At 42.6% G+C, this 144,179-nt stretch overlaps 3 protein-coding genes and 2 long non-coding RNA genes across 9 annotated transcripts; 1 reads left to right on the top strand and 4 right to left on the bottom strand.

Annotated features, from left to right (window-relative positions):
- Positions 1-4,009: 4,009 nt before the first annotated feature.
- On the bottom strand, positions 4,010-5,424 carry LOC100348193 (olfactory receptor 7E178-like). Its single transcript, XM_070059217.1, has one exon. It carries the CDS (start codon positions 5,316-5,318, stop codon positions 4,293-4,295), a length of 1,026 nt encoding a protein of 341 aa, XP_069915318.1. The 5' UTR covers positions 5,319-5,424; the 3' UTR covers positions 4,010-4,292.
- Positions 5,425-23,313: 17,889 nt separating this feature from the next.
- On the bottom strand, positions 23,314-77,062 carry LOC127488535 (uncharacterized). Of its 4 annotated transcripts, none has more exons than XR_011382910.1 (4): positions 36,109-36,363; positions 34,523-34,860; positions 27,325-27,400; positions 23,314-24,833 (listed from the first exon to the last, which is right to left on the bottom strand). It is a non-coding gene; the product is annotated as an uncharacterized lncRNA (long non-coding RNA). The 4 variants fall into 4 exon arrangements; XR_011382911.1 differs by having other exon boundaries at positions 23,314-24,830; positions 36,109-36,362; XR_011382912.1 differs by lacking the exons at positions 23,314-24,833; positions 36,109-36,363 and adding an exon at positions 75,913-77,062 and having other exon boundaries at positions 26,047-27,400.
- LOC100348951 (olfactory receptor 7E178-like) lies at positions 45,767-71,288 on the bottom strand. The gene is given in 4 exon segments (XM_070059768.1): positions 45,767-47,622; positions 47,625-47,767; positions 70,338-70,399; positions 70,530-71,288. Coding segments are annotated over 4 exon segments (1,764 nt in total). The 3' UTR covers positions 45,767-46,822.
- LOC138845732 (uncharacterized) lies at positions 76,128-106,944 on the top strand. 2 transcript variants are annotated; one of them, XR_011382914.1, is made up of 3 exons: positions 76,128-76,624; positions 91,753-91,833; positions 106,736-106,944. It is a non-coding gene; the product is annotated as an uncharacterized lncRNA (long non-coding RNA). The 2 variants fall into 2 exon arrangements; XR_011382913.1 differs by lacking the exon at positions 76,128-76,624 and adding an exon at positions 87,783-88,114.
- Positions 106,945-108,358: 1,414 nt separating this feature from the next.
- Positions 108,359-116,538, bottom strand: LOC127488539 (olfactory receptor 7C2-like). Its single transcript, XM_070059229.1, has one exon. It carries the CDS (start codon positions 115,875-115,877, stop codon positions 115,218-115,220), a length of 660 nt encoding a protein of 219 aa, XP_069915330.1. The 5' UTR covers positions 115,878-116,538; the 3' UTR covers positions 108,359-115,217.
- Between the last annotated feature and the right edge of the window lie 27,641 nt (positions 116,539-144,179).

Here is a 144,179-nt window from a genome sequence, read left to right on the forward strand (position 1 = left end):
AACTGGCATCTAGGTGCAGCCAGTCTTGCTTTCCCAACCATCTGATGTGAACTGATGCTGAGGAAATATGCTCCCGATAATCCTGCCACACCCAGCGTCTCCCACAGCACCCTTCAGGCTGTGCTGCCTCGCTCTGGGGCACAGCCAAGGAGCACAGGTCTGTTCCTCCTGTGTGCAGGGACTGATGAGGGCTGAGGCTCTGTCCTGAGGACTGACAAGAAGACATGCATGGGCAAGGGCCAGCTAACAACCGTGGCAGCTCTGGTGATGGGCCAGCTAACACCCATGCCAGCTCTGGTGATGGGCCAGCTAACACTTGTGGAAGCTCTGGCAATGGGAGGCACAGGCACAATTCCCACTGAATGGGACTAGAAACCTGAAGGGTGGAAGGCACACGCTATTGCCTCGTTCAACATTTGGGCAGGGATGGCCTTGTGGTGCATCAGGTTAAGCTGCTGCCTGCAACATGGTATCTCATCTCAGCACCAGTAGAGTCCAGGCTGGTCTGCTTCTGATCCAGCTCCTTGCCAGTGCACCTGGGAAAGCAGTGGAAGATGGCCTGAATGCCTGGGCCTGTGCCACTGACATGAGAGACCAGGATGGACTTCCAGGTTCGTTCTCTCCTTCCCTTCCTCATTCCCTCCCTCTAACTCCTCCTTTCAAATAAACAAACCTTCTTAAAAAAATATCTAAGGTCCTCACCTGCCAGACATACTGCATGAAACCCCAGAGAGTTATGTTTGCACAATAACATAAGACATTTGCTTTGTTTTTCCCTCACATGAAGAATGTTCCTCTTTTTTTTTTTTGGTTCAGAAAATTTATTTTATTTGAAAGGAAGAGACAGAGATTAAGAAAGAGCAGTGTTGTCCATCCACTGGTTCACTCCCTAAATGCCCACAGCGGCCAAGGCTGGGCCAGGCCAAAACCAGGAGCTAGGAACTCAATCCAGGTCTCCCACATGTGTGGCAGGGACCCAAATACTTGAGCCATCACCTGCTGCCTCCCAGGATGCACATTAGTAGGAAACCAGAATCATAGTAGAGCTGGGATTCAAAACCAGGCCCTACAGTATAGGATACAGGCATCCTGTATGGCACTAACACCCACCCCAAATGATGAGTGTCCTTAGCAGAAATGGGAACACCCTAAATTCTGCCTTTTTTGTGAAGACCGATATTGAAAGCTGGCTTGATTTCTTTTTTTTTTTTAAAGATTTATTTATTTTGGATGAAAAAGTTATGCAGAATGGAGAAGCAGAGAGAGAGAGAGAGAGAGAGAGAGAGTCTTCCATCCAATGGTTCACTCCCAAAATGGCTGCAACGGCCTGAGCTGCGCCTATCTGAGCCAGGAGACAGGAGCTTCTTCCGGGTCTCTAATGTGGGTGCAGGGGCCCAAGGACTTGGGCCATCTTCCACTGCTTTCCCAGGCCACAGCAGAGAGCTGGATTGGAAGTGGAGCAGCCGGGTCTTTGGGATGCCAGCAGCTCAGGCCAAGGCATTAACCCACTGTGCCACAGCACTGGCTCCTGGCTTGATTTCTTGAGCACATTAAAAAAATGTTTTAAGATTTATTTTATTCTACAGGCAGAGTTACAAGAGAGAAGGACTGACAGAGATCTTCCATCCACTGATTCACTTTCCAAATGGTTTCAACAGCTGGAGCTGGAGTAATCCAAAGCCAGGGCCAGGTGCTTCTTCTAGGTCTACCACATGGGTGCAGGGACCCAAGCATTTAGGCCATCCCCCACTGCTTTCACAGCCCATAGTAGGGAGCTGTATCAGAAGTGGAGCAGCCAAGACTTGAACCAGCACCCATATGGGATGCCAGTAATGCTGGCACAGGCTTAACCTACTGCACTACTGCACTGCCCCCTTGTGTACATTTTTAAATACTCCCATCACAGCTCATCATCATGTCATGATGTATTCATCAGTCAAGAAACAGAAATAAATCTAGTTATCTTTTTTTTTTCAACTTTTATTTAATGAATATAAATTTCCAAAGTACAATTTATGCATTACAATGGCTTCCCCCACATACCGTCCCTCCCACCCACAACCCTCCCCTTTCCCACTCCCTCTCCCCTTCCATTCACATCAAGATTCATTTTCAATTATCTTAATATACAGAAGATCAGCTTAGTATACATTAAGTAAGGATTTCAACTGTTTGCTCCCACACAGAAACATAAAGTGAAAAATAATAGATGATTTTTTTAAATGATGATGAAATCAGATCAGACCTATTGTCATGTTTAATCCCAGTGAGAGTCAAGTTGGGAATTGATAGTTTCTTTTCTTTTTTTTTTTTTTTAACAGAAGATCAGTTTAGTATACATTAAGTAAAGATTTCAACAGTTTGCACCCCCATAGAAACACAAAGTGAAATATATTGTTTGAGTACTCGTTATAGCATTAAGCCTCAATGTACAGCACATTAAGGACAGAGATCCTACATGAGGAGTAAGTGCACAGTGACTCCTGTTGTTGACTTTACAAATTGACACTCCTGTCTATGGCATCAGTAGTCTCCCTATGCTCCAGTCATGAGTTTCCAAGGCTATGGAAGCCCCTTGAGTTCTCCAACTCTTATCTTGTTTAGACAAGGTCATAGTCAAAGTGGAGGTTCTCTCCTCCCTTCAGAGAAAGGTATCTCCTTCTTTGAAGACCTGTTCTTTCCACTGGGATCTCACTCGCAGAGATCTTTTGCCAGAGTGTCTTGGCTTTCCATGCCTGAAATACTCTCATGGGCTTTTCAGCCAGATCCAAATGCCTTTAGGGCTGATTCTGAGGCCAGAGTGCTATTTAGGACATCTGCCATTCTATGAGTCTGCTGAGTATCTCACTTCCCATGTAGGATCGCTCTCCCCTTTATTTATTCTATCGGTTCGTATTAGGAGGTACTAGACTTGTTTATGTGCTCCCTTTGACTCTTAGTCCTTTCATTATGATCAATTGTGAACTGAAATTGATCACTTGGACTAGTGAGATGGCATTGGTACATGCCACCTTGATGGGATTGAATTGGAATCCCCTGGTATGTTTTTAACTCTACCATTTGGGGCAAGTCAGCTTGAGCATGTCCCAAATTATACATCTCTTCCCTCTCTTATTCCCACTCTTATGTTTAACAGGGATCACATTTCAGTTAATTTTTAACACTTAAGAATAACTGTGTATTAATTACAGAATTAAACCGGTCATATTAAGTAGAACAGACAAAAAAACTACTAAGAGGGATAATGTATTAAGTTGTTCATTAACAGTCAGGGCTATGCTGATCAAGTCACCGTTTCTCATAGTGTCCATTTCACTTCAGGAGGATTCCTTTTTGGTGTTCAGTCAGTTGACACCGATCAGGGAGAACATATGGTATTTGTCCCTTTGGGACTGGCTTATTTCACTCAGCATGATGTGAGAGAACGGAATATGGACAATGGGTCCAATAGTTACTGCAGGACAAAGGCAAAGAGGGAAAAACGAGTGAACAGTAACTGAAGGGGGTCTCTCAAACATTGAGGCCTTAGTGGGGAGAGAAGGAATTAGTGAAATACACCGCACTTCCAGTGTAGTTAAGGTTACTGACCATGAGTGATGTTTTATTAAAGAAAGGTGGAAAATAGAGTAGTGATTTTAAGATCTCCAACCTGGGGCCTGTGCAGTGACACAGCAGGTTAATGACCCAGCCTACAGTGCTCTCATCCCATACGGGCACCAGTTCAAGTCCTAACTGCTCTAGTTCCAACCTAGCTCCATGCTAATGGCCTGGGAAAGCAGCAGAGTATGGCAAGTGCTTGGGCCCCTGCACCCATGTGAGAGACCCAGAAGAAGCTCTTGGCTTCAGACTGACTCAGCTCTTGCCATTGTGGTCATTTAGGGAGTGAACCAGTGGATAGAAGATTCTCTCTCTCTGTCTCTACCTCTCTCTCGTTCAAATAATTAAAATAAACCTTTTTTTTTAAAAAAAAAAAAAGCCCCAAGCAAGCTGGAAAACATCACTACACATGACTCTGCTAGTCCCCTGTTTAGCTCTCTTCCTGTGACAGTCCCCATCCTCAGAATTCACACAGACATAGGATCCTGGAATAACTGTCGCCAAAGTGGTTGGCCAAAAGGGTCTCCTGACTCCATTAAAGTGATATTGAGAGGAACGGTCATGTAAAGAGAAGCCCGAAAGACATGGAGATGATGATAGATGCCTTCACATGCTGTGATCTGAGGACTGATTCAGGACTTCTTGGAGCGGCCCATTTCAGTTCTAGGAGCACAAGGATGGCAAGGGCAGTGAGATTAGCTTATTCTGTTGACAGTTCTCTGCAGAGCTCTCTTGATGTCCCTGTTCCTCAGGCTGTAGATGAAGGGGTTCAACATAGGGGTGACCAGGGTGTACATCAGTGAGGCCACAGCACTCTTCCTGGAAGAGGTGGAGAAGGATGCACTGAGATACACTCCAAAACCTGATCCGTAAAATAAGCAAACAACCAAGAGGTGCGAGCCACAGGTGGAGAAGGCTTTGCACTTCCCATCTGGGGATGGGATTTTCAGAATGGAGGACATGATTTTATAGTAAGAGAAGAGGATCCCTGAGATAGGGAAAAACCCAAATACAATACCAATAAGATATATGACTGTGTCATGGTTGAAGGTGTCATCACATGTAAGATTGAGTAGCTGAGAAGGGTCACAAAAGAAATTAGAAATTTCAACTGCCTTGAAGCAGGTAACTGGTAATAATATCAAGTTGTGCAGCAGGGATTCCAAAAGGCTGGCCACAAAAGACACTGAAACCAAGAAGGCACAGCGGTGGGGGTTCATGATGACTTGGTAATGCAGTGGATGACAGATGGCGACAAACCGGTCATAGGCCATTACAGTCAGAATCAAATCATCCATGCATCCACAGATGAGAAAGAGAGACATCTGTGTCAGGCAGCCCATATAGGAGATGACTGTACTGTGAATGTGGATGTCCACAATCATCTTGGGAACCATGGTGGAGGTGAAACCCACGTCAGCCAAGGACAGGTTACAGAGGAAGAAGTACATGGGGGTGTGCAGGTGGGTGTTAGAGATGATGAGCAGGATGATGAGCAGGTTCCCGAGCACCGTGACCAGGTACATGGACAGGAACAGCCCAAACAGGAGGGACTGCAGGGTTGGATCCTCTGAGAAGCCCACGAGATGGAAGTCTAGGACACACGTCAGATTTTGTGTTTCAACACAGCCTGTACTCCTTCTGGAAAAGAAGATAGGGATGGAAAAAGGAAACAAGGGCACACAGTGCTTGCATATAGTTTTTCTGTATATAGTTTTCATTCAGCTAGTTATGGGTATAATATAAGGGTAAGTCTAAAGTCCATAGAATAAATAAAATTAAAAGAATGGCTTTTGGAGCAATTGAAAAGTGTTAGGAAACCCAGAACGTTTGACCTACCTAGTCCATGAACACAGTCAAATGCAACCTAGACTTTTCTTTTATTTGACAGATGGAGTTAGACAGAGAGAAACAACCTAGACTTTTTTTTTGACAGAGTGGACAGTGAGAGAGAGAGAGACAGAGAGAAAGCTCTTCCTTTGCCATTGGTTCACCCTCCAATGACCGCTGCGGCCAGCACGCTGCAGCTGGCGCACCACACTGATCCAATGGCAGGAGCCAGGTAATTATCCTGGTCTCCCATGGGGTGCAGGGCCCAAGTACTTGGGCCATCCTCCACTGCACTCCCTGACCACAGCAGAGAGCTGGCCTGGAAGAGGGGCAACCAGGACAGAATCCGGCACCCCGACCAGGACTAGAACCCGGTTGCTGGCGCCACAAGGTGGAGGATTAGCCTAGTGAGCCATGGCACTGGCACAACCTAGACTTTTAATAAAAAAGATTACAAAATGCCCTTTTGCCTTCAAAGATAATATTCTAAATAAGGGTAATTAAGAAGCAGTTAAATATACCTTATTTTAACAATGGTACAAATTCCATTGACTTACGTGCACTCTAAATGCCAGGACTGTGTTATGTCAACACTAACTTAATATTGATCGTTCATGATAGGAAAATACTGTTGTGTGTTAGTTATCTTTCAGAGGTTTCATGATTCTCAGGTTTTCTGGTTTCCCTTCTAAATTGCCTTTTTGTTTCATAGGGAGACTCACAGACAGACAGGGAAGGAGGGAAGAAGGGAGGAAGGGAGAGAAAGAAAGCAAGAGCACCTACCCATTGATTCACTCCCAAATGCCTACAGTGTCATTGGATGCACTACTGCAGAAGCTGGGAGCTGGAACTTGATTCAGGTCTCCTACATGGGTTACAGTCACTCAAGTACTTGAGTCATCACCACTTCCTCCCACAGTCTGGGAGGAAGCCGAGTAATGAACAATAGCCAGGAATCAAACTCAAACACTCCTAAGTAGGAGAGGGGTATCTTAACCATGCTGTGTGCCCAATCCAGTCTGTCTTCTGTGTGATCCATAACTTCTCTCCTGGTCATTGGTAGGGGTCAAATTTTGATAAATGTGGTAATTAAGTGCACATAATCATAGAAAGGCAATGACTGCAAATGTAACTTTAGTGTTTTCTGCACCTGTCAGTGATCAGAAGTAAGGATTTTTTTAAAAGAAATGTCTGAATTTTTGAAATCTTAAACAGGTAGTTTTTGTATTTGCCTCATGATCTCAGTAAATTATCTTGTTTGACAGGTGTATCATATTTAAATATTCTTAAAATTTTTTCATAGCGACGTGGTAATGATGCTTTACAGTTTTATGATCATAAACCCTCTTATTTGCAGTTGAAGTGTTTGGTATCAGGGAGGGCCCAAAGTCAACTTTGAGTCCCATTCTTCCTATGCATAAAGAAAATATTGTAGTATTAACCTTTCCTTATTCATGGGTTGTAATTCTCTACCTTTATCTGCCCTAAGACAACTGTGGTTCATTATTTTAGCAGAAGAGGCTATGAATGAACTGAGAAAAGATAGAAAACAGAATTCCAGAAAATAATGCAAGCATACTTTTCAGATTCTTCATCCGTGAAATGGATGTTTGCCCTATGAGACTGTTGCAAGGAAAATTTTTTAATTCTTTTTATCTTTCTTTATTCATTTTTTATCTTATTTGAAACAGATGAATAGCAAAATTTTATGCATGTGTAGTTTTGTCCAGCATCTGTTTGGTATTCTAATAAAAGCAATCAAATATATCTTTGATATACCAACTATATATACTAACTATATAATTGATATACCATCTATCTATATATAACTATATATTTGATGTACCATCAAATGTTAATCTGTGTAATCTCTAGTACTAATCATTTCCTAATAACAAGAAATTTCATGTTGTGTGGGAATGTTATTCTACTTAGCATAATATTCTGCTTGCTGTATGGAGGGAGTAAGGAAATCACCATCATTCACCTATAATACATGCCAACACCTGTGTAAATCTCTCCACCTCCCTGTGATTGTATTGTCCACTGGACATAGGAAGAGTAACTCGCATATCTGACAGGGTATCATCTAGGAGAATGAGAGCTTAAAAATGTGGTCATCATGATTTTTCAAAATACAGCCTCTGTAATTGCAGAAATAGCAAGTTTGTTGATAAATGATGCTGGTGGCTGAAAGGACATCCAGCTCTAGAACGTGCCTCAGCTCAGGCACAGGATTGCCTGCCCCCTTCTCTCTGTACATTTACGCTAGATGTGAAACACATGTCTGCCTTGATTTTTGAACTCAAAGATTTTGCTGTAGGTTCCATTGAGTGCCATTGCAGGAGCCATGTGTCCTCATGGAGGTGCAAACACATGCTATTCAATGGTCTCTAGTTCTGTGGGACTTTCTGAAAGGGATGAAGGCTCTGACAAGAAAGCACCAAGAGTGTTAAAGCCACACTGATGACGGCCAGTTATTGCGAGCCATGGAAGGGTCTACTGACCGTGTAACAGAGATCTTCATGCTGATGCTTCCACTCTGCTAAGCAAGCTAATGGGTCTGAGGAATCAGAAATGAAAGGGATTGCATCATTCTAAAAAATACACATTCATGGCCATATTTAAGCTTCAAAGACTTTTTGGACATATAGAAATGTGAGTTTATTTTACAAAAATAAAGCTGTGTAAAAAATTATAATGTATGGAAAATAATATATTATGAAAAAAATCTATGTGTGGATTTCAAAAGCAGTAATTCATACTTTTTATTCCATTTTTCCATGAACATTCTGAAGTCCTCTCATTGGAGGATAAGAGCTTTGTGAGCTCTGTGGATGAGGTCCCAACTCAAATGACAATGCTAACTCTCAGAGATGCCAACAACTTGGAGTGGAGCAGATAGGATTCAACACTACATTATCAGATCTGAAATCTGATGTATTCAACTTCTTCATTATCTCTTCCTGATCAGAAAGACTTAAGCAGAGATCCAGTGGTCTAAACTACAGGAAACTCCAAGGGCTGTTAGTATTCTCTTTCCAGTTTCTGCAGTCAGAAATGGAAACCAACAACCCATTTTTAAGTCTCTGATTAAGAATACAGGAGTGATTACAAGAGGAGTGAGGAAGCTGGCAGGAGAGAAACCCAGGTGTGGGGTCAGGAGAGCCATTTCCTCTGAGTTATCCTGGGTCTGCACTTCCTGGGATCTTAGCCTTTGAGCTCAGCCACACTTCACCCGTGACTGCCCACAAGCGACAGAGAAGCCCATGGAAAGAGCACAGTGGACAGTGAAACTTCTGCTGGGGTCACCAGAGGGGTAGAGTGGCCATGTGCCCTGTGTCTGATTCAGGTGTGGTTTCAGGGGCCGGTGCTGTGGTGTATTGACTAAAGCTACAGCCTGCAGCCCTGGCATCCCATATGGGCAACAGTTCAAGTCCTGGCTGCTTCACTTCCAATCCATTTCCCTGCTAACACACCTGGGAAAGCAACATAAGATGATCCAAGTCCTTGGGCTCCTGTACCCACAAGGGAAACCCGGATGGAGTTCCTGGCTTCAGCCTGGCACAGCTCCAGCTGTTGTGGCCATCTCAGGAGTGAAGCAATGGATGGAAGACCTTTCTCTCTATCTCTCTCTGGCTCTCCAATCTCTGTAACTCTTTCAAATTAAATAAGCCTTTTTTTAAGCTGTGGCTTCAATTCTGTACCCTACAATCAGATACAAATCACAAAAAAAGTGCTGAGCTCCTCTATGGAACAAAACATGGGAGATTGTGCAGATGCAGTGAAACAGCCTGCTTGCAAGAGTTCAGAGCCTGGCACTTAGGAAGCCCTCAGTAATCGCCCACAATGTTATACTCTCTGGCATCCTCATTATCGCCCTTATGGTCATGTTTCTGTGTGTTCAGGGGACAGTTTAGAGATGCATTTGCTGCTGTCATGAAGAGGATTCCAAAGGAGTAAGACTTAATACAGGAGGAAAGCCAAACTCTGAATGAGATAACTGGGACTCCTATGAGAATCAAGAGCATAGACTTCACAGTCCTCTGGCCTGAAGCTTTGCTTATTGGTTCCACCCCACAAGTCTACCCCAACTCTCACTTTTCTTCTGAGGAGGAGAAAACAATGTTCCTAAGAGTCCAACCTCCTTCCCTGCTATCCCTCAGCACTTACTGGGCTGCGCTGAGTCTCATCTGAAGCATGACCAAGGGTGATGGCTCCGCTGCTCCTCTTCTGCCTGGAGTGCAATGGAGGGAGCCTTGGGCTGTGCACTCAGGACTGGAGACAGACTCAGGCAGGGGCCTCCTGGTGCAGATGCTCACAATGGGAGTGCAGCCACTATATTTCCATCAGGAAGGCCAAGGTGTGATTGTGCTGGCTCATTGTTAGGACCTTGGGTGCTCAGTGCACAGAGCTCCCAATTAGCCAGCCAGTCCATGTTACCCTAGTCCCTAAGGACTTGTTGATATTCATGGAAGAGGAATGGGAGAAAATAAGTATGCCTGAAACCTGTCCACAAGGAAGGTCACCTGTGCCCTTTGGTGCTGACATCCAAGTTGCAAAATCTTTACCTAAAACTCAGACTTTTGTTTTTAATTTCACAGCTGAGTATGTGATTTTTTTATGTCTGCCAATCCATTTTATTCATGATGAAACCTAAGGAGAATTGTATGTTGTATACCAATAATTAGATACTCTTTTCACTTTCTCGGTTAGCATTAGTCTCTATTTTTTTTTAACTTTTATTTAGTAGATACGAATTTTTAAAGTACAGTTTATGGATTACAATGGCTTCCCCCCATAACTTCCCTCCCTCCTGCAACCCTCCCATTTCCCACTCCCTCTCCCATTCCATTCAAATTAAGATTCATTTTTGATTATCTTTATATACAGAAGATCAATTTAGTATATATTAAGATTTCATCAGTTTGCCCCCACACAGAACACAAAGTGCCAAATACTGTTTGAGCACTAGTCATGTCAGTAATTCACATTGAACTACACATTAATGACAGAGATCATACATGGGAAGTAAGTGTACAGTGACTCCTGTTGTTGACACTCTTGTTTAAGGCGTCAGCAATCTCCCCAGGCTCTAATCATGAGCTGCCAAGGCCATGGGATCCCCCTGAGCTCACTGACTTTGATCTTATTTCGACAAGGCCATAGTCAAAGTGGAAGTTCTCTCCTCCCTTCAGAGAATGGTACCTCCTTCTTTGATGGCCCTTTCTTTCCACTAGGATCTCACTCGCAGCAATCTATCATTTAGGTTTTGTGTGGGATGTTTTGTTTTGTTTTGTTTTGTTTGTTTTGTTTTGTTTTCTTGCCAGAGTTTCTTAGCTTTCCATGCCTGAAATACTCTCATGGGCTCTTCGGCCAGATCCGAATGCCTTAAGGGCCGATTTCACGGCCAGAGTGCTGTTTGGGACAGCTACCATTCTTGAGTCTGCTGTGTATCCCACTTCCCATGTTGGATTGTTCTCTTCCTTTTTTATTCTATCCGTTAGTATTAGCAGACACTAGTCTAGTTTATGTGATCCCTTTGACTCTTAGACCAATCATTATGGTCTATTGTGACCTGAAATTGATCACTTGGACTAGTGAGGTGGCATTGGTACATGCAGCCTGGATTGGATTGTATTGGAATCCCCTGGGACATTTCTAACTCTACCACTTGGGGCAAGTCAGCTTGAGCATGTCATAAATGGTATATCCCCTCCCTCTCTTATTCCCACTCTTATATTTAACAGAGATCACTTTTCAGTTAAAATTTAAACATCTAAGAATAATTGTGTTTAATCACAGAGTTCAACCAATGGTATTAAGTAGAACAAACAAAATACTAAAAGGGATATAGTATTAAATTGTACATCAACAGTGATGATAAGGGCTGATCAAGTCATTGTTTCTCATACTGTCCATTTCACTTCATCAGGTTTCCTTTTTGAAAGTTAGTTATCACCAATCAGGGAGAACATATTATATTTGTCCTTTTGGAACTGGCTTATTTCACTCAGCATGATGTTTTTCAGGTTCCTCCATTTTGTTGCAAATGACAGGACTTCATTCTTTTTTTTTTACTGCTGTATAGTATTCTATAGAGTACATGTCCCATAATTTCTTTATCCAGTCTACTGTTGATGGGCATTTAGGTTAATTCCAGGTTTTAGCTATTGTGAATTGAGCTGCAATAAATATTAAGATGCACACAGCTTTTGTGTTTTCCAATTTAATTTCCTTTGGGTAAATTCCAAGGAGTGGGATGGCTGGGTTGAATGGTAGGGTTATATTCAGGTTTCTGAGGACACTCCAAACTGTCTTCCATAGTGGCTTTACCAGTTTGCATTCCCACCAACAGTGGGTTAGTGTCCCTTTTTCCCCACATCCTCTCCAGCATCTGTTGTTGGTAGATTTCTGTATGTGAGCCATTCTAACTGGGGTGAGGTGAAACCTCATTGTGGTTTTGATTTGCATCTGCCTGATTGCTAGTGATCCTGAACATTTTTTCATGTGCCTGTTGTCCATTTGGATTTCCTCTTTTGAAAAATGTCTATTGAGGTCCTTGGCCCATCTCTTAAGTGGGTTGTTTGTTTTGATGTTGTGGAGTTTCTTGATCTCTTTGTAGATTCTGGTTATTAATCCTTTATCTCTTGCATAGTTTGCAAATATTTTTCCCATTCTGTCAGTTGCCTCTTCTCTTTCCTGACTGTTTCTTTTGCAGTACAGAAACTTCCTCAATTTGATACAATCCCAAATGTTAATTTTGGCTTTGACTGCCTGTGCTTCCGGGTCTTTTATAAGAAGTGTGCCTGTGCCCATATCTTGCAGGGTTTCTCCAATGTTCTCTAATAATTTGATGGTGCCGGGTCATACAGTTAGGTCTTTAATCCATGTTGAGTGGATTTTTTTTTTATCTTTTATTTAATGAATATAAATTTCCAAAGTACGTCTCATGGGTTACAATGGCTTTCCCCCCCATACCGTCCCTCCCACCCACCACCCTCCCCTTTCCCACTCCCTCTCCCCTTCCATTCACATCAAGATTCATTTTCGATTATCTTAGTATACAGAAGATCAGCTTAGTATACCTTAAGTAAGGATTTCAACAGTTTGTTCCCACACAGAAACATAAAGTGAAAAATAATAGATGATTTTTTTTTAAATGATGATGAAATCAGATCAGACCTATTGTCATGTTTAATCCCAGTGAGAGTCAAGTTGGGAATTGATAGTTTCTTTTCTTTTTTTTTTTTTTTAACAGAAGATCAGTTTAGTGTACATTAAGTAAAGATTTCAACAGTTTGCACCCCCATAGAAACACAAAGTGAAATATACTGTTTGAGTACTCGTTATAGCATTAAGCCTCAGTGTACAGCACATTAAGGACAGAGATCCTACATGAGGAGTAAGTGCACAGTGACTCCTGTCGTTGACTTTACCAATTGACACTCCTGTTTATGGCATCAGTAATCTCCCTATGCACCAGTCATGAGTTTCCAAGGCTATGGAAGCCCCTTGAGTTCTCCGACTCTTATCTTGTTTAGACAAGCTCATAGTCAAAGTGGAGATTCTCTCCTCCCTTCAGAGAAAGGCACCTCCCTCTTTGAAGACCTGTTCTTTCCACTGGGATCTCACTCACAGAGATCTTTTTGCCAGAGTGTCTTGGCTTTCCATGCCTGAAATACTCTCATGGGCTTTTCAGCCAGATCCGAGTGCCTTTAGGGCTGATTCTGAGGCCAGAGTGCTATTTAGGACATCTGCCATTCTATGAGTCTGCTGAGTATCTCACTTCCCATGTTGGATCACTCTCCCCTTTATTTATTCTATCGGTTAGTGTTAGCAGATACTAGACTTGTTTATGTGCTCCCTTTGACTCTTAGTCCTTTCATTATGATCAATTGTGAACTGAAATTGATTACTTGGAATAGTGAGATGGCATTGGCACATGCCACCTTGATGGGATTGAATTGGAATCCCCTAGTATGTTTCCAACTCTACCAATTGGGGCAAGTCAGCCCGAGCATGCCCCAAATTATACATCTCTTCCCTCTCTTATTCCCACTTTTATGTTTAACAGGGATCACATTTCAGTTAATTTTCAACACTTAAGAATAACTGTGTGATAATTACAGAATTAAACCAGTCATATTAAGTAGAACAGACAAAAAAAAATACTATGAGGGATAATGTATTAAGTTGTCCATTAGCAGTCAGGGCTATGCTGATCAAGTCACCATTTCTCATAGTGTCCATTTCACTTCAGGAGGTTTCCTTTTTGGTGTTCAGTCAGTTGTCACCGATCAGGGAGAACATATGGTATTTGTCCCTTTGGGACTGGCTTACTTCACTCAGCATGATGTGTTCCAGATTCCTCCATTTTGTTGCAAATGACTGGATTTCGTTGTTTCTTACTGCGGTATAGTATTCTAAAGAATACATATCCCATAATTTCTTTATCCAGTCTACCATTGATGGGCATTTAGGTTGGTTCCAGGTCTTGGCTATTGTGAATTGTGCTGCAATAAACATTAGGGTGCAGACCGCTTTTTTCTTTATCAATTTAAACTCCTTTGGGTAAATTCCCAGGAGTGGGATGGCTGGGTCGAACGGTAGGGTTATATTCAGGTTTCTGAGGAATCTCCAGACTGACTTCCAGAGTGGCTTAACCAGTTTGCATTCCCACCAACAGTGGGTTAGTGTCCCTTTTTCCCCACATCCTCGCCAGCATCTGTTGTTGGTAGATTTCTGTATGTGGGCCATTCTAACCGGGGTGAGGTGAAACCTCATTGTGGTTTTGATTTGCATTTCCCTGATTGCTAGTGACCTTGAACATTTTTTCATGTGCCTGTTGGCCATTTGGATTTCCTCTTTTGAAAAATGTCTATTGAAGTCCTTGGCCCATCTCTTAAGTGGGTTGTTGGTTTTGTTTTTGTGGAGTTTCTTGATCTCTTTGTAGATTCTGGTTATTAACCCTTTATCTGTTGCATAGTTTGCAAATATTTTTTCCCATTCTCTCGGTTTTCTCTTCACTCTCCTGACTGTTTCTTTTGCAGTAAAGAAACTTCTCAATTTGATGCAATCCCAATAGTTGATTTTGGCTTTGACTGTCTGTGCCTCCCGGGTCTTTTCCAGAAATTCTTTGCCTGTGCCAATATCTTGAAGGGTTTCTCCAATGTTCTCTAATAACTTAATGGTGTCAGGACGTAGATTTAGGTCTTTAATCCACGTTGAGTGGATTTTTGTGTAAGGTGTAAGGTAGGGGTCTTGCTTCATGCTTCTGCACATGGAAATCCAGTTTTCCCAGCACCATTTATTGAATAGACTGTCCTTGCTCCAGGAATTAGTTTTAGATCCTTGATCAAATATAAGTTGGCTGTAGATGTTTGGGTTGATTTCTGGTGTTTCAATTCTGTTCCATTGGTCTATCCATCTGTTTCTGTACCAGTGCCATACTGTTTTGATTACAACTGCCCTGTAGTATGTCCTGAAGTCTGGTATTGTGATGCCTCCGGCTTTGTTTTTGTTGTACAAGATTGCTTTAGCTATTCGAGGTCTCTTGTGCCTCCATATGAATTTCAGCATCATTTTTTCTAGATCTGCGAAGAATGTCTTTGGTATCTTGATTGGGATTGCATTGAATCTATAAATTGCTTTTGGGAGAATGGACATTTTGATGATGTTGATTCTTCCAATCCATGAGCATGGAAGATTTTTCCATTTTTTGGTATCCTCTTCTATTTCTTTCTTTAAGGTTTTGTAATTTTCATCGTAGAGATCTTTAACGTCCTTGGTTAAGTTTATTCCAAGGTATTTGATTGTTTTTGTAGCTATTGTGAATGGGATTGATCTTAGCAGTTCTTTCTCAGTCATGGCATTACTTGTGTATACAAAGGCTGTTGATTTTTGTGCATTGATTTTATATCCTGCCACTTTGCCAAACTCCTCTATGAGTTCCAATAGTCTCTTAGTAGAGTTCTTTGGATCCTCTAAGTACAGAATCATATCGTCTGCAAAGAGGGATAGTTTGACTTCTTCCTTCTTGATTTGTATTCCTTTGATTTCTTTTTCTTGTCTGATGGCTCTGGCTAAAACTTCCAGAACTATGTTAAATAGCAGTGGTGAGAGTGGGCATCCCTGCCTGGTGCCAGATTTCAGTGGAAATGCTTCCAACTTTTCCCCATTCAATAGGATGCTGGCTGTGGGTTTTTTATAAATTGCTTTGATTATATTGAGGAATGTTCCTTCTATACCCAATTTGCTTAGAGTTTTCATCATGAAAGGGTGTTGAATTTTATCAAATGCTTTCTCTGCATCAATTGAGATAATCATATGGTTTTTCTTCTGCAGTCTGTTAATGTGGTGAATCACATTGATTGATTTGCGAATGTTGAACCATCCCTGCATACCAGGGATGAATCCCACTTGGTCTGGGTGGATGATTTTCCTGATGTGTTGTTGTATTCTGTTGGCCAGAATTTTATTGAGGATTTTTGCATCTATGTTCATCAGGGATATTGGTCTGTAATTTTCTTTCAGTGCTGCATCTTTCTCTGGCTTAGGGATTAAGGTGATGCTGGCTTCATAGAAAGAATTTGGGAGGATTCCCTCTTCTTCGATTGTTCTGAATAGTTTGAGAAGAAATGGGATTAGTTCTTCTTTAAATGTCTGGTAGAATTCAGCAGTGAATCCATCTGGTCCTGGGCTTTTCTTTGTTGGGAGGGCCTTTATTACTGTTTCAATCTGACTCAGTTATGGGTCTATTTAGGTTTTCGATGTCTTCATGGTTCAATTTTGGTAGATTGCATGTGTCCAGGAATCTATCCATTTCTGATAGGTTTTCCTGTTTGCTGGCATACAAGTCCTTGTAGTAATTTCTGATGATTCTTTTTATTTCTGTGGTGTCTGTTGTTACGTTTCCTTTTTCATCTCTGATTTTATTGATTTGGGTCTTTTCTCTTCTTTTTTTAGTTAGTTGGGCCAATGGGGTGTCAATTTTGTTTATTTTTTCAAAAAACCAGCTTCTCGCTTGGCTGATTTTTTGTAATGTTTTTTTGGATTCAATCCTGTTAATTTCTTCTCTGGTTTTAATTATTTCTCTTCTCCTACTAGATTTGGGTTTGGTTTGCTGCAGTTTTTCTAGGTCCTTGAGGTGCGCTGAAAGCTCATTTATTTGGTACCTTTCCAATTTCTTGATATAGGCACCTATTGCTATAAATTTGCCTCTCAATACTGCTTTTGCTGTATCCCATAAGTTTTGATATGTTGTGTTGTTGTCTTCATTTACTTCCAGAAAGTTTTTGATTTCTCTTTTTATTTCTTGAATGACCCAGTGTTCATTCAGGAGCATGTTGTTCAGTCTCCATGTGTTTGCATACTTTCTGGGGTTTCCTGAGTTGCTAATTTCCAGCTTCATCCCGCTGTGGTCTGAGAAGCTGCATGGTATGATTCTAATTCTTTTAAATTTGCTGAGATTTGCTTTATGTCCTAGTATGTGATCAATCCTAGAGAAGGTTCCATGCGCTGCTGAGAAGAATGTGAAGTCTGTAGATGTAGGGTTGAAAGTTCTGTAGATATCTGTTAGATCCATTTGGGCAATAGTGTCAATTAAATCTGCTGTTTCCTTGTTGATCTTCTGTCCGGATGATCTGTCTATTTCTGAGAGTGGAGTATTGAAGTCCCCCAGTACTATTGTATTAGAATCTAAATCTCCCTTTAAGTCCCTTAACATATCTTTTAAATAGACCGGTGCCCTGTAATTAGGTGCATATACATTAATAATAGTTACATCTTCCTGTTGAATTGAACCCTTAATCATTATATAGTGTCCCTCTTTGTCTCTCTTAACAGTTTTTGTATTAAAGTTTATTTTGTCTGATATTAATATGGCTACACCTGCTTTTTTTTGGTTTCTGTTGGCATGGAATATCTTTTTCCAACCTTTCACTTTCAGTCTGCATGCCTCTTTGTTAGAGAGATGTGTTTCTTGTAGGCAACAAATAGTTGGGTTGTGTTCTGTGAGCCAGTCAGCTAAACGGTGTCTTTTAACTGAAGAATTCAGACCATTAATGTTCAATGTGACAATTGATACGTAGTGACTTTGCCCTGCCATTTTCCCGGAAATATTTTCTAGTATATGCTTTGAGCTTCCCATGCTCTTTTACTGGTAGGTGTTCTTCCTTTCCCTTCTTTCATATTGATGGCCGTGTTTCTGTGTTTCTGAGTGTAGCACATCTTTAAGTATCTTTTGCAGGGCCGGACGAGTGGCCACAAAGTCTTTCAATTTCTGTTTGCTATGAAAGGTCTTTATTTCACCTTCATTCACAAATGAGAGCTTGGCAGGATATAATATTCTGGGCTGGCAATTTTTCTCTCTTAGCACCTGTGCTATGTCTCGCCATTCCCTCCTAGCTTGTAGGGTTTCTGATGAGAAGTCAGCTGTGAGTCTGATTGGAGATCCTCTGAGAGTAATCTGACGTTTCTCTCTTGCACATTTTAGGATCTTTTCTTTATGTTTCACTGTGGTAAGTTTAATTACCACGTGTCGTGGTGAGGATCTCTTTTGGTCATGTTTATTGGGGGTTCTATGAGCTTCCTGTACTAGGATATCTCTGTCCTTCTCCAAACCTGGAAAGTTCTCTGCTAGTATCTCACTAAAAAGGCCTTCCAATCCTTTCTCTCTCTCCATGCCTTCAGGAACTCCTAGAACTCGAATGTTGGTTTTTTTAATAGTATCCTGTAGATTCCCAACAATATTTTTCAGGTTTCTAATTTCCTCTTCTTTTCTTTGGTTTGACTGTATGTTTTCCTGTGCTCTATCTTCTAAGTCCGATATTCTCTCTTCTGCTTCACCCATTCTGTTTTTAAGGCTTTCTAATGTGTTTGTCATTTGATCTATTGAGCTCTTCATTTCATTTTGATTTCTCTTGACTATTACACTTTCCTGTTCTACTAGTTTCTGAGTTTCATTTTGACTCTTCCTTAAAATTTCATTTTCACGAGAAAGATTTTCAATCTTGTCCATTAAGGATTTCTGTAGTTCAAGGATTTGCTTTTGAAAACTTCTAAATGTTCTTATCATAAATTTTTTGAAATCCGTATCTTGCATTTCTTCTATCTCATCATCTTCATACTCTTGGCTTGGGGTGTTTTGCTTATTTGGAGGCATCATAGTGTCATCGTTGATCTTGCTCCCTCTATTTCTGTGTTTGTTACTCGGCATAGTTAATTCTTCTTGCGTCACTGTGCGCTTTTTTTTTTCTTTTTTTTTTTTTTTATACTGTGTCCGTGTTAAGTGGACTGCCTGCTGTTGGAGGAGCCTTGGAGGCTTGAGATGGGTGGGGCCTGAGAGCTCTGCCTGGTTCTTCCAGGTTAAGGGTGTGCAAAGGTGACACCCTCAGGTTATGCGTGGTAAATCTCTCTCTTTTTATTTATTTATTTATTTTATTTATTCAGGGGGTAAGTAACACTGCAGGGCAGGGCTGTGCAGAATTGATGGTATTTAGCTTCCAGTCTTTGGCTCCTCTGGACTCCCACTGGGTTGCCTAGGCTACTGAATTGTAGTGACTCAGTTCCTTAACTCTCCCCCACTGATATGTAAATCCAAAGAGGAGGCCTGCTCTTTGTCTCTTGGGAATTCTTCAAGTCTTGCAGGCTTGTAACCTTTGCAAGGTTAGGGGGAAGAGAAACCCCGAAGCTTTTTTTTTTCCTTCTTTCCGGTAGTGAGTTTGCTGCACTTTCCGGCCCCCCTCTAGATTCTGACCCCCGTTTCCCCACCAATGTCTCGGGTTATTGAGCTCACCTCCCCTTCCAGCGCCGATGTGTGGACTCGGAGCCCTGAGCGTCTCAAGTCTCCCCGCTGTTTTCTGTGTGGCGTGCACTCTCCTTGGAGCACTGTCGCGCAGACCCTGGGGCTTCTGCGGCTGGGTCCCGCGACTTTGCTTCCATGCGGTGGGCGACCTTGTTCTCCCAGTAGGTCGTCCGATTCACGCCTGTTCCATTCAGAAGGGTTTCCCCTGCAATTTTTGTTTGGTTCTATTTTCTGCGGCTACCATAACTCCCCTTTTATTAAACTAAATTTTCCCGGACTATCGGTGCGCGCCCTCACTATTCCGCCATCTTGGCTCCCGAGTGGATTTTTGTGTAAGGTGAAAGGTAGGGGTCTTGCTTCATGCTTCTGCACATGGAAATCCAGTTTTCCCAGCACCATTTATTGAATAGACTGTCCTTACTCCAGGGATTGGTTTTGGATCCTTGATCAAATATAAATTGGCTGTAGATGTTTGGATTGATTTCTGGTGTTTCAATTCTGTTCCATTGGTCTATCCATCTGTTTCTGTACCAGTGCCATACTGTTTTGATAACAACTGCCCTGTAGTATGTCCTGAAATCCGGTATTGTGATGCCTCTGGCTTTGTTTTTGTTGTACAAGATTGCTTTAGCTTTTCAAGGTCTCCTGTGCCTCCCTATGAATTTCAGCATCATTTTTCTAGATCTAAGAATGTCTTTGGTATCTTGATTGGCATCACATTGAATCTGTAAATTGCTTTTGGGAGAATGGACATTTTGATGGTATTGATTCTTCCAATTCATGAGCATGGAAGATTATTATATTTTTTGGTTATCCTCTTCTATTTCTTTCTTTAAGGTTTTGTAATTCTCATCGTAGAGATGTTTAACATCCCTGGTTAAGTTTATTCCAAGTTATTGGATGGTTTTTGTGGCTATTGTGAATGGGATTGATCTTAGAAGTTATTTCTCAGCTGTGGCATTGCCTGTGTATACAAAGGCTCTTGATTTTTGTGCATTGATTTTATATCCTGCTACTTTCCCAAACTCTTCAATGAGTTCCAATAGTGTCTTAGTAGAGTTCTTTGGGTCCCCTAAGTAAAGAATCATATCATCTGCAAGAGGGATAGTTTGAGTTCTTCCTTCCCAATTTGTATCCCTTTAATTTCTTTTTCTTGAATAATGGCTCTGGCTAAAACTTCCAGAACTATGTTGAATAGCAGTGGTAGAGTGGGCATCCCTGTCTGGTACCAGATCTCAGTGGAAATGCTTCCAACTTTTCCCCATTCAATAGGATGCTGGCCGTGGGTTTTTCATAAATTGCTTTGATTGTATTGAGGAATGTTCCTTCTATACCCAATTTGCTTAGGGTTTTCATCATGAAAGGGTGTTGTATTTTATCAAATGCTTTCTCTGCATCTATTGAGAAAATCATATGGTTTTTCTTCTGCAGTCTGTTAATGTGGTGAATCACATTGATTGATTTGCGAACATTGAACCATCCCTGCATACCAGGGATAAATCCCACTTGGTCTGGGTGGATGATCTTTCTGATGTGTTGTTGCATTCTATTAGCCAGAATTTTATTGAGGATTTTTGCGTCTATGTTCATCAGAGATATTGGTCTGTGATTTTCTTTCAATGCTGCATCTTTTTCCAGCTTAGGGATTAAGGTGATGCTGGCTTCATAGAAAGAATTTGGGAGGACTCCCTCTTTTTTGATTGTTCTGAATAGTTTGAGAAGAATTGGAGTTAGTTCTTTTTTAAATGTCTGGTAGAATTCAGCAGTGAATCCATCTGGTCCTGGGCTTTTCTTTGTTGGGAGGGCCTTTATTACTGATTCAATCTGACTCAGTTATGGGTCTGTTTAGGTTTTCTACGTCTTCCTGGTTCAGTTTTGGTAGATTGCATGTGTCCAGGAATCTATCCATTTCTGATAGATTTCCCTGTTTGCTGGCATACAAGTCCTCGTAGTAATTTCTGATGATTCTTTTTATTTCTGTAGTGTCTGTTGTTACATTTCCTTTTTCATCTCTGATTTTATTGATTTGGGTCTTTTCTTTTTTTAGTTAGTTGTGCCAAAGAGGTGTCAATTTTATTTATTTATTTTTTAAAAAAGCTCCTCGTTTGGCTGATTTTTTGTGATTTTTTTTTGGATTCAATCCTATTGATATCTTCTCTGATTTCAGTTATTTCTCTTCTTCTACTAGATTTGGGTCTGGTTTGCTGCAGATTTTCTAGATCCTTGAGATGCAGTGAAAGCTCATCTATTTGGTGCACATCCAATTTCTTGATGTAGGCACCTATTGATATAAATTTTCCTCTTAACACTGCTTTTGCTGTATCCCATAAGTTTTGATAAGATGTGCTGTTGTCCTCATTTACTTCCAGAAAGTTTTTTATTTCTTCTATGACCCATTGTTCATTCAGGAGCATGTTGTAAAATCTCCATTTGTTTGCATATGCTCTAGGGATTCCTGAGTTGCTAATTTCCAGCCTCATTCCACTATGGTCTGAGAACCCGAATGTTGGGTTTTTTAATAGTATCCTCTAGATTCCCCACAATATTTTTTAGATTTCTAATTTCCTCTTCTTTTCTTTGGTTTGACTGTTTACTTTCCTGTTTTCTGTCTTCTAAGTCCAATATTCTCTCTTCTGTCTCACTGACTCTGTTTCTAAGACTCTCTAATGTGTTTGTCATTTGATCTATTGATCTATCTGATGATTTGATCTATTATGTTTGTTCAGTACTCTGGCCTCAGAATTAGCCCTTAAGTCATTCAGAACCACCTGAAAAGCCCATGAGAGAATTTCAGGCATGGAATGCCAAGACACTCTGGCAAAAAAATGACCTAAATGAAAGATCTCTGTGAGTGAGATCCCGGTGGAAAGAACAGGTAATCAAAGGAGATACCTTTCTCTGAAAGGAGGAGAGAACTTCCACTTTGACTGTGACCTTGTCTAAATATTATCAGAGTTGGCGAACTCAGAAGGCCTCCATAGCCTTGGCAACGCATGACAAGAGCCTAGGGTGATTACTGATGCCATAAACAAGAGGGTCAATTTGTTAAGTCAACAACAGGAGTCACTGTGCACCTACTCCTCATGTAGGATCTCTGTCCTTAATGTGCTGTACATTGTGATTTAATGCTATAACTAGTACGCAAACAGTATTTTACACTTTGTGTTTCTGTGTGAGTGCAAACTGTTGAAATATTTACTTAATATATGCTAAATTGATCTTCTGTATATAAAAAGAATTGAAAATGAATCTTCATGTGAATGGAGTAGGAGAGGGAGTGGTAGAGGGAGTGGGAGAGGGGAGGGTTGAAGGTGGGAGGGAAGTTATGGGGGGCAAAAAGCCATTGTAATCCATAAGCTATATTTTGGAAAATTATATTCATTAAATAAAATTTGAAAAAAAAAAAAAAACATTTGTTGCATTTTCCGACTACAGAGCTCCCTGTCCCAGAAACAGCATGGCAGAATGAGAAGAATCCCAACTCCTGGGAGGGAGTTCCAATCTCTCATGGAAGGGAAAGAGAAGGTGAGCATTCATCCAAAGTTCTGTCTTCTCAGGGCTTCCTGAGGAACTGGTTCATACCTTGCCTGCCTTGGAGCTCGCATGGTAATGATATTAAATAGTACTAACTGCCCTCAGAGGTAGTGTAGTACCACAAACAGACACTAGGGGGAGGTTGAGGTGATGAGCTCTGGAGAACAAAGGCTAACCCCTTTAATTGCACAAATCACACACAGAAGCCCAGGAAAATTTGGGTGTGACCCGCAGTGTCTAGACAGTCTGCTGTGAAAGTCTTTCCCTGTAGGAAGCCCATCCGTAAGGACTGGGAGATGCTTTTTCCCCCAATGCTCAAATATCCATGGAGAGAACGAGAATGCATGGAAACAGGGAAATCTCACCTAATCAAATTAACAAACTGCATCTCCAGAGATAAAGTACTACATCTTCCTAAAAGAATGAAGATATTTGATCATCCCACAGCAAACTCACAATAACCACTTAAAGATTATCAGTATGCTAACAGATAACACAGATGAAACATAGAAACAAAGCAATCAGGAAAATGATGAACTAGCAAAATGGTAATAAAAATACAGAGACATAAACTCTAAAAGAAAAAATGAGCAGAAATATAGAAGATGAAGAATACAATAACTTTATTGGGATATTCAGTGGAGTGTTCAGCAGCAGAGTATCAAGAAGAATCAGTGGCTTTTTTAACTTTTCAAATAAGTTTTAATGAGAGTTGTATATTTTTAACATTTTATTTCAGAATAGGCTTAAATTTATACAACATAGATTGTGAGGTAGTCATACGAAGAATTCCCCTACACGCCTCACCTCATCATTTCCTGTATTAATAGTTCATTAATGTCTTAGTCACCATAATAGATCCACACACACAGCTTCTCTTAGTTTTTCTCCAAAAGCCTTTTATCACTTCATTCCTCCAAGCCTCTGGTTATGTATGAAAAATGTATAAAAAATCTATAATATGCCTCATTAAAAGGACCAAAAGAAACAATAACCAGACACAAAATCTGGAGAACACCAGCCTCACACATCATGTACGGAGAAAAGTGAGATTTGTAGGTCAAGAGCTTCATTTTGCTGCAGTTCCCACCAAGAGTCCAGACGCATGGTGTAGGGACTGAGATGAGCCTGTTTTCCTGAGGAGCCTCCACATGGCCCTCTTGATGTCCCTGTTCCTCAGGCTGTAGATAAAGGGGTTGAGCATGGGAGTGACCAGAGTGTACACCACTGAGGCCAAGGCACCCTTTCCAGGAGAAACCGAGAAAGCTGAGCTGAAATACACCCCAATGGCTGTTCCATAAAATAAGCAAATGACTGACAGGTGAGAGCCACAGGTGGAGAAGGCTCTGTACCTCCCACCTGGTGATGGGACTCTCAGAATGGAAGAAATGATTTTATAGTAATAGAAGAGGATCCCTGAGGTAGGGAAAAACAACCATATATGATAGCAGCAAGATACCTGACTATATCATTGGTGAAGGATTCAGAGCAGGCAAGACTGAGAAGTTAAGAAGGGTCACAGAAGAAATTAGAAATTTCAACATCCTTGAAGCAGGTAACTTTTAATACCATCATATTATTCAACAGAGAATCCAAAAGGCTGGCCACAAAGGACACCAAAACTAAGAAGCTACAGCGGCCAAGATTCATGATGGCCTGGTAATGCAGTGGGTGACAGATGGTGACAAACCAGTCATAAGCCATCACGGTCAGAAGCAAATCATCCATGCATGCAAAAATGAGAGAGACAACTATGTCAAGCAGCCCACATAGGAGATGACTGTGCTGTGAGTGTGGACGTCCACGATATCTTGGGAACCGTGGTGGAGATGAAACCCACAACAGCCAAGGACAAGTTGACGAGGAAGAAGTACATGGGGGTGTGGAGGTGGGAGTCTGAGCGGATGGCCAGGATGAGGAGCAGGTTCCCGAGCACCGTGACCAGGTACATGGACAGGAACAGCCCAAAGAGGAAGGGCTGCAGTTCTAGATCTTCTGAGAAGCCCATGAGATGGAATTCTGTGACACGTGTGATATTAGTGTTTCAATATATCCTGGAATCCTACTGGAAAAGAAAACAGTGTTGGTAAAAGGAAGCACACAAGCAGGCAATCAGCACATTTTATTATTTTTAGTTCAACCAGTTATGTGTATAGCATATGGGTAACTCTAAGGTTCTTAGAATAATTGAATTAAAGGGACAAATTGTGGTGAAATACAATTTTTTAAAGATTTATTTGTTTATTTGAAAGAAAAAGTTATAGAGAGGCAGAGACAGAGAGAAAAAAGAGAGGTCTTCCATCCACCAGTTCCTCCCCAGATGGCTACCACAGCCAGAGCTGCGCCAATCCAAAGCCAGGAGCCTGGAGCTTTTTCCGGGTCTCCCATGCAAATGCAGGATCCCAAGAACTTGGACCATCTTCTACTGCTTTACCAGGCCATAGCAGAGAGCAGGATCAGAAGTGGAATAGCCGGAACTCGAACCGGCACCCATATTGGATGGCAACACTGCAGGCAGTGGCTTTTACCCAGTACACTGCAGTGCCAGCCCCCATAATAATTTCTTTACAGTGATGAACTCAGTCTTCTTACAGCTTTTTCATGATTTGTTTTTTAAATTTTTATTTGAAAGTCAGAGATTGTGAGCCAAGGGAGGCTCTACTCAATATGAAACAGAGATTTTTTTATGCCTCCTCTGTGCCAAGGAAATAATAGGGTCTGAAGAACCCAAAAAAGTGGGGAGGGGATGTCATTATTCCAAAAATACACTGTTTATATGTTTACGAGGGTATATTTGTACTGTAAAAGGTTTTGTAGGAATGGAATTAACACTATCAATTAATTTTAATAGAATTGAACTTTGGGGTATAAAAGTCTTGTCATAATATGGGGAAATGTATATTATGAAAAACTTGTCATGATTTATTTTAGGCATGGAAAGCCAAGACACTCTGGAAAAAAAAAAAAAGAAGACCTAAATGAAAGATCTCTGTGAGTGAGATCCCAGTGCAAAGAACGGGGCCATCAAAGAAGAAGGTACCTTTCTCTGAAGGGAGGAACTTCCACTTTGACTATGACCCTGTCATAATAAGATTGAATCGGTGAACTCCAAAGGCTTCCATAACCTTGGCAACTCATGACTGATGAAATCTTTACTTAATATATACTGAATCGATCTTCTGTATATAAAGATAATTGAAAATGAATCTTGATGTGAATGGAATGGGAGAGGGAGCGGGAGATGGGAGGGGTGCGAGTGGGATGGAAATTATGGGGGGGAAGCCATTGTAATCCATAAACTGTACTTTGGAAAATTATATTTACTAAATAAAAAATTAAAAATAAAAAAATTGGGGACAAAATAAATTCAAATTTTTCATTCCATTTTTTCCATGAATGTTTTAAAGTTCTAGTACAAGGATAGGAGTAACAAGTCCTGGTACAGAAGTAGGAATGCACAGGGTCAAGCAGCTTATATTTTAGTGAGTGAATTGAAGATCAACCTTAAAATGGTAATAACAATATTCAAAATTTCTTTTGTCCACTTTTGATTCATCTATTGCATATACATCACATAAGAAGCTTCTATAAATCCATTCATTACTTAATGAGGTTTCAACTCAGATGAAAATGCCCATGTCAAAGATACTGGAAACATCCTCTATGCATAGGAATAATCAGCGATTGGACAGGTTTCAAAACTGCATGCTCTCTGGAACTGATGCATCTCCATTATCTCCCAACCATCAGAATGTATTAAGCAGAGTTCCCTAAGTTACAACACTAGGTGCCTTTGAAGTTGGTTGTCAATCTTTTCACAAATTCTGCATGGGAAATGGGACCTAACCCCTCATCTTAATGTCTCATATTGATATTAAGTAGCAAGAATAACGAGAACTGGAGGAAGCTGAAAGCTGAAGTGAACTCTCAAGAGAAAGATCTTCCCTGAGTTACCCTGTGCCTATTCATCTGTGATCTTTGCCTTTGAACTCAGCACCCTTCCCTGGCTGCTGCCCACCATGGTCTACAAAGAAACCCCAAAGGAAGAGCACAGCAAACAGGAGGTCTCTTCCTGGAAGGACAGAAAAGGGAAATGCCTGCTTGGGTCATCACAGGGGAATACCATCCATGTTCATTGTGTCTGAAATCAGACCACCTGATTCAGAATTGCCTACTGCTGCTTCGACCTGACAACCTGATGTGAATTCCATGAGAGTGCCTAGCCCCCTCTCCTCCTGTATAAAATAAAAATATGGGCTATGTGATGAAATGAAATGAGCTACTAAGGATGTAGAGTTCAGATAGTGGCACAAAGGCCTGTGATGTTTTGGTTACTGATATCCTCATCCTGAAACTCATGTTCACGTTGGAGTGTTCAGGGATAGCTTGTACAGACTTGTTTAAACCATCATGAAGGAGATGCCAGAGGGAAGAACAATCAGCATGAGAGGAAATAATTCATCCAACAGTCCCTCTTGTATCCACTGTATCCCACAGAACCCGCTGGGCTGAACTTCCTTGCTGTAGGGAATTACAGGAGAGTGAGCGTCCATTACCCTTTGATGCGTAGTGAGCAGTAAGAGTGGAGGTTGTCTTCGACAACCGGTCATAGGGTTCCCCATCTCGATGACTCTAGAGGAGGAGGAGACACAGGGACAATTTACTGTACTAGTGCCAGCATGGTATTTTTTATATTTTTTTCATTTATTTTTTATTGAATGGCAGAAACATACAAAGACAGAGAAACAGACAGATAGGACATCATTGATTCACTCCTCATATGCCCACAGAGCAAATGCTGCATCAGGATGAAGTCAGGAGCTGGAATTCAACCAGGATCTCCCTTGTAGGTGGTAGGGACCAAATTACTGAGCCATCATCTGCCATCTCTCAGGGTGCACATTAACACGACTCAAATCCAGGCACTCAATTATGGAGCACATGCATCCCCAGTGACATCTTTACTGCTGTGCAGAATGTCTGTCCCCGGAACCAGCATCTGAAAGTCTGAAGGCATGGGCTGATATTTCTTGTTTGTTGGGCACTTCAGGCATAAACAGTACTATTGATGTTGGTCTGTAAGCAGCACAAGAATATATCCCTCCTCTTCCCAGAATATTATAAAACCATCACACTGTCCACCAAATTTCCCACTCAGACAACTGTCAGATGTGCAGATCCATCTCTGTATTGTGTGTATATTTAGATTCCACCATAGTGCTCCATGATATATCCATGGTCATGTAGTCCAAAGAGTGACTCATTGCCTTTCTACCAGCAGAATCTCTCCAATGATTCACTATCAGCTGCAGCCATTCTGTGTAGAAGCTCAACAAATGTTGCCAGTGGCTTCGGTTTTGCTCATCATTTCACTCCTGACTGTATTTTCATTTGATGTCTAGTGAGTGTTATCAGCTCAGTAAGTCTTTAATGAAAATATACTTCAGGCCATAGTGATATCTGTAAGGAGGGTGGAAGAAGAAGACCCAGATCTTCATTTCCCTCACAAACCCATGCCTTCACAACATCTATGGACCAAATTGCCTTTCTGAGCACTCCACAAACCAATTAAGAGATTGCACCTCCCCAAGGAGCACAAAGCCAAGGAGAGCTGCATCAACGGATAAGAGCATGTGTTGCATTTACCTACCATGGCCCTCCATACCAGGAACCACGGGGCAGAAGAAGAATTACTTCCCAAGTCCCTGGTTTTCTCTTTGAGATAAGGAGAAGGTGCCATGGTCATCTGCAGTTCTGTCTTCTCAGGAGCTTCCTGAGGAGCTGGTTCATGGCTCTCCGGACTTAAGAAGCTAAAGTGATGGCAAAGCAATGTCATATCAGGGGCCCCTAAGAACAGTGGCAGTACATCTTGTTACAGAAACTGCAGGACCACAGAAGATCACCAAGGGGAGCAAGAGAGGATGAGTCCTTGAGAACAAAGTCAAACTCCTCCATCTACAAAATCACACACACACAAGCCCAGAGAAGATGCTCCCCAGAAAACCTTAGGCTGTCCACCACAATCTCTAGCCAGTGTATTGGTGAATGTCTTTCCCTGTATGACATCAATCCATAAAGACTGGGAGAAGCCTTTTTTTTTCAATATTCAAATCTCAACAGAGAACATAGGGAATGCATAGAAACAAAGAAATATGGCCCATTCAAAGGAAGAAATTAAATGCCCATAAAAAACTACTCACTCTGCCTTAAAGAAATGGAGATATTGATGGTCTGATGACAAATTTGTGTATCTTAAAGATGGTCAGTAAGCTAAAAGAGGACACAGATAGATGACTGAAAGGATTCAGGAAAGCAACACATGAGCAGAATGTGAATAACAATAAAGAGATATAAAAAGCAAACAGAGGGGCTGGCATTGTGGCATAACAAGTTAAGCCGCCACCTGCAACACTGGAATCCATATAGGGGCCAGTTCAAGTCCTGGATACACCATTCCCCATTCAGCTCCCTGCTAATGTGCCTGGGAAAGCAACAGAAGGTGGCCCTAGTAGTTGGGTTCCTGCCACCTACATGGGACACCTGGATGAGGATCCTAGCTCTTGGCTTAGGCCTGATCCAACACTGGCCATTGTGGCCATTTGGGGAATGAACCAGCAGATGGAAGATGTCTCTCTCTCTCACTCTCACTCTCACTCTCCTTCTCCTTCTCCTTCTCCTTCTCTCTCTATCTCGCTCTTGCTCTCCTATCTCTGTAATTCTGCCTTTCAAATAAATAAATCTTTTTTTTTAAAGCAAATGGAGAATTAGTGATAAATAACATGGTAGGTATGTGGAGTGTTCAGTGTAATGCTCAGTAACACTCTGTGAGAGAGGAAACATCAGTCAGCATAAGGACTGAGCCCCTGGAATTACAAAATCAAAGGAACCAAAGGGAACGAATGAAGAGAATTAGCCCAACAGGGACTCATAGGAGACTGTCAGCAGAGCAATATATTCATAATGCAAGTTCCACAATAAAAAGAAAAGGAAATAAGCATCCAGTACCCAGCCCTGTGTCTATATTTTGGATTAGAGCAATTTACAAGTAAGGTTTCTATTTTTGAGATCCATACATTTCAGCAATATTTCTCAGTGGCAACAAACCCAACCTTCTTAGCATTGTTTCATCATTCATTTTCTTTCCTGTATATGGTTAACTTTAGAGACACTCAGCTAAAGAGTGTTAGAAGAACAGGAATATGTGTGATAAGTTCATGATTGCAGTAAAATGTTTAAGACAAAATATAAACAGTGTCACTCCACCTTTCATCCTAATCAGAGGAAAATAACATTCAGCCCTGTTTTATTCAAATACTATGCAAAAAATTCCCAAATATAACATATTGATCATTTCTATTGATTGCTGGGGATGCATTATCTGGACTTTATAAAATTCAGGGGCCAGTGCTGTGGCATAGCGGGTAAAGCCAACGCCTGCAGTGCCGGCATCCATATGGGCGCTGGTTCGAGTCCTCACTGCTCCACTCCTAATACAGCTCTCTGCTGTGTCTTTGGAAATAGTTGAAGATGGCCCAGGTCCTTTGGCCCCTGCACCCCCATGTGGGAGACATTGGAAGAATCTCCTGCCTCCTTGCTGCAGACAGATCAGTGCAGTTCCAGCCATTGCAGCCATCTGTGGGAGTTAACCTGCAGATGGAAGACCTAACTCTCTCTCTCTCTCTCTCTCTCTCTCTGCTTCTGCCTCTCTATAATTCTACTTTCCAAATAAATAAATCTTTAAAAATATATTAAATGCAATGTTCATAATGAGAAAGTTTTTTTATGCTCCATTCATCTTCATAAATTTTCACCTTTTTTCTGATTTTGTGCCTTTATGAAACTAGATGCATACTCAAAAACGTGGGCTACATTTTAAAATTCTTTTCCAATGTTGATGCTAACCATGGCCTGGTGTACGTTAAATTTTAATAAGTATACTTGGACCAAATACACAAAATCATACATTATCACTGATCCCATAGATGGCATTAGTGCATGGTGCTATCTGAATCATTAAAGAATAACTAGCATTTAGGAGGTATATTCTATTTTTCATTTTTCTGAAAAAATTTATTTTATTTATTTGAAAGGCAGAGTTACAGAGAGGCAGAGACGCAGACAGGGATCATCCATCCTCTGGTTCACTTCCTGAGAGGCCACAACTGCTAGAGCTGGGCGAGGTCAAAGCCAGGATCCTGGAATTCCATCCAGGTCTCTACACTGATGGCAGGAGCCCAAGCACTTGGGTCATCACCCACTGCCTTCTCAGGTACATTAGCACAGAGCTGGACCAGAAGTGGGCAGCAAGGACAGGAACCTGCAGTCACATGAGATGCTAGCATTGAGGTGGTGATTTAACCTGCTGTGCTACAATACTGGCCCCAGCATCATTGTGTTGAATGACGTTTGTGGAATCTAGACAGAAAACTTGGGAACTGAATCTGGGTCCAGAGGAGGACTCCAAAGTGACTGGGAGGCCCTCAGAGCCATCACTGGCTTGGCCAAGGCTAAGAGCTCCAAGCTTATAACCTGGTGACCTTCAGAGATGCCTAATCAAGAAGAAGAGAGAAATCTCTGGCTATAACCAGAGTTCTCCATTGCTGCCTGGAGGCACTGTGGAAATTCCCCTTCATTGAGGCCAGAATCTGTAACCCTGAAGTTTCTTAATTCTCAGGAAGGTCCTTCAGAAACCTATGCATTTACTCCTTAGCCTTAAGCTCTCCTGTGGCCAGATCTCCCTAGGGTCTCTATCCTAAAGCTGATGAGAATTTCTTGTTGAATAAACAGAACCATGAGGTGTCATCTAAATGGAATATGTCATCTTATGAGCCTATGCTCATGGGTATATTGGAAGGTGAGAAAGTGGAGGGAGGGGAAGTGGGTCATGGGAAGACTTCAAAGGTCTTTTATTATGTTCATTTTAATTTTAAATAATTTTAACAGATTCAATATGATTTGTGGATGTAAGACTAAGAATATAATGAAATTCCCCTCCTCCCTTCCTCCCTTTCTCCCTCCTTCCTATCGTCCTTCCTTTTACCTTTCTTTTTTTTTAGTTTTTGAGATGACATATTTTAAATTTACATTACAGTACACTGGCTTACTACTTCACTGAATATGAAGCTTAAGTAAAAAGCAAAAGAATCTAGCTTTGTAGGAATATAGATAATAGCTTTAAATAACAATTGCATAGAAAAATGACCATTTCACCCATATTCGGGGATTCTTGTCATTTAGTCACTCATAATTTGTTTCAGTAAAATAGAACCAATGACAGTAACACCTAAATATTTCCTATGTGGTTATAAGATAATTAAGTCATTTAGACTTTAAGCCATTTCCTCCCAACAGTTTATGTACATGAATAAGTTTATGCATGTTGCAATGCAAATAATCATACAATACATTTTGTATACTATAATAGTTATCACAGATCATATGTTTTGGTCTTGTGGGGACAGGCTTATTTCACTAAGTATGATGATTTCCAGTTGCGTCCATTTTGTTGTGAAAGACAGAATTTCATCCTTTTTACAGCCGAGTGATATCTGGCAGTGTATACAACATCCACATTAGTAGGGAGCTGGATCAGTGTCAGGATTCAAACCTGAACCCACGTGGGATGCCAGCACCACAGGCAACAGCTTTACTCACTACACCACTGCACCAGCCCCAAGTATAATGTTTAATTCATATAGACAACACGCTCACATAAGGTAGCTAGGTTTCCATTGCCTTATGCTTTCTTTGTATTTGGAACCTATAAGCTCCTGTGTTCTACTCCTTCATAAAATACTGTTGTGAATGATAGTCACCCCGTTGTAATGTAGAGCACTAGAATTTCTTACTTCTGTCTCACTATTTTTGGTACCCAGTATCCAATTGCCCAAATTTTTTTACTGCTGTATCCCAGGTACCTAGAAGATCTTCAGTTTCCCTGATGACTCAATGCTGTATGTTCTCAGTCTCTCTGTGTGGGTTTTGAACTCCTGTAGGATTGGGATTCAGAGTAAACCTTGCTATAGATTTGAAAGGTGGATTTGCAAAATTCAACTTCAGTGCTTTGCATTTACCTTGCATGCTGCTGACCACCAGGTGGCCTGGCACTAGAGCTGCCACCCTGGGAGCTGCTACTGCCACCCCTGGGGCTCAGAGCCGCCATTGTTGGAAGTGTGGAGCCGAGCAGCACCACAGCGGCTGCAATGCAGCAAGCTCGGCCTCTCATTTGTAGATAGTTCTAATAACAACGATATTCCATTCCTCCATCCATCCCTCCCTCACCATCCCATACTTCTTTCTCCCTTTCTTTTAATTAGTTTTTGAGATAACATCTTTTAAATTTACAGTAAAAAGGCTTAATACTTCATCAAAAAAGAAGTTTAACAAGTACAAAGCAAAAAGATCCTAGTTTAGTGGGAATATAGATAATGACTATAAATAAACATTAAACAGAAAAATGAACATTTCACCCATATATGTTATATATGTTAATCACAAATAAAAAATGTTTTATTTCTTGAACTTTTGGTAGCACTTTTCTGTGGTTGTGTGTGTGTGTGTGTGTGTACACAGATATATAACAAAATGCAGCATTTTAACCATTTTCAAAAATGTTTCTTGGGAGCTGGTGCTGTGGTGCAGTGGGTTAAAGCCCTGGCCTGAAGCCTCGGCATCCCATATGGGTGCCAGTTCTAGTCCTGGCTGCTCCTCTTGCAATCCAGCTCTCTGCTATGGCCTGGGAAAGCAGTGGAAGATGTCAAAGGTCTTTGAGCCCCTGCACCCATGTGGGAGACCTGGAGGAAGCTCTCGGCTCTTGACTTCAAATCAGTTCAGCTCCGGCTGCTGTGGCCATCTTGGGAGTGAACCAGCAGATAGTGGACCTCTCTCTCTGTCTCTTCCTCATTCTAACTCAGTCTTTCAAATAAACATAATGAATCTTTTTTAAAAAAAAAGTTCTTTGAGTTATTTTGATCTACTTGAATGGCAGTATGACAAAGAGAAATCTTCTATCCACTGATTGACTCCCCAAAATGCCTGCAACAGCCAGAGCTGGTCCAGACTGAACCCAGGAGCCCAGAATTCCATCCTGGTCTCCTGTGTGTATGGAAAGGGCCAAAGCACGTGGACGATCATCTGCTGCTTCCCAGGTTGTATTAGCAGGGAGCTGGATGAGAAATGGAATAGCAGGGACTTGAATAGGCACTCCACAATGCAGGCACCCAAGAAAGCGCTGAACGTTTTGCCACAATGCCAGCCCTATTGTAACCATTTCTTAGTGTATAGTTCAGTGGCACTAGACACATTCCAATGTTGTACACTGTTGTTGTGGATTCATTCTGAGAGGAGAAGCACAGTGGGGGCAAGAGGCGTGGAGTCACAACACAGACCCCAGGAGTCAGGTGAAAGTGGGCTAAAGGTGAGCAGCTTGCAGATTCATTGATTTCAGTTGGTGCAGCAACTTCTATAGCCAAGGCAGCCAATCCGGTCAAGGGGAGGTTTATGCCCTACCAATCACTGCCTGTTGCCAGGCATGCTCATTTACTAGTTGGGTTCTGAAGCCATTCCTGAGTAACTGACGCTCACTTGCCAGTGGCCATCTTGGCACAGCCTTCTCATTCCACCACATTCCCCCCTTTTCATTTATTTTTGAACAACGGGAAGCATGATCCTTGGCCATACCATTATTGACCCTGTTTCCATGTGGTCTCCTCATGTGGCTGTGCCTGTCTTAGGTTGTACCCCAGGGGATCTTACCTGTTGTTGACTAACCAGCCCTCAAATTGGAAGACCACAGGAGTGCTTGCTCAAATAGGGGTAGGAATGAGGAACAATGGTAATCAGAAATGACATGACTGCATGCAGGCTGCGGGCTTTTCTAGTGGCTGACCGGAGCTAAGTGGAGTATAAAGCAGTAGCAGATTTGGCTGTGGGCAGTTCCTCAGGGCAGGATGATAGGGCAGCAACTTGACAATCAGTAGCAGGTGCGTCTGCTAACAAGGTGGACTCTCAGTCTTGTTCAGCTGGTTCTGGTTGGCTGTCAGTTGCAGACTTGATGTTTCTGGCTGGTAGCCAAATGGGCTGTCCCACATTCTCTGGAAAGACACAAGCATATCCTCAGCCCTTGGTTAGCAGAAGCCTTTTTATGGGCATTGGAACACAGGACCTTAATTGTGAATCCACTCTGACATTAATGGCAAGCATGTGGGTGGGATGGGGTCTAGTGGCTGCCCTGAGAGCCTGGGGTGCCCAGGGAATGCCACAAACATGGGGATCCTGACTGGTTGCAGATGGGATGACATCACATGGCTTAGCACTTCGAGGTTGTCTAAGGTCATCCCATTGTGGCTAGGCATTGCAACATTGTCTGCTGTCATGTCATTTTCACTGTCAGAGCTCTCTCTCCCTAAGTCATCAACTGTTGCCTGTGAGGCAGCAGCCTGGAATGGCAGGCTCTTATCACTCATGTATTCATTATGCTTGGTAATCTGTATGGGTTTCTGAGAGGGGGTTACCTTTCCCATGTTTGAGCACTTAAGAGTGGTGCACCATGCCAACTCTAGCCAAAGGAAAGACATGCACAGTACTGCTGCCATAATAAAACAAGTTCCTAGCACCTCAGTGGCTGATGGCATTATGCAGGGGGTTCCCTACATTAGATAGACAGTGGTGTATCAGATCACAAGTATGTCCAGTGCTTAGTGGGGGGGACTTCCTTGATTCATTTGGTCAAGGCCATATGCCCACACAGTGTCTCTGGAGCATCACCTCTCTCGAGTGAGGGAAGATGACTTGGTTCCAAATTCTGGGATGATCAGTCCCTTATGTGAATTCACTGGGTGAACCAAAAGTAAAATAAGGAACTGAGGGGCCGGTGCCATAACTCACTTTGTTAATCCTCCGCCTGCAGCGCCAGCATCCCATATGGGACTGGTTCTAGTCCTGGTTGCTCCTGTTCCAGTCCAGCTCTCTGCTGTGGCCATGGAAGGTAGTGGAGGATGGCCCAGTGCTTGGCCCCCACACCCACATGTGAGACTAGGAGGAAATACCTGGCTCCTGGCTTTGGATTGGTGCAGCACGCTGACTGTAGCAGCCATTTGGGGAGTAAACCAGCAGAAGAAAGACCTTTCTCTCTCTCTCTCTCTCTCTCTCTCTCTCTCTCTCTCTCTCTCTCTCTCTAACTCTGCCTATCAAAAAAAGGGAGGACCTGAGAAGTGGTGTTACACTTCTGGGTGCTGTGTACCTAACCTAGGGTCACTTTGAGGACAAGGACAAGGAAAGGGGCGTAGGAGGGGGTTCACCCTCACAGAACTGAACAGCACACAAAACACCGAGGGGCCTACTTGCTGAAATCAAGGGGGGACCTCGCCAAGTCCGACACACTCTCTCAGTCATGTTGGGTGCCAGATGTAGCTGTGGATCCGTTCTGAGAGGAGTAGCATGGTGGGCACAAGAGGCATGGAGTCATCACACAGACCCTGGGAGTCAGGTAAAAGCAAGCCAGAGGTAAGCAGCTCACAGACTCGTTTATTTCAGTTGGTACAGCAGCTTACATAGCTGAGGCAGCCAATCCGGTCAAGGGGCAGTTTATGCCCTAACAATTCACAGCCTGTTGCCAGGCAACCTCCATTGCCAGGTGCTTTCTGAAGCCATTCCTGTGTAACTGATCCTTGCTTGCCAGTGGCCATCTTGGCATGGCCTTCTCATTCCACCACAGTACACTGTCCTCTATCCAGTTCTTTTAGGTTTTCATCATCCCAAGCAGAAATCTGTACACCTTACAAAAAACAACTGCCGATTCTCTAACTCCAGCCCCAGGGCAGCCTCTGTTCTACAGTAGTGTCTGTGAAGTCTCTATCTGGGTTCCTCACTGAAGCAGAATCAGAAAATGTCTGACATTTTGTGTCTGGTTTATTTTAGTTCCATAATGTTTTCAAGGTTCAACTATAGTACTTTATGTATCAAAATGCCACTCTTTCTAAATTTTTTGTTTCATTATGATAAAACTCACATCAAATCTCTCAAGTTAGTAATTTTTCAAGCTTTACTGAGGTATAATTAACAAATAAAAATCATAGATTTTGATGTTGTAATATACCTATAAGTTGTGAAATTATTACTACAGTCAAGTGGACACCTCACATGAATACCATTTTTGTGTGTGTGGTGAGAACACGGAAGATCTGCTCACTGGCACAGAGGTTAAAACACCAGTCGGGACATCCACAACCCATATCAGAGTGACTAGGTTTGAGTTCTAACCCTGCTTCTTTTTTTTATTTGACAGGTGGAGTTATAGAGAGTGAGAGACAGAGAGAAAGGTCTTCCTCCCATTGGTTCACTCCCCTAATGGCCACTATGGCCAGCACCATGCCAATCTGAAGCCAGGAGTTGGGTGCTTCCTCCTGGTTTCCCATGTGGATGCAGGGACCCAAGCAATCGTGCCATCCTCCTCTGCCCTCCTGGGACACAGCAGAGAGCTGCATTAGAAGAGGGGCAACCAGGACTAGTACCCGGCACCCAAACTAGGACTAGAACCTGCGGTGCTGGCACCGCAGGCAGAGGATTAGCCAAGTGAACCACGGCGCCAGCCATCCAACCCTGCTTCTAATTCCAGATTCCTGCTAATGTATACCCTGAGAGGCAGCCAGGCAGCTGGTGATGACTCAATTACTTGGGTCCCTGCTAGATTAAATTCCAGGTTCATGGCTTCAGCCTGACTCAGCTTTGGCTGTTGTAGGTATCTGGGGAGGCAATCAATGTCAGTCTTCATCTGTCTGTCTCCCTGCCTTTCAGAATAAATAAATACTTTAAAAAATCTACTCAGTAAATTGTAAGTATACAATAAATAGTTATAAGTTTACTATTGAGTCTACTTACATTGTTGCATAACCATCACCAATGTCTATCTACAAAACATCTTTCATCTTCCCAAACTGAAGCTCTGTACCCACCAAACACTAACTCCCAGTTCTTCCACCTCCCCTGCCAACCTCTGTCACCCACCATTCTACTTTCTCTATGAATTTCACTACTGTAAGTTCCAGATACAAATGCAATCATGCAGTATTTGTTCTTTGGGGATTGACCTGTTTCATTTAGTACAATGTATATTCATGGTTCATTCACACTGTAGCTGTGTGTGAAATTCCATCCTTTTCCAGGCTGTATAATATTCCATTGTAGGTGTAGGCTGTATTGTTTCATATGCCCAAGGATGCTGTATTGCTCCACTTTCAGCCGTTGTGGATAATGCTCCTATGAACAAGAGTGCACAAGTGTTTCTTCCAGTCCCTACTTTATACTACTCCAATTTTTTTTTTTTGCCTTAGCACTTTCTACACTTGAAATGCTACTGGGTCACCTTTTGTGAGCAACCATCAATAGATATTTATATTCCAGATAGAACTGGAACCATCAATAGATATTTACTGTGAATACCTAAGATTTAAGGAAGAAGAGATTGAAAATGAAATAAACAGGACCAGGGTGGGAATTTAGCCTAGTTTGCGATGAGAGTTCAGAAGCCGGCTTCCCACAGCAGAGTACCTGCGTCCAGCACTAGACTCTGGCTCCTGACTCCAGAGTCCTGCAAATGCAGACCCTGTGGGGTAGCAGTGATGGCTCAATTGATCAGGTTCCTGCCATCACATGGGAGACCTGGATTGAGTTCCTGGCTGCTGGCTCCTCCTCCAGCTGGGCTGGTGCAGCCATCGGGAGAGTAACAGAGTTGATGGCAACTTTCTCTCTCTCTCTCATTCTTACATGAACAATAATTTAAATTTTAAAAAAGGAAGATCTCCCTAACCCAATTAGACATTTATAAGTACTCTATTTTTTCTCCTCAAATACCACAAGGAAGCAGCTCAACTAATAAGTAAATTTTCAGTAACTGGTACTCTCAAGGGATGAATCTAGAACTCCTGAGGTTGTTTTAGTTCATCACTGAGGAAAAGAAAAAGATAACAAGGACAGAGAGAAAAAGGTGTTTCTCCTTATACATCTGTTTCCCACATGTCCTAGAGCTAAAAGGGAAAATCATCTAAAATTTGCTTTATATAAGCTTCATAGAAACTCTTAAAATTTTATTTTAATTAGCAATTTTATTTATATGTTTGTGGGAAAGAGTGCAATGTTTCAATGCATATATACATGGTGGAATAATTAAATGGGGCTAATGAATGTACCCATCAGCTTATTTCTTTGTGGTGTTTTAACCAGGCAGAAAATCCATGGGTTCTTGTCAGCTGCTTTTGCCAATGGAACATACCTGCAATGGTTTGCTCTCGGAGTAGAAAAGATTATACTTAAATCTGCACAATTAATCCAGCACCGCGGCTCACTAGGCTAATCTTCCACCTGCGGCGCCGGCACCCATGTTCTAGTCCCAGTTGGGGCGCGGATTCTGACCCGGTTGCTCCTCTTCCAGTCCAGCTCTCTGCTGTGGCTCAGGAGTGTAGTGGAGGATGGCCCAAATGCTTGGACCCTGTACCCGCATGGGAAACCAGGAGGAAGCACCTGGCTCCTCACTTTGGATCAGCACAGCATGCCGGCCACAGCACACCAGCTGTAGTGACCACTTGGGGGTGAACCAATGGAAAAAGGAAGACCTTTCTCTCTGTCTCTCTCTCACTGTCCACTCTGCCTGTCAAATAAACAAATAAATAAATAAATCTGCACAATTCAGGCGCAAGGCCGATAACTAAATACTAGGCTCCCAGAGGAGCTGGAAGTTACAGGTCCTGGGGCTTACTTCTAAGGAAGTTATACATATTCATTAAGTTTAGGGAAGTTCCAGGCAGAGTTATGCATTTCAGAAAGGAGTAGGCACACATGCCTGCTAAGGTGTCATGTGTGTTGCATTATTTCATGTTCATCTGGTGTTGAAGATTTAACATAATGAGAGGGGTTAGCTGCATATCAGGAAGATGATGGTGAGGCACTAAGCCCGGCTTCAGCACAGGTGCCACAAACCGGCCACAGCTGAATCAGACTTGCATGCTTCTCCTGCATGAAATGTGTTAACCACTGAGTTTGGCTGCATCCAATCAATGGCCTCCCCTTGGTCCTTCCCACCCCTTTATTTGCAAGAACACCTGGTTATTCTCAGCAAGCATTTAGCCAATGCGAGGCTACTTGTTTTGCTTCTGTGGGGCAAAGAGGTGTGTTGAGCTCTCCTGCAGCTTATAATGCAAGGAATCAAAAGGGGGGAAGGGCGTCACTGTCATCTGCCTACTTCCTGCTTCACTGGGGCCATGAGCCCTAAAGGGCTTCAATCAGGACACAAACCAACTTTAAGAACTAGGGAGCAGGTTCCCATGGAGGCGAAAAGTCTTGCAGTAGGAGGTCCAGCTCATGCTTTCTTGGCTACAAATGAAAATGGTTGCAAAACGAAGAAGATGGAGACCAAATAAGCAGAGAACAGGAAAGCAGATGGGTAAGTCAGCCAAACCCAGGAGAAGCAGGAGAACTCCATCCACCAGTCGCATGAGGTTTCAGCAGTCCTTACTGCCGCTTGTTGGCTGTCCAGTTGGTCGACTTCATGGCTGGACATGTTTACCCAAACTCAGCAGGGCTGTTGGGTCACACAGACTCCCCTTGTTTCTGCCAGGAGAAAGCTCTAAGGTGATCTTAACTTGCGGGATGGCTGCAGATAATGCTGGCCAGTGGTCGCCCTCAAGGAGGCCAAACCTCGGGATGATGTGGTTGTCATGTTTTACTGAATTCCGTAGCTTTTTAAGGTTTGATTCAAGTATGCTTCCAGCTGACTGGTAAAAATATCCACAACCTTTACAAAGTACTTAAGTCCTCTGGGCTGTCAACATCACAGTCAAATCAGTTTGCTGACCCCCAGGTAGTCGTCCCCAGAACTGTGAGCCTGAGACTTGGGGCACTCTTGTTACTTTGTGTTTTGGGCTTTAAAAAAAAGATTTATTTGAAAGGCAGAGTGACAGACGGAAGGGGAGAAAGAGAGAGGTTTACTATCCACTGGTTCACTCCCCAAGTGCCCACAACAGCTGGTGCTGGGCCAGACTGGAACTGCCTCCAGATCTCCACGTGGGTGCAGGAACCCAAAAGTTGAGCCATCATCCATTGTTTCCCAGGTGCATTATCAGGCAGCTGGATTAGAAGCAGAGCAGCCAGAACGCAAACTGGAACTCAGATATGGAATGATGGCATTGCTGGCAATAGCTTAACCCTCTACACAACAATGCCAGCCCCACTCCCATCTCTGGGGTGGTTGTGGGTGTTTGCACACAACATACACTTTTGGGTGATTCCTTGTTTCCAGTCAGATTGTTTGAGAGTCATTGAAATACAACTCCTTTCCATAATGAGTATGGTCACATGTAGCCTCAGCAATTTGAAAGGCACAATTGTCAGGTATAGAAAACATGTTTGTCAGGATTATAATACCAACCTTTTCTACACTGATGGAAGCCCATATAATTCTCTTCAGTGAGTCTCTGAATTAGTATCAGTAGGGACAATTGTTAGACAAGCTAAAAATTGGAATAAGTGCCATCTACAGGTAGGAGATTTATATAGGAAAACATTGGCTGCTTCATCTGCTGGGTGATTAGTGCCCCTGACAACACATAACTGCTGCTTCAGTGAGCCCTTTACTATCACCAGTAACTTCAGTATTAGAGTCCCCACGTGTTGTTTCTTTATTGTCTGCCATTAGAAGTCCCACTTGCCTTCCAAATAGCTCCTTAAGCATGTGGAACCAGAAAGGCACACCTGGAATTGGGCTAAATGTGTACGTTTCTCCCTGAAGGCCAGTCCAAGGGCACAATCTCTATTCATACTCTATGCCCATTCCGTAACTGGATTTTTTGTTTTCTAATTAGTTTTTCTGGGTTCCTTATATATTCTGGATAGTAATCCTTTGTAAGAAGAATAGCTTAAATATGTTCTCACATTATGTTGGTTGTTTCTTCATTTTGCGGATTGCTTCCTTGACTGTGCAGAAGTTTCTTTGATACAATCCAATATGTTTTTGCTTTTCTTTTGTGCTTTTGGGATCTTATTCAAAAAAAAGCATTGCCTGTGGTGTTGTATTGAAGTGTTTCCCTTTTCCTTCTAGCAGCTTGATAGTTTTGGGTCTTACATTTAGATCTTTGATCCATTTTGAGTAGATTTTTGTATAGGAGGAAGGGAACATCTTAGTTCAATTAACTGCATATGGATATACAGTCTTCCCTTGCCAGTAACTGAAGAGACTGTCCATGCTCCAATGTGTGTTTTCAGCAACTTTGTCAAAGTTGACTACAGATTCATGGATTCACTTTTTTGATCTCCATTCAGTCCCTTTGTTCTACATGACTGTTTTAATGCAAGTTCCATGCTGTTTTAGTTGAAATAGCTCTGTAGAATGTCTTGAAATCTAGTATTCTGATGCCTCCCTCTTTGTTGTTGTTGTTCAAGATTAAATTTTATAAATTTTTTATAGTTCCATGAAAAATGTAGTTAGTATTTTCATGGAGACTGCATTTAATCTGGAAATCTCTTCAGGCAGTATGGACATTTTAATTATATCTTGCAAATCTTTTTGTTTTCTTTACCTCTTTCAGTAGTGTTATGTAATTTTGATGGTAGAGATCTTTCACACCCATGGTTAAATGGATTGCAAGGCATTACAATTTTTTGTAATTACTTCTTTCTGGTGCAGTCCATTATTGGTGTGTAGAAATGCTACTGAGTTTTGCACACTGAATTTGTACCGTGCAACTATACTGAACTTGTTTTTCAGTTCTAGTAGTCTCCTGATGAATGTATTCAGCTTTATTTCCATACAAACTCATGTCATCTACAAACAGGGGCAATTTGATTTCTTCCTTTCCTATTTGTCTGCCTTTTATTTCTTTCCCTGGCCTAGGTGCTTTGGCTAAAACTTCCAATGCTATACTGAATAAGAGCAGTGAAGGTTGACAGCCTTTTCTGGCTCCAGATCTTAGAGGACATGGTTTCAGCTTTGCTCCTTCCAGTATCATGTTGGCTATGGGTTTGTCCCATCTGGCTTTTACTGTGTTGAGGTGTATTCCTTCTATACTTAATTTATTTAAGATTTTCAGTCATGAGTGGATGCTGAATAGTGCCAAATGCTCTCTGCATCTACTGAGGTGATCATATGAATTTTGCCATTTTTTCTGTTGATGTGATATATTAGTTATTGACTTGCAAGGCTGAATATATCTGAATCCCTGATAGAACTCAGACTTCATCATACTAAAGGACTTTCATTGGTGTGTGTATTGAATGCCAATTGCTAGTATACAGCTGAGAATTTTTGCATCTGTGTTCATCAGGGATATTGACCTAGAGTTTTTTTCTGTTGTGTCCTTAACTGGTTTGGAAATCAAGGTAATGCTAGCCTCATAGAATGCATTTGGAAGGGTTCCCTTCCTTTCGATTACTTGGGAGTACTTTGAGATTAATTGGTGTTAGTTCTTCCTTAAGAGTTTGCTAGAATTCAGCAGTGAAGCCATCTGGTCCTGGGCTTTTCTTTGTCCAGAGACTTCTTGTTACACTTCCATCTCACTACTTTTTATTGATCCATTCAGGTTTTCTTTGTTGTTCAATCCTGGTCAGTTACAGGTGTAGAAATTTGTCCTCCTCTTCAAAGTTTGTCAATTTGTTGGTGTGTAGTCATTCTTAATAGTCTGTAATGGCTCTTTATACTTCTGTGGTGTCATCTGTAATGTCTCCTTTTCCATCTCTGCTTTTATTTAAGTCTGCTTTCTGGTTTTACTCTAGCTAAAGATGTATGTTTTACCTTTTCAAAAAACCAAATTTTTTACTTCATTAATCTTTTCTATTTTAGTTTCCTATTTTATTTATTTCTGCTCTGATGTTTCTTTCTTTCCTCCTAACTTTGGGCTTGGTCGTATCTTGCTTTTCAAGGTCCTTAAGATGTAGTTAGGTTGTAGTATTTGTGTGTGTGTGTGTGTGTGTGTGTGTGTAGGTGCTTACTGTTATAAACTTTTCATTAGGATTGCTAGAATTGCTTCCGCTATGTCAGAAGTTTCGAGTTGTTGTGTTTCTATTTTCATAAGTTTCAAGGAATTTTTAAATTTTCCTTATTTTTCAAGGATCCGTTTTTTCATTCAGAAGCAAGTTGTTCCATTTCCATGTATTTGGATAATTTCTAGAGTTGTTTTCTCTTTGGCTGATCATTTCTAATTTTACTCCATTGTGGTCAGAGAGGATAATGTGATAGGATTTTGATTTTTTAAATTTGCTAGGATTTGTTTTGTGGCCTAATCAGTGGTCTACCCTAAAGACTATTCTATGTGCTGGTGGAAAGAGGGTGTATCCTGCTGCAGTTGGATGTAATGTTCTATTTTTGTAAGACTCATTTGGTCTATAGTATAGTTTAATTCTGATGCTTTTTTTCCAGTGATCTGTACGCTGACAAAAGTGGGGTGTTGAAGTCCCCTCAAAGCCAGGGCAGGCTCAGAAGGATCCACAGTAGGGCTGGGCAGGAGTATGGGATGAACATGCATGACTCTGCACACCCACCAAAGCCAGAGCTTGCACTGCCCTGGTGGGGTCAAAGTTGAGGAAGTAGGGGAGATGGTCCTGTATCCGCAGAGGTGATAACTCCTTCTTATGGTTTTGGGAATAGGACCCACTTTGCTGTGCAGAACCACCTGACCAGTGTAGTGCAAGACACCGCTTAGGCTAAAATGTTGGTCGCTGTTGCTGCTGGGTCTAGCTAGGTTTATGAGGCTGTGGTCCTCTTGCCTGAACAGTGGAGTGACTGTGGATCCCCAGGGATGAGGATATACAGGGGTTTCTATCTCCTACAGCAGTACAGATTCCAACTGTGGCTCCTTTCTCAGGATGGTGTCATGGAGCAGGCATTTGGTACCAGTTGGATTCTCAAATTCCCAGCAAGACTGAAAAGCATAAACATTACAGACCTCTGAGCTGAAAGCTGGCATGTCGGGGCAGCTAGTCTTGCTTTCCCACCCATCTGATGTGAACTGATGCTGGGGAAATATGTTCCTGACAATCCTCCACACCCAGCATCTCCCAAAGCACCCTGCAGGCCGTGCTGCCTTGCTCAGGGGCACGGCCAAGGAGCACAAATCTGTTCTCCCTCCTGTGTGCAGGGACCCATGGGGGCTGAGGCTCTGTCCTGAGGACTGGCAAGAAGACAGGCACGGGAATGGGCCAGCTAACACCTGTGGTGGCTCCGGTGATTGGCCGGCTAACACTCATGGCACCTCCGGTGATGGAAAGCACAGGAACCATTCCCGCTGGATGGACTGGAAACCTGAAGAGTGGGAGGCACACGCTATTGCCTCGTTCAGTGTTTGGGCAGGGACGGCATTGTGGTGCAGCAGGTTAAACTGCTGCCTGCCACCTGGTATCTCATCTCAGCACCAATCAAGTCCAGGCTGCTCCACTTCTGATCCAGCTCCTTGCCCGTGCACCTGGGAAAGCAGTGGAAGATGGTCTGAATGCCTGGGCCTGTGACACTCACATGGGAGACCAGGATGGACTTCCAGGCTACTGGCTCTGGACTGACATAGCCCAGCCATTGCAGCCTTTTGGGCAGTGAACCAACAGACAAGATCTCTCTCTCTCACTCTTTCTCTCACTCTCTCTCACTCTCTCTCTCTCTTTATCTCTCTCTTTCTCTCTCTCTCTCTTCCTTTCAAATAAGCAAACCTTCTTTAAAAAAAATAAGGTTCTCACCTGCCAGACATACTATGTCTGGAGAGTTATGTTTGCACAATACAATAGGACATTTGCTGTTTTTCCCTCACATGAAGAATGTTCCTTTTTTTTAGTTGAAAGGAAAAGACTGAGAGATTGAGAGAGCAATGTTGTCCATCCACTGGTTCACTCCCTAAATGCCCACAGCAGCCAAGGCTGGGCCAGGCCAAAGCCAGAAGCTAAGAACTCGGGTCCCTGCCACACACGTGGGAGATGTGGACTAACTGCTTGAGCCATCACCTGCTGCCTCCAAGGATGCACATTAGTAGGAATTCAGAATCAGAGTGGAGCTAGGATTCAAAACCAGGCCCTGCAGTACAGGCATCCCAAATGGCACTAACACCCACCTCAAAAGATGAGTGTCATCAACAGAAATGAGAAGACCCTAAATTCTGCCTCTTTTGTGTTTATGAGAAGACTGATATTGAAAACTGGCTTGATTTCTTGAACACATGAAAAAATTATTTTATTCAAAAGGCAGAGTTACAGAAAGAGAAGGAGTGACACATCTTCCATCCACTGATTCACTCCCCAAATGGCTGCAACAGCTGAAGATGGGCTAATCCAAAGCCAGGAGCTAAGCACTTCTTCTGGGTCTCCAACATGGGTGCATGGGCCCGAGCATTTAGGCCATCCACCGCTGATTTCCCAGGCCATTAGCAGGAAGCTGCATCAGAAGTGGAGCAGCCAGGACTTGAACCAGCACCCTATATGATGCCAGTACTGCTAGCAGAGGCTTAACCTAACATGCAACAGTGCCGCCCCCTTGTGCACATTTTTAAATACTCCCATCACAGCTCATCTTCTACCTTTTGCCCCATGTCATGATGTATTCATCAGTCAAGAAACAGAAACAAGTACAGTTATCATAATGGAGAGAATAGAATATGGGCAATGGGTCCAAAAGCTACTGCAGGACAGAGGTAAAGAGGGAAAAACATGTGAACAGAAATGGTAACTAAAGGGACTCTCTCAAACTCTGAGGCCTGAGTGGGGAGAGAAGAGATGAGTGAAATGCACCACACTTCATATGTAGTTAAGGTTAGTGACCATGAGTGACCTTTTATTAAAGAAAGGTGGAAAGTAGAGTAGTGCTTTTTTTAAGAGCTCCAACCTGGGGCCTGCACAGTGACACAGCAAGTTAAAGCCCCAGCCTACAGCGTTAGCTTCCCATATGTTGACAGGAACGGTTGTGGAAAGAGAAGCCCAAAAGACATGGAGATGATGATAGATGCCTTCACATGCTGTGACCTGATGACTGATTCTAGACATCTTGAAGCTGCCCATTTCAGTTCTAGGAGCACAAGGATAGCAAGGGCAGTGAGATTAGCTTATTCTGTTGAGAGTTCTCTGCAGAGCTCTCTTGATGTCCCTGTTCCTCAGGCTGTAGATGAAGGGGTTCAACATAGGGGTGACCAGGGTGTACATCAGTGAGGCCACAGCACTCTCTCTGGAATAGGTGGAGAAGAATGCACTGAGATACATGCCTAAACTTGATCCGTAAAATAAGCAAACGACCAACATGTGCGAGCCACAGGTGGAGAAGGCTTTGTACTTCCCATCTGGGGATGGGACTCTCAGAATGGAGGACACGATTTTATAGTAAGAGAAGAGGACCCCTGAGATAGGGAAAAACCCAAATACGATACCAATAAGATACATGACTATGTCACGGTTGAAGGTGTCATCACATGTAAGATTGAGAAGCTGAGAAGGGTCACAAAAGAAATTAGAAATTTCAACTGCCTTGAAGCAGGTAACTGGTAATAATATCAAGTTGTGCAGCAGAGAATCAAAAAGGCTGGCCACAAAAGACACTGAAACCAAGAAGGCACAGCGGCGGGGGTTCATGATGACCTGGTAATGCAGTGGATGACAGATGCCGACAAACCGGTCATAGGCCATTACAGTCAGAATCAAATCATCCATGCATCCACAGATGAGAAAGAGAGACATCTGTGTCAGGCAGCCCACATAGGAGATGACTGTGATGTGAGTGTGGATGTCCACAATCAGCTTGGGAACCGTGGTGGAGGTGAAACCCACGTCAGCCAAGGACAGGTTGCAGAGGAAGAAGTACATGGGGGTGTGCAGGTGGGTGTCAGAGATGATGAGCAGGATGATGACAGGTTCCCAAGCACCGTGACCAGGTACATGGACAGGAACAGCCCAAACAGGAGGGACTGCAGGGCTGGATCCTCTGAGAAGCCCACGAGATGGAATTCTAGGACACACGTCAGATTTTGTGTTGCAACAGAGCCTGCGCTCCTTCTGGAAAGAGATAGGTGTGGGGAGCAAACCGGACTAGACTGAGTTACTGGAATTAAGACTTATTCTATGCATCTGCTCTCCCACAATATGGCGCTGGGAGAGAAGTAAACAGCTTCCGCACAGCTGCCTCCAGTTCAACCAATAAACTGTAGGACTTGCTCCTGATTGGAGAGCAGCGTACTCGGTGTGTGGGCAGCCGAGTTGGGATTGGCGGAGGAGGACTATAAAGGAGGAGAGAGACGGCATGCACCAGGAACATCTATGGGGAACATCTAAGGGGAACATCTGTGCAGCCCCCAAGAAAGCCGGCCGGTGGTGTGCCGCTCCCCTGTGGAAGTGGGGAATGTGGCCAGGGGGAACTGCCCTTCCACGGAGGTGGAAGGGATAGTAGCCAACCCGGGAAGAACCAGCAGCAAACCCGGGGAGGGCCGAGCAGACGAAAGAACAGCGCAGGGTCTTGTGTCGTTCCCCCACGAAGACAGGGAGCGACATAATGGTGCCGTGACTCGGATAGGAAACCTAGCTCGGATAGGAAACCTAGCTCGGATAGAAAACCTAGCTCGGATAGGAAACCTAGGACGGATATGAAACTTAGGAGGGAAGAAACGGGAAGAACTGGGAAAATACCGAAGAGAGAGACTAGCAAACAGCCTAGGGAAAAGCCGGACGAAAAGGGTGCCGGAAGAAGCTATTGAAAGCCTAGGCATAGACTCAGATACGGACTACGGGGGGAAGCTGGGAGAAATCTCTAAGGGCGAAAGCGAAAGTGAAAGCTAGAACAAACAGACTCGGACACGGACTGTGGGGAGAGGCCAGGAGAAATGAGGGAGGAATATCGTTGGAGGAAAGTTTGGGGAAACATACCGGGTAGAGAAAAGTGTTAGGGAAATTGAAGCCGCGGGGGGCAGGCCGAGGCGGATACGAAAGCCACTTTGGGATTCTCAAGTTAGCCCGGGAATAGGGGGCGAAAAGTTGAAACCAGAAGCTGAAACGTAAGCCAGGTTGGGATCCGTCTGATTAGCCTGGGGAGCAAAGGACGGGAAGCCAAACCGTGGGGCGGAGACGTAAGCTGGGTTGAATTCGCCAGGCTAGCCCGGGGAACTTAGATTGAATGCCAGTGGCGGACACGTAAGCTACGCTGTGTTACTCGCGGAAGCCGCCGCGTGCAGAGAGAGCACGGGGCGTGAATAGATAGGGAACGGGGCTGGCGCAAGGCCGTGGTGCAGACGCGAAGGGCGTGGAGACCGCGGAGCGCGTGAAGCCAAGCCGCGCAAAGCCGGGAAGCTGCGCAGATGAAAGAGGCGCGGGCTGAAGCGGCTCAGCCGGGAAGCCGCCGAGAAGTAGCCTCGGGGCGGGCAGCGGGAAGCTGCAGGGATAAGAGAAACAGAAGTTTAGAAGTAAAGTGAGAGAAATAGGAATGCTGGAAGATAGAAGTAAAATGGGAGAAATAGGAATGCCCTGAGATAGAGAAATAGAGAAATAGAAAGGCCTCCCCTCAACATGGCAATGAGAAAGCTTGGATTCGGTCTGCCTGATTAAGTGAGGCGATGAGCACGATGAGCACCTGCGGCGGCTAGCAGCTTATGCGCCGCAGGTCACCGAAGACAGGCACGAATTAACATCAGTAAGGCCTCCCCACAAAAAGGCAATGAGAAGGCTTGGATTCGGTTTGCCTGATAGAGCTTGTAAGCCCCTGCAGGCAGAGCAGAGCATGCGCTGCAGGGCACCGAACACAGGCACGTATCAGCGCCTAAAAACCTCCTCACAACATGGCGAAGAGAGGACCCGAATTCGGTTTGCCTGATTGATAGGACTTGTAAAAACCTGTGGCAACTCTAGCAAGTAGAGCAGAGTGTGTGCCACGGGACACCGAAGACAGGCGCGTATCAACGCCAAAAAATAAAAAGAAAGGGGGATCTGTGGGGAGCAAACCGGACTAGACTGAGTTACTGGAATTAAGACTTATTCTATGCATCTGCTCTCCCACAATATGGCGCTGGGAGAGAAGTAAACAGCTTCCGCACAGCTGCCTCCAGTTCAACCAATAAACTGTAGGACTTGCTCCTGATTGGAGAGCAGCGTACTCGGCGTGTGGGCAGCCGAGTTGGGATTGGCGGAGGAGGACTATAAAGGAGGAGAGAGACGGCATGCACCAGGAACATCTATGGGGAACATCTAAGGGGAACATCTGTGCAGCCCCCAAGAAAGCCGGCCGGCGGTGTGCCGCTCCCCTGCGGAAGTGGGGAATGTGGCCAGGGGGAACTGCCCTTCCACGGAGGTGGAAGGGATAGTAGCCAACCCGGGAAGAACCAGCAGCAAACCCGGGGAGGGCCGAGCAGACGAAAGAACAGCGCAGGGTCTTGTGTTGTTCCCCCACGAAGACGGGGAGCGACAATAGGGATGGAAAAAGGAGACATGGGTGCACAGTGCTTGCTTATAGTTTTTTGGTCTATAGTTTTAATTCAGCTAGTCATGGGTATAACATAAGGGCAGCTCTAAGGTCCATAAAATAAATAAAATTAAAATAACTGTTGTTGGAGCAACTGAAAAATGTTAGGAAACCCAGAACGCTAGACCTACCAAGCCCATGAACACAGTCAAATGCAACCTAGACATGTAATAAAAAATAATAAATGCCCTTTTTCCTTCAAAGGTAATACTCTAAATAAGGGTAATTAAGAAGCAGTTAAATATACCTTATTTTAGCAATGGTACAAATTCCATTGACTTAAGTGTGCTCTAAATGCTAGGACTGTATTATATCAACGCTAACTTAATGTTGATTGTTCATGATAGGAAAATACTGTTGTGTCTTAATTATCACTCAATGGTTTCATCATTCTCAGGTTTTCTAATTTTCCCTTCTGTATCTCCTTTTTGTTTAATAGGAAGACACACAGACAGGGAGGGAGGGAGGGAAGGTGGAAGAGAGAGAGAGAGAGAGATAGCATTGATTCACTCCCAAATGCCTACAGTGTCTTGGATGGACTACTGCAGAAGCTGGGAGTTGGAATTTTTTTAACTTTTATTTAATAATTATAAATTTCCAAAGCACAGATTTTGGAATACAGTGGCTTCCCCCCCATAACTTCCCTCCCACTCGAAACCCTAGGAGTTGGAACTTGATCTAGGTCTCTTACATCGGTAGCAGTCATCCAAGTACTTGAGTCATCACCACTGCCTCCCACAGTCTGGGAGGAAGTTGAGTAATCAATAACAGCCTGAAATCAAATTCAGACACTCCTAAGTAGGAGGGGGGATCTTAACCATGTTGTGTGCCCATTATTGTGTGTCTGTCTGCTGTGTGATCCATAACTTCTATCCTGGTCATTGGTGGGGGTCAGATTTCGATAAATGTGGTTTAATTAAGTGCACATAATCATACAAAAGCAATGACCACAAATGTAACTTTAGTGTTTGCTTCACCTGTCAGGGATCAGAAATAAAAATTTTTAAAAGAAATGTCTGAATTTTCAAAAGCTTAAACAGGTAATTTTTGTATTTGCCTCAAGATCTCAGTAAATTATCTTGTGTTTGAGAGGTGTATCTTATTTTAATATCTCCAAAATTTTCCTTTTTTCATAGCAATCTGGTAATGCTGCTTTACAGTTTTTATGATCATAAACCCTCTTATTTGCAGTTGAAGTGTTTGGTATCAGGGAGCGCACAAAGTCAACTTTGAGTTCCAATCTTCCTATGCCTAAGGAAAATATTGTAGTATTAACCTTTCCTTATTCATGGGTTGTAATTCTCTACCTTTATCTGCCCTAAGACAACTGTAGTTCATTATTTTAGCAGGAGAGGCTGTGATTGACCTGAGAAAAAATGCCAGAAATTAATTCCAGAAAAAATTCAAGAAAAATGCAAAAATGCAAAAAAAAAAAAATCCAGAAAATAATGCAAGCATACTTTTGCAGATTCCTCATCCATGAAATGGATGTTTGCCCAGTAAGACTGTTGCAAGGAAATTTTCTTAATTCTCTTTATCTTTCTTTATTCATTTTTTTCATATTTGAAACAGAGGTATCTTCCAACTACTGGTTCACTCCTCAAATGCCCACAAGAGCTCAGGCTGAGGCTGGAGCCCAGAATTCCATCCAGATCTCCTATGTGATGTCAGAAACCTGAGTAACTGGGCCATCATCTGAGTCTGTCATGCATATTAGTGGAAAGCTTGGTCAGAAGCAGAGCAACTGGGACTCGAACCAGGTACTCCTCTATGGAATGCAAATTTCCCAAGCCGAGGCTCAATCAACTGCACCACAATGCATGCTCCTTCATGTGAGCATTAGTTTGTGCATCTCCAAGTAGATTTCTTTAAAACTCACCTGAAAACTACGTGAAGGCATCTAGTATACACACCTACTGCCCCTGACACATGCTAGGGTTCACTAAAGTTGGGTTTTCAGCCCCTCTGGGATGTACATTCACTTCAAACATTTCATCTGCTTCACATCTTTACCTGGGAGGGGGGACATCATCTAATTTTTACATGCATTGTTATGACAAGCTTTTGAAATCTTTGTCCCTCTCTTCATATCACACAAGTCAGGATTTCTGGTTGAATAGCAGAATTTGATGCACATGTAGTTTTGTCCAACACCTGTATGCTATCCCAATAAAAACAATCAAATATATATTTGATATACCAAATATATACTAACTATATATTTGATATACCATCTATATATCAACTATATATTTGATGTATCATCTCTGGGTAATATCTAGTAGTAATCCTTTCCTAATAACAAGAAATTTCAAGCTGTGTGGGAATATTATTTCTACTTGATGTAATATTATTTCTGCTTGCCGTATGGAGGGAGTAAGGAAATCGGCATCATTCACCTACAATACATGCCAACATGTGTGTAAATCTCTCTACCTCCCCATGATGATATTGTCCACTGGACATAGGAAGAATAACACCCATATCTGTGACAGGGTATCATCTAGGGGAATGAGATCTTCAGCATGTGGTCATCGTGATTTTTCAAAATATAGACTCTGTAATTCAATAAATAGCAAAATGTTGATAAATGATGCTGGCAAAGGGTACTCTAGAATGTGCCTCAGCTCGGGCACAAGGATTGCCTGACCCCTTCTCTCTCTGCATTTGTGCTAGATGTGAAACACAGCTCTTCCTTGATTTTTGAATACTCAGAAACAAAGATTTTGCTGTAGATTCCATTAAGTGTCATTACAGGATTTATGTGTCCTTCACAGAGATGCAAACATGTGCTATTCCATGGTCTCTAGTTCTGTGGGACTTTCCTGAAAGGGGTCTTCAAGAAAGCACCAGTGTGTTAAACCCACACTGCTGACAGCCAGTTATTGTGAGCCATGGAAGGGTCTACTGAACGTGTAACAGAGATCTTCATTGCTGATGCCTCCACTCTGCTAAGCCAGGCACAGGGTCAGGGAAATCAGAAATGAAAGGGAGTGCATCATTCTTCTTAAAAATACATGTTCACGGCCATATTGAAGCTTTGAAGTCTTTTTAGACAAAAAAGTGTATATTTTACAAAAAAAGCATCTGTAAAAAATTATAATGTATGGAAAATAATGTATTATGAAAAAAATCTATGTGTGGATTTCAAAAGCAGTAATTCATACTTTTCATTCCATTTTTTCTATGAACATTCTGAAGTCCTCTCATTGGAGGACAAGAGCTTTGTCAGCTCTCTGGATGAGGTGCAAACTCAAATGACAATGCTGACTCTCAGAGATGCCAACAACTTTCCGTGGAGCAGATAGGATTCAACACTACATTGTCAGCATCTGAAACTGATGTATTCAACTTCCTCATTATGTCTCCCTGCTCAGAAAGAATTAAGCATAACTCCAGTGTTCTAAACTACAGGAAACTCTGAGGACTGTTGGTAATCTTTTTCCAGTTCTGCAGTCAGAAATGGAAACCAACACCCCATTTTTATGTCTCTCATTGAGAAGACAAGAGTGATTACAAGAGTGGTGAGGAAGTTGGCAGAAGAGAAATCCAGGGGTGGGGTCAGGAGAGCCATCTCCTCTGAGTTATTGTGGGCCTGGGCTCCTGTGGTCTTAGCCTTTGAGCTCAGCCACACTTCACCCATGACTTCCCACAATCGACAGAGAAGGCTATGGAAAGAGCACAGTGGACAGAAAGTGAAACTGCTGCTGGGGTCACCAGAGGGGTAGAGTGGCCATGTGCCCTGTGTCTGATTCAGGTGTGGTTTCAGGGGCCGGTGCTGTGGTGTATTGACTAAAGCTACAGCCTGCAGCCCTGGCATCCCATATGGGCAACAGTTCAAGTTCTGGCTACTTTACTTCCAATCCATTGCCATGGTAATGCACCTGGGAAAGCAACATAAGATGATCCAAGTCTTTGGGCCCTTGCACCCACAAGGGAAACCTGGATGGAGTTCCTGGCTTCAGCCTGGCACAGCCTCAACTGTTATGGCCATCTCAGGAGTGAACCAGTGGATGGAATAACTTTCTCACTCTCTGCCTCTCCCTCTCTGTAACTTTAAAATAAAATAATTCTTTTTTTTTAAATATGAGGCCTCACATTCAGATTCGGCTGAAAAGCCCATGAGAGTATTTCAGGCATAGAAAGCCAAGACACTCTGGCAAAAAAAGGACCTAAATGAAAGAGCTCTGTGAGTGAGATCCCAGTGGAAAGAACAGGTCTTCAAAGAAGGAGGTACCTTTCTCTGAAAGGAGGAGAAAACTTCCACTTTGACTATGACGTTGTAACCTGGCTCCTGCCATCAGATCAGCGTGGTGCACCGGCCGCAGCGCACCAGCCATGGCGGCTATTGGAGGGTGAACCAATGGCACAGGAAGACCTTTCTCTCTGTCTCTCTCTCTCTCACTGTCCACTCTGCCTGTGGAAAAAAAAAAGAGTCGGAGAACTCAAAGGCTTCCATAGCCTTGGAAACTCATGACTAGAGCGTAGGGAGATTACTGATACCATAAACAGGAGTGTCAATTTGTAAAGTCAACAATAGGAGTCACTGTGCACTTACTCCTCATGTAGGATCTCTGTCCTTAATTGAGGTTTAATGCTATAACGAGTACTCAAACAGTATTTTTCACTTTGTGTTTCTATGTGGGCACAAACTGTTGAAATCTTTACTTAATGTATACTAAACTGATCTTCTGTATATATAGAAAATTGAAAATGAATCGTGATATGAATGGAAGGGGAGAGAGAGTGGGAAAGGGGAGGGTTGCGGGTGGGAGGGATGTCATCGGAGGGGGGGGGAAGGCAATGTAATCCATAAGCTGTATTTTGGAAATCTATATTCATTAAATAAAAGTTAAAAAAAAAAGATGTGGCCTCAATTCATTGTACCTGATAGCCAGATAAAAGTCCCAAAAATTGCCGAGCTCCACCATGCAACAAAACTTGGGAGATTGTGCAGATGTAATGAAACAGCCTGCTTGCAACAGAGTTCATAGCCTGGCACTTAGGGAGCCCTCAGTAATCGCCCACAATGTTATACTCTCTGGCATCCTCATCATCACTTTTATGGTCATGTTTCTGTGTGTTCAGGAGACAGTTTAGAGATGCATTTGCTGCTGTCATGAAGAGGATTCCAAAGGAGTAAGACTTAATACAGGAGGAAAGCCAAACTCTGAATGAGATATCTGGGACTCCTATGAGAATCAAGACCATAGACTTCACATCCTCTGGCCTGAAGCTTTGCTTATTGGTTCCCTCCCTCAAGTCTACCCCAACTCTCACTTTTATTCTGATGAGGAGAAAACAATGTTCCTAAGAGTCCAACCTCCTTCACTGCTATCCCTCAGCACTTACTGGGCTGCGCTGAGTCTCATCTGAAGCATGACCAAGGGTGATGGCTCCGCTGCTCCTCACCTGCCTGGAGTGCAATGGAGGGAAGCCTCAGGCTCTGCACTCAGGACTGGAGACAGACTTAGACTGGAGGCTCCTGGTGCAGATGCTCACAATGGGAGTGCAGCCACTATCTTTCCACCAGGAAGGCCAAGGTATGAATGTGCCAGCTCATTCTTAGGACCTTGGGTGCACAATGCACAGAGCTCCCAATTAGCCAGCCAGTCCATGTTACCCTAGTGTCGCTCCCCCTCTTCGTGGAGGAATGACACAGGACCCTGCGCTGTTCTTTTGTCTGCTCGGCCCTCCCCGGGTTTGCTGCTGGTTCTTCCCGGGTTGGCTACCGACCCTTCCACCTCTGTGGAAGGGCAGTTCCCCCTGCCACATTCCCCACTTCCGCGGGGGAGCGGCACACCGCCGGCCGGCTCTCTCGGGGGCTGCACAGGTGTTCCCTCAGATGTTCCCCTTAGATGTTCCTGGTGCATGTTGTCTCTCTCCTCCTTTATAGTCCTCTTCCACCAATCCCAACTCAGCTGCCCACATGCCGAGTATGCTGCTCTCCTCCAATCAGGAGCAGGATCAGCTCCTGGAGGTCATCACTCAAGTTGGCAAGAGGCAGCTGCGTAGAAGCTGTTTTCTCCTCTCCCAGCGCCATATTGTGGGAGAGCAGATGCATAGAATAAGTCTTAATTCCAGTAACAGTCTAGTCCGAGTTGCTCCCAGTTGCTCCCCACAGATCCCCCTTTCTTTTTATTTTTTGGCGTTGATACGCTCCTGTCTTCGGTGCCCCGCAGCACACACTCTGCTCTGCTTGGAGTTGCCCACAGGTGCTCACAAGCCCTATCAAACAGGCAAACCGAATCCAAGCCCTCTCATTGTCGTCTTGTGGGGAGACTTATTGGTGTTGGTTTGTGCCTATCTTCGGTGACCTGCAGCTCATACTCTGGTCGAGCTGCCTGCTGGTGCTTATCGCCTAATCAGGCAGACCGAATCCAAGCCTTCTCATTGCGGTATTGTGGGGAGACTTATTGATGTTAATTCATGCCTGTCTTCTGTGACCTGCGGCGCATAAGCTGCTAGCCGCCCGCAGGTGCTCACCACCTCCCTAATCAGGCAGACCGAATCCACCAATCCCAACTCAGCTGCCCACATGCCGAGTATGCTGCTCTCCTCCAATCAGGAGCAGGATCAGCTCCTGGAGGTCATCACTCAAGTTGGCAAGAGGCAGCTGCGTAGAAGCTGTTTTCTCCTCTCCCAGCGCCATATTGTGGGAGAGCAGATGCATAGAATAAGTCTTAATTCCAGTAACAGTCTAGTCTGAGTTGCTCCCAGTTGCTCCCCACAGATCCCCCTTTCTTTTTATTTTTTGGCGTTGATACGCTCCTGTCTTCGGTGCCCCGCGGCACACACTCTGCTCTGCTTGGAGTTGCCCACAGGTGCTCACAAGCCCTATCAAACAGGCAAACCGAATCCAAGCCCTCTCATTGTCGTCTTGTGGGGAGACTTATTGGTGTTGGTTCGTGCCTATCTTCGGTGACCTGCAGCTCATACTCTGGTCGAGCTGCCTGCTGGTGCTTATCGCCTAATCAGGCAGACCGAATCCAAGCCTTCTCATTGCGGTATTGTGGGGAGACATTGATGTTAATTCATGCCTGTCTTCTGTGACCTGTGGCGCATAAGCTGCTAGCCGCCCGCAGGTGCTCACCACCTCCCTAATCAGGCAGACCGAATCCAAGCTCTCTCATTGCCATGTTGAGGGGAGGCCTTATTTTTCTCTATTTCTCTATCTCCAGGCATTCCTATCTCTCCCATTTTACTTCTATTTGCCAGCATTCCTATTTCTGTCATTTTACTTCTAAACTTCTGTTTCTCTTATCCCTGCGGCTTCCCGGCGCCCACCCCGAGGCTGCTTCTCGGCGGCTTCCCGGCTCTGAGCTGCTTCAGCCTGTGCTTTTCATCTGCGCGGCTTTGTGCGCTCTCTGTGGTCTCCACGCCCTTCGCGTCCACACCACGGCCTCGCGCTAGCCCTGCATTCTATTAGCGCCCCGTGTGCTCTCCCCGTTCGTGCCCCGCGTGCTCTCTCTGCGCGCGGCAGCTTCTGCGAATCACACAGCGTAGCTTACGTCTCCGCCACTGGTATTCAGTCTAAGTTCCCCAGGCTAACCTGGTGAAATCAACCTAGCTCACGTCTGCGCCTTTCGGTCTGGCTTCCTGTCCTTTGCTCCCCAGGCTAATCTGACAGATTCCAACCTGGCCCACATTTCCGCCTCTGGTTTAACTTTTCGCCTTTTGCTCCCCGGGCTGACTTGAAGAATCCCAAGATAGCTTACATTTCCGCCTCGGCCTGCCCCCGCAGCTTCAATTTCCCTAACATTTTTCTCTACCCGGTTTGTTTCCCTAAGTTTTCTTCCAACAATATTCCTCCCTCATTTCTTCTGGCTTCTCCCCACAGTCCGTATCCAAGTCTGTTTGTTCTAGCTTTCACTTTCGCTTTCGACCTTAGGGATTTCTCCCAGCTTCCCCCCATAGTCCATATCCGAGTCTATGCCTAGGCTTTCAATAGCTTCTTCCGGCACCTTTTCTGTCCGGCTTTCCCCTAGGCTCTTTGCTAATCTCTCTCTCCGGTATTTTCCCACTTCTTCCCATTTCTTCCCTCCTAGGTTTCCTATCCGAGTCACGGCACCATTATGTCGCTCCCCCTCTTCGTGGAGGAACAACACTAAGCCCTGCCTAGGCTTCATATCCGAGTCACGGCACCATTATGTTGCTCCCCCTCTTCATGGAGGAACGACACTAAGCCCTGCCTAGGCTTCATATCCGAGTCATGGCACCATTATGTCGCTCCCCCTCTTCGTGGAGGAATGACACAGGACCCTGTGCTGTTCTTTTGTCTGCTCGGCCCTCCCCAGGTTTGCTGCTGGTTCTTCCCGGGTTGGCTACCGACCCTTCCACCTCCGTGGAAGGGCGGTTCCCCCTGCCACATTCCCCACTTCCGCGGGGGAGCGGCACACCGCCGGCCGGCTCTCTCGGGGGCTGCACAGGTGTTCCCTCAGATGTTCCCCTTAGATGTTCCTGGTGCATGTTGTCTCTCTCCTCCTTTATAGTCCTCTTCCACCAATCCCAACTCAGCTGCCCACATGCCGAGTATGCTGCTCTCCTCCAATCAGGAGCAGGATCAGCTCCTGGAGGTCATCACTCAAGTTGGCAAGAGGCAGCTGCGTAGAAGCTGTTTTCTCCTCTCCCAGCGCCATATTGTGGGAGAGCAGATGCATAGAATAAGTCTTAATTCCAGTAACAGTCTAGTCTGAGTTGCTCCCAGTTGCTCCCCACACCCTAGTCCCTAAGGACTTGCTGATATTCATGGAAGAGGAATAGGAGAAAATAAGTATGCCTGGAACCTGTCCACAAGGAAGGTCACCTGTGCCCTTTGGTGCTGACATCCAAGTTGCAAAATCTTTACATAAAACTCAGACTTCTGTTTTTAATTCCACAGCTGAGTATGTGATTTTTTTATGTCTGCCAATCCATTTTATTCATCATGAAACCTCAGGAGAATTGTATGTTGTATACCAATAATCAGATACTCTTTTCACTTTCTTAGTTAGCATTAGTCTCTAAATAGAACTTCCTATTTCATTTCCTAAGCCTTTGCTTGGGTTTGTATTCTATGTCTTGGGAACTCACATGTTTTTTACTAATTTGAATGAGTCTTCATCTCCAGGTTGAGATTCTTACTGAATTATACTCATAGATTACAAAACTATTGATAGTTACATATTTCTTTGTCCTTATACTTCAATACTTCAGAAGCAGTAGGTGAAAAAGCATACTTTAAAAAAATTGCAGAAAAAACAAATTAACTGATAAGTTGATAATTGTGGGGACCCATGAGCTAGCCATGGGCCCACATGCTAAGGCTTAGCTTATTGATCATTGGCATTAGTTACTGCTGTATGGATGTTTATGGTTTCTGTTGAGCTGTGATATCAGGACCGTTTCATAACCCCAGGCTAGAGTCAAAACAACTATGGCCTTGGGGCTTCCCATACCTCTTTTCCCACTGACCAAGGCTGAGAAAACACCAGGTGGAAGCTTGTTGTTAACACCCGAGTCGCCTGCTACATGACCAGGAGCTTGATTGGATGAAGGCACGTGATCACCTTTATGGTTGGACAAGGAGCGCATGGACTGTGCGTGATCAGGCACCCGATTGGAGCGCCACTGCATGGACTGTTGCATGGACTAAGCTTGCTTACATGCTTCATCAATGTTATACTATATAAGTTGTTTGTGATATGGTACAGGAGCTTCCCCTTTCTTTCGGAGCTCCCCTTGCTCAAGGGTTTCTCTTTCTATCCTGTTTTAATAAAAGTCTACTGAAGACTGATCAGCTGGGAGAAGTGTCGTTCCTTTGCGGGCAAGAGAGTGACAATAATATGTATTTTCATGAACTTATGAAAGATCCTACATATGTACAAAAGCATCTCTAGTTTGTGTATTGTCATATAGTAGATAGTCATAGTGTGAAGGCAAAGCAGATTTCTGACTTAGATTTCTCAAATTTCCCCCCATGAAACAAGACTATAAACTTCAGGTAGACACTTTTCATTTTGGGGCTGGTCAGTCTAGTTATTCCAACCATCCTACTGGTCTGGTATAGGAGGAAAAAATGCTTCCAACAGTGCCTCATGGGTCATCTGTATCCCATAGTACACACTGGGCTGAGCTCTCTTGCTGTGGGACATGACTGGGGAGTGAGGTCCCATTGCCCCATAATTCCCAGTAAGCAATAAGAGCTGAGGCTCTCTCCTTCAGACTATTAGGCAGACAGACAGCCCTGGGACTACTAATGTGGATGACTCTGGGAGTAATTGACACAAGCACAATATTTACTGCATTAGTATCAGGAGATTTTAAAAATTATCACTTTTATATAAATGTAGAGGGACAAAGGCAGACAAAGAGTTCTTCTATTCACCAGGTCACTCCCCAAAAACCCATAGAACTTGGCCAGGCAAAAGCCAGGAGCTAAGAACTCAACCCGAGTCTCCCACACAGGAGGCAGGAATGCAATTGCTTGGGCCAAGATCTGCTGCCTCTCTATGAGCACTTTAATGGGAAGATGGAACTGATGGAGGAACCAAGAGTCAAACTCAGGTTCTTCATTATGGGATGTGGGCATTCCAAGGGGAATCCCAACCACTCTGCCAAATGCCTGCCTTTGGGACCAGCATTCTGTGAGGCTGAAGACACAGGCTGATCTGTCCTCCTGTGTGGTCTTGAGCACTCTGAGATGTATAGTGCTTTTGGTGGTGGTCTATGAGCACCACAGACTATGACTAATCTCCCTCTCCACCATATCAGACAACCTAGCAAACCATCATGCTCTCAGCCAAATTGTCCTGCAGGAGAGCATTCAGAAAGGCAGGTTTTGTCTGCCTCGTGTATTTATTTCTATTCCACCATACTTCATGGTGGATCCATAGTCATCTAGTCCAAAGAAGTGACCCGGCTTTCTCCTCTTCCAGCAGAATCTCTCCAGTGCCATCACAGCCAGGGGCAGCCATTCTGGGTCCAAATGCACCAGATGTTCCCAGTGGCTTCTGATTTTTGCTTATCACTTAAGTGCTCATCTCACTCGCAATTGTATTTAGATTTTTGCAAAATTTTATTTAAGCTCTTCAACTTTCATATATTTGCTATGTACAGATTCAAAAACATAGTGATACTTCCCACCCTAGCTTCCTTCCTGCCCACACTCCCACCCTTTTTCTCTTCCCTCTCCTATTCCCATTCTTACTTTTTATGAAGATCTATTTTCAGTTAACAGTATACTCATAAGATTCACTCTATACTCTGTAAAGAGTCCAACAAATAGTCTAAGAAAAAAAAAACCACTGTTAATCAACAGTTGAGACAAGGGCTGCTCAAAATCACTGCCTCTCAAAGTGTCAGTTCCACACCTATAGATTACCTTTTAGGGGATCTCTTAGTTAACATAGATCAGATAGAACGTGGTATTTGTCTTTTTGGGACACCCTCATTTCACTAAGTATAATGGTTTCTAGTTCTATCTGTTTTGTTGTAAATAACAGGATTTTGGTATTTTTTATCCACTGTTATATTTCAATAATTTCCTTATAGTCTTGTGATGATGGACAACTGGGTTGATTCCATCTCTTAGCTGTTGTGAATTGAGCTGCAATGAACATGAGGGTACAGATAATTCTTTCATATGCTGATTTCTTTTGGTTTGTTTAAATTCCCAAGAGTGGAATGGCTAGATCATACGGTAGGTCTATATTCAGATTTCTGAGGTATCTTTATACTGTTTTCCACAGTGGCTATACCAGTATATATTTCCACCAACAGTAGACAAGGATGCCTTTTGTCCACATCCTCAGCAGCATTTGTTTTTTGTTGATTTCTGTATGAAAGCTATTCTAACTGGGGTGAGATGGAACCTCATTGTGGTTTTTATTTGCATTTCCCTGATGGCTAGTGATCCTGAGCATTTTTTCAAGTGTCTGTTGGCCATTTGAATTTCCTCTTTAAAAAATTCCAGTCTATGGCCCAGTGCTGTGGCACAGTAGGTTAACTCTCTGCTTGCAGCGCCAGCATCCCAAATGGGTTCTGGTTATAGTCTCAGCTGCTCCTCTTCCAATCAAGTGCTCTGCTGTGGCCCAGGAAAGCAGTAGAAGATGGCCCAAGTCCTTGGGCCCCTGCACCCACATGGGAGACCTGGAAGAAGCTCCTGGCTCTGGCTTTGGATTGGTACAGCTCTGGCCATTGTGGCCATTTGGCGAGTGAACCAAAGGATGGAAGACCTTTCTCTGTGTCTCTCCCTCTCACTGTCCGTAACTCTACCTGTCAAATAAATAAATAAATCTTGAAAAAAAAAAAGAAAAATGCCAGTCTAAGTCCTCTGTCCATTTCTTAGCTGGATTGTTTATTATGTTGTTATTAGGTTTCTTGAGTTCTTTAAAATTCTGGATATTAATCTTTTATCTGTTGCATAGTTTGCAAAGAATGTCTCCCATTCTGTCAGTTGCCCCTTCATGTCACTGAGTGTTTCTTTTGCAGGGGAGAATTAGTCTATTTTTGCTGTGATTCCCTGTGCTTCTTGTGTCTTTTCCAAGAAGTCTTTGCCTATGCCAATGTCACGCAGAGTTTCCCCAGTGATCTCTAGTAATTTGATGGTATCAGGTCATAGATTTAGGTGTTTGATCTATTTTGAGTGGATTTTTGTGTAAGTGTCTAGTTTTTGTGTAAGGGCTCTAGTTTCATAATTCTGCATGTGAAAACCCAATTTCCCCAGGACCATTGTTCAAGAGACTGTCCTTGCTCCAGCGATTTTTTTAGTTCCTTCATCAAAGATGTTGGTTGTAGATGCATGGATGATGTCTTGACTTTCTATTCTGTTCCATTGGTATACACATCTATTTTTTTCCAGTTCCAGGTAGTTTTGATAATAACTTCCCTCTGGCATGTCTTGAAATCTAGCATTGTGATGCTTTAGCTATTCAGGGTATCTTTTGTTTCAAATATGAATGTTAGCATCATTTTTTCTAGTTCTGAAAAGAATGTCCTTGGTATTTTGATTGGTATTGCATTGAATCTGTAAATTGCTTTTGGTAGTATGGACATTTTGATGATATTGATTCTTCCAATCCATAAAAATGGAGGTTTTCCCATTTTTTTATCTCCTCTTTCATTTCCTTCCTGAAGGTTTTATAATTTCTATCATAAAAGTCTTTGACCTCCTTGTTTAAATTTATTCCAAGGGATTTAACTTTTCTCCTATCTATTGTAAATGGAATGATCTTAGAAGTTCTGTCTCAGCCATGACATTGTCTTCATATAGAAAGGCTATTCATTTTTGTGTGTTAATTTAGTATCCTGCCACTTTACAAACTCTTTTATGAGTTCCAATAGTCTCTTAGTGAGTCTTTGGTACCCCTGTTTATAGAATCATGTCATCTGCATGTAGGGATAGTTTGACTTCCTCCTTCCCAATTGGCATCCCTGTGATTTCTTTGTCTTGGCTAATGGCTCTGGTTGAAACTTTATTGAATAGCAGTGGTGAGAATGGGCATCCTTATCTGTTTCCAGATCTTAGTTGGAATGCTTCCAACTTTTCCCCATCCAATAAGATGCTGGCTGCGGATTTGTCATATATTGCCTCGATTCTGTTCAGGAGTGCATACATATAATTTGCTTAAGGTTTCCATCATGAAACGGTGTTGTATTTTATCAAATGCTATCTGTGCATCTATTGAGATCACCGTATGCCCTTTGTTTTTCAGGTTGTTAATGTGATATATATCACACTTATTCATTTGTGAATATTGAACCACTCCTGCATACCAGGAATAAATCCCAATTGATCTGGGTGAATGATCTTTCTGATCATTGTGTGTTAATTACAGAGTTCAATCAATGGTACTAGAACAAAAAAATACTAAAATGGATAAAGTATTACATTGTACATCAACCGTCAGGACAAGAGCTGATCAAGTCACTGTTTCTCATAGTGTCCATTTCATTTCAACAAGTTTCCCCTTTGGTGCTCAGTTAGTTGTCCCCAATCAGGAAGAACATATGATATTTGTCCCTTTGGGACTGGCTTAATTCACTCAGCATGATGTTTTCCAAATTCCTCCATCTTGTTGCAAATGACCAGGTTTCATTGTTTTTGACTGCTGTATAGTATTCTATAGAGTACATGTCCTATAATTTCTTTATCCAGTCTACTGTTGATGGGCATTTGGGTTGGTTCCAGGTCTTAGCTATTGTGAATTGAGCTGCAATAAACATTAAGGTGCAGACAGCTTGTTTGTTTGCCAATTTAAATTCCTTTGGGTAAATTCCAAGGAGTGGGATGGCTGGGTCAAACGGTAGGGTTATATTCAGGTTTCTGAGGAATCTCCAGACTGACTTCCATAGTGGCTTGACCAGTTTGCATTCCCACCAACAGTGGGTTAGTGTCCCTTTTTCCCCACATCCTCTCCAGCATCTATTGTTGGTAGATTTCTTAATGTGAGCCATTCTAACTGGGGTGAGGTGGAACCTCATTGTGGTTTTGATTTGCATTTCCCTGATTGCTAGTGATCTTGAACATTTTTGCATGTGCCTGTTGTCCATTTGGATTTCCTCTTTTGAAAAATGTCTATTGAGGTCCTTGGCCCATCTCTTAAGTGGGTTGTTTGTTTTGTTGTTCTGGAGTTTCTTGATCTCTTTGTAGATTCTGGTTATCAACCCTTTATCTTTTGCATAGTTTGCAAATATTTTTTCCCATTCTGTCAGTTGCCTCTTCATTCTCCTGACTGTTTCTTTTGCAGTACAGAAACTTCTCAATTTGATGCAATCCCAATAGTTAATTTTGGTTTTGACTGCCTCAGCCCCCTGGGTCTTTTCTAGGAAGTCTTTGTCGGTACCTATATCTTGCAGGGTTTTTACAATGCTCTCTAATAATTTGTTGCTGTCAGGTCGAGGCTTGAAACCCTGTGGGGAAAAGTTTACCAGGCTAACTAGAAGAGAGAGGAAAAAAAAATGACCGATACGGGCACGAGTTTCTCTCTCTCTGCTCACCTCTTAAAAGGCGAGCAAGACAAAGAGCAGGCACCATTTTGGACTTACACCATTAGCAGGGCAACCTCAAGTCTGCACCAGCCCTCAGCCTAGCAGAAAAACCTGACTCGGGGTGGGGGGTGTGTGTGTGTGAAATAACAGATTAGGACCTAGTGAATGTGTGGTGCTAATGAACTGAGACTGAAAGAATAGATGGTGGGGGAGAGAACTCACAGAATTCATGTCAGTACTCTCCAGAGACACTACAATTCAGTAACCTTGGCAACCCAGTGGGAGACTGCAGGAGAATTTGAGCCCACACTGAGGGCAGAACAGATTCCCTGTGTGCTCCTTGGGAAAGAGCTTCTGATCTCTGGCACTTGTGGGTATATCATTCACCTGCTAAGTACCTTCAATTCCGTTCAGCTGTGCAGAATTACGTCCCTTTTGAATCAAAAAAAGAAAGAAAAAAGAAAGAAAGAAAGAAAGAAACAAAGAAAGAAAAGAGAGAGAGAGAGAGAGATTTCCCACGCCTAATCTGGGAGTGTCACCTTTGGCAAACCCTTAACCCTGAGGAACGAAACAGAGCTCTCAGGCCACACCCATCTCAAGCATCTAAGGCTCCATCAAAAGCAGACACTCCACTTAATACAGTCATAGTATAACAAGAAAAAACACCGTGGCGATGGAAGAAGAATCCAAAGATATCTCCACAATGCCAAGCAACAAATGCAAAAACCAAGGAAACAAGAACAAGGAAGACATTATGACACACGCAAATGAACAAGACACCCCAAACCAAGATTATGAAGATGATGAGATGGAAGAAATGCAAGATACGGATTACAAAAAATTTATGATAAGAACAATCAGAAGTTTTCAAAAACAAATGCTTGAAGTATGGAATTCCGTACTGGACAGGATAGAAAATCTCCTTCGAGAAAATGAAAACTTAATGATGAATCAAAATGAAACACAGAAACTAGTAGAACAGGAAAGTGTGATAGTGAAGAGAAATCAAAATGAAATGAAGAACTCAATAGATCAAATGAAAAACACATTAGAGAGTCTTAAAAACAGAGTCAGTGAAACAGAAGAGAGAATATCAGACTTAGAAGACAGAGCACAGCAATGTATACAGTCAAACCAAAGAAAAGAAGAGGAAATTAGAAATCTAAAAAATATGGTTGAGAATCTACAGGACACTATTAAAAAACCCAATATTTGAGTTCTAGGAGTTCCTGAAGGCATGGAGAGAGAAAAAGGATTAGAAGGCCTTTCTAGTGAGACACTTGCAGAGAAATTCCCAGGTTTAGAGAAGGACAGAGACATCCTAGTACAGGAAGCTCATAGAACCCCGAATAAACATGACCAAAAGAGATCCTCACCATGACACGTTGTAATCAAACTCACCACAGTGAAACATAAAGAAAAGATCCTAAAATGTGCAAGAGAGAAACGTCAGATTGCTCTCAGAGGATCTCCAATTAGACTCACAGCAGACTTCTCATCAGAAACACTACAGGCTAGGAGGGAATGGCGAGATATAGCACAGGTGCTAAGAAAAACTGCCAGCCCAGAATATTATATCCTGCAAAGCTCTCATTTGTGAATGAAGGTGAAATAAAGACTTTTCACTGCAAACAGAAATTGAAGGACTTTGTGGCCACTCGTCCGGCCCTGCAAAAGATACTTAAAGATGTGTTACACACAGAAACACAGAAATACAGTCATCAATATGAAGGAAGGTAAAGGAAGGAAACCTCACAGCAAAAGATCACAGGGAATTCAAAGCATATATTAGAAAACATCTTTGGCAAATGGCAGGGCAAAGTTACCACTTATCAATAGTCACACTGAACGTTAATGGCCTGAACTGTCCAGTTAAAAGACACTGCTTGGCTGATTGGGTTAAGAAACAAAACCCATCTATTTGCTGCTTACAAGAAACACATCTTTCCAACAAAGATGCATACAGACTGAAAGTGAAAGGCTGGAAAAAGATATACCATGCCAACAGAAATGAAAAAAGAGCGGGCGTAGCCATCTTAATATCAGACACCATAAACTTTAACACAAAAACTGTTAAGAGAGACAAAGAGGGGCACTATATAATGATTAAGGGATCAATTCAACAGGAAGATATAATGATTATCAATATATATGCACCTAATTACAGGGCACCAGTTTATTTAAAGATTTGTTAAGGGACTTAAAGGGAGACTTAGACCCCAATACAATAGTACTGGGGACTTTAATACTCCACTCCCAGAAATAGACAGATCAACAGGACAGAAGATCAACAAGGAGACAGTAGATTTAAATGACACTATAGCCCAAATGGATCTAACAGATATCTACATAATTTTTCATCCTACACAGAAAGCATTTACATTCTTCTCAGCAGTACATGGAACCTTCTCTAGGATTGACCACATACTAGGCCATAAAGCAAGTCTCAGCAAATTCAAAAGAATTAGAATCATACCATGCAGCTTCTCAGACCACAGTGGAATGAAGCTGGAAATTAGCAACTCATGAATCCCTAGAGCAAATGCAAACACATGGAGATTGAATAACATTCTCCAGAATGAACAATGGGTCATAGAAGAAATCAAAAGAGAAATCAAAAACTTTCTGGAAGTAAATGAGGATAACAGCACAACATTCCAAAACTTATGGGATACAGCAAAAGCAGTGTTAAGAGGAAAGTTTATATCAATAGGTGCCTACATCAAGAAATTGGAAATGCACCAAATAAATGACCTTTCAATTTTTCTCAAGGATCTAGAAAATCTGCAGCAAACCATACCCAAATCTAGTAGAACAAGAGAAATAATTAAAATCAGAGAAGAAATCAACAGGATTGAATCCCAAAAAAAATTACAAAAAATCAGCCAAAAAAGGAGCTGTTTTTTTGAAAAAATAAACAAAATTGACACCCCATTGGCCCAATTAACTAAAAAAAGAAAAGACCCAAATCAATAAAATCAGAGATGAAAAAGGAAACATCACAACAGACACCACAGAAATAAAAAGAATCATCAGAAATTACTACAAGGGCTTGTATGCCATCAAACAGGGAAATCTATCAGAAATGGATAGATTTCTGGACACATGCAACCTACCTAAATTGAACAAGGAAGACATAGAAAATCTAAACAGACCCGTAACTGAGACAGAAATTGAAACAGTAATAAAGGCCCTCCCAACAAAGAAAAGCCCAGGACCAGATGGATTCACTGCTGAATTCTACCAGACATTTAAAGAAGAACTAACTCCAATTCTTCTCAACTATTCAGAACAATCGAAAAAGAGGGAATCCTCCCAAATTCTTTCTATGAAGCCAGCATCACCTTAATTCCTAAGCCGGAAAAAGATGCAGCATTGAAAGAGAATTACAGACCAATATCCCTGATGAACATAGATGCAAAAATCCTCAATAAAATTCTAGCCACTAGAATACAACAACATATCAGAAAAATCATCCACCCAGACCAATAATTCTTTTTTTTTTTTTTTTGACAGGCAGAGTGGACAGTGAGAGAGAGAGACAGAGAGAAGGGTCTTCCTTTGCCGTTGGTTTACCCTCCAATGGCCGCCGCGGCCGGCGCGCTGCGGCCAGCGCACCGCGCTGATCCGATGGCAGGAGCCAGGAGCCAGGTGCTTTTCCTGGTCTCCCCTGGGGTGCAGGGCCCAAGCACCTGGGCCATCCTCCACTGCACTCCCTGGCCACAGCAGAGAGCTGGCCTGGAAGAGGGGCAACCGGGACAGAATCCAGCGCCCCAACCGGGACTAGAACCAGGTGTGCCGGCGCCACTAGGCGGAGGATTAGCCTAGTGAGCCGCGGCGCCGGCCCACCAATAATTCTTTATTGTATCTTTTTCTGGTTTAAGAATTAAAGTGATGTTGGCCTCATAGAAGAATTTGGGAAGATTCCTTCCCTTTCAACTGCTTTCAATAATTTGAATAGATTTGCGATTAGTTTTTCATTAAATATCTGATAGAATTCAGCAGCAAAGCCATCTGGTCCTGGGCTTTTATTCATTGGGAGGATCTTATGGGATGCCACAGGCATACCAGTATATGTATTGTGGGAGTTCCATAGAAAGGAGAGAGAGAATGCAAGTGTGCCAGTTTGAAGAGATAATGACCAAAATTGGAAACTTCCCAAATTTGAAGAAAGAAGTGGACATACACATTTAAGAAGTTCCATGAACTCCAATTATAACATATTCAACATGAATTATAATTAAACTGTAAAAATCACAAAGAAAAAATCATGGAAACAGCAAGGGTATCAGGATTCATCACTTAAAATCAAACTGTTAATGAACTGGTGGCAAAGTTTTCAGCTTATCCTGGGTGCTTGGAAATTTTCATACTCAGGCCACACATCAGTTCAAGAAATCAGAACCTCTGGTAGTGAAATCCAGGCATCAGAATTTTTAAAGCTCTTTTAGGGTTTCATAAAAAGGAGCAGTGATATGCATCCTCATGGATAACCAGATCAAATAATTTAGAAGGATGTATATGGAAATGTGCATGGAAAGTACATACAAATTATGGAAAAGATACAAATTTTTTTTGACAGGCAGAGTGGACAGTGAGAGAGAAAGGTCTTCCTTTTTCCATTGGTGCTGCGGCTGGCACACTGTAGCTGGCGCACTGCGCTGATCTGAAGCCAGGAGCCATGTGCTTCTCCTGGTCTCCCATGTGGGTGCAGGGCCCAAGCACCTGGGCCATCCTCCACTGCACTCCCAGGCCACAGAAGAGAGCTGGACTGGAAGAGGAGCAACCGGGACAGAATCTGGCACCCCGACCGGGACTAGAACCTGGTGTGCTGGCGCCATAGGTGGAGGATTAGCCTATTGAGCTGCAGTGCCAGCCCAGATATCAATTTTAAATAACAAAAAGGAAAGCATATTTTATTTTTTCCAGGATAGCTGGATCATCCATAATGAACTACAGAAGGGTCCATAGATACAATATGAGTCAGGTATGCAAGGATAAATATATAATGCTTCCATGAAGAAAGATCAAAACAGGAAATCTCAGTTATAAAAGATGAATGAAAGCCATGAGAGCCTCAAGTGTGATGTGATGAGCCAGGGGAGATTGTAGGGTCTGGATGCTGAGTTTTGCTGCCTTTCCAATCTGTACTCTAAATAGCTTGCTGACTGAGAAGTCTCCACATGGCCCTCTTGATGTCCCTGTTCCTCAGGCTGTAGATAAAGGCATTGAGCAGGGGAATGACCACAGTGTACATCACTGAGGCCACTGCATACTTCCTGGAAGAAAGTGAGGCTACTGAACTGAGATACACCCGAGGAATGTTCCATAAAATAAACATACAACAGTCACGTGAGAGCCACAGGTGGAGAAGGCTTTGTACTTCCTACCAGCTGATGGGACTCTCAGAATGGAGGAAATGATTTTGTAGTAAGAGTGGAGAATCCCTGAGATAGGGAGAAAACCATATATGATGATGCCAACAAAATCTATGGCTGTGTCATGAGTGAAAGTGTCAGAGCAGGTAAGGGTGAGAAGCTGGGAAGGTTCACAGAAGAAATTAGAAATGTCAACATCTTTGAAGCAGGTAGCTCTTAATACCATCAAATTCTGCAGCAGGAATTCCAAAAGACTGGCCACAAAGGACCTGAAAAGTAAGAAGCCACAGCGGCAGGGGTTCATGATGACCTGGTAATGCAATGGATGACAAATGGCAACAAACTGTTCATAGGCCATCACAGTCGGAAGCAAATCATCCATGCACCCAAAGATAATAAAGAGAGAAATCTGTGTCAGGCAGCCCACATAGGAGATGGCTGTGCTGTGAGTGTGGATGTCCACAATCATCTTGGGAATTGTGGTGGAGGTGAAACCCACATCAGCCAAGGACAGGTTGCAGAGGAAGAAGTACATGAGGGTGTGGAGGTGGGAGTCTGAGCTGATGGTCAGGTCAGTGAGCAGGTTCCCGAGCACTGTGATCAGGTACATGGACAGGAACAGCACAAAGATGAAGGGCTGCAGTTCTGGATCCTCTGAGAAACCCATGAGATGAAATTCTGAGACTTGTGTGATATTTTGTGTTTCAAAACAACCTGGAGTCATTTTGGAAAGGAAAATATGATTGGTAAAAAGAAACAGATAAACAGGCACCCAGCACTCTCTCTGTCTTCAAGTCATGTGTGCATGGATATAGCATGAGGGTAACTCTAGCGTTCACAGAATAAGTTGTATTCAAAGAAAAGAGTTTTCTTGTTGTAACACAGTTGTGAAATTCATGCTTTTTTTTTCAGGATACAAATTTTCCTGTATTTTCTGGGGGAAACATTCATATTTACACTTGGTGACCAAATTCTGTCATCTTTTCAATGGTGACAAACTCAGTCTTCTGAGAGATCTTTTATGATTGGTTTCTGTGCTTCCGCTCTCTGTGCAAAAGCTTTAAAGAGTCTCACAAATGTTAGAAAGTCAAGAACATTGGACCTAACAAGTGTATGGCCACAGTCAAATGCAATCTAGTATTTAAGAAAAACAGTTGAATTAAAGGAAATTTAAAAACAGTTAAATATGCCTTTTTTAAATCTACAACAATGGTACAAATTCCATTCATTCCTAAGTTTTATAAGTCTTCTATAAAGCTCTGAATGTATTGTCTGGACCCCAAGCTAAGGCTGATTCTTTACAACCAGGAAATGCTGTTGTGCTGTGTGCCTGTTGTCTTCCAGGGATCTACCCATTGCTGGCTCTTCTGACTCCCTCCTTTGTGGATGTATGTGCTCACTCTATTATTGTTAGCTCCTTTTCTTGAGAGACAGAGATGAGAAAGAGAGACAGCACTCTCATCCACTGCTTCACTCCGCAGATGCCAGTGATGGCTGTGGCTGGAACAAGGTAGGAATTGTGAGTTCTTATTCCTATCTCAATCCAGATCTCCCCTGAGTAGAGACTCAACCATTTGACCACTGCCTGCCAGGATCTGTATTCACAGGAAGAAAGAGTCAGGAAACAGGGCTAGTCATCAACCCTAGGTACTGTGTGGGAGGTGGCACCTTAACCACTATGCTATTTACACTCACTCCTTTTTGCCTCTTAGTGCCATTTAATATATAACTCCACTGCTTGGCATTGTTTGGCTTCAAATTTTTGTAAAAGTCACTGCCAAATACACATAGTCCTATGAAATCAATGACCACAATTGGAACATTAGTGCATTCTGTACCTGTCAATGTTTAGAAACAGTGAAATGTTAAGAACCACTTGAATTTTTAAAATTATCTACAGGTTTCTTTGTATGCTCCCCTTAGAATCTTTATAAATACCTGATAGATGAGAGCTATTTACTTGAAACATTTTTAAATTTTTTATTATGTATTATTTCGTGGCCTAGCAATACTGCTTGGTCATTTTTCTTATGATTAACCTTCTTATTTACATTTGAGGTGAGTGATATCAGGAAAACTCCAAAAACAGCTCTGAGTCTGAAACTTCCTATGCATAATTCAAGGATTTTTATGTCATTGCTTCCTAGAACATGGATTGTAATTTTTCTAACTTCAGCTGACTAAAGGCAATGCTAGTTTATTATTTTGCTAGGTTATACTGTCTTTGAATGGTGAAAAATGCAAAACAGAAAGTTCCAGAAAATAATGTAAATACACTCAATAGTTACCACCTCTGTAAAATATCAATAATGATTATCTCCTTTATAGAGCTGTTTTAAGAAAAAACTCTAAAATCTGTTATAAAATTTCTGTTGATTATTTTATTTGAAAGACAGAGAGACATGGAGTAAAAATGATAGAGAAAGAGAGATTGATCTTCCATCCTGTGGTTCATTCCCTAAATCCCCACAGCAGCTGGGGTTGTGCCAGGCCAAAGCCAGGAACAAGGAACCCCATCCATGTCTCCCACATGAGTGGCAGGAACCCAAGTTCTTGGACCATCATCTGCTGCCTCCCAGGCATATTAGCAAGAGGCTGAATTGGAAGATGTGTAAGCCAAGTCTGGAATCAGGCAATGCAATATGGATGAAGCAGCTTAATCTGCTTCACAAGCAATGCCTGCCCCTCTGAATCAGTATTAATTTCTGAATCCCTCAATAGCTTTCTCTAAAACTTTTCTGCAAAATGCTTGAAGCTCATCTGAGTAGAATTCTATACCTCTTGCCCATGAAATGTACAAGTATACATTGATGTTTGGGTTTAAGTCTCTCTGTGATGTGCTCATGTCTCCTTCAAACACTATGATTGCTTCCCGTCATTGCCTGAGAGAGGAACATCTTTCAAAAATTCTTCTGTCTCCATATCACACAAATGAGAGTTTCTATAAGACATGTGCATGGAATAGAGTTGTTTGAGTTGCAATATTCAGTGCATGGACAATTTTACTATTAATCATTTACATCAGCTGTCCCCATAAAAAGGCAATCATAATCAGCTACAACTTCTTATTCTTAAGATATGCCATTGAATATATATCCCAGGGTTATATCTAGTCATAATTCTCCCATGATTACTCAGTGAGAGGTTTCATCTTGTATACAAGATGTATACTCCAGTGAAGGAGAAAGTGCTCTGAGAAGGAGTGGGGAAACCAGCGTTTCCATCCCAGATCATTTACCCACTATAGACACAATGCATGTGAATCTCTGCACCCCTGTGTGCTTCCATTGTCTACTGGATACAGGAAGAACACACATATCTATGACAGGTGTAGCATCTAAGGGAAGTTTAGAACCTGAATATTTGGTCATTGTGAGGTTTTAAAACAGAATTTGGGGCTGGCACTGTGACATAGTAGGCTAAGCCTCTACCTGTGGTGCCAACATCCCATGTGGGCACTGGTTGAAGTCCTGGCTGATCCTCTTCTGATCCAGCTCTCTGTTCTGGCCTAGGAATGCTGTAGAAGTTTACCCAAGTTCTTGGGTCCCTGTTCCCACATGGGAGACCCAGAGGCAGCTCCTGGCTCCTGGCTTTTTGGATCGGCCCAGCTGCAGCCATTGTGACAGTGAACCAGTGGATGCAAGATCTTTCTCTCTGTCACTCCCTCTCTCATCTATAACTAAACTTCTGAAATAAATCTTAAAAATACATAAAATAAAATACAGAATTCTCTCATTATAGAGCTAGCAAGTTTGTTAGTGTATACCATTGTCAAAGGCATGGGAAGCTACAATGATATCCAACTCAAAAAAAGGTCTCACCCCACACAAAATGTTTGCCCCTTCTCTAGGTTTTTTATTCTACATAAAACAACCTCTGCCTTGATTTTTTGAATAACTATAAACAATAGTAATGCTGCAGGTGCTACTAATGAGATATAGGACCTGTGTTACTAAGTATGGCCAGCTATTGTGAGCCAAGGAAAGGTCTATTCATTATTTACCTTTTTTTATGCCTCCTCTGTGCCAAGCAACAGATTAGCATCTGGGGAATCTGAAACAAAAGACTGTTCCCTTTATGTCCAGTGAGCAATGAGGGCTGAGGCCTTCTCCTCAGACTGTCAGGAAAACAGCTATGCATGGGCCCTCCTAATGCATGTGAGTCTCAGAGAAAGACATACACATACTATTTTACTGGCATGAAACCAACATTCTTTGTACTATTTAATTATTTTTAAATATTTATTAATATTTAAATGGCAGAGAGATACAAAGAGATACATAGAACTTCCATCTATTGTTCACTCCCCAAATGCCCATAAGAGCCAGTGCTGAGCCAGACAAACCCAGGAATTCCCATGTAGGTGGCAGAGACAAAAACACCTGAGCCATTGTCTGCTTCACCTCAGGGTGCACATTAGCAAGAGGCAGACAATGGAAGCAGAGCCAGGGCTCAAACCCAGGCACTCAGTTATGGGATGCCTGCATCCCAAGCGGCATCTTAACTGCTGTGCAAAACACCTTCTCCTGGGGCCAGCATCTTAAAGACTGAATATACAGGTTGATGTCTTTCTCATAAGTTCTTTTTTATTATTATTGCTTTTTAAATTTTGCTTAAGGTATACACAGGTATACACAGATTTAGGAACATAGTGATACTTCCTAGCCTTCCCTCCCTCACACCCATACTCCCACCCGTCCACTTCCTTCTTCTCCTAATCCTTCTCTTAATTTTTATAATGATCTACTTTCAGTTTACTTTATATTCATAATATTGTATGTTCAAAAATAATAAGAAAAAAACCTGTTCCTCAACAGTAAATACAAGGGCTGTAAACAATTGTTGAAGTTCAAAATGTCATCATCAGTGATTTGTTTTCTATATGATTTGTTTTCTAAACATTACATTTTTGGTACTCTATTACCACAGATCATGGAAAATATATGCATTTGTCTTTTTGGGACTGGCTTATTTCACTAAGTATAGTGGTTTCAAGTTGCATCCATTCTGTTGCAAATGATAGAATTTCATTCTCTATTAAAGCTGAATAGTACTCCATACTGGATATTTACCATAATTTCTTTATCCAGTCATCAGCTGATGGACATCTGGTTGATTCGCTTATTGTGAATTGAATTGCAATAAACATAAAGGTACAGATAACTCTTACATATGCTGATTTCATTTCATTTGGGTAAATTCCCAGCAGTGGGATTGCTAGGTCATCAGGCATATCTGTTTTCAGCTTTCTGAGGTATCTCCATACTGACTTTCACATGGCTGTACTAGTTTACATTCCCACCAAGAGATTAGGGTACCTTCTCCCCTACATCCTCACCAGCACTTACTGTTTGTTGATTTCTGTATGAGAGCCATTCTAACAGAGTTGAGGTAAGGCCTCATTGTGGTTTTGCATTTCCCTGATGCCTAGTGATCCTGAGCATATTTTTCATGTGTCTGTTGGCCATTTGATTTTCCTCTCTTGAAAAATGCCTGTTCAAGTTCTTTGACTATTTCTCAACTGGATTGCTTTGTTGTTGAGATAATTGAGCTCTGTGTAGATTCTGGATATTAATCCTTTATCAGTTTCATAGTCTGAAAATATTTTCTCCCATTCTATAAGTTGCCTCTTCACTTTGCTGAGTGTTTCTTCTGCAGTGGAGAAGCTTCTCAGCTTGATGTAATCCCATTTGTCTATTTGGCTGTAATTGCCTGTGCTATTCTTGAGCACTTTAGGTACTAAAGAGTACTTTTGATGTTCTGGAAGCACCACAAGGTTGTATATGTATTCCTCTTCGTCCCATCATGTTACACAACCCCTAAACCATCTGTTCTCAGCCAAATGTTCCTACAGAAGAACTGCCATATGGACAGATGTTTCTCTGTATTGTGTAGTTACACAGTGTCTATCATACTGCTGCATGGTGTATCCATGATCATATAGTCCAAAGGAGGAACCATGGTTTCCCTTCTTCCTGCAGAATCTATGATGTCACAGACAGTGTTAGCCATTCTGTGCCCAAACTGGCTTCCCACTGGCTTCTGGTGTTTCCTCATCAAGTAAGTAGTCATTTCCCATCAGAATGTATTTTCTTTAGGAGATGGGGAGAATGATGAAAGCCATGAGAGTCTCAAACATGAGAGAGGTGAGATTCTTGGGTCTAGATGTCTAGTTTTTTTAAAAGATGTATTTATTTGAAAGAGTTACACAGAGAAGGGAGAGGGAGAGTGAGAGGGAGAGAGGGGAGGGTCTTCTATCCTATGGTTCATTTCTCATGGGCTGCAACAGCCAGAGCTATGCCAATCAGAAGCCAGGAGCCAGGAGCTTTTTTCAGATCTCCCACATGGGTGCAGGGGCCCAAGCACTTGGGCCATCATCTACTGCTTTCCCAGCCCATAGCAGAAAGCTGGATGGGAAGTGGAGCAGCTGGGTCTCAAACCAGTGCCCATATGAGATGCCAGCACTTCAGGACAGGGCAATAACCTGTTGCACCACAGCACCAGCCCCTAGATGTTTGGCTTTGCTGTCTTGTCCAAAGTCCCATCCAAGGGAGGACACAGGGACTGAAATTAGACTGTTTTATTGAGGCACCTCTGCATAGTGCTCTCAATGTCCCTGCTCCTCAGACTGTGAGAGTGACCACACTGTCCACCACTGAGGCCACTGCACACTGCCAGGGAGAAAGTGAGAAAGCTGAAATCGGGCCTGTTCCATAAAGCAAGGAAACAACCAACAGGTGAGAATCACAGGTGGAGAAGACTTTGTACTTCCCACCTAGTGATGGGACTCTCAGGAAACAGGTTCATAGTAAGAGTAAAGGATCCCTGAGGCAGGGAACCTACATGATGCCAGTAAAATAAATGAATATGTCATGGGTGATGGTGTCAAGGCAGGTGAGGTTGAGAAGCTGAGAAGGGTCACAGAAGAAACTGGAAATATCAACATCCTTGAAGCAGGTAACTTGCAAGACCATCAAACTGTGCAGCAGGGAATCCAAAAGGCTGGCCACAACCGACACTGAAACCAAGAAGCCACAGCGGTGGGGGTTCATGATGACCTGTAATGAAGAGGATAGAAGATGGCAACAAATTGGTCATAGGCCATGATATTCAGAATGAAATCATCTGTGCATCCATAGATGATGAAGAGAGACATCTGCGTCAGGCAGCCCACATAGGAGATGATTGTGCTGTGAGTGTGGACGTCCACAATCATCTTAGGAACTGTGGAGGAGGTGAAACCCATGTTAGCCAAGGAGAGGCTACAGAGGAAGAAGTACATGGGGGAGTGGAGGTGGGAGTATGAGCTGATGGCCAGGGCGATCAGCAGGTTTCTGAGCACTGTGACCAGGTACATGTACAGGAACACCACCAAAATGAGGGACTGCAAGTCTCGATCTTCTGAGAAGCCCGTAAGATGGAATTCTGAGACATGTGTGAGATTTTTTCAATGTCACCCCTACTCCTTCTGGAAGAGAAAAGAGTGTTGGTAAAATGACGCAGATGAATTGTCACATAGCACCTGTAGATATTTTCATTTCAGCTGGTCATGTGTATAACACAAAGGTAACTCAGGTGTGTGGAATAAATGAAAAGTTTTCTTGGTGCAGTATGATTTTGAAATTCCTATTTTGTTTCATGATGTATATTCCACAAAGTTTTTTTAAATTAATTTATTTATTTGAAAGTCAGAGTTACACAGAAAAAGAGGAGAGGCAGAGAGAGAGAGAGAGAGAGAGAGAGAGAGAGAGAGAGAGAGAGAGGCAGAGACAGAGAGAGAGGTCTTCCATCCAATGGTTAGCTCCTCAATTGGCTGCAACAGCTGGAGCTGCGCCAACCCAAAGCCAGGATCCAGGGGCTTCTTCCTGGTCTCCCACCAGGTACAGGGGACTAAGGACCTGGACCATCTTCTACTGCTTTCCCAGGCCATAGCAGAGAGCTGTATCAGAAGTGGAGCAGCTGGGTCTTGAACCAGCACCCATATGGGATGCCGGCACTTCAGGCCAGGGCATTAACCCACTGCACCACAGCGCCCACCCCATTTTAAAACAGATTTTATTTATTTGAGAGGTACAATCACAGACACAGAGGGAGAGACACAAAGATCTTCTATCCTCTGATTTACTCTCCAGATGGCTACAACAGCCAGATCTGAGCTGATCTGAAGCCAGGTGCCAAGAGCCCCTTCTAGCTCTCTCATGAGAGTAGCAGGGGCTCAAGCACTTGGGTAATCCTCCACTGCTTTTCCAGGCCATAGGCAGAGAGCTAGATCAGAAGTAGAGCAGTCAGGACACTAACCAGTGCCCACATAGGATACCAGCTCTACAGGTGGAGGCTTAACCTACTACATCATAGCACCTGCCCCCACAAAGTTTTTGAAGACCTCCTCATATTTACACTTTTGCACTGTTCAATGTCTGTCACCTCTCTCAGTGATTTCAAACTCAGTCTTCTTAGGGATCATCCATGATTGGTTTCCATGTTATTCAGCTCCTTTTATACTCAACCTGCTTCAGAGACACTCAACTGAACAATGTTAGGCAACCAAGCACATTAGGAACTGACAAACACATGAACGTGAAGGAAATTAGCAGTAAAATGCCTTAATTTTCTAAACAATGGTGCATATATCCTTAATTAAGAATGTTTATAAATGCTCTGTAAGAGCTGCCAGTGCTTTGTCTAAACACTAAATTGAAGTGGATGGCTCACAATTAGGAAATTTTGTGTCCATTGTCATCCAAGTTTTACCAATGCTTGGTTTTTCTGTTCCATGCTGTGTAGATGTAAGTGCTCACTCAGATATTGTTTATCTGCTTTTTTGATGGGCAGAGACAGGGCCTGAGAAAACTTTCATCCACTGGCTCATTCCCCCAAAGCTGCAGTATCTGTGGCTGGTCCAAGACAGAACTAGGACTTGGAACTCAATGCAGATTTTTCCACATGTGTGCAGCAACCCAGTTACTTTGCCCATCCCTGCTATGTTCTGTTGTCTGCATTAGCAGGAAGCTGCAGTCAATATTCAGAGCCAGGAATCAAAACTCAGTACTCCACAAGGGGGTGATGGGCGTCTTCACCACCAAGCTATGGGCCAAATCCTGTTTGTCCTGTACAATCATTCAATATGTAACTCCTCACCTTGTCTTTGGTGGGTTTCAAATTTTGATAAACAGGATCTTAGCTCCAAACACATAGTGATGAAATCAACACCTACAAATATAGCATTACCATGTTCTGCATTTTCAATGATTGGAAATAAGGACCTTTTAAGTTAACATTATTCTCCAAAGACAGGTCCCTGTTTTCAGTTCCTAAGCTCTTGCTTTAGTTGCTATTTTATGGGTTGGAGATTTATGGGCATTTTCTATAGGTTTTTGGCTCAGTAGGCTCAATAGGCTAATCCTCTGCCTGCAGCACTGGCACACCGGGTTCTAGACCTGGACGGGGCACCAGATTCTGTCCCGGTTGCCCCTCTTCCAGGCCAGCTCTCTGCTATGGCCCAAAAGTGCAGTGGAGGATGGCCCAAGTTCTTGGGCCCTGCACCCGCATGGGAGACCAGGAGAAGCACCTGGCTCCTGGCTTCAGATCAGCACAATGCGCCGGCCACAGCGCACCAGCCGTGGTGGCCATTGGAGGGTGAACCAATGACAAAGGAAGACCTTTCTCTCTGTCTCTCTCGCACTGTCCACTCTGCCTGTCAAAAAAAAATAGGTTTGTTTTTCATTTTAATAGATTTATTTATTTACTTTGGAAGGCAGAGTGACAAAGAGAGGAAGAGACAAAGAGCGATCGATCTTCCACACATTGGTTCACCCCCAAAATGGCCACAATGGTTGGGGCTGGGCCAAGCCAAAGCCAGGAACCAGGAGCTGCTTCTGTATCCTAGTGTCTGGGCCATAACTGGTGCTTCCCCAGGTGCCTTAGCAAGGAGCTGGCTCAGAAATGGAGCAGATGGGACTCAGTCTCCCATGTGGGATGCTGGTATCACAGGGGGCAGCTTAACCCACTGTGCTAGAATGTCAGCCCCACTTATTGGTATTTTAATCTTTTAAATGAGTCTTCTTCTAAATTGTGTCTTTACTGAATTATTTTTTTTTTGACAGGCAGAGTTAGTGAGAAAGAGAGAGACAGAGAGAAAGGTCTTCCTTCCATTGGTTCACCCCCAAAATGGGTGCTATGGCCGGTGCACTGTGCCAATCTGAAGCCAGGAGCCAGGTGCTTCCTCCTGGTTTCCCATGTGGGTGCAAGGGCCCAAACACTTGGGCCATCCTCCACTGCCTTCCCCGGGCCACAGCAGAGAGCTGGACTGAAAGAAGAGCAACAGGGACAGAACCAGTGCCTCAACCAGGACTAGAACCCAGAGTGCCATCACCGCAGGCTGAGGATTAGCTTAGTGAGCTGCAGTGCTGACCTTGAATTATTTTTATATATTATAAGACTATTAAGTATTACTTATTTATTTAGCACCTTATGATTAGCTACTTAGGAACAGCTGAAAGAAAGCCAAGGAATAATTTTTAAAAGTTCATGGGAAATAGAATTGAAAGAAAGGTTCAAAATAGGCATTTCCTTGTACTTTTGAAGGACCCCATACATGTAAACATATCTGCATTTAACCTTGTGATGCAGTAAATAGTTATGTAAACATGATGAGTTACTCTTGAAAGAAGCACTATAAAAGGAAAGCAGAATTCCCACTGATAATTCAAAATGCTACCCATGAACCAAACTTTTAAATTTGGGTCTTTGCACTGACACTTTTCTTTGGGGGCTAGTCAGTCTAATTATCACAAATACCCTGCTAGACCTGCACATAAGGAAACCATGCTTCCAATAGTCCCTTTTGCAAGCTCTCTGTCTTACAGAACTCACAGTATGGGCTCCTTTGCTGTGGGGCATGAGTAGAGGATGAGTGTCCATTTCCCATTCCTGCCCAGTGAGCATGGAGGGCTGAGGCTCTCTCCTCAGGACTGTTGGATGACGTGTAGCCCTGCCACCTCTAACACACATGATTCTGGAAGGAGGACACACAGGTACACAGGTACAGTCTTCACTGTGCTGAGACCAGCAGTCTTTTTATTTATTTGTATCCATTTGAAATGCAGAGAGGATGAGACAAAGACAACCAGAGAAAGATAAATCCCATTGCTGGGTCACTGCACAAATGCCCACAACAAATGTTCCCAGTGATTTCTTTTTTCTGATTACCAAGGTAGTACTCATTTCACTCCATAATGCATTTTCTTTAGATTTTTTTAATGAGTGTTGTCAGCTCATTAAGATTGAAAAATATGCATTTGGCCACAGTGATATCAGTGACATACAGAATAGGAAGCCCAGGTCTTCATTTCCCACGTGATGGCACGACTTAATATACAGGGACAAAATGCCTGTGTCAGGTCTCTAACAAACTGCCTAAGAGACTGTATCATCCTAGGTGTGCACAAAACCTGAAAGAGCTGTGTCCAAGTGCATTAGAGATCTCACTGCATGTGCACAACAAGGCCCTCCCTGCCCAGAGGCAGTATGGCAGAGAGAAAATCCTCAACTCCTAACATCTCTTGTGGAAGAGAAAGAGCAGGTGGAGTGTTCAAAGTTCTGTCTTCTCAGAAAGGCCTGAGGAAGGAGTTGATACCTGGCCTGACTTGAACACTTATGGTAATGACATTGCTGTGTGGGGCACAGAGAATAAGGGAGGGCAGCTAGGAACAACCCCCAGAGGAACTGCAGTGCCACAGGCAGACACCAAGTGGAAGAGAAGATGATGCTCTCTTGAGGACAATGGCAAAGCTCTCTAACTGCAAAACCACACACACAAGCCCTGAGACAAAGCCTCCCCAGAAAGGCTTGAGGGTTCCCCAGAATGTCCAATATGACTACCAGTAGACGTCTTTCCCTTCATGAAGCCAATCCATAAGGACTGGGAGAGCCTGATTTATCTTTTTTTTAAAAAAAATGATTTATTTGATTTAATGAGTGACAGAGAGAGAGGAGACCCAGAGGAAGAGAGAGGTCTTCCATTCACTGGTTCACTTCCCAATTGGCAGCACTTCCCAGACCTGCACCGAGCCAATGCCAGGAGCTGGAAGCTTCTTCCAGATCTCCCACAGACATGACTTGGGCCATCTACTGTTTTTCCAAGCCATAGCAGAAAGCTGGATCAGAAGTGGAGCAGCCAGGACTTGAACCAGCACCCATATGGGATGCTGGCACTGCAGGCAGTGGCTTTACCCATTATGCCACAGAGCCAGCCCCTCCTGATTTTTCTAAGACTCCAATCTCAGCAGAGAACACAAGCAATGCATAGAAACAAATAAGGCATGAAGGAACAAATTTTATCTGCAGAAATAAACCACCTGCAGAGAAATGGAGATATTTGATTATCCCACAGCAAGTTCAAAATAACCATCTTAAAAATTGTCAATATATTAACAGGTAACACAGACAAATCATGAAAACTATGTATGAACAAAATGATAATAAAATAAAGAGATGTAAACTATAAAAGAAACAAATACTGGAGATAAAGCATAAAATAACTAAATTGGAATAAAAATACAGTGTTCAAAAGCAGACTGTATCAAGAAGAGAGACTCAACCATGTTCTTAACCATCCAAATTATTTTTACTGACAGTTGTACCTTTAAACTTTTATATCAGAATAGATTTAAACATATAAAACAAATTATGAGGTAGTATTACAGGGCGTGCCCATTTGCCACTCACACCTTTTCCTTTATTAATATCTCATATTAATTTCTTTGTCACATTAGTGAATCATACCCAGCTTCCCCTGTTTTTAACTCAAAAAGTGTTTAGACTTTACAATCACTGCTAGACTCAACTAATCAAAACTTTGTCTTCAGATTGAGTTGTTCTTTTTTTCAACTATTAAGTCAAAAGAACAGAGGGAAAAAGAATGAAAAGAAGTAAAAGAGTCAGATTTAAGGGATACTATAAGAGGACCAACATATGCATTCTGGGAGTTCCACAATAAGTAGAGAGAGAGCATGCAGCAGAAAACCAACATGATGAAATAATGACTAAAATTTAAAACTTCCCAAATTTGAAGAAGGAAGTAGACATAGACATTCAAGAAGCTCAATGATCTCCAATTATAATAAATCCAAAAGACTAACACCAAAACAAATTATAATCAAACTGTGCAAAGTCACACAAAGAAGGAAAATCCTGAAACAGAGAAAAGTAGCTCATCACCTACAATGAAGCTCCTAAAAAAATTGTTGTCGGTTTTCATCATACACTTAGGGTGCCTTAGAAATTCTCTTCTCAGTCTTCATACACTTGAAGAAATCAGAATCTCTGGTGGAGAGGCCCAGTCCTGAGTATAGCTAAAGCTCCCTGGTGTTCCCTAAATATGAGCAGTACTACATATTCTCACAGATAGCGAAGGATGACACACATATGTGTAAGATACATATGAATTTTGGAAAATATGGAAACTTTAAAAACAAAAAAGGAGGGGCAAGCATTGTGGCATAGCAGGTCAAGCCACCGCTTGCAGTGCCAGCATCCCATATGGGCACCAGTTCAAGTCCCAGCTGCTCCACTTCCAATTCAGCTCTCTGCTGTGGCCTGGGAAAGCAATGGAAGATGGCTCAAATCTTTGGGACACTGCACCCATCTCCCTCTCCCTCTCCTTCTGTAACTCTTTCAAGTAAATAAATCTTAAAAAAAAAGAGCATGGTGCTGCCATTCTGTATGGGCGTCAGTTCTAGTCCCTGTTGCTCCTCTTCCAGTCCAGCTCTCTGCTATAGCCTGGGAAAACAGTGGGGGATGGCCCAAGTGCTTGGGCCCTGCACTCACATGGGAGACCAGGAAGAAGCACCTGGCTCCTGGCTTCGGATTGGTGCATCTCTGACCGTAACGGCCATTTGGGGAGTGAACCAATGGAAGGAAAACCTTTCTCTCTGTCTCTCTCTGTCTCACTGTCTGTAATTCTGACTGTCAAATAAATTAAAAAAGAGAGTTGTTCATCTGTCTAGGATGTCTGCATCAGCAACAGTAACCTACAGAAAGCACCATAGTGTCAAAGGATTAAGTCATGCGGTGGTTGGCCAGTTGCATGGCTCACTTGGCTAATCTTCCGCCCGTGGAGCTGGCACCCTGGGTTCTAGTCCCAGTTGCTCCTCTTCCAGTCCAGCTTTCTACTCTAGCCCGGAGGTGCAGTGGAGGATGGCCCAGGTCCTTGGGCCCTGCACCTACATGGGAGACCAGGAGGAAGCGCCTGGCTCCTGGCTTTGGATTAGCACAGCCCACCGGCCATAGTGGCCATTTGAGGGGGTGAACCAACAGAAAAGGAAGACCTTTCTCTCTGTCTCTCTCTCTCACTAACTCTGCCTGTCCAAAAAAAAAAAATACATGCGGTGGTTAACATGAACAAATATTCTATAATGCTCCCCACCAAAAAGACCAAAAGAGGGCAATTTAACACGCAATATATGGAGAGAACAAGAGCCTCAAACACCATGGAATGTGAGAGGTGAGATTTGTAGTTATAGACACTCAGATTAGCTACTTTTCAACTAGTACCCCAAATGCATGGCACAGAGACTGTGTTGCTGAGGAGCCTCCAGATGGCCCTCTTGATGTCCCTGTTCTTCAGGCTGTAGATAAAGGGGTTGAGCATGGGGGTGACCAGAGTGTACACCACTGAAGCCCAGGCACCCTGCCCCAGAGAAAGTGAGAAATTTGAACTGAGACCTCAAGGCCTGTTCCATAAAATAAGCAAACAACTGTCAGATGAGAGCCACAGGTAGAGAAGGCTTTGTACTTCCCACCTGGTGATGGGACCCTCAGAATGGAGGAAACTATTTTATAATAAGAGAAGAGGAGTGCTGACATAGGGAGAAAAGCATATACGACACCAACAAAACAAACAAATATGTCATGGGTGATCGTGTCAAGGCAGGTGAGGTTGATAAGCTGAGAAGGATCACAGAAGAAACTGGAAATTTCAAAATCCTTGAAGCAGGTAACTTGCAAGACCATTCAACTGTGCAACAGGGAATCCAAAACACTTCCCACAACTGTCACTGAAACTAAGAAACCACAGTGGTGGGGGTTCATGATGACCTGGTAATCAAGAGGGTGGCAGATGGCGACAAACCTGTCATAGGCCATCACTGTCAGAAGCAAATCATCCATGCATCCAAAGGTGATGGAAAAAGACAACTGTGTCAGGCAGCCCACATAGGAGATGACTGTGCTGTGAGTGTAGACGTCCACAATCACCTTGGGAACTGTGGTAGAGGTGAGACCCGTGTCAGCCAAGGACAGATTGCAGAGGAAGAAGTACTTGGGGGTGTGCAGGTGGGAGCCTAAGGTGACAGCCAGGATGATGAGCAGATTCCCGAGCACTGTGACCAAGTACATGGACAGGAACAGCACAAAAATGAGGGGCTGTAGGTCTGGATCCTCCGAGAATCCCAAGATATGGAATTCTGAGACACGTGTAAGATTTTGTGTTTCAATATAATAACCTGCATTTCTTCTGGAAAAGAAAATAGTGTTGGTAAAAGTAAACAGATAACAGTCACCCAGCACTCTGTATATGTTTTGAACTCAACTAGTCACAGATGTAGTTCAAGAGTAACTCTAAGCTTTATACAATAAATGGATTTAAAAGAAAATGTTACTTGGTACTATTCCGTTTAGAAATTTATAATTTTTATGATGTGTTTTCCCACTCTTATTCACATTGGTGAGCATACAACTTCTTCCAGTCTTCTCAAGCATGACACACTCAGGCTTCTGAGGGTGCTTTCATGATTGGTTTCCATGTTACTCACCTCCTTCTATGCACATCTACTTTAGAGACACTCAAATGAAAATTTTAGAAGACCATAAACATTAGAAGGACTAAGTCCATGATAACAATCAATTATAACCTATTCTTTGAAATTATTTTTAGTTTTTTAGTTTTAGTGGATGTAATTTTGTTCACAGATACAATATAATGATATTCACTCTTCATTCCCTCCCTCGCTCACTTTCTTTCCTTTTTGAGATAATATATTTTTAATCTACATTATGTTATACTACTGTACTCTTAATGATCAGTGATTACTTTAACATTTACTATCTATGGGTGAAATGGTCATCTTTCTATTCAATGACTATAACACTTGCTTATATTTCTGTTAAGCTAGGGTCTTTTGCTTTTCTGCTTGCTAAATTTTCTTTTGGTGAAGCACCTTTTACTTTTAAAAAGGAAGGATATAAAGTGTCTTTCCTTGTTTAGAAAAAGATTCTTGCTAACAGTGTGCTATATACGTTATTTTCTTGTAATCAACAGTATAATTTACATGACTTAAACAAAGTATAATACCCTGAAGAGCTAGAACTGCATTATCTAACCACCAAATTAAAGTTGGGTATTCACAATCACGAAATATTGCTGGGTATCAGTTGCCCTCTAGGGTTTTATCATTCTTAGCTCTTCTGATTGCCCTCCTTTGTAGATGGAAGTAGTCACTCAAGCATTGTGTATCTACTTGTTTTGAGAGGCAGAGACACAGATGGATAGACATTTGAGAGTTTTCCTCCACTGGTTCACTGCCCCAAATGACTACCATGGCTGTGACTTCTCCCATGCGGAAGCTTTGGGAGATGGAATTCAATCCAGGTCTTCCACATGTGTGGCAGGAACCCCAATATTTGATCATCACCACTACTTCCTATCATCTGCAGTAGCAGGAATCTGGAGTGAGGAGCCAGATCCGGGAATCCAACCCAGGCATGCCAGTGTGGGAGGTGGGCATCTTAACCACAATGCTATATGCCCACTCCCATTTGTCTTTTAGCATCCTTTAATATATAACTCCTTTCATTTGTTTTGTGGACTTCAAATCTTGATAAAAATAGTTTATGTGTGTACATATAATCATGTAATATCAGTGACCACATATGTAACACTGATACACTAGGCACCTGACAACGACATAAAATAATGAACTTTAAGAGCCACCTGAATTTTTCAAATATTTTAATATACACCCCTTATAACCTCAGTTTTTTTTTTTTTTTAGAAAAACTGCTATATAAGAGATGTTTGCTTTAAATTTCTTTAAAGCTTTTATTCTGTTTCCTTTCATGGCCTGGTCAGTCTCCTTTATGTTTTTTCTGATCATAAACTTTCTTGCCTGTAGTTGAAGTGAGGGAGATCAGGGAAGACCCAGCTTTGAGTTCCCATCATCGTATATAGAATTCAAAGATTGTCATGACACACCTTCCTGATAGTTGAATTACAGTTCTCTAACTTCAGCTGCCTAAAGGCAATGCTAATTCATTCCTTGGTCTTGGAACCCAAGACCCAAACTGCATGCCTCTTTCTCAGATTAAGTGAGTGATTTCAAGAGTTGGGGACAAAGTGGATGGCTGAGTTGAAATCTTGAAATGAGATCGAGATCGAGATCGAGATCGAGAGAGAATATCCCCAGAATGACCCTGTGATCTTTCTGTGATCTTTGCCTTTGAACTCAGCCAGATCAGACTGCTGCCCACTGTGATCTACCAAGAAACCCCAAGGTAAGATGACAATGAACTGGGGTCCCTTCCTGGAGTGACAGGAAAGAGAAAGAGATGGCTGCTATATCAGAGGGGAATACTAGACATGCTCCTCCTGTCTACAGTCAGACTACTCACCTGTCTCAAACATGACTTCACCCGTTTCTACCCCACAGCTTTGCAAGAGTTACATAAAAACTCAGGGCTCCTCATTTCTTTTGTAAGACAAAAATAAATGTGGGCAACAGAACATGATTTTATGTTGATGCAATGAAACAAGCTACTTAGAATCTAGGGTTCAGAGCCTGGCACTTAGGAAGCCCTCAATAAAGCTATTTGATGATAGGGACATGGCATCCTTCCCCTCCTCCTCACCATCACCTTCATGACATTGCTGAGTGCTCAGGGGACAGTTTAGAGGTATGCGCAGGCTGCTGTCATGAAGGGGCTGCCAGAGGGACTGAGATCTACTGTGGGGGGGGGGGGAATTCAAAATGAGAAATCTCAGACCCTAATAAGAACCAAGAACATAAACTGGCACAGGCCTCTGAGCTGAAATTGTCTATGGTTTCCCTCCCAGCTGTCTACCCCAGCTGTCCTGCTTGTCCTGATAATGAGGAAACAGTGTTCCTGACAGCCCCATCAACTTCCACTGTCTCCCTCAGCACTTACTGGGCTGTGCTGAGTCTGAGCAGAGTCATGACCAAGGATGATGGCTCCATTGCTGCTCTGCTGCCTGGAATTCAAGGGAGCCTCAGGCTTTGGACTCAGGACAGGGAAGGAGACAGACTCAGTCTGGGGCTTCCTGATGCAGACACTCACGTGGAGAGGAGTGACCATTATATTTCCACTGCAACATCACGGTCTGGAGGCTCTGCTCATTGTTTGTGCTGAGAGGACCTCAGGGGCTCAATGCAAAGAGCTCCTAATTAGCCTGTAGGCCCATGTAGCCCAGTCTCTGATGACTTGCTGATGCAAATAGGAGAAAAATAGGAGAAAAGTAAGTGCACCTGGAATGTTCTCCAAGGACCGCTCACCTCTGCTTCTTGCTGCTGAATACCAAGATGCAGGATCTTTACATAAAATTCAGACTTCTGTTCTCCATGTTCACAAATCCCAATGTGATTCTTTGAGTCCATTGCAGCAATATGAAAAGCATGGAGAATTCCATTTTCTATGCCGAGCATCTGAGACTATCTGCATTTTCTCAGTTAGCAAGAGTCTCTAAAGAAACTTCCTATATTCATTTCCTAAGTCCTTGCTTGAGCTGGCATTTAATGTGTTAAAGTTTATGGGCATTTTAATCATTTACCTGGCTTTTCTCAATTGTTTCTAGGATTGAATATATATTACCAAGTTATTGATAATTACACATTTATTTGATACTTTATGCTTAGTGCAGCAGTAAGAAAGTCTGGGAATACTTCAAGAAGTTTGTGGAAATGCAGGATGAAAACAAATTTCAAAGTTTGTTTCCCTCATATTTTTGAAGGATCGCATAAATATATAAATATCTTCATTTAACCTTGTGATACAGAAAATAGACATGAAAACATTCAGACTAAGAAACATTGTAGGCGTCAGTGCTGTGGCATAGCAGGTCAAGTCACAGCCTGCAACACCAGCATCCCATAGGAGCACCTGTTGAAGTTCTGGCTGCTCCACTTGTGATCCAGCTCTCCGCTAATGCACCTGGAAAAGCAGTAGAGTATGGCCTAAGTGAATGAGCCCCTTTGACCATGTGGGAAACCCAGAAGAAGCTCCTAGCCATTTGGAGAATGAACAAGCATATGGAAGATATTCTGTATGTCTCTCCCTCTCCCTCCCCCTCCCTCCCTCTCCCTCCCTCTCCCTCCCTCTCCCTCCCTCCTCCTCCCTCCCCCTCGCCCTCCCCCTCCCCCTCGCCCTCGCCATCTCTTTCACTCCCTCTCTCCCTGTAACTCTGTCTTCAAATAATCTTTTTTTAAAAAAAGAAACATTGGAAAAGGAATGCACAGTTCTTACTGTTAGTTCCTGAATGCTACTCGTGAGCCAGGATTTAGAATTCAGGTGTTTGTACTGACACTTTTCTTTTGGGTGACTAGTCAAATTATCCCAACTGCCCTGCCAGTCCTGCCCAAGAGGAAACCTTGCTTCCTACAGTACCTCTTGCACCCACTGTGTCCCACAGAACTCACTGGACTTGGACCCCTGCTGTAGGACATGTCTGAGGAATGAGGGTCCATTGCCTCATCTTGTCTAGTGAGCAATGAGGGCTGAGCTGTCTCCTCAGGACAGTTAGGAAGACAGCCAGGTCTGGGCATCCTAATACAGATGACTCTGGAAAGAGAAGACACAGGCACAGTTTTTCCTAGTCTGGAACCAGTATTCTTATTTAAAAAGTCATCCTTTGTATTTGAATGACAAAAAGAGACAAGGACAAAAAGACAAAGGGAGAGAACTTTTGTTGACTGATTCACTCCCAAAAGCCCACAAGACCCAGTGCTGAGTCAGGCAAAGCCAGGAACTGAGGATTCAACCTGGGTCTCCCATGTAGGTGGCAGAGCCAAAAATACTTGAGCCATCATCTGCATCCCCAGGTGAACAGTAACCAGAAGTAAAGACTGGAAGCAGAGCAAAGACTCAAACACAGGCACTCAAAAATAAGATGCCTGCATCGGCCAGTGCCGCGGCTCACTAGGCTAATTCTTCACCTTGCAGCACCGGCACACCGGGTTCTAGTCCCAGTTGGGACGCCGGATTCTGTCCCAGTTGCCCCTCTTCCAGGCCAGCTCTCTGCTGTGGCCAGGGAGTGCAGTGGAGGATGGCCCAAGTACTTGGTCCCTGCACCCCATGGGAGACCAGAAGTACCTGGCTCCTGCCATCGGATCAGCACAATGCGCCGGCTGCAGCGTGCCAGCTGCGGCGGCCATTGGAGGGTGAACCAATGGCAAAGGAAGACCTTTCTCTCTGTCTCTCTCTCACTGTCCACTCTGTAAAAAAAAAAAAAGGGTGCCTGCATCCCAAGTGGCATCTTAACTGCCATGCCAAATGCTTGCCCCTTGGACTAGCATTAAAGACTGCATAGGCTGGCCAGTGCTGCAGCTCACTAGGCTAATCCTCCACCTGCGGCACCGGTACTCCAGGTTCTAGTCCCGGTTGCTCATTTTCCATACAGTTCTCTGCTGTGGCCCTGGAGGGCAATGGAGGATGGCCCAAGTCCTTAGGCCCTGCTCCTGCATGGGAGACCAGGAGGAAGCACCTAGCTCCTGGCTTCAGGTCATCACAGCACACCAGCCATAGCAACCATTTGGGGAGTGAACCAATGGAAGGAAGAACTTTCTCTCTGTATCTCTCTCTCTCACTGTCTACCTCTGCCTGTTAAAAAAAAGACTGCAAGACTATTTTCTATGAATTTCTTGAACACTTTAGGTACTGAAGAGTGGGTCTCTGACGTTGGTGTGTAAGCACTACAAAATTGTGCATATATCAGTCTTCTCCCCAACATGTTACACAACCCATAAAATGATCTGCTCTCAGCCACATTTTCCTGCAGAACTCTCAGTTGGGTGGGTGTATCTCTGCATTGTGTAGTTATACAGTTTCTACCACACTGCTCCATGGTGTATCATCGGTCATGTAGTCCAAAGAAATAACCATGATTTCTCTTCTACCAGCAGAATCTCCCTATGATGTCACAAACAGCTGTGAGCATTCAACAAATGCTGCCAGTACAGTGGCCTCTGATGTTTGCTCTCCAAGTAAGTGATCACTGTACACCAGAATGTATTTTCCTTAGGTATTTTAATGTGTGTTACCATGTCATTAAGTCTTTAATGCAGTATAGTTTGGAGATAAGTGATATCAAGAAGGTGATGGAATAGGAAACTCTACGGCTCATTTCTCCCATTGAGATTGGATTTACCAACATTTTGGACCAAATTACCTTTGTTAGAACTCTACAAACTAGTTAAGAAATTATATCACTCTAGCTGAGTGCAAAGCCAGGGAGAAGTGTATCAAAATACGTTTGTTGCATTTTCCCACTACAGAGCTCCCTGTCCCAGAAACAGTGTACCAGAATGAGGAGAAAACTTCCCCCTGCTGGAAGGGAGTTCTAATCTCTCAGGGAAGGGAAAGAGAAGGTGGAGTGTTCTTCCAAAGTTCTGTCTTCTCATGGCTGCCTGAGGAACTGGTTCATACCTTTCCAGCGTTGGAGCTGGAATGGTAATGGCATTGAATGGTACTGGCTGTAGAGAACAAAGGAAGGCACCTCCTTACAGCCCTCAGAGGAAATGCAGTACCACAAACAGACACTAGGGGGAGGAAGAGATGCTGAGCTCTGGAGAACAAAGGCTAACCTCTAACTGCACAAATCACACACACAGAAACCCAGGGAAGTTTTGGGTGTCACCCACAATCCCTAGACATTCTGTTGTGAAGATATTTCCATGTTGGAAGCCCATCCATAAGGACTGGGAGATGCTTTTTTCCCCATTGCTCCAATATCCATGGAGAGTAAGAATGCATGGAAACAGGGAAATATCACCTAATAAAATTAGCAAACTGCATCTCCAGAGATAAAGTACTACATCTTTCTAAAGGAATAAAGATATTTGATCATCCCACAGTAAACTCAAAATACTTAAAGATTATCAGTATTGTTAGGAAACTGGTGCAGTTTTATCCATGGCACGATCTATACCCTGATTTACATCCCAAGCTCTAGCTCCCACCACCATTGCTGGAAGCCAGGTGGCCACATGGCCCAACCTCTGTTGTCAAGCTGCACCCCCATACTAATGGGATTCACTGCTCCTGCTTCCCTGCCCTCCTTCAGGCAAAGTTTTAAAAGGACCTGTTCTTGAACATATGGCTCTCTTGGCTGCTCTCTCTTGGCTCTCCTCTCCTGCTCTCTGCTCTCCTCTCGTCTCTCTTCTCTCTGCTCTATCTTCTCTCCTCACTAGCTCCTCTCCACTATCTCTCTCTCTCTCATACTCTCTCTCTCTCATCCTTCTTTCTCCCTTCCCTCCAGTCTACTGAGTTTTCCACAATAAACCCTTTCCCTTACTCCAGTGTTCAGTGTGTTTTGTGACAGCTAACAAGTATGCTAACAGATAACACAGATAGAAACAAAGCAATCAGGAAAATAATGAATTAGCAAAATGGTAATAAAAATACAGAGACATAAACTCTAAAAGAAAAAAATGAGCAGAAATATAGAAGTTGAAGAATACAATAACTTTATTGGGATATTCAGTGGAGTGTTCAGCAGCAGAGTATCAAGAGGAATCAGTGGCTTTTTTAACTTTTCAAATAAGTTTTATTGACAGTTGTATATTTTCAACATCTTTTTTCAGAATAGGTTTAAATTTATACAACATAAATTGTGAGGTAGTCATACGAAGAATTCCCCTACACCCAATTCATCATTTCTTGTATTAAAGCTCATTCATTACTAACTTTGTCATAATTATTCATCCACAACCAAATTCTCTTATTTTTATCCAAAAATATCCCTTCATCTCTCCAAGCCTCTGGTAATGTATAAAAAATCTATAATATGTCTCATTAAAAAGACCAAAAGAAACAATAACCAGACACAAAATCTGGAGAGCACCAGCCTCACACATCATGTATGGAGAAAAGTGAGATTTGGAGGTCTAGAGCTTCATTTTGCTGCAGTTCCCACCAAGAGTCCAGACGTATGGCACAGGGACTGAGATAAGCCTGTTTTCCTGAGGAGCCTCCACAAGGCCCTCTTAATGCCCCTGTTCCTCAGGCTGTAGATAAAGGGGTTGAGCATGGGGGTGACCACAGTGTACACCACTGAGGCCAAGGCACCCTTTTCAGGAGACACTGAGAAAGCTGAACTGAAATACACCCCAATGGAGCTTCCATAAAATAAGCAAATGACTGACAGGTGAGAGCCACAGGTGGAGAAGGCTCTGTACATCCCACCTGGTGATGGGACTCTCAGAATGGAAGAAATGATTTTATAGTAAGAGAAGAAGATCCCTGAGATAGGGAAAAAACCATATATGATGCCAACAAGATACCTGACTATGTCACTGGTGAAGGAGTCAGAGCAGGCAAAACTGAGTTGAGAAGGGTCACAGAAGAAATTAGAAATTTCAACATCCATGAAGCAGGTAACTTTCAAGACCATCAAACTGTGCAGCAGGGAATCCAAAAGGCTGAACACAAAAGACACTGAAACCCAGAAGCCACAGCGGCAGGGGATCATGATGACCTGGTAATGCAGGGGGTGACAGATGGCAACAAACCGGTCATAGGCCATCATGGTCAAAAGCAAAGCATCCATGCATCCACAGATAATCGAGAGAGACATCTGTGTCAGGCAGCCCACATAGGAGATGACTGTGATGTGAGTGTGGATGTCCACAATCATCTTGGGAACCGTGGTGGAAGTGAAACCCACATCAGCAAAGGAGAGGTTGCAGAGGAAGAAGTACATGGGCATGTGGAGGTGGGCGTCTGAGATGATGACCAGGGTGATGAGCAGGTTCCTAAGCACCATGACCAGGTACATGGACAGGACCAGCACAAAGAGGAAGGGCTGCCCTTCTGGATCCTCTGAGAAGCCCATGAGATAGAATTCTGTGACACGTGTGATATTTTGTGTTTCAATATACCCTAATCCTACTAAAAAAAAAAAGTGTTGGTAAAAGGAAGCACACAAACAGGCAATCAGCACATGCACATATTTTCAGTTCAACCAGTTACGTGTATAACACATGCTTTTACTCTAATGTTCTTAGAATAATTGAACTAAAGAGAAAAATTTTGGTGCAAGACAATTTTTTAAAAGATTTATTGTTTATTTGAAAGGCAAAGTTATAGAGAGGCAGAGGCAGAGAGAGAAAAAAAAAGAGAGAGGTCTTCCATCCACCAGTTCCTCCCCAGATGTCTACAAGGGCCGGAGCTGTCTCGATCCAAAGCCAGGAGCCTAGAGCTTTTTCTGGGTCTCTTGTGTGGGTGCAAGGGCCCAAGCACTTAGGCCATCTTCTACTGCATTCCCAGGCCATAGCAGAGAGCTGGATCAGAAGTGGAACAGCCTGAACTCAAACCAGCTCACATATGGGATTCCAGAACTGCAGGCAGTGGCTTTTACCTGCTACACTGCAGTGCTATCCCCCATAATAAATTCTTGACAGTGGTGAATTCAATCTTCTTATGGCTTTTTCATGATTCATTTTTAAATTTTTTATTTGAAAGACAGATTTTGTGAGCCAAGGGAGGCTCTACTCAATATGAAACAGAGATTTTTGGGGGTGAGGGGCGGCGCCGCAGCTCACTTGGTTAATCCTCTGCCTGTGGAGCCAGCATCCCATATGAGCGCCGGTTTCTAGTCCAGCTGCTCCTCTTCCAGTTCAGCTCTCAGCTGTGGCCCAGGAAGGCAGTGGAGGATGGCCCAAGTGCTTTTGCCCTGCACCCACATGGGAGACCAGGAAGAAGCACCTGGCTCCTGGCTTCGGATCAGTGCAGCGCTGGCCGTGGCAGCCATTTGGGGGGTGAACCAATGGAAGGAAGACCTTTCTCTCTGTCTCTAACTCTACCTGTCAAATAAAAAATTAAATTAAAAGGAAACAGATTTTCTATGCCTCTTCTGTGCCAAGCAAATAATAGGGTCTGAAGAATCAAAAAAAAAAAAAAAAGGAATGCCATTATTCCCGAAATACACTGCTTATATGTTTGCGAGGGTATATTTGTACTCTAAAAGGTTTTGTAGGAATGGAATTATTAAAAGTATCAATTAATTTTAATAAATTAACTTTGGGATATAAAAATCTTGTCATAATATGTGGAAAATGTATATTATGAAAAACTTGTCATGATTTTTAAAAAATTGGGGCCAAATTCAAATTTTTTATTCCATTTTTCCATGAATGTTTTGAAGTTCTCATACAAGGAAAGCAGTAACAAGTCCTGGCACAGAAATAGGAATGAACAGGGTCAAGCAGCTTATATTTTAGTGAGTGAAATGAAGATCAATCTTAAAATGGTAATAACAATATCTAAAATTTCTTTTGTCCACTTTTGATTCATCTATTGCATATACATCATGTATGAAGCTTGTATAAACCCATTCATTACTTAATGAGGTATCAACACAGATGACAATGCCCGTGTCAAAGATCCTGGAAACATCCTCTATGCATAGGAATAATCAGTGGATTAGACAGGATTCAAAACTGCCTGGACTCTAGATCTGTAGCAGCTCCATTAACTCCTTATCATCAGAATGTATTAAGCAGAGTTCCCTAAGTTACAACATCAGGTACCTTTGAAGTTGGTTGTCAATCTCTTCACAGATTCTGCAGGAGAAATGGGACCTAACTGCTCATCTTAATGTCTCATATTGACATTAAGTGGCAAGATTAACAAGAACTGGAGGAAATTGAAAGCTGAAGTGAGCTCTCTCAAGAGGGAGATCTTCCCTGAGTTACCCTGTGCCTGTTCATCTGTGATCTTTTTTTAAATTTTGACAGGTAGAGTTATAGACAGTGTAAGTGAGAGACAGAGGGAAAGGGCTTCCTTCCATTGGTTCACTACCCAAATAGCTGCTGCAGCTGGCACTGTGCTGATCCAAAACCAAGAGCCAGGTGCTTCTCCCTGGTCTCCCAATTGGGTGCAGGAGCCCAAGCACTTGGGCCATCCTCCACTGCCCTCCCGGGCCACAGCAGAGAGCTGGACTGGAAGAGGAGCAAACAGGACTAGGACCCAGTGCACATATGGGATGCTGGCCCCACAGGTGGAGGATTAACCAAGTGAGCGATGGCACTGGCCCCATTTGTGATCTTTGCCTTTGAACTCAGCACCCTTCCCTGGCTGCTGCCCACCATGGTCTACAAAGAAACCCCAAAGGAAGAGCACAGCAAACAGGAGGTCTCTCCCTGGAAAGACAGAAAAGGGAAATGACTGCTTGGGTCGTCAAAGGGGAATACAGGCCATGTTCCTTGCATCTGAAATCAGACCACCTGATTCAGAATTGCCCGCTGCTGCTTCTACCTGACAACCTGATGTGAATTCCATGAGAGCCTAGCCCCTCTCCTCCTCTATAAAATAAAAATGTGGGCTATGTGATGAAATGAAACAAGCTACTAAGGATGTAGAGTTCAGACAGTGGCACTTAAGGCCTGTGATGCTTTGGTTACTGATATCCTCATCCTGAAACTCATGTTCATGTTGGGGTGTTCAGGGATAACTTCTACAGATTCATTTGCTGCCATCATGAAGGAGATGCTGGTGGCAAGAACAGTCAGCGTGAGAGAAAAAAAAAAACAGTCTGAGTCCCTTGAGAACCAAGAACATAAACCTCACAACTTCCTGAGTTGAAACGTAGCCTGTCGGTTGCTTCCCGTCTGTCTTTCACAGCAATCACTTCATCCTAATGATGAGGAAACAATGGTCCCGACATTCCCAGATCCTTTCACTGTGACCCTGAGCACTTGCCGGGCTGCGCTGAGTCTCTGAAGCATGACCAAGGGTGATGGCTCCTCTGCTCCTCTTCTTCAGGGAGTGCATGGAGACTTGCATCCTTTACTTGGGACTGGAAAGGGGACAGTCAGGCCGTGCCCTCCTGATGCTGATGCTCTCCGTGGTAGGAATCAGCATGGAGCTACTAGAATTCCACTGGCAAAGTCAAGGTCTAAAGGTGCTGGCTCATTATTTATACTTGGAAGACCCTGGGGGCTCAGTGCACAGAGCTCCTCATTAGCCATGGTCCATGTTATCCCAGTCTCTGAGGGCTTGCTGATATTAATGGAAAAGGAAAAGTTAAGTGTACCTGGAAACTTTTCAGAGCAAAAGCTTGCCTGTGCTCCTTGCTGCTGCTAAGTTACATGATCTTTATGTAAATTTCAGACTTCTATTTTGAATTCCACAACTCAGTGCATGATTGTTATGTCTGTAAATTCATTGTATTAAGGGTGGTATCTAAGGAGAATTCACTCTTCTTTGCCAAGAATCTGATTCTAGGTCCTCATTAGTCTCTATAGACAAGCTTCCTATGTTCATTTCCTAAGCACTTGCTTGGGTTGGTATTTTGTGTCTTGGCAACTTATGGCTTCTTACTAATTTGAATGAGTATGTCTAAGAGTGTCTCCTATCAAATTACATTGACATAAATTATTGATGCGCCCATGTTTATTTGGTAGCACACCTCAGTACTTTAGAAGTAGCAAAAAAAAATACAAAGGCTATTTCAAAAATTTTTTAGAAAAAAATGTAATCAAGGGGCCAGCACTGTGGCGTAGTGGGTAAAACTGCCACCTGCAGTGCCAGCATCCCAAATGGCACTGGTTCAAGTCCTGGCTGCTCCACTTCCCATCCAGCTCTCTGCTAATGCCTGGGAAAGCAGTGGAAGATGGCCCAAGTGCCTGGGCCCCTGTACCCACATGGGAGACCCAGAGGAAGCTCCTGGCTCCTGGCTTCGGATCAGCACAACTCTGGCCATTGCAGCCATTTGGAGACTGACCTCTCTCTGCCTCTGCCTCTGCCTCTCTGTAACTCTGCCTTTCATATAAATAAATAAATCTGGGGAAAAAAAGAAAAAATGCAATTAAAAGAAATGTTCATAATACTTAAGGTATACTAAGCTGATCTTCTGTATATTAAGATAATCGAAAATGAATCTTGATGTGAATGGAAGGGGAGAGGGAGTGGGAAAGGGGAGGGTTGTGGGTGGGAGGGATGGTATGGGGGGGGAGCCATTGTAACCCATGAGTCGTACTTTGGAAATTTATATTCATTAAATAAAAGATAAAAAAAAATATACATTTCCATGAAATTTAAAAGATTGCATATGTATAAAATATCTTCTATTGTTCCTGTTGTATGGTAAATAGTTGTGTAAATGCACTGAGTCACTCTGTGAGGAACCAGGGTAAAAAGAAAGCAGAATTTCCACTGGTTCTTGTCACCTGGATTATAAAATTTGGAACTCATCCATCTAGCTATCCAAACTACCCTGCTGGCCCACATATGAGGGAACAATGATCCCAGCAATCCCTCCTGCAGCCTCTGTGTCCCACAAAATTCACTGGGTAGGGCTCTCTTGCTGCAGCCCATGACAGGCAAGTGAGAATGCATTTCCGTTCCATGCCCAGTGAGTAGTGAGGGCTGAGGCTGTCTCCTCAGGACTGTTCAGGACACAGTTGGGCCTTGACCTCCCAAAACAGAAGAGTCTGGTAATGGATACACATCTATGATTTTTCCTGGACTGGGACCAGCAGTCCTTTTAAAATTTTTCATTCCGTTTTATTTATCTGCAAGGGAGAGAGAGACAAAGGTAAGATAATGATAAATTATCAGACAATGATAAAACCCATCTTGTAGTCTACTCCCCAGGTTCCCCCAATAGCTAGGGCAGGGCCAGGACTAACCCAAGGCATAGAAGTTAGTATGGGTCTCCCACATAAGTAGAAGGAACCCAAATACTTGAGCCATCATCTGCTGCCTCCCATCAAGTGCATTTGCAGGAAGTGGATTGAAGAAGCAGAGATGGAACACAAATCTAGTACCTCAGTACAGGATTCAGGCATCGCTGTGTTAAATGCCCACCCCTGGGAGCAGAATTCTGAAAGTCTAAAAGCACAGGCTGATACTGATGCTCATGTGATCTTGAACACTTTAAGTGCTAACATCTGTATGCACCAAGGTTATGCAATGACCCAGCTGCCTTTCAGCTGAACCCCCATCAAATCGTCATGCTCTCAGATTATCCTGCAGGATAACTGTCTCTGTTTGTACTGATAAAGTTTCCACCCATACTGCTTCATGATGTATCACCAGCCAACTAGTCCATAGAGGTGATCCTGGTTTCTCTTTATCCACCAGAATCTCCCAACATCACATTTTGTGGCAAAATTCACAAGTGATTCCAGTAGTGTATGATTTTTGTGCATCATGTAGTGTTCATTTTGCTCCAGAATGTATTTTCTTTAGATTTTTTAATGAGTATCCTCAATTCATTAGTGGTTAACAAAATACAAGGTTGGCCATGCTGATATCAGTAAGACAAAGGAATAGGAAGTCAGTCCAAGGTCTTCATTTCACCTGACTTAACAACATCCATGGACTAAATTCTCTGTAAGAGCTCCACAAGCCAGTTAAGGCTTTACATCATGCCCAGAGGAGCACAAAGCCAAAAGGAACTACCTCACAGTGCATGACAGCATTCTTTGTGTTTGTCAGCTAAGGCCCTGCCAGTGCCAGAAACACCATCTCAGGATAAGCAGAAACCCCCCAACTCCTAGCATCTGTCTTGGAAGGGAAAGAGAAAATGTGTTGTCCTCTCAGGGGCTACCTGAGGAAGTACGTTATACCTTGCCTGACTTGGAGTTCTAATGGAAATGGCAGTGGCCTATGGGTACCAGATTAGGAGCCACTGAGAACTATGGAAAACACCTAGTTATCCTCCCAGAGCAACTTCAGTACCAGAAGCAAGACTCCAGGCAGAGACAATGATGTGCTCTTGACAACAACTATAAACTCACACACAGCCCAGAGAAGATGCCTCCCCGCAAAGGTTTGAGAATCCCCAATAATCTCCATGAAGGTCTTTCCCTGTAGGAATCCAGTCCAGAAAACTTGGGGCAGATGTTTTCCCCAATGATCACATCTAACCAGAGAACAAAAAGAATGCATAGAAACTGGGAAATGTAACCCAAAGGAACAAATTGCTTCACCAGAAATAAGTTACTAAACCCTCTTTAAAGATACGGAGAGGGGCCAGCATTGTGGTGCACTAGGTTAGTCCTCCACCTGTGGTGCTGGCATCCCATATGGGCACCGGTTCTTGTTCCGGTTGCCCCTCTTCGGATCTAGCTCTCGGCTGTGGCCTTGGAGAGCAGTAGAAAATGGCCCAAGTGCTTGGGCCCCTGCACCCACATGGGAGACCGGGAAGAAGCACCTGGCTCCTGGAGTCAGATTGGTTCAGCTCCAGCACTTGCAGCCATCAGGGGAGTGAACCAACAGAAGGAAGACCTGTCTCTTTCTCTCTCACTGTCTGTAACTCTACTTGTCAAATAAATAAAATCTTTTAAAAAAAAAACTAAAGATTGGAGGTATTTGATTTTTAAACAACAAATTCAAAATAATCATCTCAAAGATTGTAAGCTAGCTAAAAGATGACACAAAGAGATCAACTGTGCAACCAGAAAAAAAGGAATAAATGAAAATAAAGGTAAGAAACTATAAAAAAGAAATTGTGGGGATAAAGAATACAATAACTAAGTTGGAACATTCTATACAGTGTTCAACAGCAGGTTCAAGTACAACAAAGAATCAGTGAACTTTTGGACTTTTCAAATAATTTATTTACTAACAGTTATATAACTTTTAGCACGTTGTGTCAGAATAGTTTTAAACATACAAAAAATTGTGAGGTAGTAATACATAGAGTCCGCATATACCCCTCATCCTATGTCCCCTATTACATCACATAGTAATGTCTTTGTTACAGTGAACCACACCCATCTTCCCCAATTATTATAAAGACTATTTATTTATTTGAAAGAGTTAACATAAAGAGGAAGAAAGAGAGAGACAGAGACAGAGAGAGAGAGATCTTCCATTCACTGGTTGGCTTCCCAAATGGCTACAATGGCTGGAGCTGGGTCAGGCCAAAGCAGGATTCAGGAGCTTCTTTCAGATCTCCCATATGGGCACAGGGGCCCAAGCACATGGGCCCACCTCCACTGCTTTCCCAGGTGCATTAGGAGGGGGCTGGACTGGAAGTGGAGCAGCCAGGGCTGAAACTGGCACCCATGTGGGATGCCAGTGTTGCAGGCAGCAGCTTTACTCGCTGTGCCACAGTGCTGGCCTTTTCCCTTATTTTTTCATCCAAAACACTTAAACTTATTCCATGACTCCCAACCTCCAGTAATCAGTATTTTCATGTTTAGATTCAGATTTTTTTTATTTGAAATTATCTAGTCACAGGAATGTCGCTCCCCCATTCGCGGAGGAATGACACAGGACCCTGCGCTGTTCTTTTGTCTGCTCGGCCCTTCCCGGGTTTGCTACTGGTCCTTCCTGGGTTGGCTGCCAGCCCCTCCACCTCCGTGGAGGGGCGGCACCCCCCGCCGCTATCCCCGCTTCCGCAGAGGAGTGGCACACCGCCGGCCGGCTCTCTTGGGGGCTACTCAGATGTTATCTGGATGTTCCTGGTGCATGTTGTTTCTCTCCTCTATAGTCCTCTTCCACCAATCCCAACTCTGCTACCCACATGCCGAGCACGCTGCTCTCCTCCAATCAGGAGCCAGATCAGCTCCTGCAGCTTATCAAACTGATGAGGCAGCTGCGTAGTTGTTTGCTCCTCCCCAGTGCCATATTGTGGGAGAGCAGATGCATAGAATTCGTCCTAGTTCCAGTAACTCAGTGTAGTCTCAGTTGCTCCCCACACAGGAACAAAAGAAAAATAATGAAGAAAAGTGAATAAAACTAGAGGGATGTATGGGATACCATAAGGAGATATGCCCTATATTCCATATGCCTTATGGAAATTACACAATAAGAATAAAGAAATGGAGTATGAGAGAGACCCATTTTTAAGAAACAGTGACTCCTATTTGGAGCTTCCTACATTTCAAGAAGTCCATATACACATTATAAAAGCTCAGTTAACTTCCATTAAAATAAATCCAAAGGACTACCACTAAGCCAAATGATAATCAAAATTTCCATGTTGCAGAAAAAAACAGAGAATCCTGAAAGCAGCAAAGGAGAATTGACTTATCACATACAATGAAGCTCCTAAAACACTGCAGACTTTCCAGATTATCTCTAGGGTACCTTAAAAATTTTCTTGTCAAGGGCTGGAGCTGTGGCAAAGTGGGTTAAGCTGCTGCCTACAGCCCTGGCATCCCATATGGGTGCCAGTTCAAATCCTGGCTGCTCCACTTCTGTTCCAGCTCCCTGCTAATGCACCTGGGAAAGCAAAGGAGGGTCACCAAGTGTGTAGGCCCCTGCCACTCATAGGGGTGACCTAGAAGAAGCTCCTGACCCTGGCTTAGGCCTGGCCATTGCAGCCATTTGGGGAGTGAGCAAGTGGATAAAAGATCTCCCTATCTCTAACCCCCCCACCCCCCATGTGTGTGTGTAACTCTGCCTTCCAAATAAATTTCACTTCAGTCTTCACAGAAGTCAAAAAATCAGAATCTCTGGTGGCAGGACCCAGGCCTGAGGTTAGGTGAACAACCCTGATGGTTCCCTAAAAAAAGGAGCAGTGATAGGGGTCCACACTGAAAACCAGCACAAATAAGTTAGATAGATTCAAAATGTGATGAAACCTACAGAAGAATTACGGAAAAGATGTAAACTTGAAAAATGCAGAAAGGGTTGTTCATTTGACCAGGATTCCTGGATCATTGATAAAAAACCACAGAGAGTTCTGCAGAGGTAAAGTAGGATTCAGGCATGCAATGGTTAAGATGTATAAAAAATCTGTAATACTCTCCATTCAAAAGGGCAAAAGAAGCAATATTCAGACACAAAATTTAGGGAGATGAGAGCCTCATACATCATGTAGTTAGAGGTGAGACTTGTACTTCTAGATGCTTAGTTTTGCTTCCTTTTTCAACCTGCAGTCCAAACGCATGGCACAAGGACAGAAATTAGGCTGTGTTGCTGAGGAGCTTCTGTATGGCTCTCTTCAAGTCCCTGTTCCTCAGGCTGTAGATAAAGGGGTTGAGCATGGGGGTGACCAGAGTGTACACCACTGAAGTCCAGGCACCCTCCCCTGGAGAAAGTGAGAAAGTTAAACTGAGATAGACTCCAAGGCCTGTTCCATAAAATAAGCAAACGACTGACACGTGAGAGCCACAGGTAGAGAAGGCTTTGTACTTCCCACCTGCTGAGGGGATTCTCAGAATGGAGGACACAACTTTATAGTAAGAGAGGAGGTTCCCTGTGATAGGGAGAAAACCATAGATGATGCCAACACGATATGTGAATACGTCGTTGGTGAAGGAGTTGGAGGGAGTGAGGCTGAGAAGCTGAGTAGGCTCACAGAAGAAATTAGAAATTTCCACTTTCTTAAAGCAGGAATCCCTTAAGACCATCAAGTTCTGCAGCAGGGAATACAGAAGGCTGGCCCCAAAGGACACCAAAACTAAGAAGCCACAGCGGCCAGGATTCATGATGGCCTGGTAATGCAGGGGGTGACAGATGGCAACAAACCAGTCATAGGCCATCATGGTCAGAAGCAAAGCATCCATGCATCCACAGATAATTGAGAGAGAAATCTGTGTCAGGCAGCCCACATAGGAGATGGCTGTGCTGTGAGTGTGGATGTCCACAATCATCTTGGGAACCGTGGTGGAGGTGAAACCCACATCAGCCAAGGACAGGTTGCAGAGGAAAAAGTACATGGGGGAGTGGAGGTGGGAGTCTGAGCTGACAGCAAGGATGATGAGCAGGTTCCCAAGCACCGTGACCAGGTGCATGGACAGGAACAGCCCAAAGAGGCGGGGCTGCAGTTCTGTCATCTCTGAGAAACCCATGAGATGGAATTCGGAGACACATGTAACATGTTGTGTTTCAATATAACCTGGCAATCTTTGAAAAGAAAATAGCGTTAGTACAGGAAAAAATGGCTCATGGCCCTTGCATATATTTTCAACTCAACCCATTATGGGTATAGCACATGAGTAACTCTAAGGTTCTTAGAATAAATTGAATTAAAAATTTGGGGGGGACAATACAATTTTGACATTCTTAATCTTTTGAGGTGTGTTTTACATGTTTTTCAATACCACCACCTCTGTTTTACACTTGGAGACATACAACCTCTGTCATCTTCCTCCATAGTGACAGACTCAGTCTTCCTGGAGCTCCTTCTGATTGGTTTCTGTGTTCCTCTTCTCCATCTATGCACACCTGCTTTAGACACTCACCTGAGTTGAGCACTGTCTGTGATCACAACCAAATGCAACCAAGTCTGCTGTCACCTCTTCCTCTCTCAGTCTGCACTGGCAGGAAGCTGAGTCACAGCCCAGAGCCAGTAATCCAACCCAGGTACCCCAGGTGCGAGGAGGACATCTTAATCACTCCTGTTTGTTTCTTTAAAGTCATCAAGTACATCCATCCTCATCATCAGTGGATGGCAGACATTCATAAGTATGCTTTAACTAAATGTACATGACCGTATGAAACCACGGACCACAAATGTTGTATTAGTGTATTCTTACCTATCCAGTATGTAGAAATAATGAACTATTTAGAAATACCTTAATTTTTAAAATTTTATTCATGTTTTTATCTATCCCCTTTGCTCTCATGCTCTCATCTACCCTGTATGATCTGCTATGGAAGAGCTCTATCTTTCTTAAATATTGTTTCCATTTGTCCTCTCTTTTCTATAGAGACCTGGTAAGACTGCTTAATAGTTTTTATGATCATAAGTGCCCTTATTTAAGTTGAGATATTTGGTATCAGGGAAGGCCAAGGCCATTGGAGTCCCAAACTTCCTGTGCGTAATTCAAATATTTTCATGTTATACCTTCTTGATTCATTGGTTGCAATTCTCTAATTCTGGCTGCCTCAAGGCAACTCCACTTTATTATATTAATAGTTCATACTGTGATTGAATCAAGAAAAGAATTGTATGACAAAGAATTCTAGGAAAGAATGTAAATGCACTTGAGAAGTTTCCTCATCTGTAAATGTGGAACAATAATTGTTCATGTTATAAGTCTGTGGGAAAGAAGCTTCTGTAAGTATTTTACTATTTTCTTATTCATTTTTCATTTTATCTGAATCTGGGCTGCCTCTAATGTGCACATGAGCAGGAATTGGATAAGAAGTGGAGTGGTCAAGACCTGAACCAGGTCCTGTGACACAGGATGCAAGCTTCCCCACTTGAGGCTTCATTCACTGCAGCAAAATATAAGCTTCTTGTGCCAGTACTGATTTAGGGATCCTTAAATAGTTTTCTTTAAAACTTACCTGTGAAGTTTTTGGGGCTCATTGGAGTAGTGTGTTATACCTACTGCTCCTGAAATATACTAGTGTGAATTGATGTTCCGTTTTATTTTCTCTGTGAAGTACATTGATCTCCTTCAAACACTTTGTCTGATCCTCACTTCAGAAGTCAACATTTAATCTATCTGTTAGTATGACCATGATTCCAAAATGTCTGTGCTTCTCTCCATACCACACATAGGAATATTTATAAAAACTATGTGTGTGTGCAATTCTTTGAGTTGCAAAACTTGATGAAATTTCATTCTTACTAATAATCAGCTGCATCTGCTGTTCCAATACAATATCAATCATTATTAACTATTTCCCCTTATGATAGACCATCAAATATTTCCCTGTGTATGTCTAATAGTAATCCTTCCATGAAAACTCACTAAGAAATTTCATCTTGTGAGGGGAATAATAATTCCACTTGGTTCAAGTGGAGAATACATGGCCCTAGGAAGTGAGCAGAAAAATCAGCGTTTTAGTTCTGTGTTAGTCACCTACAACACTCAATAACAAGTATAAATCTCTCCACCTCTTTGTAATTGTGTTGTCCACTAGACATAGGAAGAATACACCCATATCTGTGACAGGTTAGCACCGAGGGGAAGTTAGAACTAAAACACATCACTGTTGTGCTTCTTCTAAATACAGATTCTGTCTTTACAGAAATACCAGCTTTGTTGATGGATGCCATCCTCAAAGGTCAGCTGAGGCTGCAATGATGACAACTCTAACAGGAGTCACACCTCGGGCAAAAATGTCTCCCTCCTCCCTTCCCTCTCTGCATTTTCCTTTTATTATAGATCAGACTATCTCCGCCTTAATTTTTCAATACTCATAAACAATGGTCATGCTACAGATTCTATTAACTTAAATTGCATGTGTCCTTCACAGAAACAAAAACACGTAGTATTCTGAGGTTCTATTTCTATTTTACATTCCTGAAAGGGGTGAAGGTAATGACAAGAAAGCACCAAGTGTATTGAAGCCACACAGTTACACCCAATGATTATGAGCCAGGCAAGGCCTTCCTCTATATGTTGCATTTGTGAGGATATACTTACACTGTACAATGTTTTGTCAGAATGAAAATTAAATTTTGAGTTCAGTTTAATGCAAAAATAGTTTTGGATATAAAATTTTTGATAATATGTGGAAAATGTGTATTATGAAAAACTTGTGCATGGATTTAAAAAGCAGGTTTGGGCCAAAATGAATTCAAATATTTCATTCCATTTCTCCATGAATGTTTTGAAGTTCTCAAACAAGGACAAGAGCAACAAATCCTGGTACAGAAATAGGAAGGCACAGTATCAAGCAGGTTATATTTTAGTGAATGATATGATTATCAACCTTAATATAGTAACAAGCATACCTAAAATTTTTCTCCCTTTTGATTCATCTATTGCATATAGATCACATAGGAAGCTTCCATTCTCAGTTCATTGCTCAATGAAGTATCAGCTCAGATGACAATGCCCCATGTCAAAGATCCTGAAAACATCCTCTACAACACAGGAATAATCAGCAGATTGGACAGTATTCAAAATCAAAATTACATGGTCTGTGGATCTGACGATTAAAGGTCTCCACTGTCTCCCAGTCATCAGAATGTGTTAAGCAGAGTTCCAGAGGTTAAAACATTAGGTACCTCTGAGATCCATTGTTAATCTCTTTCAGTTTCTACAGTAGAAATAAAACCTCACACCTCATCTTAATGTCGCTTTTTGAGATTAAGTAGGATGATTATAAGAGAAGTAGAGGAAGTTGAAAGCCAAAGTGAAATCACTGGAGAGAAATCTTCCCTGAATGACCCTGTGCCTGCTCCACCTGTGATCTTTGCCTTTGAATTCAGTCACATGTCATTGGCTGCTGCCTGCCATAGTCTACAAAGAAACACCAAAGAAAGAGTAAACTGATCCTCTGTAAAAAAAAAAAAAAAAAAAAAAATTATCAACTCCCAACTTGACTCTCACTGGGATTAAACATGACAATAGGTCTGATCTGATTTCATCATCATTTAAAAAAAAATCATCTATTATTTTTCACTTTATTTTTCTGTGTGGGAGCAAATTGTTGAAATCCTTAATGTATACTAAGCTGATCTTCTGTATATTAAGATAATCAAAAATGAATCTTGATGTGAATGGAAGGGGAGAGGGAGTGGGAAAGGGGAGGTTGTGGGTGGGAGGGACGGTATGGGGGGGAAGCCATTGTAATCCATAAATCGTACTTTGGAAATTTATATTCATTAAATAAAAGTTAAAAAAAAAGAAAGCCAAAGTGAAATCACTGGAGAGAAATCTTCCCTGAATGACCCTGTGCCTGCTCCGCCTGTGATCTTTGTCTTTGAATTAAGTCACATGTCATTGGCTGCTGCCTGCCATAATCTACAAAGAAACCCTGAAGAAAGAGTAAAATTAACAGGCGGTCTCTTCTTTGAAGGGACAGAAAAGTGAAATGACTGCTTGAGTCATCAGAGGGGAATATGGGTTACATTCCTTGTCTGAAATCAGCCCACCTGATCCAGAATTGGCTCCTTCTTCTTCTACCTGACAACCCCTGACTCAAGTCAAACAAAAGTGCTGAGATCCTCTCTTCTTCTTTAGAATAAAAGTGCGCGCAGCACAACTTGGGAGATTATGTAATGACATGAAACAAGTAACTCAGGATGTTGAGTTCAGACACTGGCAGTTATAAAGTTTTCATTAAAGTTTCATGATGCTTTAGTTACTGGCACCCTTCCCATCACCGTCATGAACTTGTTTGAGTGTTCAGGGATAGTTTATACAGACTCATGTGCTACTAAGTGAAGGAGATGCCAGTGGGAAGAAGAATCACTCATTCCGTAGAAAAACTCTGAATGAGAGCCTTGAACCCCTCTGAGAACCAAGAACATAAACTTCACAAATTTCTGAGCTGAAATTTTGCCTGGTTCCTTCCCATCTGTCTATCACAGCAGTCATTTTCATCCTGGTGATGAGAAAGCAATGTTTCTGACATTCCCAGATCCTGTTACTTCTCCCTCAGCACTTAATGAGCTGTGCTGCATCTCGGCTGAAGCATGCTAAGTGGTGACGGCTCCTCTGCTCCTCTTCTGCCTGGAGTGCAGTGGAGATTCACATTTTTCACTAAGGACTGGAAAGGAGACAGACTCAGGCCATGTCCTCTGGATACAGATGCTCACAATGGTACGGATCACTGTATGGAGCTACTGGAATTCCACTGGCAAAGTCAAGGTCTAAATGTGCTGGACAACCTTGGGGAAAGGTGCTGGAAGAAACTTGGAAGACCCTGGGTATCAGTGCACAGAGCTTCTCATTAGCCAGTGGGTCCATGTTGTCCCAGTCTCTGAGGACTTGCTGATATTAATAGAAGTTGATTAGGGAAAAGTAAGTGTACCGGGAGAATGACACAAAGAAGCCCACCTGTTTTCCTTTGCATCCAAGTTGCAAGATATTTACATAAATTTCAGAATTCTGTCTCTCAATTTCACAAAACAGTGTGTGATTTTTATGTCTACCAATCCTTTGGATTAATCATAAAATCTAGGGAAAATTAGATTTTCCATGCAAAGAATATGATTTCCTGTTTCTCAGCACTAGTCTCATAAGTCTGCTTCCCATTTCACTTGCTAAGCACTCACTTAGGTTGCTGTGTCATCACTTGGTACCTTGGCTTTTTGCTAATTTGAATGAGTATTTATTTTGAAGTCATGTCTCTTATGGAATTACATTGTTGTAGTACAAAACTATTGTTTTTTACATATTTAATTCGTACATTATACTTAAACTTAGTAGGAGCAGCAAAGAGGATACTTCAAAAAGTTATACAAAAGTAGAAATAAAAGAATACTTCATAATATACATTTTCCATGAAATTTAAAAGACCCCCCCCCTTGTATGCAAACTTGTCTTCAGTTGTCCTTGTAGTGGGGCACATAGCTGTGGAAATGTGCTGACTCTGGAGAGTACCAGGGTGGAAGGAAAGCAGAATTTCTTCTGGTGGTTCTCAATTCCCCCATGAACCAAGATAATAAAATTCATGCCTTTGGGCTGACACTTCTCAGTTTGGGGATGGTAAATCTACTTGTCCCCACTACCCTGTTGGTCCTGCATGTGAGGAAATAATTCATCCAACAGTCCCTCTTGTATCCACTGTGTCCCACAGAACCCGCTGGGCTGAACTTCCTTGCTGTGGGGCATTACAGGAGAGTGAGGGTCCATTACACTTTGATGCCTAGTGAGCAGTAAGAGTGGAGGTTGTCTTCGACAACCAGTCATAGGGTTCTCCATCTCGATGACTCTAGAGGAGACGACACAGGGACAATTTACTGTACTAGTACCAGCATGGTATTTTTTATAATTTTTTCATTTATTTTTATTTGAATGACAGAAACATGCAAAGACAGAGAAACAGACAGAGATATTGCATCATTGATTCACTCCTCATATGCCCACAGAGCAAATGCTGCATCAGGATGAAGTCAGGAGCTGCAATTCAACCAGGATCTCCCTTGTAGGTGGTAGGGACCAAATTACTGAGCCATCATCTGCCATCTCTCAGGGTGCACATTAACACGACTCAAATCCAGGCACTCAAATATGGAGCACATGCATCCCCAGTGACATCTTTACTGCTGTGCAGAATGTCTGTCCCTGGAACCAGCATCTGAAAGTCTGAAGGCATGGGCTGATATTTCTTGTTTGTTGGGCACTTCAGGCATAAACAGTACTCTTGATGTTGGTCTGTAAGTACCAAAAGAATATATCCCTCCTCTTCCCAGAATATTATAAAACCATCACACTGTCCACCAAATTTCCCACTCAGACAACTGTCAGATGAGAGATCCATCTCTGTATTGTGTGTATATTTAGATTCCACCATAGTGCTCCATGGTGTATCCATGGTCATGTAATCCAAGGAGTGACTCATTGCCTTTCTACCAGCAGAAACTCTCTAATGATTCTCTATCAGATACAATCATTCTGTGTAGAAGGTCAACAAATGTCGCCAGTTCCTTCAGAGTTTTGCTCATCATTTCACTCCTGACTGTATTTTCATTTGATGTCTAGTGAGTGTTATCAGCTCAGTAAGTCTTTAATGAAATATATTTTGGGCCATAGTGATATCTGTGAAGAAGGTGGAAGAAGAAGACCCGGATCTTCATTTCCCTCACAAACCCATGCCTTCACAAAGTCTATGGACCAAATTGCCTTTGTGAAAACTCCATGAACCAATTAAGAGATTGCACCTCCCCAAGGAGCACAAAGCCAAGGAGAGCTGCGTCAACAGATAAGAGCATGTGTTGCATTTACCTACCATGGCCCTCTATACCAGGAACCACGGGGCAGAAGAAGAATTACTTCCCAAGTCCCTGGTTTTCTCTTTGAGATAAGGAGAAGGTGCCATGTTCATCCGCAGTTCTGTCTTGTCAGGAGCTTCCTGAGGAGCTGGTTCATGGCTCTCCGGACTTAAGAAGCTAAAGTGATGGCAATGCAATGTCATATCAGGGGCCCCTAAGAACAGTGGCAGTACATCTTGTTACAGAAACTGCAGGACCACAGAAGATCACCAATGGGAGCAAGAGATGATGAGTCCTTGAGAACAAAGTCAAACTCCTCCATCTACAAAATCACACACACACAAGCCCAGAGAAGATGCTCCCCAGAAAACCTTAGGCTGTCCACCACAATCTCTAGCAGGTGTATTGGTGAATGTCTTTCCCTTTATGACACCAATCCATAAAGACTGGGAGAAGCCTTTTTTTTCAATATTCAAATCTCAACAGAGAACATAGGGAATGCATAGAAACAAATAAATATGGCCCATTCAAAGGAAGAAATTAAATGCCCATAAAAACTACTCACTCTGCCTTAAAGAAATGGAGATATTGATGGTCTGATGACAAATTTGTGTATCTTAAAGATGGTCAGTAAGCTAAAAGAGGACACAGATAATGACTGAAAGGATTCAGGAAAGCAACGCATGAGCAGAATGTGAATAACAATAAAGAGATATAAAAAACAAACAGAGGCGCTGGCATTGTGGCATAACAAGTTAAGCCGCCACCTGCAACACTGGAATCCATATAGGGGCCAGTTCAAGTCCTGGATACTCCATTCCCCATTCAGCTCCCTGCTAATGTGCCTGGGAAAGCAACAGAAGGTGGCCCTAGTAGTTGGGTTCCTTCCACCCACATGGGACACCTGGATGAGGATCCTAGCTCCTGGCTTAGGCCTGGTCCAACACTGGCCATTGTGGCCATTTGGGGAATGAACCAGCAGATGGAAGATGTCTCTCTCACTCTCCTTCTCCTTCTCTCTCTCTCTTGCTCTCCTATCTCTGTAATTCTGCCTTTCAAATAAATCTTTTTTTTAAAGCAAATGGAGAATTAGTGATAAATAACACGATGGGTATGTGGAGTGTTCATTATAGTGCTCAGGAGCACTCTATGAGAGAGGAAACATCAGTCAGCATAAGGACTGAGCCTCTGGAATTACAAAATCAAAGGAACCAAAGGGAAAGAATGAAGAGAAGTAGAGAGCTCAAGAGGGACTCATAGGAGACTGTCAGCAGAGCAATATATTCATAATGCAAGTTCCACAATAAAAAGAAAAGGAAATAAGCATCCAGTACCCAGCCCTGTGTCTATATTTTGGATTAGAGCAATTTACAAGTAAGGTTTCTATTTTTGAGATCCATACATTTCAGCAATATTTCTCAGTGGCAACAAACCCAACCTTCTTAGCATTGTTTCATCACTCATTTTCTTTCCTGTATATGGTTAACTTTAGAGACACTCAGCTAAAAAGTGTTAGAAGAACAGGAATATGTGTGATAAGTTCATGATTGCAGTAAAATGTTTAAGACAAAATATAAACAGCATAACTCCACCTTTCATCCTAATCAGAGGAAAATAACTTTCAGTCCTGTTTTATTCAAATACTATGCAAAAAATTCCCAAATATAACATATTGATCATTTCTATTGATTGCTGGGGGTGCATTATCTGGACTTTATAAAATTCAGGGGCCACTGCTATGGCATAGCGGGTAAAGCGAAAGCCTGCAGTGCCGGCGTCCATATGGGTGCTGTTTCGAGTCCTCGCTGCTCCACTCCTAATCCAGCTCTCTGCTGTGTCTTTGGAAATAGTTGAAGATGGCCCAGGTCCTTGGGCCCCTGCACCTGTGCGGAGGACCCGGAAGAAGCACCTGGCTCCTGGCTGCAGATCAGTGCAGCTCCAGCCATTGCAGTCTTCTGGGGAGTTAACCTGCAGATGGAAGACCTAACTCTCTCTCTCTCTGTCTCTCTCTCTGCTTCTGACTCTCTAAAATTCTACTTTCCAAATAAATAAATCTTTAAAAATATATTAAATGCAATGTTCATAATGAGAAAGTTTTTTATGCTCCATTCATATTCATAAATTTTCACCTTTTTTCTGATTTTGTGTCTTTATGAAACTAGATGCATACTCAAAAACGTGGGCTACCTTTTAAAATTCTTGTCCAATGTTGATGCTAACCATGGCCTGGCGTACTTTAAATTTTAATAAGTATATCTGGACCAAATACACAAAATCATACATTATCACTGATCCCATAGATGGCATTAGTGCATGGTGCTATCTGAATCATTAAACAATAACTAGCACTTAGGAGGTATTTTCTATTTTTCATTTTTTCTGAAAAATTTTATTTTATTTATTTGAAAGGCAGAGTTACAGAGAGGCAGAGACACGGACAGGGATCATCCATCTTCTGGTTCACTCCCCAAAAGGCCACAACTGCTAGAGCTGGGCCAGGTCAAAGCCAGGAGCCTGGAATTCCATCCAGGTCTCTACAATGATGGCAGGAGCCCAGGCACTTGGGTCATCACCCACTGCCTTCTCAGGTACATTTGCACAGAGCTGGACCAGAAGTGGGCAGCAAGGACAGGAACCTGCTATCACATGAGATGCTAGCATTGAGGTGGTGATTTAACCTGCTGTGCTACAATACTGGCCCCAGCATCACTGTGTTGAATGATGTTTGTGGATGCTAGACAGAAAACTTGGGAACTGAATCTGGGTCCAGATGAGGACTCTGAAGTGACTGGGAGGCCCTCAGAGACATCACTGGCTTGGCCAAGGCTAAGAGCTCCAAGCTTATAACCTGGTGACCTTGCAGAAAGGCCTAATCAAGAAGAAGAAAGAAGTCTCTGGCTGTAGCCAGAGTTCTCCATTACTTCCTGGAGGCTCTGTGGAAATTCCCCTTCATTGAGGCCAGAATCTGTAACCCTGAAGTTTCCTAATTCTTGGGAAGGTCCTTCAGAAGCATTTTCTCCTTAGCCTAAAGCTCTCCTGTGGTCAGATCTCCCGAGGGCCTCTATCCTAAAGCAGATGAGAATTTCTTGTTGAATAAACAGAACCATGAGGTGTCATCTAAATGGAATATGTCATCTTATGAGCCTATGCTCATGGGTATATTGGAAGGTGAGAAAGTGGAGGGAGGTGAAGTGGGTCATGGGAAGACTTCAAAGGTCTTTTATTATGTTCATTTTAATTTTAATTAATTTTAACAGATTCAATATGATTTGTAGATGTAAGTCTAAGAACATAATGAAATTCCCCTCCTCTCTCCCTCCCTTTCTCCCTCCTTCCTACCATTCTTCCTTTTACCTTTGTTTTTTAGTTTTTGAGATGACATATTTTAAATTTACATTACAGTACACTGGCTTACTACTTCATTGAATATGAAGCTTAAGTAAAAAGCAAAAAGAATCTAGTTTAGTAGCAACATAGATAATAGCTTTAAACAACAACTGAATTGAAAAATGACCATTTCACCCATATTCGGGGATTTTTGTCATTTAGTCACTCATAATTTGTTTCAGTAAAATAGAACCAATGACAGTAACACCTAAATATTTCCTGTGCGGTTATAAGATAATTAAGTTCATTTAGACTTTAAGCCATTTCCTCCCAACAGTTTATATACATCACCGAGGCCACCATGCCCTTCCAGGAAGAAGACGAGGCATCAGAAATGAGATACACCCCAAGGCCTGTCCCGTAGAACAGAGAAACCACAGTTAGATGAGACCCACACGTGAAGAATGCTTTGTATCTTCCACCAGTTGACGGAATTTTCAGAATGGAGGAGACAATTCACTTATAAGAGAAAAGGATCCCTGAGAGGGGAACAAAGCCAAGAAGAGCAGTCACCACGTAGAGCAGGGTGTAACTGATGAACGTGTCAGAGCAGGCAAGTACCAGGACCTGAGCAAGCCCACAGTAAAAGTGTGCAACTACCCACCTGGTGCAGAAGGACAGCCTCAGCATCAACAGGCTCTGGATCAGGGCATATGACAGACTGATGCACCAGGATACAAGAACCAGCAGGCCACAGAAACGGGGATTCATGATGACTGGGTAGTGCAAGGGGTGGCAGATGGCCACAAAGCGATCGTAGGCCATCCAGGTGAGGAGAAGTGTGTCCATGCCCCCAAAAACCATGAAGAAGTACATTTGAGTGATGCAGCCTGTGAAGGTGATGGAATAGCTCTGAGTCTTGATGTTCTGCAGCATCTTTGGGATGGTTGTAGAGATGAAACAGATGTCAGCCAAGGACAGGTTGGAGAGGAAGAAGTACATGGGCGTGTGGAGGCGGGCATGGGACCCGATGGCCAGGATGATGAGCAGGTTTCCAAGCACCATGACCACAAGCATGAGCAGGAACAAACCAAATAGCAGAGGTTGGTGCTTTGAGTCTTGAGAAAAGCCCAGGAGTAAAAATCCTAAAATACTTGTTTGATTTCCTGGTTCCATGTTGTTGACACATCAGCTGAACAATTTAAGAAGAGAAGGCATGTGAAATAGACAATGAGCAGCATCTCAATTCTCTCTGAATTTTCAGTTCTTGAGGTGAAGAATTGAGAAAAACAAGCTTACTGTTACAAAACTTAGGAATTCTATAGTCACTTGTTATAGGCAACATTTTGTAATGCTGACCAATCTCTGTCCATTAGCCTCTGGGACACTCATCTATTCCCTTTGGTTTTGTGTGTGTGTTGTTTTATTTGAAAGGCAGAGTTACAGAGAGGCAGAGGCAAGAGAGAGAGGTCATCCAACCACTGGTCCACTCCCCAGATGGCCACAGCTGCTGGCGATGTGCTGATCCAAAGCGAGGAGCCAGTAGCTTCTTCCAGGTTTCCCACATGGGTGCAGGGGCTCAAGCACTTAGGTTACCTTCCACTGCTTTCCCAAGTCATATCAGAGAGCCTGATGAGAAGTGGAGCAGTTGGGACTGGAACCGGTACCCGTATGCAATCTGGCATTGCAGGTGGTGGCTTTAGTCACTATGCCACAGCACTGGGCCCTCATCTATTCCCTTTATGTCTGACTTAGAGTCAAGTACTACAAACAGCAACTTTTTTTAAAAACTTTTATTTAATGAATATAAATTTCCAAAGTACAGCTGATGGATTACAATGGCTTCCCCCCCATAACGTCCCTCCTACCCACAACCCTCCCCTTTCCCACTCCCTTTCCCCTTCCATTCACATCAAGATCCATTTTCGATTCTCTTTATATACAGAAGATCAGTTTAGCATACGTTAAGAATTCAAGAGTTTGCTCCCACACAGAAACATAAAGTCAAAAATACTGTTTGAGTACTCGTTATAGCATTAAAATCTCAATGTACAGCACATTAAGGAGAGAGATCCTACATGAGGAGTAAGTGCACAGTGACTCCTGTTGTTGACTTTACAAATTGACACTCTTGTTTATGGCATCAGTAATCACCCTAGGCTCTTGTCATGAATTGCCAAGGCTATGGAAGCCTTTTGAGTTCACCGACTCTGATCATATTTAGACAAGGCCATGGTCAAAGTGGAAGTTCTCTCCTCCCTTCAGAGAAAGGTACCTCCTTCTTTGATGACCTGTTCTTTCCACTGGGATCTCACTCACAGAGATATTTCATTTAGGTTTTTTTCCCCCCAGAGTGTCTTAGCTTTCCATGCCTGAAATACTCTCATGGGCTTTTCAACCGGATCTGCATGCCTTAAGGGCTGATTCTGAGGCCAGAGTGCTGTTTAGTACATCTGCCATTCTATGGGTCTGCTGTGTATCTCACTTCCCATGTTGGATCATTCTCTCCCTTTTTGATTCTATCAGCTAGTATTTGCAGACACTAGTCTTCTTTATGTGATCCCTTTGGTTCTTAGTCCTATCATTATGATCAATTGTGAACAGAAATTGATCACTTGGACTAGTGAGATGGCATTGGTACATGCCACCTTGATGGGATTGAATTGGAATCCCCTGGTATGTTTCTAACTCTACCGTTTGAGGTAAGTTAGCTTGAGCATGTCCCGAATTGCACATCTCTTCCCTCTCTTATTCCCACTCTTATATTTAACAGTGATCACTTTTCAGTTAAGTTTCAGCACTTAAGACGAATTGTGTATTGATTACAGTATTCAACCAAAAGTATTAAGTAGAAGAAACAAAAAAAAACACTAACAGGGATAACATATCAAGTTGCTCCTCAACAGTCAGAGTGAGGGCTGATCAAGTCACCGTTTCTCATAGTGTTCATTTCACTTTAACAGGTTTCCTTTTTGGTGCTCAGTCAGTTGTCACCTATCAAGGAGAACAAGTGGTATTTTTCCTTTGGGATTGGCTTATTTCACTCAGCATAATGTTTTCCAAATTCCTAACAGGGATCACTTTTCAGTTAAAATTTAAACACCTAATAATAATTCTGTGTTAATTACAGAGTTCAATCAATTGTACTAGAACAAAAAAAATACTAAAATGGATAAAGTATTACATTGTACATCAACCGTCAGGACAAGAGCTGATCAAGTCACTGTTTCTCATAGTGTCCATTTCATTTCGACAAGTTTCCCCTTTGGTGCTCAGTTAGTTGTTGCTGATCAGGGAGAACGTATGATATTTGTCCTTTTGGGACTGGCTTAATTCACTCAGCATGATGTTTTCCAAATTACTCCATCTTGTTGCAAATGATCGGGTTTCATTTTTTTTGACTGCTGTATAGTATTCTATAGAGTACATGTCCTATAATTTCTTTATCCAGTCTACTTTGATGGGCATTTAGGTTGGTTCCAGGTTTTAGCTACTGTGAATTGAGCTGCAATAAACATTAAGGGGAAGACAGCTTGTTTGTTTGCCAATTTCATTTCCTTTGGGTAAATTCCAAGGAGTGGGATGGCTGGGTCAAACGGTAGGGTTATCTTCAGGTTTCTGAGGAATCTCCAGACTGATTTCCATAGTGGCTTGACCAGTTTGCATTCCCACCAACAGTGGGTTAGTGTCCCTTTTTCCCCACATCCTCTCCAGCATCTATTGTTGGTAGATTTCTGTATGTGAGCCATTCTAACTGGGGTGAGGTGAAACCTCATTGTGGTTTTGATTTGCATTTCCCTGATTGCTAGTGATCTTGAACATTTTTTTCATGTGCCTGTTGGCCATTTGGATTTCCTCTTTTGAAAAATGTCTATTGAGGTCCTTGGCCCATCTCTTAAGTGGATTGTTTGTTTTTTTGTTGTGGAGTTTCTTGAATTCTTTGTAGATTCTGGTTATCAACCCTTTATCAGCTGCATAGTTTGCAAATATATTTTCCCATTCTGTCGGTTGTCTCTTCACTCTCCTGTTTCTTTTGCAGTACAGAAACTTCTCAATTTGATGCAATCCCAAATGTTAATTTTGGCTTTGACTGCCTGTGCTTCTGGGGTGTTTTCCAAGAAGTCATTGCCGGCACCTATATCTTGCAGGGTTTTTCCAATGCTCTCTAATAATTTGATGGCGTCAGGTCATAAATTTAAGTCTTTAATCCATGTTGAGTGGATTTTTGTATAAGGTGAAAGGTAGGGGTCTTGCTTCATGACTCTGCACGTGGAAATCCAATTTTCCCAGCACCATTTATTGAATAGACTGTCCTTACTCCAGGGATTGGTTTTGGATCCTTGATCAAATATAAGTTGGCTGTAGATGTTTGGATGGATTTCTGGTGTTTCAATTCTGTTCCATGGGTCAATCCATCTGTTTCTGTACCAGTACCATGCTGTTTTGATTACAACTGCCCTGTAGTATGTCCTGAAATCTGGTATTGTGATGCCTCCGGCTTTGTTTTTGTTGTACAAGATTGCTTTAGCTATTCGAGGTCTCTTGTGCCTCCATATGAATTTCAGCATCATTTTTCCAGATCTCAGAAGGTCTTCAGTATCTTGATTGGTATTTTATTGAATCTATAAATTGCTTTTGGGAGAATGGACATTTTGATGATATTGATTCTTCCAATCCATGAGCATGGAAGATTTTTCCATTTCTTGGTATCCTCTTCTATTTCTTTCTTTAAGGTTTTGTAATTTTCATCGTAGAGATCTTGAACGTCCTTGGTTAAGTTTATTCCAAGGTATTTGATTGTTTTTGTAGCTATTGTGAATGGGATTGATCTTAGCAGTTCTTCCTCAGCCGTGGCATTGCCTGTGTATACAAAGGCTGTTGATTTTTGTGCATTGATTTTATAGCCTGCTACTTTGCCAAACTCTTCTATGTGTTCCAACAGTCTCTTAGTAGAGTTCTTTGGGTCCACTAAATAAAGAATCATGTCATCTGCCAAGAGGGACAGTTTGAGTTCTTCCTTCCCAATTTGTATCCATTTAATTTCTTTTTCTTGCCTAATAGCTCTGGCTAAAACTTCCAGAACTTTATTGAATAGCAGTGCTGAGAGTGGGCATCCCTGTCTGGTACCCGATCTCAGTGGAAATGCTTCCAACTTTTCCCATTCAATAGGATGTTGGCTGTGGGTTTTTCATAGATTGCTTTGATTGTATTGAGGAATGTTCCTTCCGAACCCAGGTTGCTTAGGGTTGTCATCATGAAAGGGTGTTGTATTTTATCAAATGCTTTCTCAGCATCTATTGAGATAATCATATGGTTTTTCTTCTGCAGTCTGTTAATGTGGTGTATCACATTGATTGTCTTGTGCACATTGGCTTTCCACCACCCAATGAATCCCTCCCACCCGCAACCCTCCCCTTTCCTGCCCTCTCTCCCCTTCCATTCCTATCAAGATTCATTTTCAATTTTCTTTATATACAGAAGATCAGTTCAGTATACATTAAGTAAAGATTTCGACAGTTTGCACCCACATAGAAACACAAAGTGAAATATACTGTATTAGTATTCGATATAGCATTAAATCACAATGTACAGCACATTAAGGACAGAGATCCTACATGAGCAGTAAGTGCACAGTGACTCCTGTTGTTGACTTTACAAATTGACACTCCTGTTTATGGCATCAGTAATCTCCCTATGCTCCCGTCATGAGTTTCCAAGGCTATGGAAGCCTTTTGAGTTCTCCGACTCTTATCTTATTTAGACAAGGTCATAATCAAACTGGAAGCTCTCTCCTCCCTTCAGAGAAAGGTACCTCCTTCTTTGAAGACCTGTTCTTTCCACTGGGATCTCACTCACAGAGATCTTTTTGCCAGAGTGTCTTGGCTTTCCATGCATGAAATACTCTCATGGGCTTTTCAGCTGGTTCCAAATGCCTTTAGGGTTGATTCTGAGGCCAGAGTGCTATTTAGGACATCTGCCATTCTATGAGTCTGCTGAGTATCTCGCTTCCCATGTTGGATTGCTCTCCCCTTTTTTTATTCTATTGGTTAGTATTAGCAGGCACTAGGCTTGTTTATGTGATCTCTTTGACTCTTAGTCCTTTCATTATGATCAATTGTGAACTGAAATTGATCACTTGGACTAGTGAGATGGCATTGGTACATGCCACCTTGATGGGATTGAATTGGAATCCCGTGGTATGTTTCTAACTCTGCCATTTGGGGCAAGTCAGCTTGAGCATGTCCCAAATTGTACATCTCTTCCCTCTATTATTCCCACCCTTATTGTTAATAGCGATCACTTATCAGTTAAATTTCAACACTTAAGAATAACTGTGTATTAATTACAGAATTAAACCAGTAGTATTAAGTAGAACAGACCAAAAAATTCTAAGAGAGAAAACGTATTAAGTTGTTCATTAACAGTCAGGGCTATGCTGAACAAGTCACCATTTCTCATAGTGTCCATTTCACTTCAACAAGTTTCCCCTTTGGTGTTCAGTCAGTTGTCACCGATCAGGGAGAACATATATTTGTCCCTTTGGGACTGCCTTATTTCACTCAGCATGATGTGTTCCAGATTCCTCCATTTTGTTGCAAATGACCGGATTTCATTGTTTTTACTGTGGTATAGTATTCTAAAGAGTACATATCCCATAATTTCTTTATCCAGTCTACCGTTGATGGGCATTTAGGTTGGTTCCAGGTCTTAGCTATTGTGAATTGAGCTGCAATAAACATTAGGGTGCAGACCACTTTTTTGTTTGCCAATTTAAATTCCTTTGGGTAAATTCCAAGGAGTGGGATGGCTGGGTCAAATGGTAGGGTTATCTTCAGGTTTCTGAGGAATCTCCAGACTGATTTCCATAGTGGCTTAACCAATTTGCATTCCCACCAACAGTGGGTTAGTGTCCCTTTTTCCCCACATCCTCGCCAGCATCTGTTGTTGGTAGATTTCTGTATGTGAGCCATTCTAACTGGGGTGATGTGCAACCTCATTGTGGTTTTGATTTGCATTTCCCTGATTGCTAGTGATCTTGAACATTTTTTCATGTGCCTGTTGGCCATTTGGATTTCCTCTTTTGAAAAATGTCTATTGAGGTCCTTGGCCCATCTCTTAAGTGGGTTGTTTGTTTTGTTTTTTTGTGGAGTTTCTTGATCTCTTTGTAGATTCAGGTTATTAACCCTTTATCTGTTGCATAGTTTGCAAATATTTTTTCCCATTCTGTCTGTCTCTTCACTCTCCTGTTTCTTTTGCAGTACAGAAACTTCTCAATTTGATGCAATCCCAATAGTTGATTTTGGCTTTGACTGCCTGTGCCTCCCAGGTCTTTTCCAGAAACTCTTTGCCTGTGCCAATATCTTGAAGGGTTTCTCCAATGTTCTCTAATAATTCGATGGTGTCAGGTCATAGATTTAGGTCTTTAATCCATGTTGAGTGGATTTTTGTGTAAGGTGTAAGGTAGGGTCTTGCTTCATGACTCTGCACGTGGAAATCCAATTTTCCCAGCACCATTTATTGAATAGACTGTCCTTACTCCAGGGATTGGTTTTGGATCCTTGATCAAATATAAGTTGGCTGTAGATGTTTGGATGGATTTCTGGTGTTTCTATTCTGTTCCATGGGTCGATCCATCTGTTTCTGTACCAGTACCATGCTGTTTTGATTACAACTGCCCTGTAGTATGTCCTGAAATCTGGTATTGTGATGCCTCTGGCTTTGTTTTTGTTGTACAAGATTGCTTTAGCTATTCGAGGTCTCTTGTGCCTCCATATGAATTTCAGCATCATTTTTCCAGATCTCAGAAGGTCTTCAGTATCTTGATTGGTATTTTATTGAATCTATAAATTGCTTTTGGGAGAATGGACATTTTGATATTGATTCTTCCAATCCATGAGGATGGAAGATTTTTCCATTCTTTTGGTATCCTCTTCTATTTCTTTCTTTAAGGTTTTGTAATTTTCATCGTAGAGATCTTTAAGGTCCTTGGTTAAGTTTATTCCAAGGTATTTGATTGTTTTTGTAGCTATTGTGAATGGGATTGATCTTAGCAGTTCTTTCTCAGCCGTGGCATTGCCTGTGTATACAAAGGCTGTTGATTTTTGTGCATTGATTTTATAGCCTGCTACTTTGCCAAACTCTTCTATGTGTTCCAACAGTCTCTTAGTAGAGTTCTTTGGGTCCACTAAATAAAGAATCATATCGTCTGCAAAGAGGGATAGTTTGACTTCTTCCTTCTGAATTTGTATTCCTTTAATTTCTTTTTCTTTTCTGATGGCTCAGGCTAAAACGTCCAGAACTATGTTAAATAGCAGTGCTGAGAGTGGGCATCCCTGTCTGGTACCAGATCTCAGTGGAAATGCTTCCAAATATTCCCCATTCAATAGGATGCTGGCCGTGGGTTTTTCATAAATTGCTTTGATTATATTGAGGAATGTTCCTTCTATACCCAATTTGCTTAGAGTTTTCATCATGAAGGATGCTGCATTTTATCGAATGCCTTCACTGCATCTATTGAGACAATCATATGGTTTTTCTTCTGCAGTCTGTTAATGTGGTGTATCTCATTGATTGATTTGCGCACATTGAACCATCCCTGCATAGCAGGGATAAATCCCACTTGGTCTGGGTGGATGATCTTTCTGATGTGTTGTTGTATTCTGTTGGTGAGAATTTTATTGAGGATTTTTGCATCTATGTTCATCAGGGATATTGGTCTGTAATTCTCTTTCAGTGCTGCATCTTTTTCCGGCTTAGGAATTAAGGTGATGCTGGCTTCACAGAAAGAATTTGGGAGGACTCCCTCTTTTTCAATTGTTCTGATTAGTTTGAGAAGAATTGGAGTTAGTTCTTCTTTAAATGTCTGGTAGAATTCAGCAGTGAATCCATCTGGTCCTGGGCTTTTCTTTGTTGGGAGGGCCTTTATTACTGTTTCAATTTCTGTCTCAGTTATGGGTCTGTTTAGGTTTTCGATGTCTTCCTGGTTCAATTTAGGTAGGTTGGATGTGTCCAGGAATCTATCCATTTCTGATAGATTTTCCTGTTTGCTGGCATACAAGTCCTTGTAGTAATTTCTGATGATTCTTTTTATTTCTGTGGTGTCTGTTGTTACATTTCCTTTTTCATCTCTGATTTTATTGACTGTGTCTTTTCTTTTTTTAGTTAGTTGGTCCAATGGGGTGTCAATTTTGTTTATTTTTTCAAAAAAACAGCTCTTCGCTTGGCTGATTTTTTTGTAATTTTTTTTTTGGATTCAATCCTGTTAATTTTTCTCTGATTTTAATTATTTCTCTTCTCCTACTAGATTTGGGTCTGGTTTGCTGCAGTTTTTCTAGGTCCTTGAGATGTGCTGAAAGCATTTATTTGGTACCTTTCCAATTTCTTGATAAAGGCACCTATTGCGATAAACTTGCTTCTCAATACTGCTTTTGCCATATCCCATAAGTTTTGATATGTTGTGTTGTTATCCTCATTTACTTCCAGAAAGTTTTTGATTTCTCTTTTTATTTCTTGAATGACCCAGTGTTCATTCAGGAGCATGTTGTTCAGTCTCTATGTGTTTGCATACTTTCTAGGGTTTCTTGAATTGCTAATTTCCAGCTTCATTCCGCTGTGGTCTGAGAAGCTGCATGGTATGATTCTAATTCTTTTAAATTTGCTGAGACTTGCTTTATGACCTGGTATGTGACAATCCTAGAGATGGTTCCATGTACTGCTGAGAAGAATGTGAAGTCTGTAGATGTAGGGTTGAAAGTTCTGTAGATATCTGTTAGATCCATTTGGGAAATAGTGTCAATTAAATCTGCTATTTCCTTGTTGATCTTCTGTCCGGATGATCTGTCTATTTCTGAGAGTGGAGTATTGAATTCTCCCAGTACTATTGTATTGGAATCTAAGTCTCCCTTTAAGTCCCTTAACATATCTTTTAAATAGACCGGTGCCCTGTAATTAGGTGCATATACATTTATAATAGTTACATCTTCCTGTTGAATTGAACCCTAATCATTATATAGTGCCCCTCTTTGTCTCTCTTAACAGTTTTTGTATTAAAGTTTATTTTGTCTGATATTAATATCGCTACACCTGCTTTTTTGGTTTCTGTTGGCATGGAATATCTTTTTCCAACCTTTCACTTTCAGTCTGCATGCCTCTTTGTTAGAGAGATGTGTTTCTTGTAGGCAACAAATAGTTGGGTTTTCTTCCTTAATCCATTCACCCAATCGGTGTCTTTTAACTGAAGAGTTAAGTCCATTAACGTTTAATGTGACTATTGATACATAGTGATTTTGCCCTGTCATTTTCCTGAAGATATTTTCTAGTATACGCTTTGAGCTTCCTATGCTCTTTTATTGGTAGGTTTTCTTCCTTTACCTTCTTTCATATTGTTAGCCGTGTTTCTGTGTTTCTGAGTGTAGCACATCTTTAAGTACCTTTTGCAGGGCCGGATGAGTGGTGGCAAAGTCTTTCAATTTCTGTTTGCTATGAAAGGTCTTTATTTCACCTTCATTCACAAATGAGAGCTTAGCAGGATATAATATTCTGGGCTGGCAATTCTTCTCTCTTAGCACCTGTGCTATGTCTCGCCATTCCCTCTTAGCCTGTAGTGTTTCTGATGAGAAGTCTGCTGTGAGTCTAATTGGAGATCCTCTGAGAGTAATCTGACTTTTCTCTCTTGTACATTTTAGGATCTTTTCTTTATGTTTCACTGTGGTGAGTTTAATTACAACGTGTCGTGGTGAGGATCTCTTTTGGTCATGTTAACTAGGGGTTCTATGAGCTTCCTGTACTAGGATGTCTCTGTCCTTCTCCCAACCCGGGAAGTTCTCTGCTAGTATCTCACTAAAAAGGCCTTCTAATCCTTTCTCTCTCTCCATGCCTTCAGGAACTCCTAGAACTCGAATGTTGGTTTTTTAATAGTATCCTGTAGATTCCCAACGATATTTTTTAGATTTCTAATTTCCTCTTCTTTTCTTTGGTTTGACTGTAGGTTTTCCTGTGCTCTATCTTCTAAGTCCGATATTCTCTCTTCTGTTTCACTGACTCTGTTTTTTAGACTTTCTAATGTGTTTGTCATTTGATCTATTGAGCTCCATTTCATTTTGATTTCTCTTCACTATCACACTTTCCTGTTCTACTAGTTTCTGCGTTTCATTTTGATTCTTCCTTAAAATTTCATTTTCACGAGAGAGATTTTCAATCTTGTCCAATAAGGATTTCTGTAGTTCAAGGATTTGCTTTTGAAAACTTCTAAATGTTCTTATCATAAATTTTTTGAAATCCGTATCTTGCATTTCTTCTATCTCATCATCTTCATAATCTTGGCTTGGGGTGTTTTGTTTATTTGGAGGCGTCATAGTGTCTTCGTTGATCTTGTTCCCTCGATTTTTGTGTTTGTTGCTTGGCATTGTTAATTCTTCTTCCCTCGCTGTGAGGTTATTTTTTTTTTTTATACTATGTCTGTGTGAAGTGGACTGTCTGCTGTTGGAAGAGCCTTGGAGGCTTGAGATGGGTGTGGCTTGAGAGCTCTGCTTGGTTCTTCCAGGTTGCGGGTGTGCAAAGGTGACACCCTCAGGTTATGCTTGGTAAATCTCTATTTATTTATTTTATTTTATTTTTTTATTCAGGAGGCAAGTAATACTGCACGGCTGAGCAGAATTGATGGTATTTAGCTTCTGATCTCTGGCTTCTACCCAAAGAGTCTGAGCGGGCTCAGTTTCTCCTGCAGACTCCCACTGGGTTACCTAGGCTACTGAATTGTAGTGCCTCAGTTCCTTAGCTCTACCCTTTTGTTATGTATATCCAGAGTGGGGCCTGCTCTTTGCTCTTTGTCTCTTGCTCTCCTTTGCAAGGTTGGCAGAGAGAGAAATTCGCCTGTAGCAGTACCCCCCCAACCCTTTTTTTTTTTCACTCTCTCCTGTAGTCAGTCTGGTGAACTTTCCCACCTCAAAGCCCTCTTCCCTCTAGATTCTGTTCACCGTTTCCCCGCCAATGTCTCGGGCTACTGAGCTCACCTCCCCTTCCAGCGCTGATGTGTGGACTCGGAGCCGTGGGCATACCTGCTCTCCCCGCTGGTCGTCTGTGTCACATCCACTTCCCTTCCAGCACTGGGGTGCAGACCCTGCGGCTCCCGCGGCTCAGCTTCCGCCAATCCCTCACTTCTATTGTGATGCTCCTCAGCTTGTCCATCTTGCTCCAACACCACCAGCAGCAATGTGTTAATCTACATGATTGGTGTCATCTTTGGTGGGGTCCCAGTCTCAGGGATCCTCTACTCTTATGCTCAGATGCTCTCCTCTATTCTGTGCATCCCATCCACAGTTGGGAGGTATAAAGTCTTCTCTACCTGTGGTTCTCATCTGTCTGTAGTTTTCTTATTTTATGGGGCAGGCTTTGGGGTATATCTGAGTGCTGCTGTCTCATCATCCCCCAAGAAGGGTACAGTGGCCTCAGTGATGTACACCATGGTTACACCCATGCTGAATCCCTTCATCTACAGCCTGAGGAACAGGGACATGAAGAGGGCCCTCTGGAGGCTGTTCAGAGGAATCACCTGATCTCACTGCCTATGCAATTTCCATTAGCTCACAGGACTGAGGAAGGCAGCAAAATCAAACACACACAGGAAGAAACTCTGTGCCATACACACCTCTGCATTCTGTGCATTGTTTTTTTCTCTTAGTATAGCTCTCACTTGGATAGTATTCAGGACAACCTACTGTACAGCATTGATGTTCATCATTAGATCATTTTCACTCCTTATCCATGTCCCAAGTGTAATACCACAACATTCTTGGTACTTAATGTTCTTTAATAACTCTTAAAATTTTTTATTTATATTCACTTGTCTAGAGGGAGAGGGAAGAGAGGGAGAGAAAGGAAGAAAAGGAGAGAGAGGGAGAGTTGATCAGCTAGTTTGGGCCACAAATGCCTATAACAGCCAGGACTGAGTCAGCCTGAAGCCAACAGGCCAGAACTCAGTCTGAATCTCCCAAGTGGGTGGCAGGGATACAAGTACCTCAGCCATCACCTGCTGCCTCTTAAGATGCACATTATCAGGAAGCAGGATCAGAAGCAGTACTGGGACTCAACCCGGCACTCTATATGAACTCATGTGTCCCAGGCAGTAACAAATGCCGCACAAAACACTGGTCCCTCTTTAGTACATTCTTGAGCCAGTAGGGTGATGTTTTATTTTCCAGACCAATGACATTTTGAGATGGACGAGGGTCACCCTAAATAGTTTGAATGAACAGTTATGAACTAGAACTTTACTAGGAAAACTGGGACCCATGAATCTCATGGAGAAGATGGGAAAGCACCCATCAGAGCACAGGGTTCTCCCCAGTATTCCTAGTAATGATGGTTCCATCTGAACTCTCTCCATTATGTCACAGAAGTGATTAAAATGTGTGCAATATATATATATATGTATATATATGCAATATTTAAATGTACAGCTTTTAAGTTACATCACTGCTTTTCCTAAAAAAAATGAAGAGGGGACAGGCATTTGGTGCAGCAGTTAAGATGGAACTTGAGGGGCTGGCGCTGTGGCACAGCCAGTTAAATTGCATCTGCAGTGTCAGAATCCCATATGGGTGCCAGTTTAAGTCCCAGATTCTCCACCTCCAATCTAGCTCTCTGCTAATTTGCCTGGTTTGAAAGCAGTGGAAGATGTCCCAAGTCCTTGGGCCCCTGCACACACGTGGCAGATCCAGAAGAGTCTCCTGGATCTTGACTTTGGCCTTGCCCAGCCCTGGCCATTTGGGGAGTAACCAGAAGATGGAAGATCTTTCTCTCCCTCAGTGGGTCTCTCCCTCTCTCAGTAACTCAACCTTTCATATAAGCCATTTAAAAAAATGCAATTTGGGACACCTGCATCCATTTCTGGAGGGCCTGGGTTTAAGTCCTGTCTATGCTTCTGATCCAGCTTCCTGCTGCACCCTGGGAGGCAGCAGTGATGATTCAAGTACTTGTGTCTCTGCTCCCCACATGAAAGACCCACAAGGAGATACAGGCTGCTGACTTCAGGCTGCTGAAGTCCTGGCTGTTGCAGACATTTAGGGAGTGATCCCGGTTATGGAAGACACTTCTCTCTGCTTTTCAAATATGAAGAATAAATTTAAAAGAAAATCCAAATTATATAAGTAATGGGTTAAGCATATAACTTAAAAATAAGAAAAATACATTATAATCAAAAATGGAGAAGAAATGAAGGACAAATATTAAGTACAAAGAAATGCAATGTATATTATTATGTGGCAATAAGTAAAAGTTTCACTTCCACAAAGGATCAATAAACCTATAAATCTCTGGCAAGACTTATTAATAAGAAAATAAATAACATTTTGAAAGAAAGCTAGGATATAACTATAGAGTGGATATATAAAACATTAAGGAGAATATTATAAACATATTAGTAATATTACCTGCAAATACAATGGATCAACTCCTAGAAAACCAGTTAAATTATTCTTGCATTAAGTAGAAAGCATAATTAACCCTTCAATAGCTACATATAGGGGTTAGCATTTTGGCACAGTGGGTTAAGCCACAGCCTGAGACATGAGATGCCAGCATCATATGTGAGCACCAGTTCAAGTACCGACTACTCAACCTCTGATCCAGCTCTCTGCTAATGCACTTGGGAAGGTAGAAGAGGATGGCCCAAGTAGTTGGGCCCCTTCCACCCAACATGGGAGACCCACATGGAGTTCCTGGATCCTGGCTTTGGCTTTGCCCAGTGCTGGCCATTGTGACCAAATGGGGGAGTGCCCAGTCCTGGCCATTGTAGACATCTGGGCAGTGAATGAGCAGATGGAAGATCTCTCTCTTTCTGTCCTTCTTTATAACTCTTTCAAATAAATAAATCTTTTTTAAAAATTCACTCTCATTAAACTTCCTAAAGCTGCATTTATGAAATGTATGCAAATAACTAAAATCATATTTAAAAACTATATATGATGATTATTCCATTACATATGATAGATTTTACAATCCCAGAGTAAGATCCAAAATCTCAGAGCATAGACCAGGAGGGTGCAGTTAACAAGATGAGGGAATGGGAGGCCCCAGGTGTCACTGCCTCCTGCAGGAAGTCTGACTAGCAACTATATGTAGACAAGGGCACTTTGTGAATACCCCACAATTTGGGAACAAGACTGAGAGACCTGTGTGGATCACAGAACGTGATAAGGACCATGTCTCATTCTCACTGCAATGCCCTCCACCTCCCAAGTTGGCACAGAGGCACAGAGAGGATCTCCCTGGGCCCAAACTTTCCACAACAGGAAAAGAGAACTGGAAGCAGACACTGAGCTTCCCTGGATGTTCACCAGGAAGTCCACTGCTGTCCAGCCTTATAAGGAATCCTGGAGATAACAGCAAGAGTGGACCACCTGGAGTCAGGCAGAAACAAAGGAAAAAGGTGGAGCTCACAATGGCCAGTGCACAAACCTTAATGTGCTCATTCCCAATAGCAGTGGTGCCCACCTACAAACTCCAGCCAATGGCACAGCCCACTGAAAAAGCTGAGTGGTTACTCCTGGAAGTGTGGAGGGAAATTCAACTTGGCCGAGTGCCTATGAGGCCGGCCTTCATGTACAACCCCATATCCCACCCCAGACTCTATGCAAGCATGGAGATAATCCCCATGGAACATTTCTGCAGAACACAGTGGTTGGGTATGCCCAATCTGACAGGTCCAGTCACTCATGCCAATCTCAGAACCCACCCTAATGCCGTGTCTATGCAGGGAGATGCCCATCACTGGGCATTTCTGTAGAACTTAGGGACCTGATCCACCTTACTTAAGAGTGCAGTGAGAGGCCAGCATTGTGGCCCAGGTTAAACAGCTACCTGTGATACCTGCTTCCCATATGAGTGCTTATTTGAGTCCTGGCTGCACCGGTTCCAATCCAGCTGCCCACAAATACTCCTGGGAAAACAGTGGAAGATGGCCCAAGTGCTTGGGGCCCTGCACCTGCATGGGAGACCTGGAAGAATCTCCTGGCTTCAGATCGGCTCAGCTCTGACCATTGTGGCTTTTTGGGGAGTGAACCAGTGGATGGAAGATATATCTCTCCCTGTATCATCTATATGTAGCTCTGTCTTTCAAATAAATAAAACTTAAAAAATTAAATAGAAAGCCTCAGTTACAGACTCTCCTGGACAAAGAAGGGCACTATATAAGGATTAAGGGATCAATTCAATAGGAAGATGTGATTATTATAAATGTATATGCACCTAATTACAAGGTACTGGGCTATTTAAAAGATATGTTAAGGGATTTAAAGGGAGACTTAGACTCTAATACAATAGTATTGGGAGACTTCAATACTCCACTTTCAGCAATGGACAGATCAACCATACAGAAAATCAACAAGGAAACAGAAGATTTAATTGACACTATAGACCACATGGATCTAACAGATATCTATAGAACTTTTCATCCTATAGTTGCAGAATACACATTCTTCTCAGCAGTGCATGGAACTTTCTCTAGGATTGACCACATACTAGGCCGTACAGCAAGTATCAGCAAATTTAAAAAAATGAAATTATACCATGCATCTTCTCAGACCACAATGGAATTAAGCTGGAAATCAGCAACACAGGAATCTCTAGAGCATATGCAAACATATGGAGACTGAACAACATGCTCCTGAATGAACAGTGGGTCATAGATGAAACCAAAAGAGAAATCAAAAACTTTCTGGAAGCAAATGAAGATAACAACACAACATATCAAAACTTATGGGATACAGCAAAAGCAGTGTTGAGAGGAAAGTTTATAGCAATCAGTGCCTACATCAAGAAATTGAAAAGGCACCAAATAAATGAGCTTTCAGTGCATCTCAAGGATCTAGAAAAACTACAGTGAACCAAATCCAAAGTAATTTTAATTATATCTTTTCTCCTACTAAAGAAGAAATCAACAAAACTGAATCCAAAAAACATTACAAAAAAATCAGCAAAATGAAGAGCTGGTTTTTAAAAAAAAAAAATTAACAAATTTTACACACCATTGGCTCAACTGACCAAAAAAAAAAGAGAGAGAGAGAAGACCAAAATCAATAAAATTAGAGACAAAAAATGGAATGTAACAACAGATACTGCAGAAATAGAAAGTCATCAGAAATTACTACAAAGAGCTGTATGCCATACTCTACCCTTCACTGGAGTGTGAACTCCTAAAAGGAAATGCAACCTTATTTAAAAAAAAAAAGAGTTTTACGCCAACAAACGGAAATCTATCAGAAATGGATAGATTCCTGGACACATACAACCTACCTTAATTGAACCAGGAAGACATAGAAAACCTAAACAGACCCATAACTGAGTCAGAAATTGAATCATTAATAAAAGCCCTCCCAACAAAGAAAAGCCCAGGACCAGATGGATTCACTGCTGAATTCTACCAGACATTTAAAGAAGAACTAACTCCAATTCTTCTCAAGCTACTAAAAACAACTGAAAGAGAGGGAATCCTTACAAATTCTTCCTATGAAGCCAGCATCACATTAATTCCTAAATCTGAAAAAGATGCCGCATTGAAAGAGAATTATAGACCAATTTCCCTGATGAACATAGATGCAAAAATCCTCAATAAAATTCTCGCCAATAGAATCCAACAACACATTAGAAAGATCATCCACCCAGACCAAGTGAGAGTTATTCCAAGTATGCAGGGATGGTTTAATGTGTGCAAATCAATCAATGTAATACACCACGTTAACAAACTGCAGAAGAAAAACCATATGATTATCTTAATAGATGCAGAGAAAATATTTAATAAAATACAACACCCTTTCATGATGAAAACCCTAAGCAAATTGGGTATAGAAGGAACATTCCTCAACACAATCAGGGCAATTTATGACAAACCCATGGCCAGCATCATACTAAATGAAGAAAAGTTGGAAGCATTTCCACTGAGATCTGGTACCAGACAGGGATGCCCACTCTCACCATTGCTATTTAATATAATACTGGAGGGGCCAGCAGGTTAAAGGCCTGGCCTGCATTTGGGGGATGAACCAACAGAAGGAAGATCTTTCTCTCTCTCTCTTTCTCTAACTCTGCCTGTAAAGAAAAAAAAAAAAGCCCTGGACTTGAGTGCTGGCATTCCTTGTGGGCACCTTTGTATACACAGACAATGCCATGACTGATAAAGAACTTCTAAGAACAATCCCATTCACAATAGCTACAAAAACAATCCAATACCTTGGAATAAACTTAACCAAGGATGTCAGAGATCTCCATGATCAGAACTACAAAACTTTAAAGAAAGAAATAGAAGATGCAAAAAAAAAATATGGAAAAAGCTTCCATGTTCCTGTATTGGAAGAATCAATATCATCAAAATGTCCATTCTCCCAAAAGCAATTTACAGATTCAATGCAATACAAATCAAATACCAAAGACAATCTTCTCAGATCTGGAAAAAAATGTTGAAATTCATGTAGAAGCACAGGAGACCTTGAATAGCTAAAACAATCTTATACAACAACAACACAGCTGGAGGCATCACAATACCAGATTTCAAGACATGCTATAGGGCAATTACAATCAAAACCGCAGGGTACTGGTACAGAAACAGATGGATAGACCAATGGAACAGAATAGAAACACCAGAAATCAATCCAAACATCTACAGCCAACTTATATTTGATCAAGGAACTAAAACCAATTCCTGGAGCAAGGACAGTCTATCAACAAATGGTGCTGGGAAAACTGGATTTCCACATGCAGAAGCATGAAGCAAGACCCCTACCTTATGCCTTACACAAAAATCCACTCAACATGGATTAAAGATCTAAATCTATGACCTACACCATCAAATTATTAGAGCACATTGGAGAAACCCTGCAAGATACGGGGACAGACAAATACTTCTTGGAAAAGACCTCAGAGGCACAGGCAGCCAAAGCCAAAATCAACCAAGATTACATCAAATTGAGAAGTTTCTGTACTGCAAAAGAAACAGTCAGGAAAGTGAAGAGGCAACCAACAGAATGAGAGAAAATATTTGCAAATTATGCAACAGATAAAGGATTAATAACCAGAATCTACAAAGCAGTCAAGAAATTCAACAACACCCAAACAACCAACCCACTTAAGAGATGGGCCAAGGACCTAAATAGACAATTTTCAAAAGAGGAAATCCAAATGGCCAACAGACACATGAGAAAATGTTCAGGATCACTAGCCATCAGGCAAATGCAAATCAAAACCACAATGAGGTTTTACCTCACCCCGGTTAGAATGGCTTACATACAGAAATCAACTAACAACAGATGCCGGCGAGGATGTAGGGGAAAAGGCACACTAATTCACTGTTGGTCTGAATGCAAAGTGGTAAAGCCATTATAGAAGACAGTTTGGAGATACCTCAGAAATCTGAATATGGACCTACCATATGACCCAGCCATCCCACTCCTCAGAATTTACCCAAGGGAAATTAAATAGAAGAGCTATCTGCACCTCAGTGTTTATTGTAGCTCAGCTCACAATAGCTAAGACATGGAATCAATCTAAATGACCACCAGTGGAAGATTGGATAAAGAAATTGTGGGATATGTACTCTATGGAATACTAGAACAGCAGTAAAAAAAAAATCTGGTCATTTGCCACAAAATAGAAGAATCTGGAAAACATCATGCTGAGTGAACTAAGCCAGTCCCAAAGGGACAAATATATATTCTCCCTGATCTGTGACAACTGCGCACCTAAAAGGAAAGCTGTTGAAGTGAAAGTGACACTATGAGAAGAAATGAATTGATGAGCTCTTGTCCTATCAAGGAACAGCTTACTATTTTATTCTTTTTAGTATTTTCTTTTTCTACTTAATACCATTGGTTGAACTTTTTACTTTACACAGAATTATGCTTAGGTGTTTAAATCCAATTGAAAATTTATCCCTGTTAAATATAACAGTGGGAATAAGAGAGGGAAGAGATGTACTGTTTGGCACATACTCCTGCAGACTTACCTGTTAGAGATCCACTTTCAAAGGAATGAAACTATGTAACCGTGCTACTACAACTATAGGACCTGGGAGGGCGGTGTTACTATGACTATGGAGCCTGGGAGGTCAGCACATGGGCGGGGTTGACCTTTAAAAAACTGTATATAAGTAGACCCTCAGACACTGTAAAGCAGAGGTTGCTTAGCCTCTCTCCCTGGTCCCTAGCACTTTGTGCTGGTGAGGAATGCTCCTGGTCCATAGCGCTTTTGGCTGGCAGGAGTTGGCTTGAGCGATCTCTTCCCCCTAGTTGCCCAGAATACCAATAAAGTGTGTTTAGCTTGACTTTCCTCAGTCTCCTAGACTCTTCCTTCATGGCAACCTGGCCAGTTCCCAGAGGGGGAGATCCTGACAGCACCCCTAAGGATAAAGCTAAAAACTTGCCATGGGACTCCAAATCCCATTAAGTTGGCAGGTACCAATGACATCTTACTAGTTAAAGTAATAAGTTCATAACTGATCACAGATATAGGCTTAAGGTAAAAGGGATCCCATAAATAAGACCAGTGTCTGCTAATAATAATTGATAAAATTAAAAGGAGATAATGATCCAACATGGGAAGTGAGATACACAGCAGACTCAAAGAGTGACAAATACCCTAAACAGCACTCTGGCATCATAATCAGCCCTTAAGGCATTCAGATTTGGCTAAGAACCCCAAGACATTGTGGCAAAAAAATGACCTTCATGAAAGATCTCTGTGAGATCCTGGTGAAAGGAGGGGCCATCAAATAAGGAGGCTTTCTCTGAAGGGAGGAGAGAACTTCCACTTTGATTCTGGCCTTGTCTAAATAAGGTTGGAGTTTGTGAACTCAAGAGGCTTCCATAGCCTTGGCAGCTCATGACAAGAGCCTCAGGTGATTACTGACATCATGAATAAGAGAGTCAATTGTTATATCAACAGAAGGAATCACTCTACACTTGCTCCCCATGTAGGATCACTGTCCTTAATGTGTTGCATTATGAGAATTAACGGTAAAACTAATCTTCCATCAGTACTTTATACTTTGTGTGTCTGTGTGGGTGCAAACTGTTGAAATCTTTACTTAGTATAGAAGATCTTCTGTATATAAACATAATTAAAATTAATCTTAATGAAGAATGGGATGGGAGAGGGAGTAGGAAATGGGATGGTTTGTGGGTGTGAGGGTGGTTATGGGGGGGAAGAACCTCTATAATCCAAAAATTGTACTTTCAAAATTTATCTTTATTAAATAAAAGTTTTCTATAAAAAATAGACTTCTAGACAAGGAAAAAATGTGATTAGATGACAAAAAATTATCTGTACACTTATGTACACTTATTTCTATATATGTATACTGTATTTTAATAAAATGTTTTTTAAAAAGGAAATAACTCAGGAAAAATTTTAAAATGTTGACTCATGATATTCCCATAGTGCTAAAACCTCTTTCTTCTACTTTGACTACAAAAGAAAAATGAAACTTTAATGATGATAATGTAAATTGTGGCACAAAAAGCTTTTCTCAAGACTTTATTTCAGCAAACAGAATTCACAAATTAGAAGTTGGAGACTCCACTGAAGGAGCAATGGACAGGCTTCTACCCAGTGAAGGCTGAGAGTTATACAGAGAAAACATTGTATTGGTCACAAAGTGATCTTGTTTGGTCCATCCCATGGGAAAATGCTTAGTTCTACGCTGGTTGGCTGCTGCTGACTGGTTGAACTCTGATTTTCTCTAATACAAGCACTTACAAGAAATTACCCAAGCTTTGTTCTTATTTGCAATTTAACTGAATTAATGTTTTTTCCAAGCCTAATGGCTCTGTCTGCTCAAGGATTATTTAGTTCTCACCTCCACTGTAAGTTAACACTGATGAAAAACTTTGGGTTCACCACCTTATTCTAATGAGCAAACCTCAGCAAATCTGATAGTGGAAGAATATGCATTCACGTCACCTGAGGAGAAGCACGAGGAACCACCACCACCACCACCACAAGGCACCATTTAGTTCTATAGAATTTTTTCCATTTACCAAAATCACAGAGGATGAGGGACAGATTAATGTAACACATTAACCCTTAGGATGCCATCGAACCGCAGTGCACTTTCTGCAAGACAAGCACTGGACTCTGATGTTTGCTTTCCGGTTTGAACATATTCAAATCAACAGAGTAAGCAAAATCTAAGCAAAAGGTTCCTCCTAGTTATAGCCAATCCGAGTACAAACTCACACCAAACAAGGCCTCCGATCTCCTTCTCCCAGGAGCCGCTCCCACTGTCCAGCTCTGAGTATCTTTAGGCCCTGCAGGCGGCAAGGCAGGGCCAATGCGCACAGAGCTCTTGCCTATGAATTCCGCATTTGTCCGCACTCCCACCTGCACTTAGCGGTACCAATGCACCTGCGCCCTCCCCGAGCAGGCGACCCATCTTTCCCCCGACTATCATGTGCCTAACCTGGGCCACTCACACCCCAAACAGGGACAAACTCAGCCAGCGCTCACCCAACCTGGCGGGACTCCCACGGCGACCGCAGCGGGACAGCATCGCGGGACTCCCACGGCGACCCCAGCGGGACAGTGTGGCCAGGACCGCACACGAGGGGAGCTCTCCGTCCTGAGGAAGACGCAGGTTCACGAGGCTGCGGGAGCCCAGCAGACGGCAGAGGCCCCGCCGAGCGCCCTGCCCGCCCGCCCTCGTCTCGGGGCGCCCAGGCGCGGGTCCCGGGAGAACCCAGAAACCGGGCGGCGGCGCCACATCCCCAGCCTGAGGCGGCGCCGCGGCCGCCCTCGGACCCCGCCCCTCCTCCAGAGCGCGACGCGCTCCTGCGCAGGCCAGAAGACCTGGCGCACGCGGACTTCCGCTTCCGGCTGCAGGCAGGCAAGAGTGCGAGGCTGGAAGCCAGGGGAGACGGAAGCCGGCGGGGAACTGGCCGGCGTCAGGGAGCACACGGAGAATGGGGGAGACGCCCAGGGGAAGGCCCCACAGGGCGCTGCCTCTGCCTCATGGAAATGACGCCTGTATTTTGCCCACCCTGTGGGTGGGGAACAGACGCGTAGCTGACGTTGTAGCGGCCAGATTACGAGAGCGAAGTGAGAAGGGGGCTCTGACCACAGGGCTGCTTGACGTCCTCCGCGCTCCTGCAGGGGTTGGGATGACCATCGACCCGGGAGCAGAAGGGCACGAAATCACTGTTCTCCGGGGCTGTGTGTACTGAACTTTGACATCCAAACAAGGCCCCTTCCATCTCGGGTCTCCCTCCTGACCTGGTTGGGCTGTTCTCTGGGTGTATAGCAGCATGTGATCATCTCAGGAGTGAGCCCTGGATGTGGACGTGTGCTGGGCGGCACCGTGGAGCTGCAAAGGACTCGGTAGGTCAGCTACGGCTCCTGCAGACGCTGGTTCCTCTTTTGGCCGCGATCTGCTGCTGCCCCCGATGCTGGCATCACATCCGGGATGAGCCGGTTCAGGTCCCGGCTGCCCTGCCTCTGCGCTGGCTTCCTGAAAATGCGCCTGAAAAGGCAGCGGGTGATGGCCCAGGTACCTCGGTCCCTGCCCCCGATGTGGGAAACTAGGAAAGACTTCCTGGCTCCTGGCTTTAGCCTGGCCCAGTCCTGGATATTGTGGGAGACCTGAAGGAAGCAGCTCCTGACTCCTGGCTTTTTGGATTGGCACAGCTCCAGCCACTGCGACCATTTGGGGAATGAACCAGCGCATGGAAGTCTTCTCTCTCTGCCTCTCTCTGTAACTCTGCCTTTCAAGTGGATAAATAAATCTTTAAAAAAAAAAGTCAAATTGGGGGCCGGCTCAGTAGCGTACGTTAAGTCTGTTGGCGCGTTAGTGCCAACAGTGCTGCAGTGCTGGCATCCCATATATGCGCCGGTTCAAGACCCGGCTGCTCCACTTCCAATCCAGCTCTCTGCTATGGCCTGGGAAAGCTTTGGAACATGCCCAAGAGCTTGGGCCCTGTACCCTTATGGGATACCTGGAAGAAGCTCCTGGCTTCGGATGGTGCAGCTCCTGCCATTGTGTCAACTGTGCAGTGAACCAGTGGAACCTTTCTCTCTCTCTCTGCCTCTCCTCTCCTCTCTCTCTGCAACCCTGACTTCCAAATAAATAAATAAATCTTAGAAAAAAAAAAAGGTTAAATCTGAGTCTGCAGTGCCAGCATCCCATATCTGCTTCCGATCCAGCTCTCTGTTAATGGCCTGGGAAAGCAGTGGAAGATGGCCCAAGTTCTTAGTTCCCTGCACCCAGGTGGGAGACCCAGAAGAAGCTCCTGATATTGGCCTGGCCCAGTCCTGGCTGTTGTGGGCGTTTGGAGAATGAACTAGAAGATGGAAAAATCTTTGTCTTTCTGTGTAGGCCTTTCAAATAAAATCAAAATTCAAAAAAATTGCTTAGGAAAGCTGAGAGGAACGTTAAGTCCATTGTGGCCAGTAAACAAAAGAACAATACACTATGAGTTAACCTGGGCTGTGGGAGCCCAAGGGGACTTTGTGTAGTCTAGAGAAACTACCCAAAGGTTCCTTGGGAGGGACGGATAGCATCAGCTTGACCAGTTGGTGGATCAGCAGTAGGCACTGCCAGGCCAGAGCACACACCATTAAATGGTAAATTGTTTCAGGGGCTGGCACTGTGGTGCAGCGGGTTAATGCTGTGGCCTGAAGCGCCAGCATCCCCTATGGGTGCTGGTTTGAGACCCGGCTGCTCCACTTCCAATCCAGCTCTCTGCTGTGGCCTGGGAAAGCAGTAGAAAATGGCCCAAGTCCTTGGGCCCCTGCACCCACGTCAGAGACTGGGAAAAGCTCCTGGCTGCTGGCTTCGGATCAACGCAGCTCTGGCCATTGTGGCCAATTGGGGAGTGAACCAGCGGATGGAGAACCTCTGCCTCTCCTCTCTCTGTAACTTTTTCAAATATATAAATAAATCTTTTTTTAAAAAAAAAATTGGACTCAATATTTTTAAAAAATGGTAAATAGTTTCAACAAGACTGACAACTCAAAGCCACAAGCTGCAGCTGTGTTTAGCTCATCTTTGCCTTCCTCACCACAGTCTACTAAGATGTTTACCTTGACCTATACCAGAGGCCACCCCCAGGGCATAGGAACACTCTTGGGGAAAAGACAGCATTGTAAGCCTTCCCTATAGCCAATAATTGGAAATGTAAATATGCTTCAACTTTAGGACACTTATTTATAATAATTCATCCCATAAATATATCTAGCCAACTTCAATAGAAACCAAGATGTATTTGATAATTTTGAAGGTCATGCAAATTGCAGTGTGTAAATGTGTGTGTGTGTGTGTGAAGGATGCAGATTATCTACAAAATAAGATAATGTTTGATTTTTTCCAATGAGATAACATTCAGTGGAACATGGAAGTGTTAAGAAATGACAACTGAAGAACATGCAAAGGATTGTTGCCAAGAACCATTCAAATAAATGCATAAGGTGAGAACTATGAAGGAGACATAAAAGCCATGAAGGGAAAGACAAATGTTTGAGTATCACGGTTTGTAGAGGAGCTTTTGGAAGTGGAAGGCCCTCAGGTCTCTGAGGACACAACCTTGGGTGGGTCCTTCATCATCCAATTCAGCAAACCATCTACTGTCATTGTTCTCAAGTTTTAGCTACATGTAAGATTCACCTGGAGGGCTTATTAACTACAAATGGCCAGGCCTGACCCCTAGAGTTTGATTTAGTAGATCTGGGATAGAGGCCAAGAAGTTGCATCTCTAACAAGCTCCCAGGAGATAGTAATTCTGCTAATCTTGAGATGGTGCCTTGAGATCCACTGCTCCTGTTTGTGCCCAAATTCTGGAGTCTAATCAAGTATTTCCTTCAATTACGCCCTACTCCGCTCCACCCACAGACCTTTTGGAAGCTGCACTTTTTCTGATGGCATCATGGTAATACCTGGTTGTCATGGTTCTTTCCCTTACAGTGACTTTTCCCTCAGAAAGCACAGAGAATACTCCAGGTGAAGAATTCTTAACCTGTATCTTTAGGAGGCTCAAGGTGATTTCTTTTGGGGATATTGGAAACTTACTTAATTCAGACCTTAGGGACTGCATGCTCAGAGCACCTCATTAAATAAACTGTTGATCACCATTCTATGCTTTAAACAATGACATTCCCTGAGGGTAGAAAGGAAAACTTTGTGCCACCTCTGTTTCCCTGAAGATTGATTGCTGTGGTGAAAGGCAAATTTGTTTCCTCCAATTATTCTTTCCTTACTTGGAATGCTCCAGCATTTGCAGTCCACTGGAGCTTTTAAATGTTTCTATATCTGTGTTCAAAAAGGTCTCACATGTGCTGCCCAATTAGGGTAATTACCTTCCCTTGGTTTCTTCCTGAGAGATGTGTTAACACTACAATGACTCCCAATATGCGTTGGCCCTCAGAATCCCATTGCAACAAAAGTGAAATCAATAAGAAAGTTCCTAGTTCAAGAAAGAATACAGATGTTAGTAGCCTTGCTACTGGAAAATCAAGTAATTTGAAGAATTGAAATGTTCCCTTATAATCTGAGTGTTCCATCGAAAGTCCCTGCAGACCTTGGGGGCAGATATTGTGGCAGAAGTAGAAAGACTCCATACGTGAGTTGGGTTGATGAGAGAGTGAGAAATGTGGCAAGGATCAAGCACAGAGGAAATCTCCAAAAATTTGGAGCCATATTCAAGGGCAGTTTCTGGCCATGACTGAGTTTCCTTTTCACTGAAGTGTATGGAAATGCATTTAATTTCATTGGAAAGTCTTAATTATTATATTTTATTATTAATTAAAATTATTAATTTTGTAATTAATGATATGGTAGTTTACTATGTGGAGTTTTACTGTGTGCAGACAATAAAACACAGAGGATAAAGAAGGGATAAGTGATGGTGTGTAAGTTCCTTGAAAAGTCAAGAAGTGAAGGGACCCAAAGCTCAGGAGAAGGGTTTTAGGAGATAATCACTAATAAAATAATTATACCCATCCAACACAACATTAGCCCCCAGTGAAACTGGATAACCATTTGTATAGAGGCCAATGAAAGCACTGGGCGCTTTTACTGAGGGACATGTCTATGAGGGTCCTACAAATGAAAATGGAAGCACCATGGGTACAGTTTAGCCAACCATCATTTCTCTTTTTCTATGAACAATTAATTGGCTTTTACTGTCACCAATGCAGACCGATGAAGACCAAATCAATACTTTTGACAACTCACATAATTCTGTAAGCTCCTTTACTTAAACTTTCCAAGATGAGCTGATATTTTTGTCTTCCCTGGTGCCTTTCCTATTACTCCCATATGTTTGGAAGCTAATAGCATTATCTCTGGAACCTATGGAATTGTTCTACTCCAGCAGCTCTCCACTAGCTGACTTTTGCTCCCTACAAGACAACTGCCAATGTCTGGAGACACCTTGTGCCAGGTCAGTGCAGGCATCTAGTGAGTAGAGCCCAGGCATGCTGCTAGCATCTTACAACATTCAGGACAACTCCAAAGAAAAATAATTATCTAGCCCAGATCGTCAATAGTGTTGGAGTAGAGATCTTGGTTTAGAGGATTACTGAGGAAAATGCTAAATTATTTTTTTAAAAATCACAGCTATTTGCTATTGTTTTATATCAATATTGAGAGGCAGGCAAACATACTTTGTTGGAACAACTGTGTTTCATACTGAACTGCCTGGGTTTACGTCCTGACTCCTACTTCCCATTAATGTAGACCCTGAGAGTCAAAAGTGATGGCCCAGGTAACTGAGTCCCTGCTATTCATGTGGGAGACCTGAATTGGCTTCACAGATCCTGGCTTTGGCCTGGCCTAGCCCTGGCTATTGAAAGCATATGAGTGAACCAATGGATAAAAGATTCTCTCTCTTTCTCTCTCTCTCTTAAATAAAAAAAATTAAAAAACAAACAAACAAACAAACACCAGAGCAGATGTTTGACTTAACAGTTAAGATTCCAGTTGGGGCACTACATCCCACATCAGAGCCTGGGTTTAATACCATCTCTATCTTCTGACTCTAGTTTCCTGCGAATGCTGACTCTGGGAAGCAGCAGGTGGTAACTCAAGTATTTGGGTCCATGCAATGCCCAAACTGGGTTCCCAGCTCTTAACTTTGTCCTGTCCAGCCCTTAACTGTTGCAGGCATTTAGGGAGTGAACCAATGGCTGGAAGCTTTCTGTCTATATCCCTGACTTTCAAATAAATAAATATTTAAAATAGCATAAACCGCAATTTCTTCATTATTTTATCCAATGTCAAATTTTAAAATATAAATAACAAAATTTGCCATTTCAAACCCTTTAACGTATGAATTTCTGTTTACTTGGGATTAAGTGTATCCACAATGTTGTGCAATCATCACCACCATCTATTTCCCCAACTTTTTCATCTACCCAAACTGAAACTCTGTCTCTACTAGACTCCATTATCAATTACTCACTTCCAACATCCCCTGGCAACCACCATTTTACTTTGTTTTTGTCCATTTGACTACTTTAGGTACCTCATAAAAGTTGAATCATGCAGTATTTGTCTTTTGGGGAGTTGGTACATTTCACATAGTATAAGGTCCTCAAGTTTTATCCATATTGTAGCATGTATCAGAAACGCCTTCCTTTTTAAGATGGATTCATATTTCATTGCATGTGTACAACACATTTATCTACTCATCTTTCAATGGACTCTTGGGTTGCTTCCAGCTTTGGGCTATTGTTTATAATACTGTGAACAAGGGTATACAAATATTTGTTTGGGCTAGGCCAAAACCAGAGGCTGGGGATTCAGTCCACATTTCTCATGTTGGCGCCAGGGACTCAACTACTTGAGCTGTCACTTGCTACTTCACAGGGTGCGTGTTAGCAAGAAGCTGGGAGAGCAGAATGGGGTCTGAAACCCAGGCCCTCTGGCATGAGATGTGGGCATCCCAAGTGGTATCTTAATCACTATGCTGAACATTCACCCCCAAAATATAGAGTTTTTCCTAGAATTACTTAAGGTGAGTTGCTCCTTTTCCTTTTTTTCAACAGAATATACAATACACTGATATTATTATGCTTATCACACTGTATTACAGTCATCTTTGTTTTCTGGTATACCACAACCAATTTGTATGTAGACTAGAGTAAATACCCTGCTCTTCTTCCCTGGCCTCTTGTCAGGAGGGGGCTTGCTGTAGCCCCATGCCTCCAGGGCGCATGGCCTTCAGGCCATGTACTCTAGGCTTCCTGGCCCAGATACAGGCCTAGATGCTCTTCCACGTGGCTGGTTCCTGGTGCTCGTGGCCGGCGTTGTGGCATTAGCAGCTAAAGCCACCGCCTGCAGTTTCAGCATACCACAAAGGCACCGGTTCGAATTCCAGCTGCTCCACTTCCCACACAGCTCTCTGTTATGGCCTGGGAAAGCAGTAGAAGATGGCCCAAGTCCTTGGGCTCCTGCATCTGCATAGGAGACTTGGAAGAAGCTCCTGGCTCCTGACTTTGGAT

The sequence above is a fragment of the Oryctolagus cuniculus genome, chromosome 16, assembly GCF_964237555.1.
Source record: "Oryctolagus cuniculus chromosome 16, mOryCun1.1, whole genome shotgun sequence".
NCBI lineage: Eukaryota > Metazoa > Chordata > Mammalia > Lagomorpha > Leporidae > Oryctolagus > Oryctolagus cuniculus.

Coding starts and splice junctions, on each gene's coding strand:
- LOC100348193 (XM_070059217.1), bottom strand. CDS start 5,318: ATGAAAACTATATACAGAAAAACTATATGCAAGCACTGTGTGCCCTTG.
- LOC127488539 (XM_070059229.1), bottom strand. CDS start 115,877: ATGGAACCAGGAAATCAAACAAGTATTTTAGGATTTTTACTCCTGGGC.